Raw genomic sequence first — 143,518 nt, forward strand, 5'->3', positions numbered from 1 at the left:
TCCCTGGGTGCACACCCTAATGAAATGTGCTGCACATGCCTATGGTCATGGGGGTGAGCTACTCGCATCCTTTTCCTGTTTGTGCCATTTCTTTCCGTCTCAAAACCTGAGAACAATTCTCTCTAGTTCTTCCCCTTCTCTCTCCCCTCCCCACATGTGGCCAAAAAACCCCAGGAGATTCCCTCATTTTCCCTAAAATTATTGACTCTCTAGTCTCTCATTTTGCCCTATTTTCTCTGTAATTCTCCAGTTGCTGTTTCAATTCTCCTCAGCTTTGTGATGTGAACCCAGCCTGTTTGATGTGCAGCAATTTGTCCTTGGGTAGGTGGAATTTGCTGTCCTGTGTCACTCCCCCAGCGTGGGTGGTGGTTAGTAGGTGCTGGCTCGGGGAGCCCGCAGACGTGGCTGCCTCTGGGTGGGGGCGAGATGGTGGGGGGGCGATCTCTGCCAGCAACAGGACATGGCGGCACAGGAGGGGAAGGGAGGAGCCAGTGTCCCTATGGAGCCTGCCCAGCCCCTTTGGTTCTGCTCCTTTCCAGCATTTTGTTCAGAGACTTTATTACTGGGGAGGCTGAAAAATCTCCCTGTGGGCTTAGCCTGGCAGGAGGGACCAGGTCTCTCCTGCAATAAAGAGCTGGAGCATGTTCCCAGCATGGCAGAGCCTAGGCTGTGTCTCTGCAGGGAAAGATCCTGGGGGAATCGTGATGTGACATGAACTAAAGCCTGTTCTGAAACCTCCACAACTGCCCTTCTCGCCCTGCCAGGCTGCAGGATGTCGTCCATGTTTCGCTCCAGCTCGTCCCATCCTCCCATGGGATAGGGAAGGGAAATGGCTGCAGTGGAGCCAGTTCAGGTAGGGGTTATTGGGGAGTTACTGGTGGGTTCCTGCTGGAGGGAGAGGGACAGCAAATACACCGGAGGAGGGAGGTTTGGGCAGTCTGGTTTGGAGGTTGGAGTTTGCCAAAAAATTCCCAGGGTGGAGAATGGGAGGAGGCCAGAGTGCAGCAAACCTGTTGGGACTTGTTCAATATGCAGCTTCCATTCTAGGAACAGACCCATGAGGTTAGAGGGTGGAAATGCTCTAATTTGTGGGACAGGAAACAACCCCCCTCGGTGGGGCTAGGAAAATGGGCCAGACTCCCAGGGCTGGGAGCCTGACCTGATTAACCAGCGGCTGCTGTGAGATGTGAGGGGCACCCACGAGGGAGGCTGGGGGAGGTTCTTAACTTTTTTCTTTCTAAGGCCCCCAACGTGCTATAAAAACTCCACGGCCCTGCATGTGCCTGGTTCTCTGCATATAAAAGCCAGGGCTGGCGTTGGAGGGCGGCAACCAGGGCAATTGCCTGGGGCCCCATGTGACAGCCCCCCCCCCCAAAGCTAATGGCTCAAGCTTTGGCTTCAGCCCCTGGTGGCAGGGCTCATGGCCCCAGGCAGTGAGGTTTGGGCTTTCTGCCCTGGACCCCCTGAAACCTGCTTGCAGCCCCCCCAGAGGTCCAGGGACCCCTAGCTGAGAACCACGGCCTTAGGGGATGTGCCCCTCCCCCACACCCAGCTCCCGGGCTGGCCTTAGAGAAAATGGCACCTTGGGTGAACTTGTATTTTGGTGCCCCCCATCCCCCCTGGCCCTCACGGGCTCCCCACCATCATGTCCAGACCCTGGTGCCTCCCTCTAGGGCTTAGTTTGTATTGAAAGAGGCGCCAGAGCTCAGCTCTGGCACAAATTCAGCACTGGCAGGGCGGCCTCACAGCAGCGGCTGCTGGCCGAGCGCCCAGCTCTGAAGGCCATGCCACCGCCAGCAGCAGCGCAGAAGTGAGGGTGGCCTGGTGTGTGGTGTATTGTGCAGCCTTTGATTTTATGTAAAGTGCAGTTTGTAATGTGGCATTTCACCCCCGCGGGGTCGGCTCTGGTGGCGACAGTTTCAAGCTTAACAGAGTGAAAGTCGCCTCTGCTACTTGCTTCAAATGTACAGTCTCTAGGAACACGCACACACCAAGGGAAGTGACCACACAGACACTCACAAGCACAAGGTCTAGTCGGTTTTACAAGTTTTATTAAAGTTACAGTTAAGGTTATGACGCCCCAAGTGCACAGAAATTCTATAAAGACCTGTGCAAAAGTTATGACTCTAGATCCACTCACATCCTGAACAATAGTATTAGGGGCTGATGTGTCTCTCATGGATTGATCATCAGTAGAGGGATGGTTCCTGCTGGAGTTTCCCACAGGGAGCTCAATTTTCCTGCTCTGGGCACCCCCTTTTCATAATGTGTTTCTGATTATACCTCATTAGCATTGACACACAACCTGTGTCCTGTGGTTAAGGCACATTTGGAAACAGAGGTGTCTTTACAGAATTTTTTTATTTAAAATTAATCTTCCGGCTAATTGTTCAGTCTGTTACCACTTGGTACCTCTTTTCCCATCATCTTAGGGCATCGGGTTATTCCTCGGTCATTTACTTATATCAGCATTTCTTAGCTCCAAGGCCTAAAACAGTGAAGCTAAAATCTTGCAGGTCTCAGCCTACAGGCCTTGCGTGTCAGCCCTATTTACATAGATACCTAATACATGGTTATTCTCGCTACAGACCGATCAATCGATTCTCTATTTAGCATACAGTGATTCCATGTGACATAACGTGTTAGTTATTTATAACACCACACAATAAATGAACGGTAAACTAAAATCACTGGCTGCCGTTCCCACCCTTCCTCCTACACTGCTGCTGTGGCCTGTGGTGCCCGGCGCTCTGCCTGCAGCTCAAGATGAGCTTTGCGCGCTCACACGGGGGCTGCATCTTGCTGGAGCCCCAGATACCCGGCAGCCCTGTGCCCGCTCCTGGCTCACCAGGGGCCACTTCAGATTTTGGGGAGGGTGCAACTTTAACTGTGATCCCAGGGGCTACTAAGGCACCTGAAAACTGAGAGTTTTTGCAGAAAATAATTTAGAAATTCACTGACGAGCTCTGTATCTAATTGTTATATAAAGAAAGATAAATATATACTGACTCCAATTACAGCCACATATTCAATTTAAAAGTAAATTTAGAACAATCAGCAGATAATACAGCAAGATATTCCCTATCCCAAGCCGTGAGGTATCTGGAGCTTTGATGCAGGTATCAGAAACACAAGTTGGATACTTTGCACCTTATTTTATTTAACAGACACGCTCTGTGTTACTGCCATTATCTCCTCTATTTTAGTCAATTGTTTTTCACTCCACGGACAACATATTTATTTAATTTTATATACGTGATTAAGGTTTTTTCTCTTTTATTAAGAACACAAATTTATTTTCTAGTTATTTTAGCCTTTATGTTTACTGATCACAATCATGTATGTGACTCACTAACATTTGACTCCATCACTGCTATTAGTATCATACTTGGAACTGCATTTATTTCAAAGAAATTTTAAGTCTCTGAAAAAAACCCCTCCAGCCGTCTCCTCCAGCCTTTGTCTAGTTTCCCGGGGCAGAAGGTGTCACCTGGGCCCATCCCCCGCTGGGCTCAGGTCACATGCTCAGCTATCGCCCCTCAAGTGAAGTCACACCCTGATATCCCATCCCCAATGCAGACAGTCCCAGTAAAACTCTCCCGCAACATCCCCAGCTCAATCCTCCCCACTCCCTCCTTCGTCACAGACTAAAAATACAATCTGAAGATAAGTGATCTTCATCTGCAGTGTCTGAAGTTTTGAGTTTAGCTAATTTTTTCAAACGAGCCCTGCTCAGGTAAATACATGCAACATGTACAGTCTGTTATTTGCCAGTACCATTTAAATAACGAATGACAAAGCACAATACGGCAATAACAGTAATAATGATAATTACTCCAGCCAGGCCAGGTGAGGCATTTTAGAACTCGTTACTCAAAGAACTGAATTTCAGCATAAGCCAGAAATAAAATGATGAAATGCACAGACCAGTTAAAGCTAAACTACCAGCACTGTCATCCTGACCGAATGTGAAAGAATAAAATTACAGAGACTACATGTACTTTGCGCATTTTGACAGGAAGTAAAAGGAAGTAACAACAGTAACTGAACTGTCTGTGGTGGGGTGTGTGTGGGTGGGGGGGAGGGGTGAGACACACCCGCTGTCACTTCCAGCCCAGCGGCACTCGCTAGTCTGAAGGCTCGTTCACACGGCAGCAGGGGCCAGCAGCCCCCACTCCTGACCCAGAGGCAGCAGCACAGAATCTTGTCCCCCCAGCTCAGCTCAGCAGAGACTGGGCACAGAGGCAGGAGGGTGGGGGCCACCCCTCCTCCCCCACACAGCACAGGAAGCTCCTGGGAGCAGCTTGTCCAGGGCAGCTCCAAGTGGGGGGAGGGGGCAGGGCTGCAGGAACAGCTGCAGGGGCAGACAGCTGAAGAGAAGTGTGGGGAGGAGAGACAGGACACCCCTGTTGGAGGAACCCCCACAGCAAGGCCCCCCTGCACTGTCATGTCATGTCATCTGCCCCCCACTAAGTCTGGCCCCGTCCAGCTCTTCACAATGAGAACAACGCTGGGCTCCCTGCCAGCGAGCTCTCCCTGCACCCTGCCAGGGCCTCCATCTCCTGTGTCCGTCTGTGGCTAGTAGGGGGGGATGGATCTGCTGGGAGAGACAAGGGGCTCTCACTTCGTCCCTCCCCCTGGCGTTTCCTGGATGCTCTGAGCGGGGTGGGGTGGGACTCTGTCGACTATCATCCACCAGAGCTTCCATTTGATTGAAAGTGGGGCTGTGAGTGGGGCAGCAGGTACTGAGTGTTGGACTCTTGCTCTTTCAGGGGCCGGTGACCTTCGAGGAGGTGGCTGTGTATTTCACCAGGGAAGAGTGGGCTCTGCTGGAGCCCGCTCAGAGAGCCCTCTACAGGGATGTCATGCAGGAGAACTATGAGACGGTGACCTCGCTGGGTAAGGAGTCCTGTCCCCTGGCTTATTAGAAGCTGTGGGGTCTCTAAAGAACCTGAGCAGTAATAACTTTATACCTTTATTCATCATTCAAGTTTTGACAAGTTTCCTTGCCCCCCCCCCTTTTTTGCCTTATCTCCCACCCACTAGAATAATTTTTAGACATTTGTCATCAGTCATTTTAAAATTGCATTTAATGCGTCCTTATTGGCTACATTAATCACTGTAGCTTTCATGCCTTTTCCTCGTTTTAAGAGGAAAATACGCCTCCTGTAGAATTCTAAATTGAGTAAATAGGTGTGTGACCGATGCAGGGCTTGTGTGACAGTCAGATGAGCTCATCTTTTGATAGAAGAGAATATAATGTTGTCAGTCAGGAGCCCAAAGGTGAAAGAACAGAGCCATGTGAGACGAGGAGAAGGGGTGGGGGGAGTAGCTAATTCTGTGATGCCTGGACATGGGGAAGGTGTGTGCAGGGTTAGAGTTAAGATGGAGAAAGGAGGGATGAGGTTGTGAGAGACGAGGAGGGAACAGAAGAAGCTCCCAAGATGCCGGGAGGTGGTGCCGGCTGAGAGTAATGGGAAGAAGGGGAGGGGAGTGTGGGGGAAGGGCACCTGGGAAGTGGGCTGGGTGGGTCAGTGGGAGGGAGGAGAGGTTTGGGGATCCAGAGCTGTGGGGGATCCCAGACCTTTAACCCCGAATCCCTACCCAAGCCTTGTTCTGGAGCCTACACTCCAGTTTTCTTTCTGTTCAGTTTCACTTGTATACATTTTTTCCCCAAATATTATTTGAACTCTTGACCTCCCTCTCCCACTCATTACCCCCCTCCCCATATAACCTCCCCATCTCTGTGCACAGCGACCCCGACCACCGATCCTGACTCCTTGCTGCATCCTCCCTCCCAGAGCAGGGCCCCTACCCAGGCACAAATGGGCACTTTGTTGATGATGTCACAGCCTGGTGGTGTAGCCTGTGCAATTTTTACACCTATAAGATTACGTATTGGGGCACAGCTCACCCTTGTTCATGGCTACTCACAGTTAATTGAGAAGATGAAATTTGGTGAAACACAGAAACTTGATTGAATGGAGACAGTTATAATTGAAATCATAGACAAGGATCAATCTACATAACGTACCCGTCGCTGAATTGCCACCGAATCCACGGGACCGGCGGATCTCCCGCAGGCAAGCCACCAAAGGCTGCCTGACTGCCGCCCTCACAGGGACATCCAGGGTGGCCCCCGCGGCTTGCCATCCCGGGCACGTGCTTGGATAGGAACTCACATGCCTCTCCTTTTTCACCAGGGTTTGAGGATTGCAGCTTGTCCTCCACTGTGTTCACTGGACTAATGTCCAGTTCCTGTGCGTTGCTTTCTCTCCAGGGGCTGTGAGCGGTGTGTGTGTGAGAGAGGTGGGAATTTTGGTGATACTTGTATGATGCCAATACACACCTCAGTTTCCCTCTGTGATTGGTATTGCTATGATTATAAAAAGCAGGAGACATGAGGTGTTTTCTCACGTAGCTGTCATGGAGTAATATGAATGGGGCATTAAGGACAGGCTGGGAACAACCTACATCAGTGGAATACCCAACAGAGACAAGGGAATAATTGTCACCTGTCCATGGGAGGATCTCCTCTTGGCTGAGTGAAGCACACATGGACTCGTTACATTTTTGGGAGCAGGAATAACTGGGCTCATAGACGCAGGGAGCTCTACTGGAGCAAAGACAAACGGACAGGTGCAGTTAAAGGAAACCAAAGCGTTTTCTACAGAAGCCTGGCTCAAGGGCATTGGCCAGTATGGACTATATTGTCTTCTTCATTTCCCTGTGCTAATCTAAGGACTTTCCAGTGCTGTGTTTCGGTTCACTAATGAACCCTGCTATGTTTTAACAGTCTGCCCAGTGCCACAGCAAAAACTTGCTCTGTGCATTGACTGAGGAACAGTCTCTGAACAGGAGTGTCATTCAGCTGGACCTGCTGGCAGAGCTCACAGGTTGAAGTAGGAGTGTTGAAGCCAGAGGCTTCCCAAGCACTGTTTAAAAGCCCAGGCATTGCACAGATCCCATGGATCCATGACAGTGCCAGTGTGCCTAATGGGGAAAGGATATAAAACAAGACAAGGATCTAAATGCATATTTTGCATGGTCCCCTCATCAGTGCTCATGGGAATCCCTGATCATTTCCAACGTGTATTAAAATCTTCCTTAAAAGCTCACCTCTTAGTTACCAGGTCATGTCAGTTATGTCAGAGGCCTCCCGCTTCCCTGGTTCTTGTCCGCAGACAGCAAGCAGCAAAAGACCAGAAGTCTGAAGCACAGACAATGCCATGTAAGAGAAGGCCCTTACAAATACAGACAGTGATTTTGATTCTCTCTTTTCACACTCCTGTAAGTAGCTAAGTGATAAAAAATACCCCTAAGTTCTTAAGCTATAGGCTTTACAGGCAGGCCTGAATATCTCTATTCTAACAGTGGGTTCTACCCCTTCCCCCATTCTGTGTCTGTCTGGTCTATTTAGATTGTAAATTCTTCAGGGCATGGGCCATCTACTATTCTCTGTTTGTACTTTGCCTAGCACAATGGGGACCCACTGTTAGTTTGTTCTTAGGCATGAAGGTAATGCATATGATTAACAACTCTCCTGCCACTTTGAGCCAAGGAAGCTGGCCTTGTGATGTTACTGCTTAAAAATGAGCTGGGGGTAAAACCATGGAATATTCTTTGTGACAAGTATCCCACAAATTCCACTGACCTCCCTTGTTTTCTTTGCCTGGAGTAGGGCTTCCAGATTCCAAACCTGATGTGATCTCGCAGCTGGAACGAGGGGAAGAGCCGTGGGTCCCAGATCTCCAGGGCTCTGAGAAAGAAGTGCTCCCGAGAGCTGCCTGCAGAGGTGAGGACTTGGTTAAACCAACTCAAAAACTGGCTGTGAATTCAGGAAACATTTGGGATGCCCTACAAAGACCCTGTGAGCTCTCCAAGTTCAGGATTGTTCCTGCAGATGTGGAATCATTAGGCAGATGTGACTCATGGCTTCCCACCTATACTCTGACAAGTGGCAGCAGGTCCCTGCCCAATGTAGCTTTCCCCAGAGTGTTCTGGTGAGATGCGGACTAAAGCTGATCCTTTCCTCTCTCCTCTGGGGAAGGGTTTGGGGAAAACCAGCTCCTGGTCGGTTTGATCTTTCCCACACATATTTTGGTTTGTTCATCCCTTTTACCATTCCTCTCTCTGACATTTCCTTTCTCTCCGGTGCAGGGAGTGACCTATGTCTGGATTCTCTCTGTCTCCCATCAGGTGATGGGCTGGTGAGTGAGAATGAGGAGCAGAAACCCCAGCAGGAAGATGCTGAGCAACTAGAACCACATGGAACGTTGTCAGGAAGATCCAAAGGAATGTTTCCGGAGTTGTGCACTCCCAGAAAAAGAAACAGGCTGTGAGACTCAGCAGAGGTCAGAAGAAAACTTAAGTAGTCTCTCAGACCTTATTCCACACGAGAGAATCAACTTGGAAGAGACACGCTACACATGCCACGAGTGTGGGAAAAGCTTCAATGGGAGCTCAGACCTTGTCACTCATCAGAGAATACACAGAGGAGAGAGACCCTACATGTGCTCCGAGTGCGGGAAAAGCTTCAGTCAGAGCTCTACCCTTATCACACATCGGAGAATCCACACAGGTGAGAAACCTTATGGATGTTCTGAGTGTGAAACACTTCATTGATAGTTCAACCCTCATCTCACATCAGCGAATTCACACAGGAGAGAGACCCTATACGTGCTCTGAGTGTGGGAAAAGCTTTAGTCGGCGCTCACACCTTATCACACATCTTAGAATCCACACAGGAGAGACGCCCTACACGTGCTTTGAGTGCGGGAAACGCTTCACTGATAGTTCAGCCCTCATATCACATCAGAGAATCCACACAGGGGAGATGCCCTATACATGCTCCGAGTGCGGGAAATGCTTCAATTGGAGCTCACACCTTATCAGGCATCAGAAAATCCACGTAAGAGAACTGTAATAAATGCCTTGACTAGGGCTGAGCAAAGATTTTTTTTTTTAAATCACATTTGCTAATTCCCACATAGTGATCTTTGCACCACCTTCACCGTAGTAGCTCAGCTCCCCCAGATGAGTTGCCTGCTTCTGCCTTTTCCAGCTCACCATTCTTTGGGGTCAGTCCTATGATTTTTTCTATTGAGTCGTAGGAGTGTATGTCATAGAACCATAGAATATCAGGGTTGGAAGGGACCTCAGGAGGTATCTAGTCCATTCTCCTGCTGAAATCAGGACCAACCCCAACTAAATCAACCCAGCCAGGCTTTGTCAAGCCAGGCCTTAAAAATCTCTCAGGATGGAGATTCCACCACGTCCCTAGGTAACCCATTCCAGTGCTTCACCACCACCTTAGCAAAATTAGTTTCCTAATATCCAACCTAGATGGCTATTATTTGGGAAATACAATCTCTATCTAGGTAGAGATGGGAAACATGGAAGTGACATTTCTCTTCAGCTCACCCCTGGGAGATGCTGCAAATGTGTAGAAAATGAAATCCGTGTTGAATGTGATATAGCTGCAGAAAGATACCTATTTTTAATAGAGACCTGACATTTGTTGTCTTACAGGGATTCTAAGTTGCACCTGAATTTAGTCCCTATTTTAAATCTGTGCCACCAGATTAAAGAAATAAAAGGGCACAGTTGGGGGAGTTGTACCTCACTGTCGCTACTGATCTGTTGTGAGGTTAGTGAAGAATTCTACGCCAGAGAAGTGTAAAATTACTCCAAGTAAGGTCAAAGAGTTGACAAGAACTCAGGTAGAAATTGCAGGTACTAGTGGTTGATTTTCACCCCAGAGATGGAAGCTGTGGTGTTTTTAGAATCCTGCTCCCTAGTTAAGTGGCATTGATCACATTCCTAAAGGACGCCATGATTAAACTGGGCACAACTGTCTTTTACCATCTGGCTCCAAAGTTAGACGAAGCACAGAGAGAAACAGCTGATTACTTCAGAGCCATTCCATGCCTACGGGTCCCAATCTGGCTGCCTTGTTGACAAGAAGCACTTCCTTGCTAGCCAAACAATGGTAGCCAATGAGGGAATGTATCAGATGTGAAGTTCAGACTGCAGGATACTTGAATGCTGAGTCCAGAGTCTGTGAAAATAGAGCACAGGTGGTTGTAATTCCTCAGCATCTTCCTGCTGGGGTTTCCCCTCCTCATTCTCACTCATGGTCCCATCACCCGATGGGAGACAGAGAGAATGAGACATAGGTCACGCCCTGCACCTGAGAGAAAGGAAATCTATGCCAGTACCTGGTTCCTAAACTGCAGCTACAGTTCCTACTCCGGGCAAATCCAAAGCCCGAGAGGTGCAGAGATCCAACCCCTTATTATCTTAGAAACGTTTTGTTCCCTTTTCTATTTTTGTCTGTTTCTTTTTATGAAGTTGGAGAACTCCCAGTCTTTCTATTTCATTGGGGTGTAACAGTGCGGCTCGGTGAGGGTGTGAACACCTCTGAAATCTACAACGGGAAGATGCTAGGAAGAATAGTTCCCCAAATCTTAATAGCCTTAAAACCCTGCCCTATGAAATGACAGAATGCATGCGCCTCACCCGTGCAAGCATTGCAAGGAATTGAGTGGTCAGATACGTACTGTTCAGCGAGAGCTGTTTGAATTCTTTTACTAATGTGTCTCTCTTAAGGTCTGTATGTATTTTGGGGCGAGAGGGCGAGGAGAAGTATTAGCTACATAATAGTGAAATCTAAGGAGAAAACTAATTAGCTTTGAGGTTGTGAGCTAAATGTCAGCAATGATTTTGTTTCGGTATTGAAATATTCAGCTGGGTAAATCTGGGTTGCACTCCCTGGGTGGAAAATCTCTGACTGGGGTTTCGGCATCACTAAATGTGCACCTGCCTCCTTGGGTTGCTCTTTCAGGATTTATAGGGGTTGGTTTTTCTGCTGTATTAATCTGATGGTTGGACTAAATTGATGACTTGATTCCAGCGCAATATCCTTGTTAACTCATTGATTTCCTGATTTGACCTGAACTTTATCACTGTGTTGTTTAACCCTTAGCTGAGTGGTGTCTATAGTCATTTAGCCTTAGTGACGTGCGCTCTTGGCTTTATTTGTTCATGTTAATAAAACCTGTAACTGGGAAATTGAGTCATTTCTTTCAATAAGCAACGGGGGATGGAACTTTTCTTTGTGTATTTCCCTTTAATTCAATCTCCATTTTCTTCATTTCACACTGTTCTAAGTTAAGGAACGTGGAACAACAAAAACTGACACAGACCTGTTACTGCCCCATTCGGTGCCCATCCAGCAGGAGCAGAGAACAAACCCCTCCTGGAGCCGGGATTGTCACACTGGACTGGAAATACAGACGCGTGTTCCCAAGCTTTGCTGTCTTTCTCCAATCATGGCATAAGGGTGACACCTACACCTGCTTGTAATCACTCCTGGCAGGAAGGAGACCCCTATGTGCATTGCCTTGGGAGCAGGGGGATCTGGGAGACACTGGGGGCTATTTACCCAGAGCTCAGGAGCAATCTGCTCAGGGGTGATGCAGCAGAAAAGAGCTGGGTGCTGCTTTCCCCACTTATTTCTCCTTATTCCCTTTCAGTCTCTCCTCTTTCCCTTTCTTCCCCCTCCCCCACCCTCTGGCAGGGAGACTTGGTCACTTCCCTGCTCCCAGGGGCGCTCACTCTCCCGTAGCTGGATTGGCCCCTGTGAGCGCTAATAGGAGCGAGAGCCTGGGTGCGGGTCAGTCCCTGCAGCGGCTCTGGGACACACAGGGGCAGGAGGAGGAGCAGAGATGGGGCTAGTTCCCACCTCAGACAGTCCCTGGCCCGGTGAGTGCGGCAGCTGCAGCCTGGGTTGGGCTTGAAGGAGCCAGGAAGGGGCTGGAGCAGTGGGGGGCTGGTAGGAAGGAAGCAGGAAAAACAAGGAAAAGAGCCGTGGGGCACCTCCTGGTGGCTGGGCTTTGTAAGGTACGAGTCACTGCTGATGCTGCTGCCTCCAGTGTGCGCTGGGAGCCGGGGCTGAGCTCCGGGCTGCTGATGCGGCCCCAGAGGGGCTGCTCCAGGGACAGACTTTCACTGAAGCACTTTCTGTGCCCATCCGAGGTGGGGAATTTCTCCAGCTGGACCCAGTCCCAGGCTCTGCTGCAGCCCCAGGCCAGGGGCAAGGGCCAGAGGGACCCCAGGGGCAGCCCTGGGTGGGCAGAAGAGAGACTCCACACACAGGTCCCAGAAGCTGAGGGTCTCGCAGCCCTTGGGGATCTGCTCTTGGGTGGGGTCTGGACAGCGATGGAGCCCCTGCCTCATGCTGCCTCAGGTGTAGTGTGAGTAACTGCTGTGTGTAGGAATTTGCTACTTATGGTGCATTGAGCATGCTCACATGAACTGAGCATGCTCAGTAAATCTGCTGAAGCCACTTCCCTTCACCCTGCCCTTTCTCAGAATCAGATTCTGCAGATTGCTATTTACAGGGTGTCATAAATGTATCGCTACGGGTAGCATAAAATACCCTGTAAAGGGTTAAAAAGCTCAGGTAACCTGGTTGGCACATGACCAAAAGGACCAATAGGGGAAGAAAATACTTTCAAATCTGTTGGGGGAAGGTTTCTGTTCTTGTGTTCTGTTGTTCTCCCCGGGTCAGTGAGGAACCAGGGCATGGAAAATACATCTCCCTAAGCACATGGCATAGAAAAACCTTAAGAGTTCTGTCCATAGGCAGGTCCCTGCAGACCTTGCTGAGTCACAAGGTGTATCTGCCTTTTCTCAGTGGGTCGATTGTAGAGCTGATGGTCCGTAATGGGCCATCAAGCAGGCTAGGCAGAACTGACACCAACTTGTCTGGCTGGGGTGTTCCCTGAAAGCAGAGCACAAGTTTGAAATACGGGCAGCATAGAGCCAATATTCATAACGTCAACTACAAAATGATACACAGTTAGAGATAGCATAATTATAATGAGCCAATCAGAACCTCTCCATAGACCCCTTGCACAACAGCCTTTCTACAGTATTGGCTGCGAATATAGAACAGTGGTCGCACCGGTGATCTATACAGTTACAGATTATGTCAATAATGTCACAGGAGGTGACACGGCATCAATGAAATTGGAGCTGGGGCAGCAAAGAGCCACCAGATGTTCTGAGGGCTGGAGAAAAATGCCTTCTAGTGAGCTATTGAAAGAGCTCAACCTGTTTAGCTTATCAAAAGAAGATTGAAAGGTGACTTCATTGAAATGCTGAAGTGCCTTAATGGAGAGAAAGGATTGGGTATTAAAGGGCTTTTGAATCGAGCAGAGAAAGGCCTAACAAGACCCAATGGCTGGAAGGTGAAAAGAGACAAATTCATATTACAACTAAGGCACAAATATTCAACAGCGAGGATGATTCACCACAGGAACAAATTACCAAGGAACGTGATGGATTTTCCATCTCCTGCTGTCATTTCATGAAGACTAGATGCCTTTCTGGAATGTAAAAGCAGCAAAGAATCCTGTGGCACCTTATAGACTAACAGACGTTTTGCAGCATGAGCTTTCGTGGGTGAATACCACAGGATTCTTTGCTGCTTTTACAGATCCAGACTAACACGGCTACCCCTCTGATACTTTCTGGAATGTGTTTGCCCCAAAAGTAGCTATGGTGTCCTACAGGAGGCCTGTGATATGCAGGGGATCAGATTAGATGCTCTAATGGTCTCTTCTGGCCATAAAGTCGACTCATTTCTGAAAAACTGAGTGTAGCATTGGGAGCAGCGTCTGATGTTTCCCTGTCTAGCCGGCTTGCTGCCTAGAACGAACACTCCTGGAGTGGGGTGATCCACAGGGAGTAGCTCAAATCTGCAAAGTGCCTGGCCAGGGGCAGGACATTGGCACAGCAAGGGAGGGGTGTGGCAGTGACATCACAAAGGCCTTTGGCAGGACCTCAGACTATTGGTCCAAGGTGGTGGGGAGGTGGTGACCACACAGAGAGATGCTGACATCAGCCAGGCAGGACCGGGGCGAGGGGCCAGGGAAACCTCAGAGACCCCTGTGGCTTTGCTTCAGCAAGTCTCCTTCTCCAGGTCTCTCTTTGAGGACTGAGAGAGTATTCGGGTTCACGGACGTGAGCGCCAGGAGGAACCTCTTTTGAGTTTTCTCCTTCCCTTTTAGTGATTTTACTAGAAAACAGCCGTCCCTGTTTAGAAGGTAAGAGCCTCCTGGAGGTTTGAAACTTGTTCAGTCTGATCCATGTGGTGACAGTTGAATTCTAGGCATGGAAAACACGAGCTTAAGGAAGCAGAATTTTATTGTGCACCTGGGATTTTGTCCCTTAGAATCACCGGGGACATTGGGGTTTGTCCTTTTTGTTTCACATTTTCCTCCATCCCTCCCTCCCTCCTTTCTCTTCTTCTCTTGCTTATTTTGTTCTTTCTCCTGTTCCCCTCCCAACACCAGGAGGGAGGGGTGTGTGTGTGTGTGTGTGTGTGTGTTGCGGGGGAGGGCTCGGCAGCTCCCACTGGGAAGTCCACCCCAAAATGTGGGGTTGAAATAGTGCTCAGGCAGTCAGGGCCGGATTAACCTTCTGTGGGTCCTGGTACCAAACATATTTGTAGGCCCCTATGTAGTCACTGTGGGCTCTGAGTGTGGGCCTGGTGGGGCTGTGCCATTGGTGCCATAGCATACCCGGTACTGAACCTCAGAGACATTTTTCATTTTGATCACACACCCCTACATGACTATATGCATTGCCATACACAGCTCCCTCAGCCCCCGGGTTTTCTCATTGAGCTGTACACCCATGTGGGTTTACCAGTGTCCACAGTGAGCAGAACTTTCATAGTGATCAAGGAAACTCCCCACAGATTTATCTCCTTCCTCATTCAGACCTTCTCTAGCCATGGCTCCAGTACCCCCCATGTCACCAGTTACGGCATGTGGTCCTAGTCTCAGCTCAGAGTTCTAAAGCCAGCAGACACCTGATCAGTTCTGACAGATCCCCCCCTCAGCCCCCATCCTGCCATGTGAGCCAGCCACCTGCAAACACCATCTCCCCAAAGTCAGGACTTAGCCCTTGGGAATCTGAAGCCACCAGCCTCTCTCCCTCTGCTCCCATCTACATGCTAGTCTGCTACCTGGTCACCACCACCTCTCCCCATGCTTGTTTCCTTTCTACTTTGGACATGCTCCCACCCAGCTGGAAGCTCCCTCTGCCAGCCTGACCTGCTCCCTCTTTCCCTGCTCCCCTTGACATTCCTGTCCTACTGGTGACCTCTGTTCCTTGAGGTGAACTCCAGTGTCTTTAGCTGCTCTAGCTTAATGGTCCCAGTAGTCACAGAGCCACCTGCAGCTTCTCTGGCTACAGCCATGGGGCCAGTTCCCAGAGGCCAGCCTTAGCCAGCTGCAGCTACGAGCCGCAGGAGGGGTGGCAATGCCAAGGCTGAGCCTGCTTGAACCTTGCAACGGCAGCACTAGGGACTCTAAATCCTCAGCCCTGGCCCTAGGCAGCTGCAGACTCTGGAGTTAGGCACTTCCCTCCTCTAGGCCATGGCTTTAAATACCTGCGATTCCCATCACCTGCAGCAGAGGCCACCAATTCCCACGCCCCCCTCAGCCAGCATCTAGTTGTGCAGAAAGTGCAGCCTGAGTGATTTTGGAGGCTGGGGTGGCAGGAGGTTCCCGTCCCTGAGCAGCAGCTCTGCAGCAAGCTCACATGCTTCCCAGGTGGGACATTAGCCGTTACTGACAAGGCTTGTCTGTGATCTTTTTTTTATCTCATTGTTAGGTGTGAGAAGTATGAACTGTTCAATAGGTTTAATTAGTTGGTTAATAAGATGTTGCTGAAGTAAATCACTGGCTTTAAAATAAGATCCAATCTGGAGCATATGAACTATTGACCCCTGGACTCCATCTCTGAGAGGGGACTTGTTTACCATCAGGACACAGGCTCAAACCAGTCCAAACCGGTTTTTCCCGCCAAAACCAGCCCTCAGCGTTCCATCTCCTCAGCACTTTTCCCGCCACAGAAGTGATATAAGGACGTGCTCAGCGCCTGCGCGGGGCCGCCCCCCCCAGCGACGGCCCCTCCACGGTCGGGTCTTCCCAGCGCTCCCGAGCCGGAGAGCGACGAGCCCCCTCGGTCCTGCCGTGAGACTGAGGAACAGGAGGCCTGTCACCCCCATTCCTGCCGTCCTGCATCCCTGGTGTCCAGCCTCCCACGGAGCCCCCGGGGAGCGAGAGACCCCGGGGGGGGGGGCACTGGGGCTGGGCAGGAAAGTGACTCTGCCCCAGGGAACCTGGGAGAAGCCTCAGAGCTGCCTCAGCCCCAGTGAGATTTGGGGGGCAGAGACTGGGGCCTGGCAGGGGGGATCCCCTGTGGTGTGGGGGGAGATGGGGGGTGTCAGGCAGGGAGGGGAGAAGCTGGAGTTGCGGGGGGGGGAAGGTCAGTGGGATGCGGGGGGGGGGGTTGAACTGTCTCTGGGCAGCCAGGAAATTCCCGGGGGGGGGAGTGGCGGGCGGGCGAAGGGGGGAGGTAAGTTAATTGGATCCTGTCCCTGTTTGTGCCACTTGCCTCTCGCCCCCGATACAAATTCTCTCTAGTTCTGCCCCTTTTCTCTCACAGTGTCTCACATGGGGCTATAAAATCTGGGGCGATTCCCCCCCTTTCCCCTCCAATGATCAGCTCTCCTGTCTCCCCCGATTTTCCCCGTTCTCCCCATGAGTCTCAAACGTCAGTTTAAAATCTTCTCTAGTGAGGGGCATTTTCCCACCCATTTTATCCGCAGCGATTTGTCCTTGTTTAGGTGGGAAATTGTTGCCCTGAGCCATTCCCCAGCACATGGCTGCCCCTGGAGTGGGGGTGGGATGGCTCAGTGGTTAGAGCACTGGCCTGCTAAACCCAGGGCTGGGAGCTGACTCCTTGCGGGGCCATTTGGGGATTTAGTTGGGGATTGGTCCTGCTTTGAGCAGGGGGTTGGACTAGACACCTTCTGAGGTCCCTTCCTGCCCTGATATTCTATGAGATGCCGGGTCTCTGCCAGGGCAGGGAAGGGAGGCGCACGTGTCCCCCATGGGGACTGCCCAGACCCCCGTTTCCCAATCCCAGTTGTTGCCCCCTAACTACCAACACAGTTACCCACAACCATCAGTTGCCAGTCACCCGCCCATCCCCCACAGCTGCCCCCTTCCTTTATCCAGGGACCTTTCAGCTCCCCCTCCCCCTCCCTTTTAATCAGCTCCTCAAAGGGCTCCCTGCTGCCCATGGTGGGGGTGGGGGAACCATCACTTTGTGTTTATGTATTGGACAGTCGTATAAAATCCAGTCCAACAGTCCCCCTTTTCCACTAGTTCGTGAACAGCAATATAAAATCCCCTCAGATCTTGGTGTTTTTCTCTCTTTCTCAAATACGCAGTTTGTGACACATTTTCTGTGCAAATCTCAAAGGTTCATATAAAATAACCTAAACGTTTGCCTCACTTCTCTCTAGTTGTCTATTTCTAATTGAATATGCCCTGAGATTTCCCCTTGTCTCTCTAATTATAAAATACCAAGAAAATCTCAGATTTACACCTTTTCTCAGATTCTTGAATCTGGATATAAAATGTTTGCAAATGTTGCCCATTTCCTCTTTATTCATTTATCAAATATTGATGTGAAACACTCAGATTTTGCCTCCTATCAACAACTGATATAAAATCCCTCTGATTTTCCACTTTCCTCTCTATAATTTGCAAAATGGATCCAAAATCTCTCAGATTTCCACCCTTTCTCTTTCATTTCTGAACGTTGCTCTCAAAGCTCATGTTTTGCCTCTTTCTATGTCATTATCAAATGTCAGTTAAAAATCCTCTCGGGTTTGGGGCTGTTCCCCGTGTTCCTAAATCCCAGCAACTTCTTCCTTCGAGGAACCTGTTGCCCTGAGTTCTTCTCCATCCTGGAGGTCGCAGGGGGTTAAATTGTCCAGAGATCATCTTTCCCGTCTCCTTTACGAATCATTTGGTCCCTCCTTTACCTCTGTTAAAATGTTTGCCAAAGAAAGAGACCAGCCACATATTTAATACCCATCAAGGCCAGAGGCCTCCCCATGTTTGAGGATCAGTGGTTCCCAGCTGGTAACAGGAGAGTTGGCTGGACCCTTTTCTTTTCTCCAGCTGGCACGGGATGAGGAGGTCACTCTGAGTGCAGTGTGAGTTGAGAAGTATCCCAAACCCCATGGCAAATGGCCTCTGTGAGGGGTTGCTTCCCACAGTGCTAAGATGCAGCCACTTCTGGGGTGGATCCAGGGTGGCCATTATTTGCTAGTGACAGGGCATGGAAATTTCTTATCTATTTTGTCCCTCCAGGCCTTCCATTCTCCTGTTCAAGAGACATCCCCCAGGGCTCCCTCTGCCTGTGTGACTGGCCAGCAGGGGGCGGTGGTCACTGTCGATCCACTTCTCAGGCACTGTGAGGTAACAGTGTTGCTGGGTGGGGGTGGGGCTGTGTGGGGAGATAGCAGCTGAAGGGGGATTGTGGTGGGGGAGGCCTCTGGGTGGCTGGGCAGGGGGTACCCTAGTGAGGTTGGTGGGATCTGGAGATCTGGGGTTTCAGGGGGTGGTTGTGATGTTCCCAGCCCTGAGGCTGTGGGTCCTGGAGGTGGGTATCGCTGAGGGCCTGGTGGCTGCAGAACAGCCGGGGTGGGCGTCTCTTGGGGAGGCGGGACAGGGGGTTAGAGGGAGCCTGGTGCTGTGCCAGGGGCTCTGTCTGGGCTTCCCCGGCTGGCTCCTGGGATCGCTGCCGTGCCCAGTGCACAGAGCTGGGGGAAGGGATCCCTGGCACTAGGTCAGGGATGCCAGGGAAGCAGAGTGAGGGGTCCCACTGAAAAGCATCAGGGGATCCCGCTGGGTGGAGGAGGGGGTCCCAGGCAAATGGCAGGGCAGATCCTGCTGGTGGGGGAGTCCTAGGCAGGCAGTGAGGGACTGAGTTCCCAGTGGGGGTCCCTTTTGGGAGGTCTCTGGGTGTTGGGGTCTCTTGGTGGGGGGAACCCTTTGGGATTCCCAACCTGGCAGTGATGGTCTGGTGGGGTTCTCTGGCTGGTGGGGCTCTGAGGGGTATCTGAGGTCCCTGGCCAGGGACTCTGGGGGCTGGGTCCCAGGGAATATCTGGCGGGGGGCTGACTGAGGCTATGGGGGCTGCTCCCGACCTCGCTTCTTCTCCCTGATTAGCTTATGCCAGAATCCTGGCTCCAAGCACTGCCCGACATTCCCCGGCCAGGCCCAGTCACTGTGATAACTTTCTAGCCACTTATCAGACACTGTGAGGTGAAATCACAGATTTTTACTCTTCTCCCCTCTTGAAAACTGCAGGAACTTCCAGTTCTATTGTCCTAGATTGTCGAGTCCATTGTCCAGTCCTTGTCCTGGATCTGGGGGATGAGGGAGGTGGGAGGGGGGGGGGTCAGCACTGCCGCACAATGGTCCCTTCCACAGCGTTCTGGACTCATTCTTTCTGAACTCTGGTTTCATTGAGACCATTGTTAATCCAGAGTCACTGTATGGAAAGAAAAGGAGTGACTCTGGATGAACAGTGGGGCTAATGAGACCAGCAATTCTCCCTGTGAGGAGGGGCTCTCATTAGCTGCTCTCCCCAGAGAGCTAAAGGAGGGAAGCTGCTCAAACGCTCTGTCCCTCTCTGCTCAGGATACTGGGGTTCAGCTTCCTGGGTCAGACGCTGCAGCCTCCATTGTGATCTGGGAGACCAGGCTTAGCTGCTGCTGCTCCCCCAGCGGGGTTCTGTGCTGGGAAGTGACCTTAATTAAAGCTGCTTCTCTGCCCGGCCCAGGGGATGACTTTCTCCAGCTGGTCCTAGCCCCCTAGGGCAGCCCTGGGCCCTGTTAATACTAAATTCTGAGCCAAGTCTCCAGGTAACTGAAAGACCTCAGGGAAAGTGCTGGGGTCTGGCAAGAAAGTGACTCTGCACAAACAGCCCCTCCTCATTTCTCCTCCCAGTAGCAATTGCCAGGAGAAAATCCAGCCATGGGAGAGCAAAGCCCCCAGGAATGGGACTTTCCCAGCCAGAGGGGCAGGGAGAGAGGACAGGGGAAGGAGAAACTGAAAGGGGCAGTGGAAGAAATGACACATGTATTGCTGCGTCCCTGGGCAGAACCACTTTCCAATGAACAAAACAAGGATCAGACAGAGGAAAAGCCAATTCCTGACTCCATATTCCCCCTGCTGGGGTGTAGCTGCCGTGGGGTCAGTGTCCGAGGGAATCCTCCACAGTGACTCCTTTGGTTCTGCTCTTTTCTAGCCTTGTGTTCAGAGACTTTGTTACGGGGTGAGGGGAGGGAGAAGGGAGATTAAAAATGTGTCTGGGCTTAGCCTGGCAGGAGGGACCAGGTCTACATTGTAATAAACAGCATTTCCCAGCATGGCAGACTCTAGGGTGTCTGTCTGCAGGGAAAGGGCCTGGGGGAATTCTGATGTGAAATGAACTAAAACCGGTTGTGAGACACCCACAACTGCCCTTCTCCCCCAGACAGGCTGCAGAATGACGTCCATGTCTTGCTCCAGCTCATCCCAGCCTGCCATGGGACAGGGAAGAGAAATGGCTGCAGTGGAGCCAACTCAGGTAGAGATTATCGGGGGGTTGCTGGTGGGTTCCTACTGGAGGAGAGGGACAGCAAATACACCGGAGATGGGAAGGTTTGCACAGTCTGGTTTGGAGGTTGGAGCGGGGCAGGAAATTCACAGCGTGGGGAAAGGAGGAGGCCAGGGTGTGGCAAACCTGCTGGGAGTTATTTAATAAGTGGCCTAGATTCTAGGAACAGACCCAGGAGGTTGGGAGGTGGAAATGCCCTAATTTGTGAAGAAAGAAAATAGCCCACCTACATGGAGCTAGTCAAACTGACCAGACTCCCAGGGCTGGAGCCTGAGCTCACTGACCAGCGGCTGCTGTGAGATATGAAGGAGATACAAGGAGGAGGCTATTGGGCTTCCTACCAGGGAGCTCTCCCTGGACCCTACTAGGGGCTCCATCTCCTGTATCGGTCAGTGGCTAGTAGGTGTGTGATGGATCTGCTGGGAGAGACAAGGGGCTCTCTCTTCGTCCCCTCACCCTGGTATTTGCTGGATACGCTGAGCGGGGTGGGGGTGGGACTCTGTTGAGTGGGATCCACCCAGAGCTTCCATTTGATTGGCTCCTCTCTGCCACAAATAGTGGGGCTGTGAGTGGGGCAGCAGGTACTGAGTGTTGGACTCTTGCTCTTTCAGGGGCCGGTGACCTTCGAGGAGGTGGCTGTGCATTTCACCAGGGAAGAGTGGGCTCTGCTGGACCCCACTCAGAGAGCCCTCTACTGGGATGTCATGCAGGAGAACTATGAGACGGTGACCTCGCTGGGTAAGGGTTCCTGTCCCCTCGGTTCTTGGAAGGGGAAATGAAGAGAAAAGGTTCACGCCAGCCCCATGATGCCACCTCTACTCTGTCCTGTTTCAGCATCACCCCAATATGCCAGTGACACACACACACACTACCAGAGACCCTCCCCTGCTGCAGAACACTTTGGGAACAGAGCACAGGAGCCATATCGCACAGTGTCAAATAGCTCCTGTTTGCTCAAGTGAAACTGGGGGTTAGGTCTGGCATAACTGTTCCATCCCCCTAATCATTTTTGTTGCCCTTTTCTGAACCTTTTCCAATTCCAATATATCTTTTTTTGAGATGGGGCGACAACATCTTCATGCAGTATTCAAGATGTGGGTCTATCATGGATTTATTTGCTGTTCTTACAATTATGATATATGATATATTCTGTCGTATCTATCCCTTTCTTAATTATTTCCAACATTGCTTGCATCATATTTTGCAATATATTCCAAATAAGGTAATTAACGTGCAACATATGTGTCATTGTTTGGGGTTTTAAGCTTTAAAAGGCTTGTGTGATTTTTAGCTCAGGGACAGTATTCCAATAGCTGTCACCCCCTGCGCACTTTTAACTAAGAAAAGAGCCTCAGGCTGAGCTGATTCAAAATCAGTCGTGTGGTTGTTTTCCACAACAGCTTCAAGAGGTCCCTGTGATGGAATGTAAATGTCTTCTTCACACCTTCCCCCTACAGGAGAATGGCTGTTTGACCAGCTGTTTGCCTTGCTGTCTCTGAGGAACTGCTCTGTGGGTGTTACCCAGAATTGTAACATTTTCAGTAATCTCATACTGTAAAATCTCATAACTTTACATACAGTGTTACTACACATTTTAACAGAAGGATAATATTCAGTAGATTATGCATTTTCAAATGATACCTCACAAGCCATACTGTGTACAAAATTGATCATAATTTTCTAGAAGAGTGAACACAGGGTATAGACTGACACAGTGTCTGTGTGTGTGTTCCCAGCAGATATGTGGGTATTTCAATCCCTTTTAAGCATAGTGTTCGGCATCTTCAAGGCCCTGGGGAACTGGTCCTGGGAATTCACTGGTTTACCAAGTGTGACACTGTATGGAATTGTGAGACACTTTGGTATTAATAATAAAATAATAATATAATCTGATAAAATTGCAATGAATCATGCTAGATATGCCATGTAAGGTGTCAGTGAAAATGTTATGATTTGCCAAGTATGATAATATTATTTCTATGTTTAAATAGGTGGCAAAGTTTGCAGATGACACTAAACTACTCAAGATAGTTAAGACCAAAGCAGATTGTGAAGAACTTCAAAAAGATCTCACAAATCTAAGTGATTGGGCAACAAAATGGCAAATGAAATTTAATGTGGATAAATGTAAAGTAATGCACATTGGAAAAAATAACCCCAACTATACATACAACATGATGGGGGCTAATTTAGCTACAACGAGTCAGGAAAAAGATCTTGGAGTTATCGTGGATAGTTCTCTGAAGATGTCCACGCAGTGTGCAGAGGCGGTCAAAAAAGCAAACAGGATGTTAGGAATCATTAAAAAGGGGATAGAGAATAAGACTGAGAATATATTATTGCCCTTATATAAATCCATGGTACGCCCACATCTCGAATACTGTGTACAGATGTGGTCTCCTCACCTCAAAAAAGATATTCTAGCACTAGAAAAGGTTCAGAAAAGAGCAACTAAAATGATTAGGGGTTTAGAGAGGGTCCCATATGAGGAAAGATTAAAGAGGCTAGGACTCTTCAGTTTGGAAAAGAGGAGACTAAGTGGGGACATGATAGAGGTATATAAAATCATGAGTGATGTTGAGAAAGTGGATAAGGAAAAGTTATTTACTTATTCCCATAGTACAAGAGCTAGGGGTCACCAAATGAAATTAATAGGCAGCAGGTTTAAAACAAATAAAAGGAAGTTCTTCTTCACGCAGCGCACAGTCAACTTGTGGAACTCCTTACCTGAGGAGGTTGTGAAGGCTAGGACGATAACAATGTTTAAAAGGGGACTGGATAAATTCATGGTGGCTAAGTCCATAAATGGCTATTAGCCAGGATGGGTAAGAATGGTGTCCCTAGCCTCTGTTCGTCAGAGGATGGAGATGGATGGCAGGAGAGAGATCACTTGATCATTGCCTGTTAGGTTCACTCCCTCAGGGGCACCTGGCATTGGCCACTGTCGGTAGACAGATACTGGGCTAGATGGACCTTTGGTCTGACCCGGTACGGCCTTTCTTATGTTCTTATGTTTGTATCACCTTTGTATTGTGAGTTATAGATATGTAGGGTATATCTGTATTTCCAGACTTGTGCAGTGTTTCTGGGTGACGCCCCCAGACATATTGGGATCAACATTGCCTAGCCTGTTTGATGGCCCATTCAGGGTCATCATCTGTACAATGAGCCCATGGAAAGGACCAAGGGGATACACCTATTGAGTCAGCAAGACATGCCGGGGTATGCCTGTTTACTGAGAACTCCAAGGCTTTTCCATGCCATGTGCTGTGAATCTTGTGTTTGAAACACAGGAAGTACAGGCCACATGGCAAAAGGAATATAAAGGGCAGCTGCATCATCTCCATTTTGTCTTCAATCCCCCTTCCTACCTCTGGAGCAACTTCTCTACAAACTGAAGCCTTGAACAAAGGACTGAATGACCCATCCAAACTGTGGATGTGTTCCAGACGGACTTTCAAGCCAGCAACTCACCAATACTGCTAAGAACCTGATATATCCATTTTGGAATGTATCTGACTGCTTTCCCATTTAACTTCTTTCTGTCTTTCTTTCATTTAAACCTTTAGTTTAGATGCTAAAGGATTGGCTGGAAGGATGGAATTTTGGGTAATATCCAAACCTATACTGACCTGGTGATGTGGGTGACCCTTTGGGGTCAGAGGAACACTTTGTTTATGTGAGCAGAGTTTTTAAATAACCTCTCACTGTACTGGACCTAGCTGCTGATTAGGAGCCAGAGAACTGGGATGGAATAAAGGGGGCCGTGTGATTTCTTTTTTCAGCTTCTCGATTACCCGTGTGGGGGATCAGAAGCACAGTTTGTGACTGGTCGGTGAGTTTAACTTCAGTGTTTACCAGCAGTTTTGGGAGCATCTGCTCTCCCTTTTTCAGCCTGCCCTGATCTTGGCATTTTCAGTGAGAACTGCCCTGGCCCACCAGGTCACACTAAGCACTGAAGTTAAATGAATAGAATGTTTTTTTTATGACCAAGTCTTATGAAATCAACTGAATTCCTTTGTTTTCTTTCTTCTGTGCAGGGTTTCTAGTTTTCCAGCATGATGTGATCTCCCAGCTGGAACAAGGGGAAGAGCCATGGGTCCCAGACCTCCAGGGTTCAGAGGAAAGAGAGATCCTGAGATCTCCCTGCACAGGTGAGGAAACATTAAACCACCTCAGAATCTGTAAGTGCCTGAAGGAAACATCTGGGATGACCAACAAAGCCCTTGGGGAGGTCTCTCAGTTCATTATTGTCCCTTGCAGGGGTCATATCCTCAGGGTAAATATCGTTCATGGCTTCCTATAGATCCTAGCAGACACCAGGCAGTAGCTTCCTCCCTTCCCCCTGCGTATTTGGATGGGATGTGAAGGCTGAATTCATCCCCCTCCTCTCTCCTATTTGGGGGAAGAGTTTGGGGGAGTCAAACTCCCCTCAGTTCCTGATTTTTATTTGACCTGTCTTCAGCACTTGTTTTTGTTTGGTCTTCCCCTTTCCATTCCTGTCTGAGGTTTCTGTCTCTTATCACAGCAGGTGATGCAATGGCATGTGAGAAAGAGGAGCAGAATTCTCAGCCTGAAATTGTTGAGCCAGTGGGTAAAAACAGAGCATTATCTCAAAGATTGAAAAGGAATGTGTCCAGGAGTCATGAGCAGGGAAAATCCTGGGAGATTCAGCACAGACCAAAAACAGATCAAGGAAACCAGCCAGGGAAGAAAGTGGATAAATTTATTTCCTGTTGGGGAACTCAGAAGGTCCTCATGGAAATCACAACACAGCAGGATATGCTCAGGCGAAAGAGAAAAAATACATGCAGGGAGTGTGGAAAAACCTTCTCTCACAGCTCAGCCCTTTCTGTACATCAGAGAATCCACACAGGGGACAGGCCCTATGAATGCACTGAGTGTGGGAAAACCTTCAATCGCAGTTCGCACCTTATTAGTCATCAAACAATCCACAGAGGAGAGAGGCCCTATGAATGCCATGAGTGTGGGAAATGCTTCACTAGCAGCTCAAACCTTTCTCAACATCAGAGAATCCACACAGGGGAGAGGCCCTTTGACTGCAGTGAGTGTGGGAAAAGCTTCACTAGCAGCTCAGACCTTGCTCAACATCAGAGAATCCACACAGGGGAGAGGACCTTTGAATGCCGTGAGTGTGGGAAATGCTTCACTAGCAGCTCAAACCTTTCTCAACATCAGAGAATCCACACGGGGGAGAGGCCCTTTGAATGCCGTGAGTGTGGGAAAAGCTTCACTCAAAGATCAGTCCTTTCTAGACATCAGAGAATCCACACAGGGGACAGGCCCTATGAATGCACTGAGTGCGGAAAACCTTCAATCGCAGTTCGCACCTTATTAGGCATCAAACAATCCACGAGGAGAGAGGCCCTATGAATGCAGTGAGTGTGGGAAATGCTTCACTAGCAGCTCAAACCTTAGATTTAATTTACCTTGGTTCCTCAACTGTTGCTACAGCTCTAGTACCCATCAATCCAAAGACTGAGAGAAATGGAGAGTTCCAACCATTGTCCTTTTAGTATCTTATTGTTCCTCTCTCTGTTTTTTGTGCTGGCCTTTCTATTCTATCATTTTCTGCCTTTGTTTAGTTGGTAACAGTTGGTTTCCATCACTCACGTTTGTTTGTTTAAATCTCTATCCGTTGTTAAATAAATTTTTTGCTTGTTCGATAACTGTACTCAGGTGGTGTGTGAGATACAGTAGCAATGGTCCGCAGTAAAACTAGTAATCTGGGATACTTGGGGAAGAGAGGTTCTGGGATTTCACCGAGTATCTGGTGATCCGGGCTGGACCCCAGAGGGGGACACATTGAAGGAACTCAAGGGTTAAGGTGGCTGCTGTAGCTCAGAGGAGGGTCCTTGAGTTCCAGCAGGCTGGTGAGTTTGGTCACTAACATCCAGCTGCCAAATGCAAAACTCCCTCTTCCTTGTGGCAGGTGGCAACAAGGAGACTCACAGTCCTCAGCACCCTGAGAAGGGTCACAACGTGTCTCTGTGTTGATCCACCTGTCAAGTTCACACAGGGAAAGCTCCCGATAGCACAAAACTCTGCCCTATGAAATCATGGAACATGTGCTCTTTGCTCTGTGAAAGCATGTAAAGAATCCAAGCGCTGGAGGACAGGGCTTGGGTCCAGAGTGACCTAGACAAATTGGAGGTTTGGGCCCAAAGAAATCTGAGGAGGTTCAACAAGGAGAAGTGCAGAGTCCTGCACTTAGGACCCAAGAATCCCAGGCACTGCCAGAGCCTGGGGACTGACGGAGTGAGGGGGGATTTGATAGCAGCCTTCAAGTACCTGAAAGAGCAGCAGTGTGGGCTTTCTCCTTGCCACTTTTGCTGGGCTGGGCAGGCATCCTGGAGGCCTTTCTAGAAGAGAACTGGGAACTGAGTTAGAAAAACCAATGTGAAAACCAGAACCTCAGGTTTAGACTCATTTATTTATAATATTAAATCTTCAATTCTAGTGTCACAGTCAATACAATTTCTTCAGCCTAATAGTTGCCCAAAGAGAAACTTAACTTCTCTCCAAAGGGAGTGGAGAGAAAACACTTTTCAGAGTCCAAGAGAGACAAGGCGGGTGAGGGTAAGAGCTTGCAGCGGACCAACCACTGTTGGTGAAAGAGACAAGCTGTGGAGCTAACCCCACACTTCTTCAGTTCTGTGTAGCCTGGAAGGTCGTCTCTTCCATAACCAGCAGTTAGAACATAAGAACAGTCACACTGAGTCGGACCAGTTCATCTAGCCCACTCTCCCGAAAGTGGCCAATGCCCGGCGCCCCAGAGGTCCCCTGGGACCAACATGGATACAACACCACCACAAACAAGGTTAAAAGTCAATGCACATGGAGAAGGATCTTGTGTTTCATTCCTTATGTCCTAGTCCCATCATGTGGCCATTTCCTTTTCTTCCTTTCTGTTAAAAGCTTTGGTGTTTTGCACAGAAACATTATTTCCCCAGGAGAGACCCAGGAGTGGGGGCTGCATTCCTGTGCCAAACAGTCACTGGAAGGGGGCAGACAAAGGCCTTTAGGACGAGGCATCCGTCACTGTCAAAAGATCATCTCCCTCCTGCAGGTCACTGGCAGCCTGAATTTGTTCCTTATCCTCCCAGAGTCTGGGGGCTGGAATCAGCACTACCCAGCCCCTCCGTGTATAGCAGGAACAAACACAAACTTGGTCTTTAAAACAAGCTGTCCCCTTCCTTCTCAGGAAGATTTTTCTGTGTTTTACGTTGAGCTTCTGTTCCCCTCTCCTAGGGGCGGGGCGGGTGTGGGGCCAGCTCCCAGTGAGATCTGATTTCACCTTTGCCCCCTTTCAGTCACTCTGGGATCCTAACTCTGCTCCCAGCTGTCAGGCAGCTTCTAGCTCATCCACCCTGCTCACTAACTCCGTGGTCATGTGTCACCCCCTTTGCCAGCGCACAGAATCTGCAGGAAAGCTACTCCTGCCAGACGCATTGGTGGTATAGTGGTGTGCGTAGGTGTCTTCCAAGCAATTCATCTGGGTTTGATTCCCAGCCAATGCAATAATGGCTTTTCTCTTCTGTTGTTTCCTCATCTGGAAGTGGTTTAATTTCAGTCACATTGTGTTACAATCACATTATCTATAGAATGAGACAATAAATGTGTCAAAGTCCAGCAGGTCATACAGGATGGAGGCACACAAGGGGCTGGAATGTGTCATCTGAGAAAGACAGAAAACTTGGAAACCTGCATCTCCCATCCCCTGGGCTTGCATGTTATGATTCCAGCTCCGTGAGCTGTTTGTAGGATGTTCCGGCATGATGGGGACATGAAGTTTTGAGTCAGTTTTTGCTCCTGCAGTTTCCTTTGCTGTTATAATTATAATGACATGAACAACAGGGAGGCAAAATAAACATAAACCCCAAATTGCAATACAGGTGGGGAAAGAGACGATCACGGTTAAGCCAAACACATCAAAATAAAAGTTAATACTAAAAAAGGGAAGGGGGGAAGAGATCAGGTATGTGGAGATCCCCTTGATATTTCAATGCACATTGTTAGAATCAAAGTTCAGACTTGACACTGGAAAACTACCTGTCTCTCTGAACACCTGTGATGAGCAAGATGGAGTTGGGACACCTGTTCTGCTTCAATCATTTATTGTCTCTCTGTTCTCTCCTTCTTCTCCCCGCAATTCCTCATCTCCAATGTCTCTGCCTTTCTCCTCTTGCTCCCTCTCCCCTGCCCTTTCCCAGGAACTCTCAGTCTACAGCATTTAGGACAAGCCAGAGCTCCCATGTTCTGCACATGAGCCTGTGTCAGAGGACGTGTGACCCAGGTCAGAACCAGTCACCGGATCAATATGACTCTTTATGAGCGACTTCTCTGCCTGCTCTGCAATTTACATCTCCCCTCTTCCCTCCACCACCCACAAACAGGGTGGGGTACAGCTCTGACAGAGTCCTAACAGGAGAAATTTCAGCCCAAAGACAAATTTGTGTGAATTGTTGAGAAATGAAGAGCCCCCCAAATCCTCAGAACTCTAGTGTCACCCCCATGGCACCAGCACAGGGAACCCAGTGAAATGGGGTTACAGAATACAAGGGGGGAGGCAGCAGGGAGAGAGGTGACAGGGAATCTCTCTTTTTCTTTCTCTCGTCACTTTCTGTTCTTCTCTTTCCTTCCAGGAACTGCAGTCACAGCAGGGAGGGGTTTGTCTCCGTGTCTGTCACAGAGGTGGTGGAAGTGATGGATTCTGAGACTTCCTGCAATCTCCGTGACTTCTGCAGTGGCCACAGTGGCTGACTCCAGGGCCACTCAATCAACTGGCTCCAGGGACCGCCCAAGCAGCGGCCAATGCGGCTGGCCCGGGGACCACTTGTCCAGTGGTCCCGAGGGCAGCAGGAGCAGCCACAGCTTGGTGGCCTCTGGCAGCACTTCTGGGGTGGCCAGAGCAGCAGCTGGCCCCCTGGGGCTCCCCCCTGCCCTAGCAGCAGCTGGAGTGGCAGCGACTCTTAGGGCTTCTCCCCTGGTAGCTGGTGCTCATTATCCATCAAATAAATCAAAACACTTCCCCCTGCAAGTGGATTTAGCCCGGGACCCTCAGAGTCAGCAGCTGTTACGCCCCCACTGAGCTCTCTGGTCAGGTGTCCTAGTGCCGGGAGCCTCCGATGTAGATCTTAAAATAGCGTTTTTGCACCGGGGCGGCTGAAATTTTGGACCAGACATTGTAGCTCCACCGTTATTTTACTGAATTGCTTCAAAACAGCAAGTGTAGAAAGTCTCCTAAGTGCCAGGCTCTCTGCCATGGAAACAGCTGCCCCTGCTCTCCAGGAGTCTGTGCGTTTCACCCAGCAACGTACACACCTGCTCCGCACTGAAGGGGGGTCAGACAGTGATGGTAACGCAAATCTTCAGACTATTAACCCAGGTCCCTTTCTTTAACCCAGGACATGCCAGTCACCTGTTAGCCATGGCGTTATCTTCATCTTCAAATACCTCTCAGGACATTTAACAGAGGGAGTGAAACCCCCTCCCCCGAATGTCTCCCCGTTGAGGCGTTGTACCGGACCTGCCCCTGGAGACTGTCTGGTTTTATACTCTTAGAGCTTTTTCTCTTCAAACCCCTTATCCCAATCTCTGGGCCAACCTCCGCATTTCAGAGTTTAGAATTTACTCTCATCACCCTCCTATGGCACTTTCCATGTGAATTGGGCAAAGGAAGTAGGGGAAGCTCCGTGGCTAATGAAAATCAATGCTCTGGGTGAGGCCTGAACTCACACCCACAGCTGCATTTCCCCCTGCATGAGCCACTATAGGTGCTTCTTAGACAAACTTGGGCGGTCAGTGGTTATGTGTGTCTGTGCTTCACCACTTTGGCTGCTCTGTGAAAAGCTGATGGTTCAAACAGAAGCTGGTGGGGTTTTGTTTTGTTTTAAGCAATTAGAGTCTAGTACATTTTAACAGGCAGAAAATGTCCTATTCTGGTCTAGCCCCATTTGACTCCTTCTGTCCATCTTCTTCCTTCCCCCTCAGTGTCTTTCCTTCCCCATTGGGGACATGCAGAGATGAACCCCAGTCAGTCTGTGTCACAGAGAGTCTGTATCTCCTAAGGAATGTGGGTGAAGGATTCCAGCTGAATTAACGCTGCTCACCTGGGTTAGAAACATTTGTTTCTTTCGAGCAGATAGTGGGAAATGGGACATATAATTCAGACCCAGGAGGCAAGGCAGAGGCTTCATGCTCTTGATCTCCATGAAGGGAGAGAGGATCCCCAGGAAGGAACAGGAGCTTCCTTTAGACTCAAGCTGGGTCTCCTGGAAGTTGGAAAAGACCCTTGGTCACTGAGGATCTCATGGGATCATGCTGCTCCAGAGGCTCGAGAGTCCTGGGTGCGGGGAGGGTGTCACTGCACAGTCTGAAATGGAAGGGAGGACCCTGGAAGGGACGGGGAGGAACAGAAAATGGAGAGGAATGAAACAGAATAAACGCCTCTTCTCTCTCCCCTCCCCGACCCAGCAAGAACTGTTATCAGTGGGGAAACTCCCCACGATGAATGGCAGAGACCACAGAGACATTTGCCTCATGCTGAGAAGTAAGGTGACCAGACACCAAGTGTGAAAAATCAGAAACTTTCCTCAGATGCATTGGTGGTATAGTGGTGAGCATAGCTGCCTTCCAAGCAATTGACCTGGGTTTGATTCCCAGCCAATGCAATGATGTGATGATTCCTCCACTAGGAATTGGTTTAATTTCAGTCATAGTTTATCAATGGAATGAGAAAATCAGTGTCCTGAATCCCAACAGGTCATTAAACACCCAGTGGAGAAAGAAAGGGGTGGGACTATACAATGAGCAGTTGGAGTCATCCTGGTATTACAATGCTTGGTTTATTTAAAAAAAAAATTCCTTTACTTCCCTCTCCCTTTTAGACTCAGAGCCTTTAAGGTCAGAAGGGACCAGTGTGATCATGTAGTCCGACCTGCTGCACCTTGCAGGCCAAAAGACCCCACCCACCCACTCCTGTAATAGATCCGGGAGGGGAGGCAGCTCCGTGCTCTGTCCCTACCCCAGGCAGCACATGGAGGCCCTCTGCTCCCCTCCCCCAACGGGTGTGCAGAGATGTGCCAGCAGCACTAAGGTGGCTCCGTGCCCACTCTACCTCCGTCCCTCCGTGCCGCTCCCAGAAGTGGCCGGCATGTACCAGCATCCCCTGGGGTGGGGGGAGTGTCTCCACGTGCTGCCCCTGCCCCGAGCACCAACTCTGCATCTCCCATTGCCCAGGAACTGTAGCCAATGGGAGCTCTGGGGGCAGCGCCTGCAGACAGCAGCACATGGAGTTCCCCAGCCCCACTCATCTAGGAGCTGCTGCCAGAGGGTTGTGTGTACCGGTCACTTTGGGAGCTGCACCACCCCTCCTGCACCCCACCCCCCCACCCCCAGCGCAGAGCCCACACCCAAATTTCCTCCCAGTGCTTTGCTTGTCGTCCTTTCACCAGAACCATCCTTCTTCTCCTGGGCTGCAAGTAGCCATCCCTGGGAAGCCAAGAGGCAGGCACAGGATTCTGCCAGGTAAGTGTCCCACAGCGCCGTGATGGACAGTGCGATGAAGGTAAGTCTTCCTGAGGCACAATGAACTGCAATGCAGCGAACCACTGGCCAGGCGGTCGGGGCGAAGGGCATTCACTGGAGGTACAAGCTTGTGAGTGACTCCTGAACACAGGGCCCTTTCCCCTTTTTAGGACCTGCTCCTCATGGCCTGTGACTAGAGATGACTTGGCTGCATCTGGTGGGTCACACTCCACCTTGGGCAGTGTCCATGCTCTGGGTGTGTGAGTGCTGCCTAATGAGAGTCCCAGACACCTTGTCTATCTAGGAGCTCTTCTGATCTTCCAGCTGTTCAACCAGCCCCTTCATCCCACAAGCATTGCAGGAGGGAGCGGGAGGGGGAGGGGGAAGCCACTTCACAGGCATTCAGAGAGGGAGAGGAGACAAAAATGGGAATGGGGGAAGTATAACAGACCTATTGAGCATAGAAATCACTGCTGCTCCTACAACAGCAGGGACAGGCCACTAGGAGTTGGCAAAAATTAAGCCAGCATGTTTCTGCCTGGTTTTGAACCAGGGACCTTTTGCGTGTTAGGCAAACGTGATAACCACTACACTACAGAAACTCTGTTGCAGGGCTCTGCCCCTCCCTTCATAAGAACAGAAGAATGGCCAGACTGGGTCAGACCAAAGGTCCATCCAACCCCATATCCTATCTGCCAACAGTGGCCAATACTAGGTGCCCCAGAGGGAGTGAACCTAACAGGTAATGATCAAGTGATCTCTCTCCTGCCATCCATCTCCACCCTCTGACAAACAGAGGCTAGGGACACCATTCCTTACCCAGGCTGCCTAATAGCCATTAATGGACTTCACCTCCATGAATTTATCTGCAAAAATAATGAGGAGTACTTGTGGCACCTTAGAGACTAACAAACTTAATTGAGCATAAGCTTTTGTGGACTAAAATCCACTTAATCAGATGCATACAGTGGAAAATACAGCAGGAAGATATATATATATATACACAGAGAACATGAAAAAATGGGTGTTGCCATCCACACTATAATGAGAGTGAGCAGTTAAGGTGAGCTATTATCAGCAGGAGAAAAAAAACTGTAGTGACAATCAGGATGGCCCATTTCCCACAGTTGACAAGAAGGTGTGAGTAACAGTAGGGGGACAAATAAACATGGGGAAATAGTTTTACTTTGTGTAATGACCCACCCACTCCCAGTCTTTATTCAAGCCTAATTTAACGGTGTCCAGTTTGCAAATTAATTCCAATTCAGCATCTCTCGTGGGAGTCTGTTGTTGAAGGTTTTTTGTTGTAATATTGCGACTTTTAGGTCTGTAATCGAGTGACCAGGGAGATTGAAGTGTTCTCTGGCTCTGTTTGAATGTTATAATTCTTGATGTCTGATTTGTGTCCATTTATTCTTTTATGTAGAGACTCTCTGGTTTGGCCAATGTACATGGCAGAGAGGCATTGCTGGCACATGATGGCACATATCACATTGGTAGATGTGCAGGTGAATGAGCCCCTGATGGCATGGCTGATGTGATTAGGTCCTATGATGGTGTCCCCTGAACAGATATGGTGACAGAGTTGGCAATGGGCTTTGTTGCAAGGATAGGTTCCTGGGTTAGTGTTTTTGTTGTGTGGTTGCTGGTAAGTATTTGCTTCAGGTTGGGTGGCTGTCAGTAAGCAAGGACTGACCTGTCTCCCAAGATCTGTGAGAGTGAGGGATTGTCCTTCAGGATGGGTTGTAGATCCTTGATGATGCACTGGAGAGGTTTTAGTTGGGGGCTGAAGGTGACGGCTAGTGGGGTTCTGTTACTTTCTTTGTTGGGCCTGTCCTGTAGTAGGTGACTTCTGGGTACCCTTCTGGCTCTGTCAATCTGCTTCTTCACTTCAGCTGGTGGGTACTGTAGTTGTAAGAACGCTTGATAGAGATCTTGTAGGTGTTTGTCTCTGTCTGAGGGGTTGGAGCAAATGCGGTTGTATCTTAGAGCTTGGCTGTAGACAATGGATTGTGTGATGTGGTCTGGGTGAAAGCTGGAGACATGTAGGTAAGTACAGCGTTCAGTATGTTTCCGGTATAGGGTGGTGTTTATGTGACCATCGCTTATTAGCACAGTAGTGTCCAGGAAGTGGATCTCTTGTGTGGACTGATCCAGGCAGAGGTTGTAGGTGGGATGGAAATTGTTGAAATCATGGTGGAATTCCTCAAGGGTTTTCTTTTCCATGGGACCAGATGATGAAGATGTCATCAGTGTAGCACAAGTAGAGTAGGGGCATTAGGGGACGAGAGCTGAGGAAGCGTTGTTCTAAGTCAGCCATAAAAACGTTGGCATACTGTGGGGCCATGTGAGTACCCATAGCAGTGCTGCTGACTTGAAGGTACACATTGTCCCCAAATGTGAAATAGTTATGGGTGAGGACAAAGTCACAAAGTTCAGCCTCCAGGTTTGCTGTGACATTATCGGGGATACTGTTCCTGACGGCTTGTAGTCCATCTTTGTGTGGAATGATGATGGAGCGTCTACATAGCCAGACAATCCTGCTGTCAGGGTGCCAATGCCTGAGATGATGGGGCATCCAGGATTTCCAGGTTTATGGATCTTGGGTAGCAGATACAATAACCCTGGTTGGGGTTCTAGACTGTCTTATTGCCAAGGGACGGAGAAACTCGGCCAGCAGCAGGGGGTGCAGAACACCATCCTAGTGTTGGGGTGACAGCGCCTCTGGGATCCTGACACCCCTATTGGTTCCACTGCTGGTTGTTTTCCTTTTCCGGTGGGACTTTGGGCAAGTTGCTCCCCCCTCTAGGGCTCCGTCCCCAGCAGGCAAATGGGGATTTCGTACCTTCCCGCTATTGGAAAGTGCTGGGAGAATCCCCCAGCCAAAGCTGCTCTGACAGCGCTAAGCAGCATCTGACCATTCAAGGTCGGAGCGCACTGCCCAGGAGGAGGAGTGTTTGGCTCTGGGGTTTCACTTCAGCCCAGTCTAGAGAGAGGGGCCCAGCCATGGGGTTTGGCTCAAGAAGACCAAGTCTCCAATTCGTTAAGGGCGTTTTGAATTCCAATCCTGAGCTCCAAAGTGCTTGGTGTCGTTTGCACATTTTAGAAGCAGGCTCTCCACTCCATTTTCCAAATCATTCATGAAACTATTGAATAGCACCGGACCCCGGACTGATCCCTGCTGGACCCACGAGGTGCCCCCTCTCCGTTGGGCAGCCAAACCTGGAGATGGGCCCTTGGAGTCTGGGCTTTCAACCAGCTCTGCACCCTCATGACAGTGATTGCATCTAGACCGCATTTCCCTGGTTTGCTTGTGAGAATGTCCTGCGGGACTGTGTCAAAAGTCTTAGTAACCCCGAGATAGATCCCATCTACTGTTTACCCACCTCCACTAGGCCCGGAACCCTGCCAAAGAAGGAAAGAGGCTGGGTTTGGGATGATTTGTTCTTGACAAATCCATGCTCACTCGTCCTAAGAATCAAATTATCCTGTAGGTGCTGCTGACAAACTGATTGTTTAAGAATATATTCCAGTATCTCTCCAGCTATGGAAGTGAGGCTAGCTAGTCTGCAAGTCCAAGGGGTCTCTTTGTTCCCCTTTGAAAGATAGGTCCTGTCTTGTTCATGGATGGGAAGGGATGTTCTTTTTCAGGGATCTCAGACGAGAACTGGGGCACAACACCTGGTTTGTTAAGGCCACAAAAATGGAGGCAGGAACCTCTTCTCTCCTGCTGGCAAAGAACCCCAGGTACCGAAAAGACAGAGACTCACATCCCTGAATGGGCTTTAAGAAAGGCAGTGGTTAAAAAGCTTGGCCCCGACCATTTCTTGTTTCCACAGACTAGACATTTTAGCAAACTTTAGAATTCCTTGGTGCTAAACACCGTGAAACTCCCCTTTCTCCTTCACAGAGGGCTTTAACGCCCCTTATCTCACTCAGGCTCACGACTGCCCAGAGCTCGAGAACTATCCCTGTTGCCATTGGACAGATGGGGAGGAGCCTGAGGTCCAGAGAAGGGAAATGACCTACCCAAGGGCCTACACAGCAAGGCAGTGGCAGAGCCAGAAAGAGAAGCCACCAGTTCCGACTCCTGTTCTAACAGACAAAAAAAACTCCAGAGGCAGGGATAGAGCCCAGGAATTGAAATGGTGGGGAAATTTCATCTAAACCATTTCTGTCAGAAAATCCCATTCAGACTAAACCAGTTTGTTTCTCAAAACCATAACAAGTGGGATGAAAGTTCTTTGCAAAAAGATTTTGTTCAAAACAAAAGCATCTCCTGTTTGTCACAGTGCGTTAAATTGTCTCGTCGCACACAAAGAGGAGACACTTCGATCTCAAACATTAGATAAGATGCTTCAATCTGAGCTAAGTCATTGCTGCTCTTAACAATTTAAAAATAAAAAATACAAATAAAATAGACTGTTTCAGCTATTCTATTATGTCATAATCTGCTCTGAGTAAACGTGATAGGACACCTCATATTATGCACTACTCCTAGTGACACTCTCCAATGGATCCCCACCTTCACCCACCATGAGGTAGGTAGGAGCGGATCATCATTATCCCTACTTGAAAGAGGGAGAAGCTAAGGCTGAGAAAGGAGAATTGACTTGTCTGAGGTCACACACCCAGTCAGTGGCAGAGTTGGGAATAGGACCCAGGAGCCCTGATTTTCAAACTAACCATCGGCTCTTGAATTTCAGACATTGAATGACCTGAATAAAATGCTCTCAGATGAGCTCCAGACCAACAACAGTGCACAGGAATTATTCAGCAAGTATTTGAGGAGAACTGCAAGGTTAGAGAGAATCGTGAACTGCTCAGAGACCATTAATGTAGAGAAGCAGCAAAATTCGTCAAACATAGAACTGGTTCTGACTTATTTCCTTGGTCTTAAAAGAGAACAACAAGGACCTGAGTCTCCTCCCTGTCAATAACCCCCTGCTCAGCCAATCAGGGTAGAGACTGAGGAAGGGAGGCTGAGGGTTCTCACCAGAGAGCCCAAAGGATGGCCCAGGTCACTGGTGGGGATCAAATAAAATTCAGAATAAAATTCGGCCTCCTTAAGCTCGTGTTTTCCATGCCTAGAATTCAACTCTCACCAGATGGATCAGACTGAACAGGTTTCAAACCTCCAGGAGGCTCTTACCTTCTAAACAGGGACGGCTGTTTTCTAGTAAAATCACGAAAAGGGAAGGAGAAAACTCGAAAGAGGTTCCTCCTGGCGCTCACATCCGTGAACCCGAATACTCTCTCAGTCTTCAAAGAGAGACCTGGAGAAGGAGACTTGCTGAAGCAAAGCCACAGGGGTCTCTGAGGTTTCCCCGGCCCCTCGCCCTTGTCCTGCCTGGCTGATGTCAGCATCTCTCTGTGAGGTCACCACCTCCCCACCACCTTGGACCAATAGGCTGAGGTCCTGCAAAAGACCTTTGTGATGTCACTGCCACACCCCTCCCTTGCTGTGCCAATGTCCTGCCCCTGGCCAGGCACTTTGGAGGTTTGAGCTACTCCAGGTGGATCACCTCACTCACGGAGCGTTCGTTCTAGGCAGAACTGACACCAACTTGTCTGGCTGGGGTGTTCCCTGGAAGCAGAGCACAAGTTTGAAATACGGGCAGCATAGAGCCAATTTTCATAACGTCAACTACAAAAATGATACACATCTAGAGATAGCATCATTATAATCAGCCAATCAGAACCTCTCCATAGACCCCTTACGCGACAACCTTTCTACAATATTGGCTGCAAATATAGAACAGTGGTCGCAATGGTGATCTATACAGTTACAGATTATGTCAATAACATCACAGGAGACGACACGGCATCAGTGAGACTGATACTGGAATACTGCCTCAAGTTTTGGTGTCCTCATTTGAAAAAGATGTTGTGAAATTGGAGGTGGGGCAGCAAAGAGCCACCAAATGTTCTGAGGGCTGGAGAAAAATGCCTTCTAGTGAGCTATTGAAAGAGCTCAACCTGTTTAGCTGATCAAAAGAAGATTGAAAGGTGACTTCATTGAAGTGTTGAAGTGCCTTAATGGAGAGAAAGGATTGGGTATTAAAGGGCTCTTGAATCGAGCAGAGAAAGGCATAACAAGACCCAATGGCTGGAAGGTGAAAAGAGACAAATTCATATTACAAATAAGGCACAAATATTCAACAGCGAGGATGATTCACCACAGGAACAAGCTACAAAGGAAAGTGGTGGATTCTCCATCTCCTGAAGTCATTTAATGAAGACTAGATGCCTTTCTGGAATGTGTTTGCCCCAAAAGTAGCTCTTGTGTCATATAGGAGGCCTGAGATATGCAGGGGGTCAGATTAGATGCTCTAATGGTCTCTTCTGGCCATAAAGTTGACTAATTTCTGAAAAACTGAGTGTAGCATTAGGAGCAGCGTGTGATGTTTCCCTGTCTAGCCGGCTTGCTGCCTAGAACGAACCCTCCTTGAGTGGGGTGATCCACAGGGAGCAGCTCAAACCTCCAAAGTGCCTGGCCAGGGGCAGGACATTGGCCCAGCAAGGGAGGGGTGTGGCAGTGACATCACAAAGGCCTTTTGCAGGACCTCAGACTATTGGTTCAAGGTGGTGGGGAGGTGGTGACCTCACAGAGAGATGCTGACATCAGCCAGGCAGGACAGGGGCGAGGGGCCAGGGAAACCTCAGAGACCCCTGTAGCTTTGCTGCAGCAAGTCTCCTTCTCCAGGTCTCTCTTTGAGGACTGAGAGAGTATTCAGGTTCACGGACGTGAGCGCCAGGAGGAACCTCTTTCAAGTTTTCTCCTTCCCTTTTGGTGATTTTACTAGAAAACAGCCGTCCCTGTTTAGAAGGTAAGAGCCTCCTGGAGGTTTGAAACCTGTTCAGTCTGATCCATGTGGTGACAGCTGAATTCTAGGCATGGAAAACAGGAGCTTAAGGAGGCAGAATTTTATTCCACACCTGGGATTTTGTCCCTTAGAATCACTGGGGACATTAGGGTTTGTCCTTTTGTTTCACTTTTCCTCCCTCCTCTTTTCTCTTCTTCTCGTGCTTCTTTTGTCCTTTCTCCTGTTCCCCTCCCAACACCAGGAGGGTGTGTGTGTGTGTTTGTTGTGGAGCACTGCTCTGCAGCTCCCACTGTGGGAGGTCCACCCAAAAATGTGGGGCTGAAATAGTGCTCGGGCAGTGATTCCATCAGTGACCTGGACCATCCTTTGGGCTCTCTGGTGAGAACCCTCAGCCTCCCATCCTCAGTCTCTACCCTGATTGGCTCAGCAGGGGGTTATTGACAGGGAGGAGACTCAGGTCCTTGTTGGTCTCTTTTAAGACCAAGGAAATAAGTGAGAACCAGTTCTGTGTTTGATGAATTTAGCTGCTTCTCTGCATTAATGGTCTGCTGCCGCTGAGGGGAGCCTGAGCCCTTTAAATCCTGGCCCCCGGCCCAGCCGCCAGAGCCGTGGCTGGGATTCAAAGGACTCTGGGCTGCCCGCAATCATGGGGAGCTCTGAGCCCTTTCAATCCTGGCCCCAGCCCGGCTGCCAGAGCCCTGGCCGTGGGCAGTCCAGAGCCCTTTCAATCCCCGCCGTGGAAGTCGGTGTGGTCCAGCACGGCGTACTGGCTCTTGCCGGTACGCCGTACCAGACCAGACCAGCTTACTTTCACCTCTGGGTGGGTGGGGGGTGCTGCAATCCCCTGCTAGAAAGTAATGGTGGTGGGGGATTCTGTGAGCAGCTCAACATCCAACTCTGGTGGCAGACACAGTGTGGGGGAGTCCAGGTATTTCTAGGATCTACTATTTTCACCTGCCTGTAAAGTCCAGCTTTCCCCAGCACATTCACTGCAGTGCAATTGGGTCACTGTTTCCATAGCTGCACAGCAAAGAATCACGCCCGATTTCCTTTTTAGCTGCAGCAGGATTAGCCTGTGTCGGTGGTTAATGATGTGGATCTTGTAATTTGTTATTCATTCCCCACCTTGACAATTCAGACAGTCACTTTCCTACTCAACTCCCCAGCACCTCAGTGACCCCAGTAGCAGGGGTTGGGTTTTCCCTGTGACCCTGAGATTTTCAGGGTTCTTTTCCCCTCCACCTAGAGTGAACTCAGCTTTTCCCCCAGCCCAGACAATCCATGAAATAGCAGCAGCAGCATAAAGAAAGAGGGGAGGGAACATCTCACGGCCAGGGCTGGATGTGCCCAGAGCCCCCTGCTTGTCTATTGTTTCCATGGAATTTGGTCTCCTGCTTTGCACAAGGGACAGAGAAAGATCTTGCTGTTCCTGTGTCTGTACAAAGAAAATTGTGCTTCTGTATGAAAGAGAGGTGGGAAATGGCTTCATGGTGGGACAATATCCTCAGGATTAAGATCTAAGGACTCAGGCTGAGAACTGATTTAACTCCACTCACCTGGGATTTAACAAATTCTCTTCCACAGAGACACTGGGAACTTGTGACATTGATCCAGACTCTGGGGGTTCAGGCTGCTTTAACTCTTGGTAAAAACATGAACTTGATTCCAAGAAGGGAGAGAGAAGCCCGAAGCTGACTTTAGTCCCAGACTGGGGTCTCCTGGATGGGTGGAAACTTCCTTCCCTGCAACCAGGGGACAGCAGCTACTGGAGACATACCAGGGCTCGGAGGAAGGGGGATTGTTGCATGGACTTTATGCGCACAGGGCCCCACTAACTCTAAATCCTCCACTGTAGTAGGAACTTAGAAAGTCAGACCTTGGTCAACGGTAGGACTGGGGTTTGAAAAAGAGATTCTTTTTTCCTCCCCTTCATGAGAAAGAAAGTAAGAGCTGGCAGCTCAGGTGCAGAAAACCACTTTTTCCTCTGGCTGAGGAGCTGGAAATCAAGTACAGATGACTGGTGTCTCCTGAAGGGAGGGGGCACAATGTCAAGGTTCAGCCCCACCCCCCTTATGATCAACAGCCCCTCCCAGCTGTGAACAGTGCAAGGAGAGGAAGCAGCAAAGGCAGCCCCTCTCCACTCACCCCTCCAGCAGCTGCTGTGCAGGGAGGGAGCCTGGCAGCACCACATGATGTAGCAGGCCATAGCTAACCCAGGTGGGGCACAGGACCCCAAACACGCCCTCTGTGAGTGTTGCCTCTGAAATTAGGAAAACTGGTGAGTTCAAGGCACAGCTGCACACCCAGAAGAAAGGCCAGCACGACACACCCAGGGTGAAGGGGGTGCTAAAGCCTGGTATCAAACCAGAAACCTTCAGATCTTCAATCTAATGCAATCCCAACTGAGCTACTTTGGCAATGACCAGGCCAACCAGGAAGGCTTAATACACGAGCCGCAGCACATGCTGGGAAGATTTAAACCTGGATGTCACAACAGAGGAGACAACCAGTGGACTTGGCCCGGAGGCGCAGGCTGGGTTTTCCTACATCCCAGTCACTCAAGCCAGCACCTGCCCCCTCGCAAGCTGTCACTGGCACCCCCAGCTCTGGCCCCTGCCTGTCCTCTCACCCCTGTCTGCGTCCCTTTGCCTGTAGCAGTGGCACCATTCCCAGCCGTGGACCATGGGGGACATGGAAAAAGGTAAGGGGGGACATGACCCTGAAGTGTGTTGGGACCACTGATCTCGGTGGTGGGACAAGGGGGTTAAATCTTGGCAGAGACCCCCAAAGGGCAGGTGTGGCTGCTGTCGAGCTGCCTGGGCCCAGACAATGGCCACAAATTCTGTCTCCTAGCAACCGATGGCCGGGGCGCACCTGCTGCAAGAGGCCAGCTGGCCGGGAGGAGCCGGAGAACAAAGAACGAGCTGGAGGCCAGGTGAGCAGGTTGCCAGGGAAACAGGACAAAGGACAGAAGAGGGACAAACGGGCCTGGCTGAGTCGGGCTGTTGGGAGCAAGGAGTCTGCTGGGTTGGGGACTCAAGGGGAGAGCCCAGGCTCTGAGTTCGGGGTCTCCCCAAGATGGACGTTGCTGAATCTTCCTGCTTCGTGTGCGAACACAGAACTTTCCCAGGCTGGATCCCAGACCCCTAACAAACCTTCTGTTGTACAGCGCTGGCTGAGAGTCACTGGCGACTGTGGAAGTTGGGGGTGCAGGACTCCCCTTCAGGGTGTGTGTGTGTGTGTGTGTAAGGCTTTCCCAGGTGTCCTATTCATATGGACTCAAGACTGGAAGGTCTTGGGGTGGAACAGGGATGCTGAAAGGTCCAAGGTTGGTCTGAGGAGATGCTGAAGCCAAGGAGGCTTCCCGCAGTGAGAGCATGTGGGAGGAAAGACTTGGACCTGCCAACTTTGGGAACATGTGAAGTGACCAAGTGGTGAGTTAACAATGATGCTGTTGCACAGGATTTGACTGGAACTAGAAAACAAAAAGTCCTTAAAGTGGAACTCTTGGGTGAATAGAATGAGCTGATTTGTATTCAACCTTGGAAGGCAATAGATTGTTACATCCGTCAGACCAGCCTGGTTTGGTTTGGTTGGTTCACGGGTTGGCTGCTTTCCCTAGTAAATTGCAGAGGGTTCAGAGAAGAGCCACAGGAATGATTAAAGGCTTGAGCAGAGAGAGAAGTTTAAAAAAATCCTGCAGCTCTGACAGCCCAGGATAACCTCCCACTGCTGGCAATGGGAATTGAGCCTTTGTAACTAGCTGCTGGTACCTGAGGTCTCAGCTATGGATTAAACTGGTGGCAAACGCAGCTTCGTCCAAAGCAGTGAAGGATGTAAGTCAGGCCTGCACAAATCGTAAAGTGGCGAGGGCCATATTACTCCAAAGAAAACAGCTGAGGGCCGAACCCCCCTAGCCCTGCTGACCCCGCCCAGCACCATCAAGGCCCCCCCAAAACACAACATCACCCCAGTGCCGCCCAGCCCCCCTGAAATACTCCCCCCACTCCAGCACCGCCTGCTCCACGGAAACAAACCCTCCTTCCCCAGCGCTGCCCCACCAAAACATTGAACCGGGGTAATAAGTTCTAGCGGGCCCCTCAGGGAGTATAATTAAGGTAAAAGAAAAATTTCTTTTTGCTAGAAGTAGAATAAGATCTTCCCGCCCCCACTTTGTAATCAGTCGCCCTGTGGAGTGAATGAGGTGGGACTGAGGAAGGCAGCACCTCCAGACAGCTGCAACCCTTGGAGAGGGGCTGGGAGCCAGACCAGATCAGCAGAACAGGTCAGCCACCGACTCCTCGCTCGCCTCCTCAGCCCCCCACCCTCCCGGCTCACCTCTTCAGCCCCCGCCAGTGCCCGCCCACTCGCCTCCTCAGCCCCCGCCACGGCCCCCCCACTCGCCTCCTCAGCTCCCCACCCTCCCGGCTCGCCTCCTCAGCCCCCGCCACTGCCCCCCCACTCGCCTCCTCAGCTCCCCACCCCTGGCTCGCCTCCTCAGCCCCGCCACTGCCCCCACTCGCCTCCTCAGCCCCCACCCTCCCGTCTCGCCTCCTCAGCCCCCACTGTCCCCACTCGCCTCCTCAGCTCCCCACCCTCCCGGCTCGCCTCCTCAGCCCCCGCCACTGCCCCCACTCGCCTCCTCAGCCCCACACCCTCCCGCCGCCTCCTCAGCCCCGCCACTGCCCGCCCACTCGTCTCCTCAGCCCCGCCACTGCCCCACTCGCCTCCTCAGCTCCCCACCCTCCCAGCTCGCCTCCTCAGCCCCGCCACTGCCCCCGACTTGCCTCCTCAGCTCCCCACCTCCCGGCTCGCCTCCTCAGCCCCGCCACTGCCCCCACTCGCCTCCTCAGCCCCACACCCTCCCGGCTCGCCTCCTCAACCCCACCACTGCCCCTGACTCGCCTCCTCAGCTCCCCACCCTCCCGGCTCGCCTCCTCAACCCCACCACTGCCCCTGACTCGCCTCCTCAGCTCCCCACCCTCCCGGCTCGCCTCCTCAACCCCGCCACTGCCCCCACTCGCCTCCTCAGCTCCCCACCCTCCCGGCTCGCCTCCTCAACCCCGCCACTGCCCCTGACTCGCCTCCTCAGCCCCGCCACTGCCCACCCGCTCGCCTCCTCAGCTCCCCACCCTCCCGCCTCGCCGCCTCAGCCCCGCCACTGCCCGCCCACTTGCCTCCTCAGCCCCACAACTGCCCCCGCTCGCCTCCTCAGCCCCCTCCCCGCCACTGGCTCACCTGCCCCCATCACTGCCCGCCCACTCGCCTCCTCAGCCCCTGCCACTGCCCACCCGCCTCTTCAGCCCCGCTCCCTCACCTGCCACTTGCCTACTCACCTCCCACGGGCCACACAGTGAGCCCACCTGGGCCGCGTGTTGTGCAGGCCTGATGTAAGTGAAAGAGCTAAGCTGGCCATCCGGGGAGCTGCTGCAGTCCCGTAACCACAGCTGGACGGGAGAAGAGGAAAAACTCCCTAAAGTGCTGGGAGCAGCCCCGAGAAAAGGAAGTTTGTCAGTGAGATCAGTAGCAATAAATGTGAACTGAAGGAGTGTTTTCTCCTCTGTGCCGACAGGTTTGAATTGTGTTACTGTACTATGAGATAAAGCTTTACAATATCCTGCTCTAATTTCAGGAGGGGTCTGTAACCATAATCAGTCTCTGTGGGAAGTGGGACATTCAAAATTCCCAAGGAATTTAAAGGGTGGGGTTCACGGTTGGTCACCTGAGGGCCATGCAGTTCAAACCGCTGACCAGAAAGGAGAGAGCAGGGATTGTGGGACATGTACCTGAGGCCAGTTGCAGCGCTGTAATCGAGCAGGGTGTCTACACTGGTACCGCGGCGCTGTAGTCCCGGCGCAGAAAGCTGTACGCCTCTTGTCAGGGTGGATTTTTACAGCGCTGCAACTGTGCAGTTTCTGTGCACTAAGTGGCTTGGCAGTGTGCACACCTCAGGAGTTACACCGCAGAAATCTGTTTTACTGTACAGAAACCTACCAGTGTAGACAAGGCCGTAGATGGCTTAACTAAGAACCTAAGACTGGTCATACTGGGTCAGAAAATGGTCCGTCTAGCCCAGTGTGCTGCTGAGAGTGACCAGTGCCAGATGCGTCAGAGGGAATTAACAGAACAGGCTTGTTGTCCTGCAAGATGAGGGTTTTTCACCATTGCCTTTAACTTCATTGTTGTTGATTCCTACTTATCCTATCTCACCACACCTCCCCCAGGGTCTCTGGGCAAATCAAGTGTGAACCACTCCTGTGATACAGGCCTGTCCCAATCCAGCTGAATTGAGGCAGACTTTGGGCCAATGTCCGTTTGGAAAAGGCCCACTTAGACCAGCAGGTTTCTCAAAGTATCAGTTGCTGTGAACAGCATGTAGTGTGAATGTGTGAACCCTAACATATTAACATGAAAGAAACACAAGGCCAGCGCTGAGGAGGTTTCCAGAGCCAGGCCTGAGGGTGAAACAGTTGTGCTCAAAAGGAAAAGCGGCCTCACCACCTATAAAAATAACTGGTTGCAAAAACAAAACAAAAATTAATTAATTAATTAAATAAAAACGAAAAATAAAAAAAAACCACCCAGAAAAGCTCCTATCACACACCCATCACCACTTCAGATTTTGACATCTCCTGCCTGATGTGACATCTTTGCTTTGCAAACAAGAGACCTGGGAAACTCTGTGGCTGTTACCCTCTAACTGGATAAAGGTTACATGTCTTGTCTCAAGTAATTTTTCTCCTAACAGAAGATTTATTTTAAAATTTATCAAAATAAATTCCATTTGAAATACTACTAATAAAATTGTTACAGTCTATACAGGGTCTCTAGTCCCATAAATGCTATTGCTCTCACCTATTCCCCCACTCTAGTTCCTTAGCAAAACTAAGACACCAAATCACAGCCTCGGGACTCAGCATTCATGTATCCTGCAGTCTGAACTTGGAATCTGATACATTCCCCCATTGGCTACCATCATTTGCCCAGCATGGAAGTGCTTCTTGTCCAACAAGGCAGCCAGATTGGGACCCATAGGCATGGAATGGCTGTGAAGGAATCAGCTGTTTCTCTCTGTGCTTCATCTAACTTTGGAGCCAAATGGTAAAAGACGGTTGTTCCCAATTTAATAATGGCGTCCTTTATGAGTGTGCCAGTTAATTAGGGAGCAGGTTCTAAAAATCGTTTACCTGGGCCACAGGTCACCATAGCTTCCATCTCTGGGGTGAAAATCAACCACTAGTACCTGCAATTTCTACCCGAGTTCTTGTCAAATCTTTGACCTTACATGGGGTAATTTCACACTTCTCTGGAATAGAATTCTTCACCAACTACACAACAGATCAGTAACGACAGTGAGGTACAACTCCCCCAACTATGCCCTTTTATTTCTTTAATCTGGAGGCACAGATTTAAATTAGGGACTAAATTCAGGTGCAGTTTAGAATCCCTGTAAGACAACAAATGTCAGGTCTCTATTAAAAACAGGATATTTCTATTAAAAACAGGATAATTCTGCAGCTATGATGACATCTTCATCATCTGGACCCATGGGAAGGAGACTCTGGAAAAATTCCACCACGATTTCAACAGCTTCCACCCCTCCATCAACCTCAGCCTGGACCAATCTACACGGGAGGTCCACTTCCTAGACACCACGGTGCAAATAAGTGATGGTCACATCAACACCACCCTATACCGAAAACCTACCGACCGCTATGCCTACCTTCATGCCTCCAGCTTCCATCCCGGACACACCACAAGATCCATTGTCTACAGCCAAGCACTGAGGTACAACCGTATCTGCTCTAACCCCGCAGACAGAGACCAACACCTAGAAAATCTCCACCAAGCATTCTCAAGACTACAGTACCCACACGAGGAAATAAGGAAACAGATCAACAGAGCCAAACGTGTACCCAGAAGCCTCCTACTGGAAGACAAACCCAAGAAAGAAACTAACAGGACTCCACTGGCCATCACATACAGTCCCCAGCTAAAACCCCTACAATGCATCATCAGGGATCTACAACCCATCCTGGACAATGATCCCACACTTTCACAGGCCTTGGGTGGCAGACCAGTCCTCGCCCACAGACAACCTGCCAACCTGAAACATATTCTCACCAACAACTGCACACCGCACCATAGTAACTCTAGCTCAGGAACCAATCCATGCAACAAACCTCGATGCCAACTCTGCCCACATATCTACATCAGCAACACCATCACAGGACCAAACCAGATCAGCCACAACATCACCGGTTCATTCACCTGCACTTCCACCAATGTAATATATGCCATCATATGCCAGCAATGCCCCTCTGCTATGTACATCGGTCAAACTGGACAGTCTCTAAGGAAAAGGATAAATGGACACAAATCAGACATTAGGAATGGCAATATACAAAAACCTGTAGGAGAACACTTCAACCTCCCTGGCCACACTATAGCAGATCTTAAGGTGGCCATCCTACAGCAAAAAAACTTTAGGACCAGACTTCAAAGAGAAACTGCTGAGCTCCAGTTCATCTGCAAATTTGACACCATCAGCTCAGGACTAAACAAAGACTGTGAATGGCTTGCCAATTACAGAACCAGTTTCTCCTCCCTTGGTTTTCACACTTCAACTGCTAGAACAGGGCCTCATCCTCCCTGATTGATCTGACCTCGTTATCTCTAGCTTGCTTCTTGCTTGCTTATATATACCTGCCCCAGGAAATTTCCACCACTTGCATCCGAAGAAGTGGGTATTCACCCACGAAAGCTCATGCTGCAAAAACGTCTGTTAGTCTATAAGGTGCCACAGGATTCTTTGCTGCTTCTGCAGCTATAGCACATTCAACACGGATTTCATTTTCTACACATTTGCAGCACCTCCCAGGGGTGAGCTGAACAGAAATGTCACTTCCATTTTTCCATCCCTACCTCAATAGGGATTGTATTTCCCAAATAATAGGCAACATGCACCTGATTAGGAAGGAGATCTCTTCAGGAGCGACCTCCTGCAGGGCCTGGGCCACAACTGCTTTGGTCGTGAAATACATGGGTATTTTGCTTAGTTCCAAATCATTTACTAGGGAATCCTCTTCCCAGCCCTTTAGAAAAAATACTGACCTAACCAATTGAACAACAGGGGGATTGGAATGGTGATGGGGAATAAGGGAATCCCTCTGACTTACCCTAACTACGTCTGTTGTTACAGCAGGTGAAATGACATTTTCCCCTATCCCTGCCCTGTTCCTGCTCTTTGTTATAGTTCAATATATTTTAAGTGAGGAAAATAGTAGCAAAAATATCTGCTCTGCAGCACAACCTGAAGCAACATCAGAGCAACTGGGAATGAAACAATTTGTTTCCGAAGGGAGAACTCGATGACTAACAATTGCTGTGAAATGGGGGAACAGTATAACCATGATGCTCAGGGTTTGTTTAGACTAGGGAAAGTGATGGAGTTTAGGTCAGGTCAAGGGAAAAGCTAATGCCAACCACTGCACCTGGGCTGCATCTGCACAACAACTCTAATTGTCTTTTTACACCAAGATCACTAACTTGAGCAGCCAACACCACGTACAGCCCTAGTGGATGTAAGGCACAGATACGTTTTGCCTCAGTGTACCTTGTTGGGATCAAACCTCCAGGAGCTGATGAACATTCCTCGCTCAAAAGGAAAGGAGTTGATAGAAAAGATCACAGGACAGACCCCAAAGACGGGTGAGCTGCAAAAGGCAGAAGCAGGTAACTGATCTGGGGGAGCTGAGAGACCACGGTGAAGATGGTGCAAAAATCACAATGTGGGAATTAGGAAAAGTGATTTTTTTTTTTTATTATTTTGCCCAGCCCTAGTCAAGGGATTTATAACAGTTCTCTCTCATGTGGATTTTCTGATGTCTAATAAGGCTTGAGCTCTGACTGAAGCTTTTCCTGCACTCAGAGCAAGTGTAGGGCATCTCTCCTGTGTGGATTCTCTGATGTCTGATAAGGTCCGAGTTCTGACTGAAGCTTTTCCCGCACTCAGAGCACGTGTAGGGCTTCTCCCCTGTGTGGATTCTCTGATGTGTGATAAGGGCTGAGCTGAAACTGAAGCTTTTCCCGCACTCAGTGCATGTGTAGGGCGTCTCCCCCGTGTGGATTCTCTGATGTCCGATAAGGTGTGAGCTCCGACTGAAGCTTTTCCCGCACTCAGCGCATGTGTAGGGCCTCTCTCCTGTGTGGATTCTCTGATGTAAGATGAGGACTGAATGATAAATGAAGCATTTCCCACACTCAGAACATTCATAAGCTTTCTTACCCATGTGGATTTTCCTATGTGTGATAAGGGCAGAGCTCTGATTGAAGCTTTTCCCGCACTCATGGCACATGTAGTGTGTCTCTTCCAAGTTGATTCTGTCACTTGTTATAAGGTCTGAGTGCCTACTGAAGTTTTCCTCTGGCCTCTGCTGAGTCTCACAGGCTTTTGGTTTTTCTGGGAGTGCATAACTCCTGGAAACATTCCCTTTGGGTCTTCCTGATAAAGTTCCATGTGGTTCTCCTTGCTCAGCATCTTGCTGCTGGAGTTTCTCCTCCTCATTCTGACTCACCATCCCATCACCTGATGGGAGACACAGAGAATCCAGGCATAGATCACTACCTGTGCCAGAAAAAAAGAAAATCTCAGAGAGAGGAATGGTAAAAGGGATGAACAATCCAAAATGTGTGTGGGAGAGATCAAACCTATCAGGTGCTGATTTTCCCCAAACCCTTCCCCAGAGGAGAGAGGAAGGGATCAGTTTTGGTCTGCATCTCACGAGAACACTCGGGGGAAAGCGAGATTGGGCAGGGACCTGCTGCCAGTTTTCAGTCAGAATAGGAGGGAAGCCATGAGTGATATCTGCCATAATGACTCCACATCTGCAGGGAACAATCCTGAACTTGGAGAGCTCACAGGGTCTTTGTAGGGCATCCCGAATGTTTCCTGCATTCCCGCACAGTTGTTGAGTTGGTTTAACCAATTCTTCACCTGTGCAGGCAGCTCTTGGAAGCACTTCTTTCTCAGAGCCCTCGAGGTCTGGGACCCATGGCTCTTCCCCTTGTTCCAGCTGCGAGATCACATCAGGTTTGGAAATTGGAAACCCTACTCCAGGCAAAGAAAACGAGGGAGGTCAGTGGAATTTGTGGGATACTTGTCACAAAGAATATTCAATGGTTTTAACCCCCAGCTCATTTTTAAGCAGTAACGTCCCAAGGCCAGCTTCCTTGGCTCAAAGTGGCAGGAGAGTTATTATTATTATAAATCATATGAATTACCTTAGTGCCTAAGGACCAACTAACAGTGGGTCCCCATTGTGCTAGGCAAAGCACAAACAGAGAATAGTAGATGGCCCATGCCCTGAAGAATTTACAATCTAAATATACAAGACAGACACAGAATGGGGGAAGGGGTAGAACCCACTGTTAGGTGTATTTTTATCACTTAGCTGGTTACAGGGTGTAGATGAGCGGACTCACCCCTGCGGTGCCTTCTGCTGGTGACTCCTGGGAATTAGCTCATTCCAGCTCTGGAGCGCCTTCTGCAGGCCGGTGATCCACCTGTCCTCTGGCCCCCCTGCCCCTCCCTGGACCCGGTGCCCCTTTATTTGGGGTGCTACCCACTGGCAGTACCCCACCCATCTGGGTCTCCCCTCCCTGGGGAACCCCCAAACCACTATCCCCACTTTGCATCAGTTACTGCCTAGTCTCCATCTAGCCCCCGTTCACTGGGGCAGACTGCAGTGTCAGCCACTCACTATAGGCAAAGGGGTTTGGACCTGCTGCCTTTGCCTACCCCTAGGCTGCCTCTGCAACCCCCAGTACCTGTTGGCTTTGTGCTAGGCTGCAGCCTGGGGCTTTCCAGGCTGGAGCTCCCCAGCTTCTCTGCCTTTCCCCAGCCCTGCTCCACTCAGGTACCCTGTGTCTAGCTCCCTGCAGCCAGGCCCTTCTTCCTCTACAGGCAGAGGGAGACTCTTGTCTGCCCCGGCTTGTGTGTCTTTCTAGGGCCAGCTGAGTCTGTCTGGGGCATGGCCCCAGCTGCAGCCACTTCCTCCAATCAGCCCAGCCTAAAGGCTGCTTTCTCCAGCCACAGCCCCCTCCCGGGCTGTTTTTAATCCTTCAGGGCAGGAGCAAGGGACCACCCTGCTACACAGGGGTATAAAAACAAAGAATCAAAATCACAGTCTGCCTGTGTCTGGGCCTTCTCTCACTAGGCTAGGCTGAGGCCTTGTTCTTAGGCTAAGGCCTTTGGCTAAGCAGCAGGGGCAGCCATAAGCTGGGAAGCGAAGGGTCACATCCTCACATCCCAAACCAGTCACACTGAAATAAGGTGCTACTCGGATGTTAGGAGGATGATCCTGTCCTGATAGTGCCCAACACCACCAGATAAAGAAACAGATCTTAAAATGGTTAAAGAAAACCTAGTTTGACAGCAGCCTGTCGGGCAAGAAATCCCTTATCAATGCTTGTGGTTGTGAAACCCTCATTTCTGTATTGTTTTATCTTTATGGCCACCACTTTTACAATGTTAATCAGTCTGGTTCTCTAACTGGTTTTGTCTGCTGTATAATTAATTTTGCTAGATGTAAGTTAATTAGGGTAGTGGGATACAATTGGTTAGAGAATTATGTTTCAATGTGTTAGGATTGGTTAATTACATTTCAGTACAATGATTGTTTAAGCAAAGGTATAGCTGACAATGTTACTACATAAACTTAGTCAAACTGGAGGAGGAACAGGGAACGGGGACACAGGGTAAATGCTCTGCGGCATCAGAGCTGGTAAGGAGGACACGGGAAAAATGCTCTGCGGTGTCAGAGCGGATAAGGGGGACACGCCACCGAAAACCCCAGGCCTCCTGAATCCTCTGGGCAGCCCTGAGTGACAATCATTCCCTTGTCTCCGTCGGGTATTCCATTGATGTAGGTTACTCCCAGCCAGTCCTTAATGACCCAGTCATATCACCCCATGACAGCTACGTGACAAAACACTTCATGTCTCCTGCTCTTTAGAATCACAGCAATACCAATCACAGCAGGAAACTGAGGTGTGTATTGGCATCATACAAGTATCACCAAAAGTCCCACCTCTATCTCAGACACACTGCTCAGAGCCCCCGGAGAGAAAGCAACGCACAGGAACTGGACGTTAGTCCAGCGAACACAGTGGAGGACAAGCTGCAATCCTCACACACTGATCAAAAAGGAGAGGCAGGTGGGTCCCTGCCCATAGAGAGGGACTGGCTACAGGCCTGATACCTGAGGGGCCATTCCGTGAGCAGACCATGGAGGCAGGTCAAAGGCTTCGCTACCCCAGAACTGTGACATCGCAAAAGCACATTGTGGGGAATTAGGAAATCTAGTGACTCAGGTGTAATGGGAGGGAAAATTAAACTCCCCCAGTGTGAGGAGAAGGCTGGGGAATTAAACACTAACATTCAGGAGCAACAGCCTCTAATTCTTCCGGAAAAGGAGAAGGTCAGAAACAAGAACTGGGCCAGGCAGCCTCAGGAGGGACCGGCTCAGAGATCCAAGGAGCAGGGAGGGAAGACAGCTTGTGGCTGCTGCAGATGGGGAGAGGGGGGACAAGACTCTCTCCAAACTCTCACTCTTCTTGACCCCGAGCTGATTTTACAATCTATGACCTAGTCTCACGTCTTGTGGGCAATTTCATACTCGCTAGAGGTAACATGTCATGATCAGAGAATTGCTTATTAGCTTGAACCGTGCGCGGAGGGGCAAGGAGGTGAACACAGATAAATGGGTTATTAAGGGCAGGTCGACACTACAGCCGGGATTGACGCTCTGAGATCAATCCAGCCGTGGTCGATTTAGTGATACGATTTAGTAAACATAGCCTAAGATTGCTACAGTTCAGGGCCTTATATTAAGCTGAGGTTTTGTGAGAGTGGTTATGCTGATGTCTGGGATTTACCTGAGGTTTGGGTAGGGATTCGGGGTTAAAGGTCTGGGATCCCCCACAGCTCTATAGCCCCAAACCTCTCCTCCCTCCCACTGACCCACCCAGCCCACTTCCTGGGTGCCCTTCCCTCCACACTCCCCTCTCCTTCTTCCCATTACTGGCAGCTGGCACCACCTCCCGGCGCCTTGGGAGCTTCTTCTGTTCCCTCCTCGTCTCTCATTACCTCCTCCCTCCCTGCTGCCTGCTAGTGTATGGGAGAGAAGGAAAAAAAGGGGGCAAAGAAACTTGTCAAACTTGGATGATGAATAAAGTTATTACTGCTCAGGTTCTTTAGAGACCCCACAGCTTCTAATAACCCAGGGGACAGGACTCCTTACCCAGCGAGGTCACCGTCCCATAGTTCTCCTGCATGACATCCCTGTAGAGGGCTCTCTGAACAGGGTCCAGCAGAGCCCATTCCTCCTTGGTGAAATACACAGCCACCTCCTCGAAGGTCACCGGCCCCTGAAAGAGCAAGAGTCCAACACTCAGTACCTGCTGCCCCACTCACAGCCCCACTACTCACAGAACAGCAGCACCAGGTAAATGGAAGCTCCGGGAGGCACACGTTAACAGAGTCCCACCCCACCTTGCTTAGAGCAGCCAGGTGGCATCAGAGGGTAGAAAGAGAGAACCTTTGTGTCTCCCAGCTGACAGACGGAGGCAGGGTCATCACATTTATCACATACCTACTAGCCAGAGCTTAATATAGGAGATGGGATTCCTACAAGGGAGCCACCAGCAGGGTCCAGATACAGCCCCAACACTCTCAAATAAAATATATGGAAGAAAAGGGAAGTCAATAGTAAAGAATCTAAGTTCGAAGGTCAGAAATGTAGAAAGTTGGCAAGGGAAGCTAACAGAAATCAGTGATCAACCAATGAAAATAAGAAGGAAGTTTTTAAAAGTACAAAATTAATCCTAACAATGGTAGTGGTACATTACTAGATGTAAATGGCAGAATAATCAACAATCATGCAGAAGGGGTAAAAGTGTTCAATAAATATTTCTCTCCTGGATTTGGAGAAAAACAGATGATGTAACTCATATCACAAGATGTTGACGCTGACAGTCTTTCCATTCCCAAAGTAACTCACGAGGACGTTAAACAGCAGCTATTCAAATTAGATGTGTTTAAATCAGTGGGTCCAGATAACTAGAGTTCTGAAAGACTTGCTGGAGGAGCATGGTGGACAGTTAATGTTGATTTTAATTAGGACGTGGGAAATTCCAGAAGACTGGAATAAAGCTAATGCTGTGCCAATATTTAAAAACTATAAAAGAGATGACGCAGCTAATGACAAGTGTGTCAGTCTGAAATCGATACTGGGCAAGAGAATGGAACAGCTGATACTGGATTTCATTAATAAAGAAAGGAGGGTAATGTAATTAGTATCCATTAAAAAGGATTAGACACAATAGATTCTATCAAACTAAGTGGATATCCTTATTGGATGAGATCAAAAGTTTGGTTGCAGCTAATAGTACTGATGTAATATATGAAGGCATATGAGTTGATTCAGCACAATATTTTGACTAGAATGTACAAAATACACACGGCATACATTAAATAGATTAAAAACTGGGATTTTAAATAGGGAACCATGGTTGAGTGGATTTCTTTCTAGGGGGTTCCCGTAAGGATTGGATCTTGGCCCTGTACTATATAACATTCTTATCCATGACCTGGAAGAGAATATAAAATCATCACTGATAACGTTTGCAGTTGCCACAAAGATCGGGGATGCAGGGTAACTAATTAAATGTCACTAGGTTCAGGTTTCAGCACTGGGAGTCTGGCAAGTTTTCCCTGCCCTGGCTGGAGGGTTATTTCCTGTTCCACAAAGAGGGGAAGTTTCATTCCCTACACTTGTGCCATGACATTAGGAGCTATCTGACACTACAGCCCATATTCAGCATAGTGGCAGGATTATAATATGATTAGGACATGAGGCATTTTGTACAAGATGAGTCATGTGTGGTGTCACTGGAAAAGTTATGATTTGCTGAATATGATTATCCTACCTGTGTGCATGCATCATGTTTGTATCTGAAGTTATGGATATTGACTCTGTATCTGTCTTTCAAATGTGCTTACTCTGAGTAACACCCACAATGAGCCTCTCAGGTACAACAATGAAGAAGCCAGACAGTGCTGATGGTTCAGCAACAAAGACATGTGACCAGACCACATGACAATGAACTTCATTTTGGTACCTGTATTTTTCCACAAACTGGACCGGGAACTGAGTTTAGAACAAATGGTTCCTATCATATGGAAAAGCTACATAAGGTGGGTGTGACATCATCTCTTGGCCTCATTCCCCACTGTCATAAACAGTTAGTTAAGGGTTAAGGTCTCTTTTACCTGTAAAGGGTTAACAAGCAGTAACCTGATGAACACCTGACCAGAGGGACCAATCAAGGGACAAGATAATTTCAAATCTCTGTGGAGGGAAGTCTTTGTCTGTGTTTCTTTGTTGGGGTCTTTGTCTCTCTTTGGATCTGAGAGTGGCCAGATATATATCCAAGTTCTTCCAATTTCCTGAAGTATCTTCTTCTAATCAGTATAGTGAGTATTAGAAGGCGGATTAGTCTTACAATTTTATTTCTGCATTTGCAATTGTGTGTTGCTGGGGAATATCTTTATTTCTGTTTGCTGTTACTTTGATTATTCTGAGGAGGAGGGAGGGGCAAAGTCTCTCCAGGTTTATAAGTCAGACCCTGTAATATTTTTTCCATCCTGGTGTTACAGAGATAGTGTACTTTTTTTTCTTTCTTTTAATAAAATTATTTTCTTTTTAGAATCTGATTGATTTCTTCCCTTGTTTGGATTTTCAGGGGAAGAGGAGGAGGGAGGGGGAAAAGGAATCCCTCTTTGTTTGATTCAAGGAATTTGAATCCAGGTATCTCTCCTAAGGACTAGGGAAGAAGCAGGGGGGAATGGTTTATTTCCCTTTGTGTTGAGATTCAAGGAGTCTGAAGCTGTGTCCCCCCCGGGAAAGTTTTGGGGGAACAGGGAGTGTGCCAGACACTAAAAAACCTGGCTGGTGGCAGCTGTACCAGATCTAAACTAGGATTTTAGTTTAGAGGAGTCCATGCAGGTCCCCATCTTGTGAATGCTAAAGTTCAAAGTGGGGAATAAACCTATGACACCCACACAAGAGAATTCCTGGAAGCACCTGAGGAACAAAGACTGAACTGGGGAAAGTGCTGGTCCCAGGGTTAAGGGATTTCTAGCTTGTGTATGGAAACTTGGTAGACTGCTTGGAGCATCAGTCAGGGTGAGAAATTGCAAATTCAAATACTATCCATCTAGAATGTTAGGCTTGGTTTGAGTTTTTGGTTATTTGCTAAGTAATCTGCTTTGATCTGTTTGCTAACACTTATCGCTGGGAAACTGGCTGTCGTCTTCTCTCTCTCTCCTTGAGTGGCCCAGGTAAAGCACTCAGGTAGCTTAGTTGGGTGTATGGCGCCACCTGCTGTCGTGTTGGGTGATAACAGGCCCTGGAGAGGCTGGCTGAATCTCCAGCAAAGCCGTGCGAGAAGGGCCAGCCCAGCTTGAGGGTTAGAGGGCACAGCGGTTCCCAGAAGCCCCCCAGATTGCACCCCGGGGTGACAACCCATCACACCCTAGAGTACACTAGTGTCAGCAGGTTTGTCACATCCTGTCCCCTCCCTTTCTCCACCCAAGATATTTCCTGCCTCCCACCACCTCTAGCAGGTCCCACCAGTGGCGAGCTCCAGCCGGGTCACATGAACCGGTTGTTAAATTTAGAAGCCTTTTTAGAACTGGTTGTTCCAGGACAACCGGTTCTAAAAAAGCTTTTAAATTTAACAAAGGCTCGGGCAGCTGTCCACCCGGCCCCAGCTCACCTCCCCCTCTCCTCTGAACGCTCCGCCCTCCTTCTCCTCCCCGTCCCGCTTCCCACGAATCAAATGTTCACGGGAAGCCTGAAACAAGCAGCAGGCAGGTAAGCCGGACCGGGGGGAGCGGGGGGGCGGGGACGGCGCACACGGCCCAGTCCGGCTCCATCTGAGCGGCTCCCCCTGGCCCTGGCCGAGCGCCCCAGCCGGGTCCCGGCCAAGCATCCCTGGCTCGGGCTGATCCCGGCCGAGCGACTCCGATCCGGCCCAGCTCGGGCCCTGCAGCACCGGTCCCGGCCGAGTGGCTCCAGCCCGGATCGGGGAGTCGGATCCTGTGGCACCAGTTGCAGTCCTGGCCCCAGGCAGTGTGGTAAGGGAGCAGGGAGGGGGTGTTTGGTGGGTTGTGGGGGGCTGGATAGGGGTCGGGGCGGTCAGAGGGCAGGGTACAAGGGGATTGAATGGGGGCAAGAGTCCTGTGGGGCAGTCAGGAAGGAGCAGGGGTTGGATGAGGTGCTGGGGTTCAGTCAGGGACAGAGAGAAGGGGTGGCTGGATGGGGCAGAGGTTCCAGGGGGGCATCAAGAATGAGAGGAGGGGTTTGATGGGGCGGCAGGGGGCAGTCAGGGGACGGGGATGGGGATGGGGTCCCCGGGGGCGTCAAAGAGCATGGGGGGTTGGATGGGGCACGACCCCTAGGGGGGCATGACCCCCTCGTGAGGTGAGGAGGAGGGAACCTGTTGTTAATATTTTGGCAGCTCATCACTGGCTCCCACCCTCCTATTTACTGATTCTCTTCCCTCCAAGCAGAACCCACCACCAGCTCCCTGAGAATCCCTTACCTGAGCCAGCTCCATTGCAGCCATTTCCTTCCCCCTGTGAGGAGGGGATGATCTGGAGCAAAATGTGGACGTTATTCTGTAGCCTGCCAGGGCGAGAAGGGCAATGGGAGAGAATTCAGACAGGGTTTCTGTCCTTTCCACATGTCGATTCCCCCCAGCATTGTTCCCTGCTAATGGACACTCTAGGTTCTGCCACACTGTGAAGCACAGAGTGGTAATAAATAAAAATAAAGGTTATAATTGCAGATATACCAATCTCCTAGAATTGGAAGGGAACTTGAAAGGTCATTGAGTCCAGCTCCCTGCCTTCACTAGCAGGACCAATTTTTGTCCCAGATCCCTAAGTGGCCTCCTTAAGGATTGAACTCACAACCCTGGGTTTAGCAGGCCAATGCTCAAACCACTGAGCTATCCCTACCCCCCAAGTGACCTTCTCCCAGTACAGGCCTAGTGCCCTCCCACCTGGGTGTAACCCTCTGACACATGGTGAAACGCTCCCATCAGCAGAGTCTCTCTGTTACACTTATCAAGTTTGCGGGCGATACCAAGCTGGGAGGGGTTGCAAGTGCTTTGGAGGATAGAACTGAAATTCAAAATTATCTGGACAAACTGGAGAAATGGTCTGAAGTAAATAGGATGAAATTCAATAAGGACAAATCCAAAGTGCTTCATTTAGGAAGGAACACTCAGTGGCACACATACAAAATGGGAAATGACTGCCTAGGAAGGAGTGATGCGGAAAGGGATCTGGGAGTCATAGTGGATCACAAGCTAAATATGAGTCAACAGTGTTGCAAGAAAGCAAGTATCATTGTGGGATGTATTAGCAGCAGTATTGTAAGCAAGACACGAGAAGAAATTCTTCCGCTCTACTCCGCGCTGATTAGGTCTCAACTGGAGTAGTGTGTCCAGTTCTGGGTGCCACATTTCAAGAAAGATGTGGACAAATTGGAGAAAGTCCACAGAAGGGCAACAAAAATGATTAAAGATCCGGAAAACATCACCTATGAGGGAAGATTGAAAAAAACTGGGGAAGACTCAGAGGGGACATGATCACAGTTTTCAAGTACATAAAAGGTTGTTACAAAGATGCCGGAGAAAAATTGTTGTTCTTAACCTCTGAGGATAGGACAAGAAGCAATGGGCTTAAATTGCAGCAAAGGCGGTTTAGGATGGAGATTAGGAAAAAAAATCCCTAACTGTCAGAGTGGTTAAGGACTGGAATAAATTCCCTAGAGAGGTTGTGGAATCTCCATCATTGGGGATTTTAAAGAGCGGGTTAGACAAACACCTGTCAGAGATTGTCAAAACCGAGTCCTGCCTTGAGTGCAGGGGACTGGCCTAAGATGACCTCTCGAGGTCCCTTCCAGTTCTATGATTCTAAGAACCAAAGGCCAGAGAAGAACAGAATCAAAGGAGTCACTCTGGGGATTCTCCCTGTCACTGTCCCCAAGGCAGCTCTATCAGGTTTACAAAGCTGTTTGATGCTCCAGCCTTTATCCAGTCTCTCCTGGCAGTGCCCCCTTCATGGGCTGGGCCTAGTTTTAGCTTTTGGGAAGCGTGACCCCGGGGGCTCTGAGACGGGGCCTTCTTGCCTCAGCACATCTTGTTCCTTTCTGTGGCTCCCCAGTGAGTCCCAATGAGTAGATACTCCTCATACAGACTGTGAACATAAGAGCTGCCCACTGCATCAGACCAATGGTCCATCTAGCTCAGTGGCCAATGCCAGGTGCATCAGAGGGAATGAACAGAACAGGTAACCATCAAATGATCCATCCCCTGTCACCCATTCCCAGCTTCTGGCAAACAGAGGCTAGAGACACCATCCCTGCCCAGCCTGCCTGTGACACTGACAGATGAGGTGTTAGCTCTTACACAAGCCCCCATGTCTTCATTGAACATGGACAAACACACAGTGGAATCAGTCTGACTCACCTGTGTTAGTATTGTTAAAACAGGTATTAGGATTATAAGAACATGTTTAGACTTTATTGAATGCTTTACTGAGTTTCTGCCTGGGTTAATATCTGACTAGTTGCATTATGAGCCTCTGTGGCTCTGTAAATCACCAGACAGGAGAGAGACTTTACCTAGGTGAAGTGCTGATTGGCAACCAAATGCATTACACCCTGCCTGGCAGGAAAGGTCCATCCACACCAGAGAGACTATTATGGGACGTTAAAGAAGACACAAGGCTGCTGTTGTGCTCTTGACTTCCCATTAACTGAGTTTGCAGCTCAGAGCACAAGGCAGGAAGGGGATGAAAAACCCCACACGGAAGGAACTGATGATCTGTATGCTGCTTGGACTCTGGGGGGCAAAGTTCCTAGGCATAAGCACGAGATCCCCAGCTGCTTAGCTGGAGTTAGTCCTAAAGAATATGCAGAGCTTGCTTATTAGAGAAGCTTCTATTACCTTTGAAATTTAAGACTGTAATTTGTCTGCATCTGGATGATTAGCTGCCGTGACAGGGCAAGGCCAGCTGGCTATAGGAAAGTAGTGAGAAACAGGTATGTTAGCCCCAGGCTAAACAAATCCCTGTTACCATGGTAACCAAAGGACAGTTGCTCCAGGTTAATCAAGACACCTGGGGCCAATTAACATCCTTCCAGAAAGCCGTGGAGACAGCTAGGTTGATTGGGACCCCTGAAGCCAATCAGGGGCTGGCTGAAACTAGTTAAAGAGCTCCCAGTTAGGCAGGTGGGTGTGCAGAACAGGAGCTGTGGGAGCGACGGAGCAGTACACACCAGATCAGGCACAAGGAAGGAGGCCCTGAGATAAGGGTGAAGTGGAGCCTGAGGAAGTGGGGGCTGCTGTGGGGAAGTAGAACAGGGAATTGTATGTGTCCTGTTTCTAAAAGGTCAGATACCACGGCTGATACTATTAGGGTCCCTGGGCTGGAGCCTGGAGTAGAGGGGGGTCCTGGGCTCCCCCTTTGCTGCCCTGATTAATCACTGAGACTGGGAGACAACAGAGACTGTGCAAGGGAGGGTAGCTTTGCCTCCCCTCCCTCGCTGGCTTACGATGAAAATGGCTCAGTGGGCTGTGACCCTTGTCCCTAAAGAGAAGGGCTACGTGGAGGGTCACAGTGAGCCTCTGAGGCTAGCGAAATCCACCAGGAAATGCAGGGCCCATGGAGACAAGGACAGAGCTTTGTCACACTGCTTTAACTTTGTAAACAACTCTCATTTCCTTTCAAATAAATCTTAATACAGGTTGTGACAGGCCTGGCTACAAGTGTTGTCTTTGCTGGGAGATCCAAGCGTCATTTGACCTAAGGAAGTGACTGGTCCTTTGGGACTGGCAGTAACCTGAACGTTGCTGTGATTCGTGGGGTAAGGCAGGGTTCTCAACCAGGGGTCTGGGGCTCCCTGGGGGTCTGTGAGCAGCTTTCAGGGGGCTGCCAAGCAAGGCCGGCATTAGACTCGCTGAGGCCCAGGGCAGAAAGCTGAAGTCCCAGCGCATGGGGCTGAAGTCTGGGCCCGAGCTCCACCCCCAGGGCTGAAGCCGAAGCCGAAGCAATGTAGCTTTGTGGGGGTCTGGGGCCCCAGGAGGTTGCCCTGTTTGCTACCCCCTAACACCAGCCCTGGCTGTGATGTTATTAATATAACCTGTGACCGTATAGTTCATTGGTGTAACCACATATATTTGCAGTAAATATTGTACAAAGGTTGTCGTCTAAGGTGCCTATGAAAAGGTTATAATTTGCTGCTGATGATGATGATGATACTACCTGTGTGGGTGTATCATTTTTGCAGTTAAAGTTAGGAATATTGGCTACGTTCTTGTACATCAGTGTGTTCTGATTCTGAAGTAGCCTTAGTAAAGCATTAGGTCAGCTTCTTCAGAAAGGAATTTGCAAATCAAGTGCCCAATCAAGAAACACTTAAAGGACCTTGGGGAAACTCCAATCCACGTACCCTGGTGAGCCGGGCCAGTTTCTTTACCTGCCATGTCCATGGGTCGGCTGATTGCAGCTCCCACTAGCCGCGGTCTGCCGTCGCAGACCAATGGGGGATGCAGGAAGCGGCGCAGGCTGAAGGATGTGCTGCCTGCCACTTCCCACCACCTCCATTGGCCTGGAGTGACAAACTGTGTCCAGTGGGAGCTAAACATGCCAACGTGGCAGGTAAACAAACTTGCCCGGCCTGCCAGGGTGCTTACCCTGGTGAGCCGTGTGCCAAAGGTTCCTGATCCCTGAGCTAAAATATTTAAGAGACAAGTCAGTTGAAAATATAGTGGTGCAAGAACAAAGTAACATTGCTTCCCATTGTTACACAGCTTCCAGCTGCTGGAGGCTGCAATCCCCTGTCCTTAACATGGTTATTGGGCTGAAATCTCCCCACGGCCCGTCAGAGACAGACACGTACCTGTGTCGCTCCCCAGCTCCCGTTGCAGTGTCTCTAGGAGAAGGAGAAGATGGGAGAGGTGAGAATTCAGGCCCTCACATTCATGGAGAAACCCCCATTGCTTATTAATGGAACTGCTGTTAACGACAAGATGGTGACAGAGATCAGAGGCCGATAACGCAGCCGCTGCAGGCAGAGCCAGCTCCACAGGGCTGCTCCATGGGGAAGGGCGACTCGCTGAGCTGCGCTGAGAGATGGAGCCCAGGATCAGTGACATCACTAGAGTCCCCGACTCCTCCCCAGGGTCAGGGTCGCTCTAACCAGAGGAGACGCCACCCCCAGACTCCAACTCACCTTTGAATCCCAGCAGCACCTCCTGCAGCAGGGCACTTTGCAGAGAGAAATCACTGAGTCTCTTCTCCAGCTCGGCAAACGCCGGCTCTGGCTTCCGAAACGTCCCGTCCTCCCTGCTGGGGAAAGGAGGGGTGAGAAATAGGCCTGAGCCCCAGACCCTGAGCCCAGCAACCCCCAAACTTCACGAAACCTGGATCTGAGCTTTGTAGCCTGAGATAGTCAATGTCAGGGTGAGTCACCTCAGCCCTGTGCTCCCCAGAGAGACGGGAAGTGGGGAGACACTAGAGCAAGGAACGGAGACATTGTTAAGGAGCTTTCTCAGGGACACTCTGGTTCTGGGGCGGGGCAGAGCCACCCCCTACGCTGGTTTACTGCAGGAACAAGGGGCACCAGCACGGAGATTATGTGGAAAGGGAGGAGACACAGACCAGAGAGTGGGCAGGTCCTACATGCTGACAGTGGCCACAGACAGAGCCCAGGGCTCCAGCAGGGAATGAACGTGGGCCCTTTAATGCCAAACCCCCCCAACCCTTCAGCTGAAGCAGTAACCCTGGGACGTCCAGCTCCTTTGGCAGAGAGGGCGACATTGCCCTGTCCGTTACGGCCAGTGGCCAGGGCATCAGGTTAGGACTCTGTGCCCTGCTCCATTCACAGCAGAACACCCACTGCTCTCCATGGGACACCCACGTACGAAGAACAAGGGGGGAATCTGCCCTTCGTATGGGAAATAAAATTTTAGTTCTTAGTATTTTGCCAAGTCTTTGTCTGTCACGTTCAGTGTCACTCAGGAGGAAAACAGCCCCCTCCTGGACACCCCTGTAGGGCCCTGCTGGTTCTTCCCTGTGTTTCCCTGCCTTTCCCACCCTCCTTTCTCCATTTCTCTCTCGCTTCCTTGTTGTTGTCTCTCCTCTGTTCTTCCCTCCCTACAGCAACCCCCTATTCCCACCCCACAAAGGCTTCACTCCCACCCCCTCCCCATTCCACTTGCTCGAGTGATCAGCCAGGGAACGTTTAATGTTCACATCAAAGTGCTGCCATTTCAGTTGACACCCTGCTGACATTAACAGGGGACAGGAGAGTTCACGCTCTCAGAGCTACGGCTTCAGGCTGCTGGCAGCTCCAGCAAGGCAACACTGTCTCCGTTTACACTGGGGAGGTGCTGAGGGCTGGCAACTCACTTTAACAAATGTGAAAGCTGAGATTCTGCGCCCTCTGAGTACGTGACGCGGCCACGTCAGTCCAGGAGACAGGCCTGGTCTGTCCCATCGGCCCTGGGTCTAGCAGCCCTGCTGTGACCTCATGAGCGACCAGACAGTAACCGGCTTGTCTCCTACCCGAGTCAGTCACTAGGGGAGACAGACTCACATGCTCCCAGGGTAGGGGGCAGCTTCCTATTCAGTGCAGTTATCAAACCTAGCGGCCCATGAGAGGGAGCGAAATGGAGCCCAGGACTTACCTGCCCCCAGTGCTCCCAGCACCCTAAAAAGGAAAGAAAAGGAGGCCGTCAGGGGGAGTGTCCCTGGGCGGGGAGGCCTCCTGCTCTGCAGGGGTCACCATTGAGGCCTCGGGCAGTAGGGGAATTTCAGATTTACATTCCCAGAGCAGCTGCCCCCCTACCAGCCCCAGCAATCCCTGCGGGCAGGTCCCACTGTGGAAATCTTCTCCCCGGGCACTTTACAGGCAGAAGATATTTCTCTGCATTGAGAATCAAATTCTCCCCAGTGCTGAGAGACCCAGAAGGCCCCTGGCCCCACTAAACCCATTAACCTGCAGTGACAGGGGCCTTGGGCCTGGCTCGGGACCTCAGCATGGTGGGAGAGGGGATTTCACCCTCCAAGTGCAAATGCAGAGAGACATTTCCAGGAGAGAAGGTCTTGGGGCTGCAGCATCCAGGACTCCCAGGGCCCATCCCTGGCGCCGCTGCCAGACTCACTGGGTGACCTTGAGCAGGGCTCTGCCCCTCCCTCTGCCTCACTTTCCCCATTTGTCCCATAGGGATAATGCCCCTGACCACACTCTGTAAAGTGCTTTGGGGTCTAGGGCTCAGAAGCGCCTAGAGAAACGCTGTGTATGATCATTGCAACGACAGCCTGACCTGCAGGGGTTGGCTCAGCGGCTGCTGCCCCTTCTCTCCTCCCCTCTCGCTGAGCAGGGAAATCTGCCAGGACAGGCTGCAGACGCCCTCATCCCGTCGCTGGGCAATGGCTCTCTCTAGCTCCTCCAGCCGGGCCAGCAGCCGCTGCTCCTGCTCCTCCAGAAACCCTCGCAGCTCCTGCCACTCCCAGACGATCTTCCGCCTCTCGGCTGCCGTCTGTTTCTGCAACAGGGAGAGGGCGGCTCAGTAACGGAGGAACATAGAACATAAGAACGGCCAGACTGGGTCAGACCAAAGGCCCATCTAGCCCAGTATCCTGTCTTCTGACAGAGGCCAATGCCAGGTGCCCCAGAGGGAATGAACAGAACAGGGAATCATCAAGTGACCCATCCCCTGTCGCCCATTCCCAGCTTCTGGCAAACAGAGGCTAGAGACACCATCCCGCTCATCCTGGCTAATAGCCCCTAAGGGACCTGTCCTCCATGCACTTCTCTAGTTCTTTTTAGAACCCTGTTAGTGTCTTGGCCTTCACAACATCCCCTGGCAAGGGGTTCCACAGGTTTACTGTGTGTTGTGTGAAGAAATACTTCCTTTGTTTCTTTTAAACCTGCTGCCTATTCATTTCACTGGATGACCCCTAGTTCTTGTGTTATGAGGAGGAAATAACACTTCCTTATTTACTTTCGCCACACAAGTCATGATTTTATAGACCTCTACCATATCCCCCCTTAGTCGTCTCTTCTCCAAGATGAACAGTCTCAGGCTTTGTCTACACTGGCACTTCTCTCCTGCCAACAAAGAGCAGCTACACTGCGCGCCTGGCAGCAGAACGGCTGTAGCGGCACAGTCGTGTGGCTAAAAGCTGCGGAGTGTAGCCATAGCCTCAGTCTTATTAATCTCGCCTCATGCGGAAGCTGTTCCATATCCTTCATAATTTTTCTGACCTTCTCTGAACCTTTTCCAATTCCAATACATCTTTTTTGAGATGGGGCGACCAGATCTGCACACAGTATTCAAGATGTGGACATACCATGGATTTATATAGAGGCAATAGGATATTTTCTGTTTTACTCTCTATCCCTTTCCTAATGATTCCCAATATTCTGTTTGCTTTTTTGACTGCTGCTGCAGATTCAGTGGATGTTCCCAGAGAACTATCCACAGTGACTCCAAAATCTCTTTCTTGAGCAGTAACAGCTAATTTAGACCTCATCAGTTTATGTGCATTTGATATTTTCTTTTCCAATGTGCACTATTTTGCATTTATCAACATTGAAATTCATCTGCTCCATAACAGAAGAAAATCATAAATTCACCTGGGGGCGGGTGGCAGAGTTATTTACCAGAACACGAGCTCTCTTGTGGTGGGGGATGGGAAGTTCATTTATCCCGGGAAGGGAGGAGGGATCAGGACCGGGGTGAGCTGTACATCACCTACAGGAGGGACACTTCTCCCCAAAACCTCATCAACGTGCACTGAGCCAAATCCTCCATCTCTACAGCCCACATTTCATCTCCTTCCTCCCCATCCGCCCCAGGAGCTAGAAAGGATCCCTGGTCACTGTGACATCCAGACAGCCCGTGGGCAGGGGCTCCGGGCTAACACAGACTGACCCTCTCCTGCCCAGCAGCCTCCTGCATCCTAAGGGCATCACGTTACCCCCATGTCTGACCCTGCAGGCTCCCTGGGCTCCAGCGGGGATGGGTCCCTGGCTGAGGCTGGCAGGGTGGGCCCTACATTCACCAGGTCATTCTTATGCCAGGCAAACCTAAGTGGCGGGGGGCTCTGGGCACCTACCAGCAGCTCCTCACTCTGCCGCTCCTCCTCATCTTTGGCTGCTTCTCTCTCTTTTCCCAGAGGGGCCAGATGCTTTTGTGGTGCCTCCTGGAAGAAGCAGGGGAGGGAAGGTTAGAAACTGCTGCAAACCTCCCAGCTACCAGATTTCAGGGCCCATCCTGCCCTGCAGACGCCTGTGCAGGGTCCCTGGGACTCAGACTGAGAGGAGATGGTGAAACAGGGAGCAGCTTTTCCAGAGGAAACGCAGGGCCCCAGGCTGCAGGGACAGGGGTGCAGCCCAACCCTCAGCTCCCCGGGGCCTCACCCACATCCCAAGCAGCCAACTTCAGACAGTCCCCCACTTTCCCCAGCGCCAGCCCCCAAAGCTCCTGCAGGGCCAGATCTGAACATGGGATTTCTAGCTTGTGTATGGAAACTTGGTGGACTGCTTCTATCATCAGTCAGGGTGAGAAATTGCTAATTCAAATTCTATCCAGATAGTATGTTAGGCTTAGTTTGAGTTTTTGGTTATTTGCTAAGTAATCTGCTTTGATCTGTTTGCTAACAGTTATCGCTGGGAAATTGGCTGTTGTCTCTATCTGTCCTTGAGTGGCTCAGGTAAAGCACTTAGGTAGCTTAGTTGGCTGCATGGCGCCACCTGCTGTCGTGTTGGGTGATAACAGGCCCTGGAGAGGCTGGCTGAATCTCCAGCAAAGCAGTGAGAGAAGGGCCAGCCCAGCCTCAGGGTTAGAGGGCACAGCGATTCCCAGAAGCCCCCCAGACTGCACCCCAGGGTGACAACCCATCACACCCTAGAGTACACAAGTCTCAGAAGGTTTGTCACATCCTGTCCCCTCCCATTCCACACCCTAGATAGTTCCTGCTACCCACTACTTCTAGCAGATCCCACCTTTCTATACATTTACTGCTCCTCTCCCTCCAAGCAGAACCCATCCCTGAGAATCCCTTACCTGAGCCAGCTCCATTGCAGCCATTTCCTTCCTGCTGGGAGGAGGGGATGATTTGGGGTGAAATGTGGACATTATTCTGTAGCCTGCCAGGGTGAGAGGGGCAATGTGAGAGAATTCAGACAGGGTTTCTGTCCTTTCCACACGTCGATTCCCCCCAGCATTTCCCCCTGCTAATGGACATTCCAGGTTCTGCCACACTGTGAAGCACAGAGTGACCTTATCCCAGTACAGGCCTAGCCCCCTCCCACCAGGATGTAACCCTCTGACAGATGGTGAAACCCTCCCAGTAGCTCTGTTACACTTGTAAAGTTTGTGGACGATACCAAGCTGGGAGGGGTTGCAAGTGCTTTGGAGGACAGAATTAAAATTCAAAATTATCTGGACAAACTGGAGAAATGGTCTGAAGTAAATAGGATTAAATTCAATAAGGACAAACCCACAGTACTCCACTTAGGAAGGAACAATCAGTTGCACACATACAAGACAGGAAATGACTGCCTAGGAAGGAGCACTGCAGAAACGGATCTGGGAGTCACAGTGGATCACAAGCTAAATATGAGTCATGTTACACTGTTGCAAAAAAAGCAAGTATAATTCTGATCTGTATTAGCAGCAGTATTGTAAGCAAGACACGAGAAGTAATTCTTCCGCTCTACTCCACACTGATTAGGTCTCAACTGGAGTATTGTGTCCAGTTCTAGGTCCCACATTTCAGGAAAGATGTGGAAAAATTGGAGAAAGTCCAGAGAAGAGCAACAAAAATGATTAAAGGTCTAGAGAACATGACCTATGAGGGAAGACTGAAAAAACTGTGTTTGTTTAGTCTGGAGAAGATATGATCAGCTTTCAAGTACATAAAATTTTGTTTCAAGGAGGAGGGAGAAACATTGTTCTTAACCTCTGGACAGGACAAAAAGCAATGGGCTTAAATTGCAGCAAGGAAGGTTTAGGCTGGACATTAGGAAAAACTCCCTGTCAGAGTGGTTAAGCACTGGAATAAATTGCCTAGGGAAGTTGTGGAATCTCCATCGTTGGGGATTTTTAAGAGCAGGCTGGACAAACACCTCTCAGGGATGGGCTAGATCAGGGGTGGCCAACATGTGGCTCTTTAGAATTTAATATGCGGCTCCTTGTATAGGCACCAACTCCGGGGTTGGAGCTACAGGCACCAACTTTCCAGTGTGCTGGGTGTGCTCACTACTCAGCTACAGGTCCTGCCTCCACTCCACCCCTTCCCACCCCCTTTCCTGAGCCTGCAGTGCCCTCGCTCCATTAACCCCCCCTCCCAATGTCTTGCATAGTGTGAACAGCTGATCAGGTGGTGCAGGGAGGGAGGGGGAGGTTCTGATTATTGTGGCTTCCCATGGGTGGGTGGCGCTGGGAGCAGGGGGTGGGAGCTGATGGGGGGGCTGCTGACGTATTACTGTGATTCTTTGGCAATGTACATTGGTAAATTCTGGCTCCTTCTCAGGCTCAGGTTGGCCACTCCTGGTCTAGATAATACTTCGTCCTGCCTTGAGGGCAGGGGACTGGACTAGCTACCTCTCAAGGTCCCTTCCAGTTCTGTGATTCTATGAACCAAAGGCCAGAGACGAGCAGAATCAAAGGAGTCACTCTGGGGATTCTCCCTGTCATTGTCCCCAAGGCAGCTATCTCAGGTTTACAAAGTTGTTGGATGCTCCAGCCTTTATACAGTCTCTCCTGGGAGTGCCCCTTTCATGGGCTGGGCCTAGTTTTAACTTTTGACAAGCATGACCCCGGGGGCTCTGGGACTGGGCCTTCTTGCCTCAGCACATCTCGTTTCTTTCTACGGCTCCCCAGTGAGTCCCAATGAGTAGATACTCCTCATACAGACTGTGAACATAAGAATGTGTTTAGTGTTTAGACTTTATTGAATGCTTGTGAGTTGCTGCCTGGGTTAACATCTGACTAGTGAGCCTCTGTGGCTCTGTAAATCACCACACAGGAGAGAGACTTTACCTAGGTGAAGTGCTGATTGGCAACAGAATGCATTACACCCTGCCTGGCAGGAAAGGTGCATCAACACCAGATAGACTATTATAGGACGTTAAAGAAGACACAAGACTGTTGTTGTGCTCTTGATTTCCCATTAGCTGAGTTTCCGGCTCAGAGCACATGGCAGGAAGGGGATGAAAAACCCCACACAGAAGGAACTGATGATCTGTATGCTGCTTGGACTCTGGGGGGAAAAGTTCCTAGGCATAAGCAAGAGATCCCCAGCTGCCTAGCCAGGGTTAGTCCTAAAGAATATGTAGAGCTTGCTTATTATAGAAGCTTCTATTACCTTTGAAATTTAAGACTGCAACTCGTCTGCATCTATAGGATTACCTGCTTTAACTTTGTAAACATCTCTCCTTTCCTTTTAAATAAGTCTTAATACAGGTTAGGACAGGACTGGCTACAAGTGTTGTCTTTGTTGGAAGATCTAAGATTCAATTGACTTAAGGAAGTGACTGGTCCTTTGGGACTGGCAGTAACCTGAACATTGCTGTGATTCGTGGGGTAAGGCAGGGGTTCTCAACCAGGGGTCTGGGGCCCCCTGGGGGGGCCGTGAGCAGCTTTCCGGGGGCTGCCAAGTAAGGCCTGCATTAGACTCGCTGAGGCCCAGGGCAGAAAGCTGAAGTCCCAGCGCATGGGGCTGAAGTCTGGGCCCCTGAGCCCCAACACTCAGGGCTGAAGCCAAAGGCAGTTGCCCTGCTTGCTGCCCCCTAACACCAGCCCTGGATTTTATATGCAGAAAACCAGTTATTGTGGCCCACATGGGCAGTGGAGTTTTTATAGCATATGTGGGGGCGGGGGGAGCTCAGAAAGATATATGGGATCACCCAAGGGGACTGTCTGTGATTCCATGTTAATGCTGTTACAGAGCCTGAAGCGTTTACACTGGATTCTTGGTTGGTGAAATCTCCATACAGACCTCACACCCAATTTGGGGTTTGTTCCCTGCTTCTTACCAGTCTGCCCGAGGTTGGTGCTCGTGCTCTCGAGTCACTGAAGACAGCGTTACAGAGAGAGGGGCTGTGACTTCCCCACGGTCACTAAACAGGTCTGTGACAGAGCCAGGAACAGACCCTGTTAGCTCCAGAGCCCCGTCACCCGCAGCTTGGAAAGGTCCCCAGAGCACACTGTATTAGGCTGCAGGAAGAGGTGTGCAGGGACTGCAGCTGAGCTGCCCTGCCAAGACGGCCTGTGCATCCGTGGACAAACCACCTCACTGGGGGGTGTCTCCTGGGTCAGGAGAAGTCAGTGTCCAGCCCTGTGGGGCTGTGCTCCTGGCTCATACCTCCAGCACTCACTGCTGCCCCTCCCTTACCAGCTGCACTGTTCAGCCAGCCCCAGGCCTCTGTGAGGTCACTTCCCCCCGCCCCCACCTCAAACCTTCAAACTGGGACATGGTGCACCAGTACCAATCAGAGTGCACTAGTGTAAATTCTGTCTGTACTAAGGGTTTGCACCAGTGCCTAAAACACCAGGGTGGCAGAGACCTTCAGAAACAGCAGTACGGTGGCACTAGAACCTATTTCTAGCTCGGTCCCGGACAGCTTGGGTGACCTTGGACACGTCAGTGTTTCTCCTCCCAACGTCAGTCTCTTTACCCAGCTGCCACTCACTGGGGTCTCCTCTCTCCAGAGCTGCTCACCACTACAGTCTGTGTGGGTGTCCCCAGAGCTAAGGCAGGTCAGCTCGGGAATAGTCTTACAAGGGGGGCTGGGGAGTCTCTGTCCCTGGAAGTTTTTAAGAACAGGCAGGACAAAGCTCTGTCAGAGATAATCTACAGATACTTGGTCCTGCCTCGGCAGAGAGAGCTGGACTTGATGACATCTTGAGGTCCTATTTAGCCCTACGTTTCTAGGATGTGATGTAATATATACATATAAAAACACAACATACAGCTGGAGAAAGCTTCCCCCCGGGCTCCCCTCCATCCCAGAGATACACTAGTCTGGGAATGTCTAGGGATACAGATGGTGTATCTCTAACCTGGTCTTAAAGACCTCCAATGAAGGAAATTCCACAGCCTCCCTTGGAAGCCAATGCAAGGCAAACACTGACCAAAACAACGCTGTACACACACACGCTGGGCTTGGGGTTAAGGGGAGAGGCAAGAATTCAAACAATCTGGGTTCAGTTCCCAGTTTTGCCCCAAATTCTCCATGCAAACTTGTTTGACACCGGCGGCTGGCCCATCCCCGCTGACTTGGGCTCACACGGCTCAGGCTGTGGGGCTGTTTAATTGTGGTGTAGAAGTTCCGGCTGGGGCTGCAGCCCAAGGTCTGGCACCCTCCCACCTCGCAGGGTCCTACAGCCTGGCTCCAGCCTGAGCCCAGACATCTACACTGCAATTAAACAGCCCCTTCGCCTGAGCCCTGTGAGCCTGAGTCACCCGGCATGGGCCAGCTGGGGGGTTTTAGTGGCAGGGCAGAGATACCCTTGGTGTCTGTTCAGCACCTGTCACAATGGGGACCCTGATCTTGGTCAGTGTCTGTGCAGAGCCCTGCAGAACAGGAGCCTGACCTCAGTCGGGGACTCTGCAACTCCCAGCATTGCAGGATCTCTGATTTTGTTCAGGTTCCCTGCAGCATCTGGCAAATTGTGGGGGCAGGATCTCTGTCAGGGTCTGTGCAGTGCCCAGTACAGTGGTGGGGCGTGATCTGGGTCGGGGTCAGTACAGTGCCAGGCCCAACGGGGACACAGATCTCAGTCAAGGTCTCTGAAATGCCCAGCACAATGGACGCAGCAGTTTGGGTCACAGTCATGCGCTGCCTGGCACAAGGGGGGCCGTGATCTCGGTCCAGGTCTCAGTTTTACCTGGCACAACAGTGGGGTCTGATCTCACCTGGGGTCTCTTCAGTGCCTGGCAGAACAGGACCCAGATCTCAGTTGGGGTCTCTGCAGCAGCTGTCAGAACAGGGCCACGCTCAGTACGATAAGAGCCCTGATCTCAGTCACACCTGGGGAGAAAATCGGGAAGATTTTTGAGCATTAGATCTCGGTATTTCAGAACTGAGGAGAAAATGGGGCACAAACTAAATATTTGCCAATATAAGAGAGAAGCACCAACATCTGGGAGATTTTGTGTCACCATTTAACAGTTGAAAGGAAAAGATGGGAAATTTGAGGGGATTATACAAGGTTATTCAATCAACAACAGAATGGGAGGGATTCTTCTTGCCCCACACTCACATGGCTGGCAGGGAGCCCTGGGTGATGTGGCTTTCACAGGGGACAGGAGGGGGCTGGAGTCACAAAGTCACTATCAGTGGGGAGGGGCTGGCAGTGGGGTCTGGGAATGTGACTAGCAAGCAGTGGGGGCTGCTGGGTTGGGCAGGGTGGGGAGGAAGTAGCTGGGAGAAACCGGGGGCTGGGCCGTCTCCATGGGGGACACTTGCTCCTCCCTCCCCTTCCTGGCTCTTCCCAGGCCCCGTTGCCAGCAGAGAGTGGGCCCCCCAGCCCAGCCCAGAGGTGTCCCTGTCTCAGGGCCCCCCCAGCCTCTGCCCACTCACCCTCTGCCCAGCTCAGGAATCACTGGGAACCATTTCCCACCCGCACAAGGACAAATCCCTGCAGGTGGAAATGGGGAAACCCCAAACCTGAGACCTGAACTGGCCACTGGCGGGGGAGAAAATGGGGCACAATCGGGGGACAGGGAACTTCTCAGGGGTTGGGGGAGGGGGGTCACCCTGGGCGCTGCTCGTGGCTCTAGGGAGAAAGGGGGCAGGACGGGGGAGGAGGGGGGTCCCCACGGGAGGGAGCAGCGGTAAATCCGAGGGGATCTCAGCCCCCCCTTTCTCTGCCCGCTCCTCGGGGGTCACCTGCCCCCCCGGCCATGTCCGGGCTGCACCGACATTTCCCGCCCGCCCCACGCAGGGACCCCACGGTTAATGAAGGGCTCTCCCGCCGCGATCTGCGCATGCCCAGAGCTCCACCGGCACCAACCCTTCTCCGGCCGGGAAAGGCTGCAACGGCCCCGCGCGAGCCAGGCAGAGCCGCAGCGCCCAACGCTCCTTTCCAGCCCGGTTCCGGCTCCCCCGCTGACATCACTTCCGCTCCGGGGAGAGTCAGGAACTACATCTCCCAGCCTGCCCCGGGGCCGCTTCCGCTCTCTCCAGCCCAGGTAACGGAGGGTTTCAGCAGGTAAAATCGCGCATGCTCCGTGCGAGCCCCGCTGCGGGCGGGAAAACAAAGTTGCTGCTGCCGCCGCCTCCGCGTGAGCCGGGCCCGGGCTGAGCCGCTGCTGCTCCCCGGGGGGGGCGGGTCTGTGCGGGGGGGCCCAGCCGGGGGGAGGGTTCCCCCGCGGGGCCCCGCCCCCCGGGCAGCCCCGGGCTCTGCCCGCCCCAGCCCCGCCCGGAGCCCCCGGGGAGTGAGAGACCCCGGGGGGGGGGGGCGGGCACGTGACTCTGCCCCGGGGACCCCGGGAGAAGCCTCGGAGCCGCCTCGGCCCCCGCGGAGCCGCCGCCGGATGCGCCCCCCCCCCGCTGGGATGGGGGGGGCCCGGCGGGGCGGGTGCCACAGGACTCTTTGCTGCTTCCCAATAGCCCTGTGCTACTTCCGGGCACTGCGCATGCTCAGTAGCAGCTGCTGAAGCCGCGGCCCGAATCAGCCCGAACGTTCCGCTGGGAGGGCTGAGCAGGGAATTGATGGGGTTCGGGCGGGGCTGGGGGCTAAAGGGAAGATCCGGGGGAAGGTCATTGGGGCGGGACGTTTGAACTGTTTTGTGCAGCCAGGAAATTCCCGGGGGGGGAGGTGAGTTCACTGAATCCTGCCCTGTTTGTGCCCCGTCCTCCCACCTACAAAGTCTCTCCAGCTTTTCCCCTTTTCCCCCATTCTCACACGTGGCTAGAAAATCCAGGAGATCCCCAATGATGAGCTCTCTAATCTCCCCCCGATTTCCCCTGGTCTCTCTCTACTTCTCAAGTGTCCATTTAAAATCTCTCCGATGTGGCAGCTTTCCCCCCCCCCCCCACTTTATCTGCCGCGATTTGTCCTCATTTAGGTGGGAAATTGTTGCCCTGAGTCATTCCCCAGCACATGGCTGCCCTGGTGTGGGGGTGGGAGGAGATGCCCGTTCTCTGCCAAGGCGGGGATGGAAAAGCACATGTCCCCCATGGAGACTGCCCAGACCCGAGTTTCCCAATCCCACCCACTGACCCCAAACTACCAACACAGTTTCCCCCAGCCCTCAGTTGCCAGTCACCTGCCTGTCCCCCACTTCCGCCCCCTTCCTTAATCCAGGGAGCCTTCCAGCTCCCCCTCCCCCCTTAAATCAGCTCCTCCCAGGCTCCCTGCTGCTCATGTGAATGGTGGCAGTGGGGGGGGGACCATCACTTTGTGTTTATATATTGGATAGTCTCATAAAATGCAGTCAAACAGTCTCCCTTTTCCCTCTAGTTATTTAATAGCAACATAAAATCCCCCTCAGATCTTGGTATTTTTCTCTCATGTTATCAATTGCTTAGCTTGTGGCTTCTTTTCTCTGCAAATCTCAAAGACTGATATAAAATACTCTAAACATTTGCCCCACTTTTCTTTAGTTGTCTAATTCTAAGTGAATATCCCCTGAGATTTTTTTCCTTGTCTCTCTCATCATAAAATACAAAGAAAATCTCAGATTGACACCTTTCCTCAGATTCTTGAACATGGATATAAAATGTTTGCATATGTTGCCCGTTTCCGCTCTATTCATTTATCAAATATTGATGTGAAACACTCAGATTTTGCCTCCTATCAACCACTGATATAAAATCCCTCTGATTTTCCACTTTCCTCTCTATAATTTGCAAAATGGATCCAAAATCTCTCAGAGTTCCACCCTTTCTCTTTCATTTCTGAACGTTGCTCTCAAAGCTCAGGATTTCCCTCTTTCTATGTCATTATCAAATGTTAGTTAAAAATCCTCTCTGGTTTGGGGCTGTTCCCCGTGTTTCTAAATCCCACCAACTTCTTCCTTCGAGGGAACCTGTTGCCCTGAGTTCTTCTCCATCCTGGATGTTGTAGGGGGTTAAATTGCCCAGAGATCATCTTTCCCGTCTCCTTTGAGAATCATTTGTTCCCTCCTTTACCTCTGTTAAAATGTTTGCCGAAGAAAGAGACCAGCCAGATATTTAATACCCATCAAAGCCAGAGGTCTCTCCCTGTTTGGGGATCAGTGGTTCCCAGCTGGTAACGGGATAGTTGGCTGGACCCTTTTCTTTTCTCCAGCTGGCATGGGATGAGGAGGTCACTCTGAGTGCAGTGTGGGTCCAGAAGTATCGTAAACCTCATGACAAATGGTCTCTGTGATGTAGCCATCTCTGGGGTGGCTCCATGGTGACCATTATTTGCTAGTGACAGGGCATGGACATGTCTTACCTCTCTGCTGAAGGGCAGGCGGGGGTCCTAGGAGGGCAGTGGGGGAATCCCAGGAAGGCAGTGAGTTCCTAATTGGGGTCCCTCGCTGGTGGGGGCTCTTGGTGGGATTCCCAGCCTGGCAGTGAAGATCTGGTGGGGGTTCTCTGGCCGGTGGGGCTCTGAGGGGTATCTGGGATCTCTCTGGCCAGGGATTCTGGGAGTTGGGTCCCAGGAAATATCTGGTGGGACCCTGGCTGGGGGGTTCTGGGTACTGGGGGTGTTGGGGGCCCCTGGATGGAGGCTCTGGGGGCTGCTACTAACCATGTTCCTTCTCTCTGATCAGCTTGTGCCAGAATCCTGGCTCCAAGCACTGCCCGACATTCCCTGGCCAGGCCCAGTCACCGTGATAACTTTCTAGCCACTTATCAAACACTGTGAGGAGAAATCACAGATTTTGCATTTCTCCCCTCTTGAAAACTGCAGGAACTTCCAGTTCCATTGGGAAAACTCCTGCCCGATTCCTTGTCCTAGATCTGGAGGGTGAGGGAAGTGGGAAGGAGTGCTACACTATGGCACTATCTTCCACAGCATTCTGGACTCGTGAGCTCTCTCCTGCCGTCCATCACCCCCCTCTGACAAACAGAGGCTAAGGACACCATTCCTTAGCCAGCCTGGTTAATAGCTATTAATGGAGTTAACCTCCATGGATTTATCCAGTTCTCTTTAAACCCTGTTATATTCCTAGCCCTCACAACCTCCTCAGGCAAGGAGTCCCACAGGCTGAGTGTGCGTTGTGTGAAGAAATACTTCCTTTTGTTTGTTCTAAACCTGCTTCCTATTAATTTTCATTTGGTGATTCCTAGTCCTTGTGTTATGAGCAGTAAATAACACTTCCTTATTCACTTTCTCCACGTCAGTGATGATTTTATAGACCTCTCTCATATCCCCTTTGTCTCTTTTCCAAGCTGAAAAGTCCCTGTCTTTTAATCTCACCTCATACAGAAGTTGTTCCTTACCCCTAATCATTTTTTTTGTTCTTTTCTGAACCTTTTCCAATTCCAATATATCTTCTTTGAGATGGGGAGACCACATCTGCACGCAGTATTCAAGATGTGGGTGTACTATGGATTTATAGAGAGGCAATATGACATTTTCTGTCTTATTATCTATCCCTTTCTTAATGACTCCCAACTTCTTGTTTGCTTTTTGACAGCCACTGCAGGTTGAGTGGATGTTTTCAGAGAACTATCCACAGTGACTCCAAAATCTCTCGAGTGGAAACATAATTTAGACCCCATAATTTTATGTATAGTTAAGATTGTTTTCCAATGAGCTGCACTATGTGTTATCCTGACATCTAGTACTGCTGAGATCCTGCAATCAGTGATATCCCTGCCCTTCCTGTTCCCTTTCTCCCCTGAACCCCACCAGCCCATAGTTACTGTTCCCAGCTTCCCCAGGACACTGTCATTGTCTCTGGACCTGTCTGTCAGCAAGAAGCAGTGCCAGGGAGACTTGCCCTCTCTCTAGAGACTTCGATTTCTGGGACATGGATTTACTTTCTATGTGTTCTAGGAGACTCTTTGAAATTGAGTTTCTGTGACATTAACCATAGTGCAATCTGGACTGTTGAACAGCTGTGAGACTCAGTTCCCAAGCTGGGGTGCCTTTTACACTGCTTTACTGTGAGAACAGCCACTCCTGGGCAGGTAACACACAGTCTCCAGCATGTAACTCACTCTTGAATTACAGTACCCCACAAGAGAACAGAAAATTCTCTGCTCCCAGACTTCTCCCAGAAATGTGCATCTTGCACTGTCCAGCACACTACTGAACAATGGGAGCTCATATGAAATCTGTCATTTCATCAGTGGAAAATGACGTGCCAACCTTGTCATTCCAAATGGAGTTTCCAACACACTTGAATCCAAACACACTGGTTAGGTAAAACAATAAAACAAAATTGTTCACTGAAAAGATTTTTTTCCGGCAGTTGCTAAGGGTAATGAGGCATAAAAGTCAGAATTGTTTACAAAAGAAATGCAAAGATAAAACACAAATTAACGTCTAAGTTAACAAGCTAAAATGGATTCAAAGCAAATGTTTCTCTCTCCATGTGCTGAGACAGGCTGGCTTTCCATTCAGCCAGGACTCCCCCGTAACCTGCCCCTGCCTCCCAAGTTCAGTTCTTCAGGATTTGTCATGGGCAGAGGGAAAGGGGAGAGAGAGAGAGAGTCCCAAGCATTTTCCTCACCTCTTTTTATAATTCAGTCCTTTCTATTAGAAACAACTTCAGTTCTCAGCTGAGTCATGGTGACAGGCTGTCTGTTGGAGATATGAGTTTCAGGTCTCCCTCTGATAGAATGTAAATGTCTTCTTCACACCTTCCCCCTGCCAGCGAATTGCTGTTTGCCTTGCTGTCTCTGAGGAACTGGTCTGTGGGTGTTCCCCAGAATTGTAACTTTTTGTAATATCCTACAGTAAAATCTCATAACTTTACATACAGTGTTGCTACACATTTTAACAGGAGGATAATATTCAGTAGATTATGTGATTTCAAGTGATACTTCACAAACCATACTGTGTACAAAATTGTTCATAATTTTCCAGAAGAGTGAACATAGGATTACAGACTGACACAGGGCCTGTGTGTGTGTTCCCAGCAGATATGTGGATTTTTCAATCCCTCCTAAGCAAAGTGTTCTGCATCTTCAAGGATCTGGTTTACTAAGTGTGACACTGCATGGAATTGTGAGACGCTTCCTATTATTATTACTTTGCAATTTTATCATATTGAATAATGAATTGTGCTAGATATGCCATATTAGGTGTCAGGGAAAATGTTATAATTTTCCAAGTATGATCATTTTTTTTGTTTGTATCACCTTTCTATTGTGAGATATAGATACGTAGGGTATATCTGTATTCCAGACTGTGGACTGTGTTTCTGGGTGACACCCTCAGATCTATTGGCATCAGCACTGCCTAGCCTGTTTGATGGCCCATCCAGGGTCATCAGCTGTACAATGAATCCATGGAAAGGATCAAGGGATACACGGATTGAGTCAGCAAGACATGCCGGGAATGCCTGTGTAACGAGAACGCCAAGGCTTTTCCAGGCCTGTAACACTCGCATCCTCCCTCTGCAGAAAGAGCAGCCCGGATCCAGCATGGGAGCTGAGACTCCACGGGGCCCTGGGAGCTGTAGTTCCTGGCCAGCTCCTGCCTTGGAGCAGGGAAGGAACTACATTTCCCAGCATTCCCTTGGCTGCTATCAACAGGAAAGGGAGGGGGGAGCTGCGAGACTCCATGCGCTGCAGCTTGCTGTGGCTGGGGAGCTGGCTGCTAGAAGGGGGTGGCAGTGTGAATGGGGAACAAGTGTGCCCAAGGAGTAGAAGGCTTTGGCCCAGGTAGCACCCTCAGAAGACTTCCCCAGACTGGCTTAGGGATGCTGGTGTGACCTCGCCTGGCAGCCCCCAAGGAAGGAACTGGGTGGACTAAATGGACAGTGTCCCCTTCTATCTGAAGCCTGGCAAGGGAGGTATGTGGATCCCACCAGAAGTTAAAATGGTAAGTAAGGGAGGGGAGGCTTTACTAGAGGACCTGGGCAGCTTCAGAAACAGCACAGGAGGATTTCCACTTCTGAGCCATGAAAATAGAAATTGACTTTTCCTTTCCAGATTTAGCTAATGTTCAGAAAGGGAATCTAGCGCCTGCCTTCCAGATTTGAACACCCTCAAAATTCAGGAGCGCTCAAGCTCAATTTGGGCAGCTGTTACTTCATTTCTCCCAAATCAAATATGCTGATCCACTATCATTTGCTGTAGGAAAAAGTAGGATAAAATTGAGCAACAAATGCTGGGGTCTTCCCAGTGCTCACTAGGGCTGGAATTGCTATTTTCAACAGCCATTACCATTTTTAAAGTTTTGCTTGTTTAAAAGGAAGACAGTGATATTGCACTGGCAAATCCCCCATAGAAACAAAGAATGGAACAAAAGAATAATAAAGGCACCTCAAGTTTTCCTCATTTATGTAGGACAGTCTTATAAGATGGATCCAGACATCTTCCAATCACACAAGCTGAAAATTATTCCACTTTACTGCAGTAACCATGGGAACCAGTCCTGTCTGTGTTCTGTGCGCATCCAAAATCCCTGCTGAACTCAGAATCACCATCTCACCATCTCTTTTGTGACCATCTCACCTGATATGTTCAGCCCCTGTAAGGGAAGCAGGTTCACATTTAGTAATTGGGTGGGAAGCGTCTCAGAAAAAGTTAGGTGCTGTAGGAGGTGTTGCTTATTCACTAGGTGATGTGAGACCTTCCTGTTACACTAGTAAACCAGTGCTGCACAGCAGGCACTTTGCTCCAAAATCATCCAGGCTTCACTTTCTGCACGACTAGGTGCTGGCTGAGGGGGGCGTGGGAACTGGTGACCTCTGCTGCAGGTGATGGGAATCGCAGGTATTTAAAGCCATGGCCTAGAGGAGGGAAGTGCCTAACTGCAGAGTCTGCAGCTGCCTAGGGCCAGGGCTGAGGATTTAGAGTCCCTAGTGCTGCCGTTGCAAGGTTCAAGCAATGCCGTGACTGGTGACATGGGGGGGGTGGGTACTGGAGACATGGCTAGAGAAGGTCTGAATGAGGAAGGAGATAAATCTGGGGAGTTTCCTTGATCGCTATGAAAGTTCTGCTCACTGTGGACACTGGTAAACCCACATGGGTGTACAGCTCAATAAGAAAACCTGGGGGCTGAGGGAGCTGTGTATAGCAATGCATATAGTCATGGAGAGGTGTGTGATCAAAATGAAATATGTCTCTGAGGTTCAGTAGCGGGTATCCTATGGCACCAATGGCACTGCCCCACCAGGCCCACAGTGACTATATAGGGGCCTACAAATATGTTTGGTACCAGGACCCACAGAAGGTTAATCTGGTCCTGACTGCCTGAGCACTATTTCAGCCCCACATTTTTGGGTGGACCTCCCACAGTGGGAGCTGCAGAGCCCTCCTCCGCAACACACACACCCATCCCATCCTACCTCCTGGTGTTGGGAGGGGAACAGGAGAAAGGACAAAAGAAGCAAGAGAAGAAGCGAAAGGAGGGAGGGAGGGATGGAGGAAAAGGTGAAACAAAAAGGACAAACCCTAATGTCCCCAGTGATTCTAAGGGACAAAATCCCAGGTGTGCAATAAAATTCTGCCTCCTTAAGCTTGTGTTTTCCATGCCTAGAATTCAACTCCCACCAGATGGATCAGACTGAACAGGTTTCAAACCTCGAGGAAGCTCTTACCTTCTAAACAGGGACGGCTGTTTTCTAGTAAAATCACTGAAAGGGAAGGAGAAAACTCGAAAGAGGTTCCTCCTGGTGCTCATGTCCGTGAACACGAATACTCCCTCAGTCCTCAAAGAGAGACCTGGAGAAGGAGACTTGCTGCAGCAAAGCCACAGGGGTCTCTGAGGTTTCCCTGGCCCCTCGCCCCTGTCCTGCCTGGCTGATGTCAGCATCTCTCTGTGAGGTCACCACCTCCCCAACACCTTTGACCAATAGGCTGAGGCCCTGCCAAAGGCCTTTGTGATGTCACTGCCACACCCCTCCCTTGCTGTGCCAATGTCCTGCCCCTGGCCAGGCACTTTGCAGGTTTCAACTAGTCCCTGTGGATCACCCCACTCAAGGAGCTTTTCTGCAGAGCATCCTAAGGCTGTGGCTACACTTAGCACTTCAAAGCACTGCCGCGGCAGCGCTTTGAAGCGCTAAGTGTAGTCAAAGCGCCAGCGCTGGGAGAAAGCTCTCCCAGCACTGTCCATACTCCACCTCCCTGTGGGGAATAACGGACAGCGCTGGGAGCCGAGCTCCCAGCGCTGGGGCTTTGACCACACTGGCGCTTTGCAGCGCCGCAATTTGCAGCGCTGGAGAGGGTGTGTTTTCACACCCTGCTGCAGCGCTGCAAATTTGTAAGTGTAGCCAAGCCCTCAGATGTCTGAGCACACGAGTGCCATGGCAACGAACTGACACACGTAACACCAAAATGAGATCATTAATATACTAACCTAGAGGAGAAGGACACTGCAGCATTAGCAGGGGAGAACCCCCTACTGAACATGCATTACACCTAGCAGCGTCAGCAGAACATATCGGCTTCACAACTAAAGAAAGGGATCTGCACGTGGCTGTAGACCAGTGGCTCCCAACGCGGTGCCCACGAGCACCATGGCGCCCGCTGGGGCATTTATGTGCACCCACCTACTGCCCAGCAGGGGAGAGAAGCTGTGGCCCTGCGCCTGACGGGGACAGAGAACTCAGGCTGCAGGCACCGGTGCTCTCTGTCCCTGGCAGGCGCGGGGCTGCAGCTTTTCTCCGGGGCTGCAGGCTGCGGGCACCAGTGCTCTCTGTCCCTGGCAGGCGCGGGACTGCAGCTTCTCTCCGGCTTCTCCGGAGCTGCAGGCGCCGGCGTTCTCTGTCCTTGGCAGGCACGGGGCCGCGGCTTTGAAGCTGGAGAGAAGCTGCAGCCCAGCCCCGGCCGGGAACAGAGAACTCTGGGGCTGCAGGCTTCAGTCTATGTTAAAGGAAGGATAATAAATATATTTGGACCAGCAGTTCAGCAATGTTTTACTTTTTTAAAAATAAAGAAGATGAAAATTGTTTATATTTATTTTGTAAAATATTTTGTAGATAAAAAAGAGCAAATTGACATGGGAAGGTGAAAGAGTAATTGCCGAATAATTTAGTTAATACCTTTTACATATAAAATTACCGTTTTTGTCTTATGGATTCATATATTATGTAATATTAAATGACTTTTTTTGTATATTTAATGTACAAACAGAAAATAAGCCTTGAAAAATGGTTGGCGCCCGCCACACTCTTCTGAAAACCTGAATGTGCTACTGGCCACAAAAAGGTTGGGAACCACTGCTGTAGACAGATCAATGCAAAGCTCCACTCACGGCACAGCTGCCAGCAGAAAAGCGAACGTGTTCAGATTCACAAGGAATGGGATGGAGAATAACACGGAACATTTGTATATAAATCACGGGGGCAGCCTCGGATATCCTGGGCTCACCATGGCTACTACAGCACCGCACACGGGATATTTTAAATCTATCCTTGAGAACTGGGGAAGAAATAGGTCTAAAAAGAAATATTTGATAATGAGAGAAAAGCACCCGGTTCTGAAGAGATTTTATACCAAGTAAGTGACGGTAGTTGGACAGTGTGACGGGATTGTATATGAAAGTTCCATAAACAGACAGTAATAATTCCCCCCCCCCACCCTTCACCGGGGCAGCAGGGAGCCCTGTGGGGAGGTGCTTTTAGAGGCTACGTGAGGGGAGTATGGAGCAGGAAAACTCCTGGCAGTGGGGCAGCAGCAGCAGGGTGGGGGTGACTGGCAGCTGGGGGGGCGCTGGGCAGTGGGGGCACCAGCAGCAGCAGGGCGGGAGGGTGACTGGCAGCTGGGGACGCTGGGCAGGGGGCAGCAGCAGCAGGGCGGGGGTGACTGGCAGCTGGGGGCGCTGGGCAGGGGAGCACCAGCAGCAGAGGCGGGTGGGTGACTGGAAGCTGGGGGCGCTGGGCAGGGGCAGCAGCAGCAGGGTGGGGTGACTGGTAGCTGGGGGTGCTGGGCGGGGCAGCAGCAGCAGGGGGCGGGTGACTGGCAGTTGGGGGTGCTGGGCAGGGGCACCAGCAGCAGCAGGGGGCGGGTGACTGGCAGCTGGGGGCGCTGGGCAGGAGTGGCAGCAGCAGCAGGGCAGGGGTGACTGGCAGCTGGGGGCGCTGGCCAGGGGCAGCAGCAGCAGGGGGTGGGTGACTGGCAGCTGGGGGCGCTGGGCAGGTGGGGCAGCAGCAGGGGGTGGGTGACTGGCAGCTGGGGGCGCTGGGCAGGGGCAGCAGGGAAGGGGTGACTGGCAGCTGGGGGTGCTGGGCAGGGGTAGCAGCAGCAGGGGCGGGTGACTGGCAGCTGGGGGCGCTGGGCAGGGGCAGCAGCAGCAGCGGGGCGGGTGACTGGCAGCTGCGGGGCGCTGGGCAGGGGGCGGTGACTGGTGGCTGGGGCGCTGCGCAGGGGCGGGTGACTGGCAGCTGGGGGCGCTGGGCAGGGGCAGCAGCAGCGGGGTGGGTGACTGGCAGCTGGGGGCGCTGGGCGGGGGCGGATGACTGGCAGCTGGGGGTCGCTGGGCAGGGGCAGCAGCAGCAGGGGGCGGGTGACTGGCAGCTGGGGGCGGGTGACTGGCAGCTGGGGGCGCTGGGCAGGGGCGGGTGACTGGCAGCTGGGGGGGCGCTGGGCAATGGGGGCAGCAGCAGGGGCGGGTGACTGGCAGCTGTGGGGGCACTGGGCAGGTGGGGCAGCAGCAGGGGCGGGTGACTGGCAGGTGGGGGCGCTGGGCGGGGGCAGCAGCAGGGCGGGCGGGTGACTGGCAGGTGGGGGCGCCGGGCAGGGGCAGCAGCCGGGGCGGGTGAGTGACAGCTGGGGTGCTGGGCAGGGGCAGCAGCAGGGGTGGGTGACTGGCAGCTGGGGGCACTGGGCAAGGGGGCAGCAGCAGCAGGGTGTGGGGGTGACTGGCAGCTGGGGGCGCTGGGCAGGGGCAGCAGCAGCAGGGCAGGCGGGTGACTGGCAGCTGGGGGCACTGGTCGGGGGCAGCAGCAGCAGCAGGGTGGGGTGACTGGCAGCTGGGGGTGCTGGACAGAGGGGAAGCAGCAGCAGAGGCGGGTGACTGGCAGCTGGGGGCGCTGGGCAGGGGCAGCAGCAGGGGTGACTGGCAGCTGGGGGTGCTAGGCAGGGGCAGCAGCAGGGGTGGGTGACTGGCAGCTGGGGGCACTGGGCAGGGGCAGCAGCAGGGTGGGGGTGACTGGCAGCTGGGGGCGCTGGGCAGGGGCAGCAGCAGCAGGGCAGGCGGGTGACTGGCAGCTGGGGGCGCTGGTCGGGGGCAGCAGCAGCAGCAGGGTGGGGGTGACTGGCAGCTGGGGGTGCTGGACAGAGGAAGCAGCAGCAGAGGCGGGTGACTGGCAGCTGGGGGCGCTGGGCAGAGGGGAAGCAGCAGCAGGGTGGGGGAGACTGGCAGCTGGGGGTGCTGGGCAGTGGGCACAGCAGGGCGGGTGGGTGACTGGCAGCTGGGGGCGCTGGGTGGGGGCAGCAGTAGCAGCAGGGTGGGGTGACTGGCAGCTGGGGGCGCTGGGCAGGGGCAGCAGCAGCAGCAGGGCAGGGGTGACTGGCAGCTGGGGGCGCTGGTCGGGGGCAGCAGCAGCAGGGTGGGGGTGACTGGCAGCTGGGGGCAGCAGCAGGGTGGGGGTGACTGGCAGCGGGGGCGCTGGGCAGAGGGGCAGCAGCAGGGTGGGGTGACTGGCAGCGGGGGCGCTGGGTGACTGGCAGCTGGGGGCGCTGGGCCGGGGAGCAGCGGGGCGCTGGCGCAGCAGGACCAGGCCGGGGAACCTGGGGCCGGACAGTCTCCAGGGGCACTTTCCTCCAGTCCCTTCCCGGCCTCGCTGCGGGCAGAGCCCGGCCCCGCCTCCCCACAGGCCGCTGCGTCTCGGGCCCCGCGAGCTGCTCCCGGGTCTCGGCTCTGGCGCGAGGGGACGCGCCCAGCCGGGCTCTGGCCCCGGCCGCGGGCAGGGACCGGCACACGGGGAGGGGGGCCGGGGGGCTCCGGGCGGGGCCGCTGCTCCTGGGCCGGGAGGGTCTGAGGCCTGGTCTACACTAGGCGTTTAAATCGGTTTTACGAGTGTAAAACCGATTTAACGCCACAACCGTCCACACTAGGAGGCACCTTATATCGATTTTAATGACTCTTTAAATCGGTTTCTGTACTCCTGCCCGACGAGAGGAGTAGCGCTAATATCGGTATTAACATATCGGAATAGGGTTAGTGTGGCCGCGATCGACGGTATTGGCCTCCGGGAGCTATCCCACAGTGCACCACTGACCGCTCTGGACAGCATTCTCAACTCAGATGCACTGGCCAGGTAGACAGGAAAAGCCCCGCGAACTTTTGAAATTCATTTCCTGCTTCGACAGCGTGGAGAGCTCATCATCACAGGTGACCACGCACAGCTCATCAGCACAGTTAACAATGCAGTCTCCTGAGAATCGAAAAAGAGCCCCAGCATGGACCGCTCGGGAGGTACTGGATCTGATCGCTATATGGGGAGAGGATTCAGTGCTAACAGAACTGCGTTCCAAAAGACGAAATGAAAAAGTATTTGAAAGAATTTCTAAGGCTATGACTGCTAAAGGCCACAGCAGGGACTCCGTGCAGTGCAGAGTGAAAGTTAAGGAGCTCAGACAAGCCTACCAGAAAACCAAAGAAGCAAATGGAAGGTCCGGGCAGGTCGAAAAACATGCCGCTTCTATGATGAGCTGCATGCAATTTTAGGTTGCTGCGCCACAAGTACCCCACCCCTGACTGTGGATTCCGAGGTGGGGGTTGTAATCTCTGCCATGTCTGAGGATTATGCAGACGGGGAAGATGAAGAGGAAGAAGAAGAGGAAGACCTCGCAGAGAGCACACAGCACTCCGTGACCCCAGCAGCCAGGAGCTTTTATCACCCTGACGGAATTACCCTGCTCCCAGCCCTCACAAGCAACTATTGCAGAGAATGACGCCCTGGAAGGGAGCTCTGGAGTGTACCTTTGCAAATAGCAAACAGTGTTTTTAAGCAAGCCTTTTTTAATGATTGATTTGCCCTGAGGACTTGGGATGCATTCGCAGACAGTATAGTTACTTAGAAAAGTTTGTTAACATGTCCGGGGATTGAGAGGAAATCCTCCAGGGACATCTCGATGAAGCGCTCCTGTAGGTACTCCAGAAGCCTTTGCAGAAGGTTTCTGGGCAAGGCATCCTTGTTCTGCCCACCGTGGTAGGACACTTTACCATGCCATGCATGTAGCAAGTAATCAGGTATCATTGCGTGGCAAAGCATCGCAGCGTATGGTCCCGGGACTGCTGGCATTCAAGAAGCATCCGCTCTTTATCTTGTTCTGTTATCCTCAGCAAAGTGATATCGTTCAGGATAACCTGGTTAAAAATCAGGAATTTAAGTAAGGGGGGTGGCCATTTTTCTACTGGGTTCGTGGAATGCAGCAGCTTAAAAACACTTTCCTGCACGTAGCGAAGCGGGGAGGAGGGGTGAAATGCCGATGATCTTTTCTGTTTGGTCACCGGCGAGGCGATCTTCCCAAGCTACCGGACAAGCAGTGGGTGGGGAGGGGAAGGTTGTTGATTAGCAGGAGCTAGCGTGGTATTAGCCATGCGTTGGGGGGGGAGGGGTAAATCACTGAGACAGTGGCTTACCATGGCCGCATGCAAGCTGAATCCTGATGCCTGGACCTGTGTCTGTGAGATCTGTAACCCCAGAGATGCAAGCAGTCACTATTAAGATGAAAAATGCGACCTTGTAGGGAAATCACATGTGCTATGTAAGGTGAATAGTGCTTTTCACTGTGAAAGAGTATAACCATTGTTCTGTAAAATGTATCTTTCTAAATATTTATCTCCCTCATGCAGCTGCAAATTTTTCAAGCGTCCCTCCTCCATCCCAAAGGCTAGCACAGATAAGGCGGAGGAAAAAGAAGACGCGAGATGAGATGTTCTCAGATATTATGGAAGTTACACGCAATGAAAGAGCTCATCTGAATGAGTGGAAGGACGTGGTTTCAAATTACAGGAAAGAGGCCAGTGAACGTGAGGACAGGAGGGATGAACGTGAGGACAGGAGGGACAACCGAGATGAGAGGTGGCGGCAGGAAGACCGGCAGGAAAATCAGCGGTGGCGGCAGGAAGATCAGCGGTGGCGGGATGCAACTCTGGGGCTGCTGCGTGATCAAACTGACATGCTCCGGCGTCTTGTGGAGCTTCAGGAACGGCAGCAGGATCACAGAGTGCCGCTGCAGCCCCTGTATAACCACCCTCCCCTCACCATGTTCCTTAGCCTCCTCACCCAGACGTGTAAGAACGCGTGGGAGGCTCCGTGCACCCGCCCACTCCACCCCCGTGGACAGCCCAACCAGAAGGATGCCGTTACTCTGAATTTTTTTTTAATGGCCTTCTCCATCCCTCCTTTCCTCCTCCCAAAGCACACCCTTACTTCTCTCCCTCTTTTATAATGAAAAATAAAGAATTCATGCTTTTAAATGAGAGTGACTTTATTTGCATAAGTAAGCTGTACTCGAAGGGGAGGGGAGTTGCTTACAGGGACTGAGTCAATCAAGGGGTTGGGTGTTCATCAACAAACACAGCAATTACACTGTACCCTGGCCATTGATGAAGCTCGTTTTCAAAGCTTCTCTGATGCACCGCTTCCTGGTGTGCTCTTCTAATCTCCCTGGTGTCTGGCTGCGCGTAATCAGCGGCCAGGTGATTTGCCTCAGCCTCCCACCCCGCCATAAAGGTCTCCCTTACTCTCACAGAGATTGTGGAGAATACAGCAAGCAGCAATAACATAGGGGACATTGGTTTGGCTGAGGTCTGAGCGAGTCAGTAATGTGCGCCAGCGAGCCTTTAAACGGCCAAATGCACATTCCACCACCATTCTGCACTTGCTCAGCCTGTAATTGAACAGATCCTGACCACTGTCCAGGCTGCCTGTGTATGGCTTCATGAGCCATGGCATCAAGGGGTAGGCTGGGTCCCCCAGGATAACGACAGGCATTTCAACATCCCCAACTGTTATTTTCTGGTCTGGGAAGTAAGTCCCTTGCTGCAGCCGTTTAAACAGAGTAGTGCTTCTGAATACGCGGCGTCATGAACCCTCCTGGCCATCCCGCGTGGATGTTTGTGAAACGTCCTTGTGATCCACCAGAGCTTGCAGCACCATTGAAAAGTACCCCTTCCGGTTTACGTACTGGGTGCCCTGGTGCTGCGGTGCCAAGATAGGGATATGGGTTCCATCTATCGCCCCCCCACAGTTAGGGAATCCCATTGCAGCAAAGCCATCCACTATGGCCTGCACGTTTCCCAGAGTCACAACCTTTCGTAGCAGCAGCTTAGTGATTGCTTTGGCTACTTGCATCACAGCAGCCCCCACAGTAGATTTTCCAACTCCAAATTGATTCCCGACTGACCGGTAGCTGTCTGGCGTTGCAAGCTTCCACAGGGCTATCGCCACTCGCTTCTCTACTGTGAGGGCTGCTCTCATCTTGGTATTATGGCGTTTCAGGGCAGGGGCAAGCAAGTCACAAAGTTCCATGAAAGTGCCTTACGCATGCGAAAGTTTCGCAGCCACTGGGAATCATCCCACACCTGCAACACAATGCGGTCCCACCAGTCAGTGCTTGTTTCCCGGGCCCAAAATCGGCGTTCAATGGATAGAATCTGCCCCATTACCATCAGGATCTCCAAAGCGCCGGGGCCCGCGGTTTGAGATAATTCTGTGTCCACGTCCTCATCACTGTCATCGCCGCGCTGCCGTATCCGCCTCTTACTCGCCTCGGTTCGAAGGTCCTGGTTCAGCATATACTGCACGAGTGCGAGGTGTTTAAAACATCCACGATTGCGGTATGGAGCTGAGCAGGGTCCATGCTTGCTGTGCTATGGCGTCTGCACGGTTCACCAAGCAAAAAGGGCGCGAAACGGTTGTCTGCCGCTGTCAGGGAGGGAGGGAGGGGTGAGGCTGTACCCAGAACCACCCGCGAAAATGATTTTTGCCCCATCAGGCACTGGGATCTCAACCCGGAAATGCCAAGGGGCGGGGGAGGGTGCGGGAACTATGGGATAGCTACGGAGTAGCTACCCACAGTGCAATGCTCCAGAAATCGACGCTAGCCTCGGACCGTGGACGCACACCACCGATTTAATGTGTTTAGTGTGGCCACGCACACTCGATTTTATAAAATCTGTTTTACAAAACCGGTTTATGCAAATTCGGAATAGTCCCGTAGTGTAGACGTACCCCTAGATTCTAGGAACAGACCCATGAGATTAGGAGGTGGAAATACCCTAGTCTGTGAAACAGAAAATAATCCTCCTACATGGGGCTAGCAAAGCTGACCAGACTCCCAGTGCTGGAGCCCGACCTGACTGACCAGTGGCTGCTGTGAGATATCAAAGGGGCAACCAGCAGTGAGGTTTAGGGGAGCTGCCCCGCCCTTCACATCCAGCTCCTCACAAGGAGGAGGGTGTTGGGTTTCCGACCAGGGAGAGCTCCCTGGTCCCTGCTAGGGGCTCCATCTCCTGTATCAGTCTGTGGCTAGTAGGTGGGTGATGGCTCTGCTGGCAGAGAGGAGGGCTCCTCTTTGTCCCCTCACCCTGGTGTTGCCAGCATGCTCTGAATGGGGTGGGGGTGGGACTCTGTTGACTGTGATCCACCCAGAGCTTCCATTTGTTTGGCTCCTCTCCTCCACGAATAGTGAGAGTGGGGCAACAGGTACTAAATGTTGGACTCCTGCTCTTTCAGGGGCCGGTGACCTTCGAGGAGGTGGCTGTGTATTTCACCAGGAACGAGTGGGCTCTGCTGGACCCTACTCAGCGAGCCCTCTACAGAGACGTCATGCAGGAGAACTATGAGAATGTGACCTCGCTGGGTAAGGGTTCCTGTCCCTTCAGTTCTTGGAAGGGGAAATGAAGAGATAAAGTTCACGCCAGCCCCGCAATGCCACCTCTACTCTGCCCTGTTTCTGCATCACCCCAATATGCCAGTGAGACGCACACACACTGCCACAGCCCCTCCCGTGCTGCAGAACACTTTGGGAACAGCGCACAGGAGCAGTATCACAGTGTCAAATATCTCCTATTTGCTCCAGTAAACTTCTTTGAGATGGGGTGACCACATCATAGACTCATAGACTTTAAGGTCAGAAGGGACCATTATGATCATCTAGTCTGATCTCCTGCACAATCCAGGCCACAGAATCTTACCTATCTACTTCTATAACAAACCCCTAACCTATGTCTGTGTTATTGAAGTCTTCAAATTGTGGTTTGAAGACCTCAAGCTGCAGAGAATCCTCCAACAAGTGACCTGTGCCCCACGCTGCAGAGGAAGGCAAAAAACCTCCAGGACCTCTGCCAATCTGCCCTAGAGGAAAATTCCCTCCCGACCCCAAATATGGCAATCAGTTAAGCCCTGAGCATGTGGGCAAGACTCACCTGCCAGCACCCAGGAAAGAATTCTCTGTAGTAACTCAGATCCCATCCCATCTAACATCCCATCACAGACCATTGGGCATACTTACCTGCTGATAATCAAAGATCAATTGCCAAAATGAGGCTATCCCATCATACCATCCCTTCCATAAACTTATCAAGCTTAGTCTTAAAGCCAGATATGTCTTTTGCCCCCACTACTCCCCTTGGAAGGCTGTTCCAGAACTTCACTCCTCTAATGGTTAGAAACCTTCGTCTGATTTCAAGTCTACACTTCCTAGTGTCCAGTTTATACCCATCCGCAAACTTTATTAGCACATTCCCGCTTTTTGTGCCAAGGTCTGTAATAAAAAGGTTAAATAAGATTGGTCCCAAAACGGATCCCTGAGGAACTCCACTAGTAACCTCCTTCCAGCCTGACAGTTCACCCTTCAGTACGACCTGTTGTAGTCTCCCCTTTTACCAGTTCCTTATCCGGCTTTCAATTTTCATATTGATCCCCATCTTTTCCAATTTAACTAATAATTCCCCATGTGGAACTGTGTCAAATGCCTTACTGAAATCGTGGTAAATTAGATCCACTGAATTTCCTTTGTCTAAATAATCCGTTACCTTCTCAAAGAAGGAGATCAGGTTGGTTTGGCACAGTCTTACTTTTGTGAAACCATGTTGTATTTTGTCCCAATTACCATTGACCTCAATGTCCTTAATTACTTTCTCCTTCAAATTTTTTTTCCCAAGACCTTACATACTACAGATGTCAAACTAACAGGCCTATAGTTACTCAGATCACTTTTTTTCCCTTTCTTAAAAATAGGATCTACGTTAGCAATTCTCCAGTCGTACGGTACAACCCCTGAGTTTACTGATTCATTAAAAATTCTTGCTAATGGGCTTGCAATTTCATGTGCCAGTTCCTTTAATATTCTTGGATGAAGATTATCGGGGCCCTCCGATTGTCCCATTAAGCTGTTCGAGTTTGGCTTCTACCTCAGATGTGGTAATATCTACCTCCATATCCTCATTCCCATTTGTCATCCTTCCATTATCCCTAAGCTCCTCATTAGCCTTATTAAAGACTGAGGCAAAGTATTTATTTAGATATTGGGCCATGCCTAGATTATCCTTAACCTCCATTCCATCCTCCGTGTTTAGCGGTCCCACTTCTTCTTTCTTTGTTTTCTTCTTATTTTATGGCTATAGAACCTTTTACTATTGGTTTTAATTCCTTTTGCAAGGTTCAACTCTACATGGCTTTTGTCCTTTCTCACTTTATCCCTACATGTTCTGACCTCAATAAGGTAGCTTTCCTTGCTAATCCTGCCCATCTTCTACTCCTTGTAGGCTTTCTGCTTTTTCTTAATCACCTCTCTGAGATGCTTGCTCATCCACCTTGGTCTACAACTCCTGTCTGTGATTTTTTCCCCCTTTCTTGGGATGCAGGCTTCTGATAAGTTTCTGCCGCTTTGACTTAAAGTAATTCCAGGCCTCCTCCACCTTTAGATCCACAAGTTCTTCAATCCAATCCACTTCCCTAACTAATTTCCTTAATTCTTTAAAGTTAGTCCTTTTGAAATCAAACACCCTAGTCTCAGATCTATTTTTGTTTATCCTTCCATCTAGTTTGAACTGAATTAGCTCATGATCACTCGAACCAAGGTTGTCCCCTACAACCATTTCTTCTATGAGGTCCTCACTACTCACCAAAACCAAATCTAAAATGGCATCCCCTCTTGTTGGTTCTTCAACTGTGGTGAAGAAATCCATCAGCTATCACATCCAGAAAAATCTGAGCCCTATTACTACTACTAGCACTTGTCCTCCAGTCTATATCTGGGAAGTTAGTCTCCCATGATCACACAATTCCCATTAGTGTTTACTTCATTAAAAACATTAAAGAGGTCTCTATCCATCTCCAAATCAGATCCCGGCGGTCTGTAGCACACCCCAAGCACTATCTCAGGCATGGGTGGCAAGTTTGTAAAAATTTTGGTGGGGCCCAGAACCCGCCCCCAACTCCGCCCCCAATTCCGCCCCCACCTGCCTAAGGCTCTGGGAGGGCGCTCGGCGGGGGAGGTCTGGGGTGCAGATCCTGGGCTGGGGATTAGGGTGCAGGAAGGGTGCTGGGTGCAGGCTCTGGTCTGGGGCAGGGGGTGGGTGTGCAGGAGGAGGTGAAGGGTGCAGGCTTTGGGATGGAGTTTGGGGTTGGGAAGGGGTGTGTGGGAAGGGGGAGGGAGTTTGGGGATAGGAGGGAGTGCAGGGTGAGGACTGTGGGGCTGAGGATGAGGGGTACATGATGCAGGAGGGGGCTCAGGGCTAGGGAAGAGGGTTGGGCTGTGGGTGAGGGCTGTGGATGAGGGGTTCATGATGTAGGGGCGCTCAGGGCTGGGGCAGAGGATTAGGGTGCGGGGGGATGAGGGGTACATGAGGTGGGTGCTCAGGGCTGGGGCTGAGGATTAGGTGCAGGGGATGAGGGCTCTGGCTGGGGCAGAGGATTAGGTGCAGGGGATGAGGGGTTCTTGATGTGGGGCTGCTCAGGGCTGGGGCAGAGGATTAGGGTGCGGGGATGAGGGTTCTTGATGTGGGGCGCTCAGGGCTGGGGCAGAAGATTAGGTGCGGGGATGAGGGGTTCATGATGTTGGGGCGCTCAGGGCTGGGGCAGAGGATTAGGGTGGGGGGGGATGAGGGCTCTGGCTGGGGCTGAGGATTAGGGGGCCGGGGGAGGAGGGCTCTGGCTGGGGCGGAGGATTAGGGTGCAGGGGATGAGGGGTTCATGATGTGGGGGTGCTCAGGGCTGGGGCTGAGGATCAGGGTGTGGGGGGATGAGGGCTCTGGCTGGGGCTGAGGATCAGGGTGCAGGGGGATGAGGGCTCTGGCGGGGGCTGAGGGGTAGGGGGCGGGGGGAGGAGGGGTTCAGGCGGGGGGGGTGGGCAGGGCTGGCGCTGGGGAGGAGGGTGGGGGGGGCCTGCGGGCTCAGGCTGGGGCGGAGGGTTTGGGGTTGGAGAGGCTCAGGGTAAAGGCAGCCTGCCTTGCCAGTACTGGCGGAGGGCAGGCACTAGGACCCTGCGGCAGCAGACAGCAAATCTGCTGGGAGCCCTCCCGGCAGCAGCGCGCTGCGTTCTGTCAGGCAGGGACGCAACACAACGCGTTGGAGGGGGAACACGCGGAGGGGGTGGCAGGCGGGGCTGGGACCTGCTCCAGGCAGGGTCGCGGCGGCGGGGGGAGACCTGCGGTGGCTGGGGCCGATCCAGGCAGGACCGGGGCGGGAAGAGACCCAGCTCCAACTATTGCTGGAGCAGGGCGCCCAGCCCTGAATATTTGTGGGGCCCGAGCCCCACACAAATATATAACCTGCCGCCCATGATCTCAGGGGAGGCTCTAATAGCTTTCTTTCCCAGTGTGATTTTTGCCCAGATAGACTCTGTCTTATCCATTCCATCACTTCTTATTTCTTTACAATTAACTTCATCATTGATATACAATGCTACTCCACCACCTTTGCCTTTATTTCTGTCTTTCCTAAACAGCACATACCCTTCAATACCTGTACTCCAGTCATGATCTACTATTCCTCCATGTTTCTGTTATCCCTATAATATCCGGTTTCACTTCCTGCACCAGTAGCTCTAGTTCCTCCATTTTGTTACCTAGGCTCCTCGCATTAGTGTACAGACATCTTAATTCCTGCTGTTTGGCTTCACTGACATTCTCTCCCTGGGGGTTAGGCACAGACATTCTACCACCAGCATCACCTATTAGACTGGTATCTACACTACCCTTCCTCCTTATGTCCATTCTTCTGCCCACGGCTGTATCCTCTCTTACTTTGTTTTCTTCCCTCTCAATGTTAAATTGCGGCGTGGAGATTACCTGGACATCTCCCCCAAATTCCTAGTTTAAAGCTCTCTTAATCAGTTGTGCCAGCCTCCATCCTAGAAGTCTATTTCCCTCCTTACTCAGGTGAAGTCCATCCTGAGAGAACAGTCCTCTGTCCATGAATGCTTCCCGGTGGCTGTACGTCCCAAAGCCCTCCTTATAGCACCACTGCCTGAGCCATCTGTTGGTCGCCATAATCTTTTCACACCTTTGTTGTCCTTCTCTGGGAACCGGCAGAATCCCACTGAAGATCACTTGAGCCTCGATTTCCTTAAGCGTCTTCCCCAGCCTGGCATAGTCTCCCTTGATACATTCCAGCGAGAATCTAGCCGTACCACTTGTTCCCACATGAAGGACAATCCACAGATTCTTTCCCGCTCCCGTTAGGATCCTTTTCAGCCTCAGGTCCACATCCCATATCTTAGCACCTGGCAGACAGCACACCCTTCTGTTCTCCGGATCAGCTCTAGTTACAGGCCTGTCTATTCTTCTCAGTCGGGAGTCCCCAATCACGTAGACCTGCCTTTTCCTGATGACAGTGTGATTCTCTGGTCTATCCCCTGCTCCCACTGGCTGCAAGTCCTCTCGATTCCTATTCACCCTTGCAATCCTCTGCAACCCTTCCCGTATCCTCCTGGGGCTCATATTTGGTGTTGTCTCCATTGACTCTTCCCCTCTTCCTGTAGGACTAGCAGCTCTTCTCTTTTTCCTTGCCCTCTCACCTTCAGTGACCACCTGCTGTGTCCCTTCTTCATTTTCCAGCTCTGCAAACCTGTCCCTGAGCTCTATTTCTCCGTCACTGGCCCGTCTTTTCCTCTGCCTGGTTCTCTTAGTCACATGCTTCCACTGTTCACTTTCCTCACCCAGCAGTCTCCCCTCAGAGTTCTTTGGTCCTGCTTCCATCTGCAAGTCTGAGCTTATCCCTTCAGCCTCCTCATGTCTTTGCTCTATCATCTGCTCGATCCCCCTTCTAAACTTGACCAGAGTTTCCACCTGCATTGGCCTGCTAAACCCAGGGTTGTGAGTTCAGTCCTTGAGGAGGCCACTTAAGGATCTGGGGCAAAAATTGGTCCTGCTAGTGAAGGCAGGGGGCTGGACTCAATGACCTTTCAAGGTCCTTTCCAGTTCTAGGAGATTGGTATATCTCCAGTTATTACCTTTATCAGCTCTATCAGGTGGCACTTCATGCAGACAAAACTCTTTTCAGGTACCCCCTCCAGGATCGTGTACATGCCGCAGCTTCCACATCCAGTCATCCTCATTGTGTCTTTCCCTGCTGCCTCTGTATCGGTCATAGCCTTCCCACCTAAAACCTGTTAGTCCAAGAAACACAAAACAAAACAAACCCCCAAAAGGCACCAGAACACTGGCAGGCCACCACCCACTCCCTTCACTAGCCTGTCAGTTCCTCTGCCTAGGTCTCTTAGTCTCCCAAGTAAACTCCCTCTGAAACTCCCCTGTTTACAGCTCTGTTTGCTGGCTGCTGTGCCGCTGCAGCTGTCTATGCATCTGCACACAGTGTTCGAGATGTGGGCGTACCATGGATTTATATACAGGCAATATAATATTTTCTGTCTTTTTATCTATCCCTTTCTTAATGATTCCCAACATTCTGTTCGCTTTTTTCACTGCCGCTGCACATTGAGTGGATGTTTTCAGAGAACTATCCACAGTGACTCCAAGATCCGTCTCTTGAGTGGAAACAACTAATTTAGACCCCGTCATTCTGTATGTATAGTTGGGATTATGTTTTCCAATGGGCTGCAATATGTGCTATCCTGTCATCTAGTACTGCTGAGATCCTGCATTCAGTGATATCCCTGCCCTTCCTGTTCCCTTTCTCCACTGAACCCCACCGGCCCATGCTTCCTGTTCCCAGCTTCCCCAGGACTCTTCCATTGTCTCTGTCTCTGGACCTCTCTGTGAGCAAGAAGCAGTGCCGGGGAGACTTGCCCTTTCTCTGGAGTCTTTGATTTCTGGGACATGGATTTACTTTCTCTGTGTTGTAGGAGACTCTTTGAAATTGAGTGTCTGTGACATTAAGCACAGTACAATCTGGACTGTTGAACAGCTGTGTCCCCTCAGTTCCCCAGGCTGGGGTGCCTTTTACACTGCTCTACTGTGAGAGCAGCCACTCCTGGACAGTTCACATGCAGTCTCCAGCATGTAACTCACTCCCAGCTACACAGTACTGAGTGCTGCTAGTCAGTGACTCACGAGTTACAGTGCAGCACAGGAGAACCCCAGAAAATTCTCTGCTCCCAGACTTCCCCCAGAAATGTGCATCTTTCGCTGTCCAGCACACTACTGAACAACGCAAGCTCATATGAAATCTGTCATTTCATCAGTGGAAAATGACATGCGCCAGCCTTGTTATCCCAGATGGAGTTTCCAACACACTTTAATCCAACCACACTGGTTACATAAAGAATAAAATAAGATTGTTAACTATAAAAAAAAAATATTTTAAGATACAGATAATGAGGCATAAAGCTCAGAATTGTTTACAAAAGAAATGCAAAGATAAAACACAAACTAACGTCTAAGTTAACCAGCTGAAACGGATTCAAGGCAAATGTTTCTCTCACCATGTGCTGAGACAGGCTGGTTTTCCTTTCAGCCAGGACTCCCCCTAACCTACCCCTGCCGCCCACGTTCAGGTCTTCAGGAGTTGTCATGAGCAGAGGGAAAGGGGAGAGAGAGAGTCTGAAGCATTTTCCTCACCTCTTTTTATGATTCTGTCCTTTGTACTAGAAACAACTTCAGTTCTCAGCTGAGTCATGGTGCCAGGCTGTCTGTCAGAGATATGAGAATTGGGAGGGAAAGTCTACAGAAAGAGCTTTGGAGCTTTGGTCAAGCTAGTAGGCCTGAAGTATTAGCTGAGCTTGCTTCTCTGTGTAAAGGGCATAGAAAGGCAAAGTGGAATGGAAAATCCCCCAGATTGGGGAACAATGGCTTTGTGTGCATAAGGGGCCTAAGTAGGTGAAGTGGAAAGTCCCCAAACACACTGATTTGCAGTAACCGAGCTTGTGAAACATAACCACAGTGGAAGTGTTAGAAAAGTCAAACCACGAACTAGACTAGGAATAACAATAACAGGAAAGGCTGAATATGGAAAACTGCTTGTTCAGCTCGCTTTTGACCTGCATCATATTTTGCAATATATTCCAAATAAGGTAATTAACGTGCAACGTATGTGTCATTGTTTGGGGTTTTAAGCTTTAAAAGGCTTGTGTGGTTTTTAGCTCAGGGGGACAGTATTCCAATAGCTGTCGCCCCCTGTGCACTTTTAACCAAGAAAAGAGCCTCAGGCTGAGCTGATTCAAAATCAATCGTGTGGTCATTTTCCACAACAACTTCAAGAGGTCCCTATGATGGAATGTAAATGTCTTCTTCACATCTTCCCCCTGCAGGAGAATGGCTGTTTGACCGGCTGTTTGGCCAGCTGTTTGCCTTGCTGTCTCTGAGGAACTGGTCTGTGGGTGTTCCCCAGAATTGTAACTTTTTCCGTAATCTCATACTGTAAAATCTCATAACTTTACATACAGTGTTACCTCACATTTTAACAGGAGGATAATATTCAGTAGATTATGCATTTTCAAATGAAACCTCACAAGCCATACTGTGTACAAAATTGATCATAATTTTCTAGAAGAGTGAACATAGGGGTATAGACTGACACAGTGTCTGTGTGTGTGTTCCCAGCAGATATGTGGGTATTTCAATCCCTCATAAGCATAGTGTTGGGCATCTTCAAGGACCTGGGGAACTAGTCCTGGAAATTCACTGGTTTACCAAGTGTGACACTGTATGGAATTGTGAGACACTTTGGTATTAATAATAAAATAATATAATCTTATCAAATTAAAATGAATCATGCTAGATATGCCATGTAAGGTGTCAGGGGAAATGTTATGATTTTCCAAGTATGATCATTTTGTTTCTATGTTTGTATCACCTTTGTATTGTGAGTTATAGATATGTAGGGTATATCTGTATTTCCAGACTTGTGCAGTGTTTCTGGGTGACACCCCCAGACATATTGGGATCAACACTGCCTAGCCTGTTTGATGGCCCATTGACGATCATCAGCTGTACAATGAGCCCATGGAAAGGACCAAGGATACACCTATTGAGTCAGCAAGACATGCCAGGGTATGCCTGTGTAATGAGAACTTCAAGGCTTTTCCATGCCACGTGCTGTGAAGCTTGTGTTTGGGACACAGGAAGTACAAGCCACATGGCAAAAGGAATGTAAAGGGCAGCTGCATCATCTCCATTTTGTCTTCAATCCCCCTTTCTACCTCTGGAGCAACTGCTCTACAAACTGAACCCTGGAACAAAGGACTGAATGACCCATCCAAGCTGTGGATGTGTTCCAGATGGACTTTCAAGCCAGCAACTCACCAATATTGCTAAGAACCTGATATATCCATTTTGGAATGTATCTGACTGCTTTCCCATTTAACTTTCTTTCTGTCTTTCTTTTGTTTAAACCTTTAGTTTAGATGCTAAGGATTGGCTGGCAGTGTGGTATTTTGGGTAAGATCCAAACCTATACTGACCTGGTAACGTGGCTGACCTTTGGGGCCAGAAGATCATTTTGTTTATGTGAGCAGAGTTTTGAAATAACCTCTCACTGTACTGGACCTAAGTGCTGATTAGGAGTCAGAGAACTGGGATGCAATAAAGGGGGCCGTGTGATTTCTTTTTTCAGCTTCTCAATAACCCAAGTGGGTGAACCCTTTTTCAGCCTGCCCTGATCTTGGCATTTTCAGTGAGGCCTGCCTCTGGCCCACCAGGTCACACTAAGCACTGAAGTTAAATTAATAGAATGTTTTTATGACAAAGTCTTATGAAATCAACTGAATTCCTTTGTTTTCTTTCATCTGAGCAGGGTTTCCTGTTACCCAGCCTGATGTGATCTCCCAGCTGGAACAGGGGGAAGAGCCATGGGTCCCAGACCTCCAGGGTTCAGAGGAAAGAGAGATCCTGAGATCTTCCTGCACAGGTGAGGAAACATTAAACCACCTCAGAATCTGTAACTGCCTGAAGGAAACATCTGGGATGCCCTACAAAGCCCTTGGGAGGTCTCTCAGTTCATTATTGTCCCTAGCAGGGGTTGTATCCTCAGGGTAAATATAGTTCATGGCTTCCTATAGATCCTAGCAGACACCAGGCAGTAGCTTCCTCCCTTCCCCCTGCGTATTTGGATTGGATGTGAAGGCTGAATTGATCCCCTCCTCTCTCTTATTTAGAATCATAGAATCTCAGGGTTGGAAGGGACCTCAGGAGGTATCTAGTCCAACCCCCTGCTCCAAGCAGGACCAAACCCAACTAAATCATCCCAGCCAGGGCTTTGTCAAGCCTGACCTTAAAAACCTCTAAGGAAGGAGATTCCACCACCTCCCTAGGTAACCCAGTCCAGTTCTTCACCACGCTACTAGTGAAAAAGTTTTTTCTAATGTCCAACCTAAACCTCCCTCTCTGCAACTTGAGACCATTACTCCTTGTTCTGTCATCTTCTACCACTGAGAACAGTCTAGATCCATCCTCCTTCAAACCCCCTTTCAGGTAGTTGAAAGCAGCTATCAAATCCACCTTCATTCTTCTCTTCTGCAGGCTAAACAATCCCAGTTCCCTCAGCCTCTCCTCATAAGTCATGTGCTCTAGCCCCCTAATCATTTTTGTTGCCCTCCGCTGGACTCTCTCCAATTTATCCACATCCTTCTTGTAGTGTGGGGCCCAAAACTGGACACAGTACTCCAAATGAGGCCTCACCAGTGCTGAATAGAGGGGAATGATCACATCCCTCGATCTGCTGGAAATGCCCCTACTTCTACAACCCAAAATGCCATTAGCCTTGGCAACAAGGGCACACTGTTGACACATATTCAGCTTTTCGTCCACCGTAACCCCTAGGTCCTTTTCTGCAGAACTGCTGCCCAGCCATTCGGTCCCTAGTCTGTAGCAGTGCATGGGATTCTTCCGTCCTAAGTGCAGGACTCTGCACTTGTCCTTGTTGAACCTCATCATATTTCTTTTGGCCCAATCCTCTTAATTTGTCTAGGTCCCTCTGTATCCTATCCCTACCCTCCAGCATATCAACCACTCCTCCCAGTTTAGTGTCATCTGCAAACTTGCTACGGGTGCAGTCCACACCATCCTCCAGATCGTTAATGAAGATATTGAACAAAACTGGCCCCAGCACCGACCCTAGGGGCACTCCACTTGATACCGGCTGCCAACTAGACATGGAACCATTGATCACTACCCGTTGAGCCCGACCTTCTAGCCAGTTTTCTATCCACCTTACCGTCCATTCATCCAGCCCATACTTCTTTAACTTGCTGGCAAGAATACTGTGGGAGACTGTATCAAAAGCTTTGCTAAAGTCCAGAAATAGCACATCCACTGCTTTCCCTCATCCACAGAGCTGGTTATCTCATTATAGAAGGCAATTAGGTTAGTCGGGCATGACTTGCCCTTGGTGAATCCATGCTGACTGTTCCTGATCACTTTCCCCTCCTTTAAGTGGTTCAGAATTGATTCCTTGAGGACCTGTTCCATGATTTTTCCAGGGACTGAGGTGAGACTGACCGGCCTGTAGTTCCCTGGATCTTCCTTCTTCCCTTTTTTAAAGATGGGGCACTACATTAGCTTTTTTCCAGTCATCCGGGACCTCCCCATACCGTGCTGCAGAGTGCAGCTGTCTGGGAGCTGACCTTGTCTGTGAAGACAGAGGCAAAAAAAGCATTGAGTACACTAGCTTTCTCCACATCCTCTGTCACTAGGTTCCCTCCTCATTCAGCAAGGGGCCCACACTTTCCTTGACTTTCTTCTTGTTGCTAACATACCTGAAGAAACCCTTCTTGTTACTCCTAACATCTCTGGCTAGCTGCAACTCCAAGTGTGATTTGGCCTTCCTAATTTCACTCCTGCATGCCTGAGCAATACTTTTATACTCCTCCCTGGTTATTTGTCCAATCTTCCACTTCTTGTAAGCTGTTTTTTTGTGTTTAAGACGAGCAAGGATTTCACTGTTAAGCCAAGCTGGTCGCCTGCCATATTTACTTTTCTTCCTACACATCGGGATGGTTTGTTCCTGCAACCTCAATTAGGATTCTTTAAAATACAGCCAGCTTTCCTCGACTCCTTTCCCTGTCATGTTATTCTCCCAGGGGACCTTGCCCATCAGTTCCCTGAGGGAGTTGAAGTCTGCTTTTCTGAAGTCCAGGGTCTCTGTTCTACTGCTCTCCTTTCTTGTGTCAGGATCCTGAACTCGACCATCTCATGGTCACTGCCTCCCAGGTTCCCATCCACTATTGCTTCCTCTACTATTTCTTCCCTGTTTGTGAGCAGCAGGTCAAGAAGAGCTTTTCCCCTAGTTGGTTCCTCCAGCGCTTGCACCAGGAAATTGTCCCCTACACTTTCTAGAAACTTCCTGGATTGTCTGTGGGAAAAGTTTGGGGGAGTTCAGCTCCTGATTTTTATTTGCCCTCTCCAGCACTTGTTTTGGTTTGGTCTTTCCTGTTCCATCCCTGTTTGAGGTGTCTGTCTCTATCACAGCAGGTGATGCAATGGTCCGTGAGAAAGAGGAACAGAATTCTCAGCAGGAAAATGTTGAGCAAGTGGATAAACACGGAGCATTATCACAAAGCTCGAAAGGAATGTGTCCAGAAGTCCTGAGCAGGAAACTCCTGGGAGATTCAGCACAGACCAGAAAGAGAGCAAGGAAACCAGCCAGGAGAAATTGGGTAAATTTATTTCCTGTTCAGGAACTCAGAAGGTCCTCATGGAAACCACAACACAGCAGGAAATCCTTAGGCGAAAGAGAAAAATACATGCACTGAGTGTGGGCAAAACTTCATTGACGGATCAAGCCTTTCTGTTCATCTGAGAATCCACACAGGGGAGAGGCCCTACAAATGCCCTGAGTGTGGGAAAACCTTCAATCGCAGGTTGCACCTTATTAGGCATAAAACAATCCACAGAGGAGAGAGGCCCTATGAATGCAGTGTTTGTGGAAAATGCTTCACTAGCAGCTCAGCCCTTTCTCAACATCAGAGAATCCACACAGGGGAGAGGCCCTATGAATGCCATGAGTGTGGGAAAACCTTCACTTATAGATCAGCCCTTTCTGATCATGAGATAATCCACACAGGGGACAGGCCCTATGAATGCAGAGAGTGTGGGAAAAGCTTCACTCAAAGATCAGCCCTTTCTGTTCATCAGAGAATCCACACGGGGGAAAGGCCCCATGAATGCCGTGAGTGTGGGAAAAGCTTCACTTACAGCTCAGCCCTTTATGTTCATCAGAGAATCCACACAGATGAGAGGCCCTATGAATGCAGTGAGTGCGGGAAAAGCTTCACTCACAGCTCAGCCCTTTCTAGACATCAGAGGATCCACACAGGGGAAAGACCCTACGAATGCCATGAGTGTGGGAAAACCTTCAGTCGCAGCTCGCACCTTATTAGTCATCAAACAATCCACAGAGGGGAAAGACCCTACGAATGCAGTGAGTGCGGGAAAACCTTCAATCGAAGCTCGCACCTTATTAGCCATCAAAGAATTCACACGGGGGAGAGGCCGTATAAATGCTGTGAGTGTGGAAAATGCTTCACTAAGAGTTCAGCCCTTTCTCAGCATCAGAGAATCCACACAGGGGAGAGGCCCTATGTATGCCATGAGTGTGGGAAAACCTTCTCTTGGCACTCAGCCCATGTTAGCCATCAGAGAATCTGCAAGAGAGATCAACATTGTAAAAATCTCTAGGGCTATCAATACTTTGTTTTTTTAATACTTTTCCTGATTCCCACATAGTAACTTTTAAAGCTCTTTGAACTGTTTGCAGCACCGTTATCCCTCAGCTTGTCCAGATGAGTGGCCCATTTTTGCCTTTTGCAGTTCGCCCTCTTTTGAGATGGACCTATTTGTCCTTTCTATTGTCCCACAAGTAACTGGAGTGTGCCCTTCCTATGAGGAACCAGGGAGCATCACGTTTATACCATTCCTCCTATTGCAAAGTTATTGTTAGAGTCACCAGTGATACAGATTGTATCCTTGTCAGTTCTCACGTTGCTCTGGGTTGTGCTGAAGAGCAGTTATGTTGGGAATTTTTCAAATTATATGTAAATGAAGAGGAGCAGGGGCAGGAAAAAAGTATAATTTCAGCTTCTGTGACACTGGAAGGAGATGGAGTGACTCAGAGATTCCCTCCTTCCCCTTCACTGCAGAACTGTTACCTTTTGCCTGAGCCAGGTAGAGTTTATCTTCGTCACATTCTATCCATCCACTTCTCAAAGTGTCATGTGATGAAGCATTCTCCATTGTCTGTGCTTGAAGATGATGTTTTGACTTCTTTAATCCTATATCAGAGTCGCTATGACTGGAGATGAAAGTGTCAAAGACCTGGGAGGGGAATTCAAATGGATCCCAAATACAGTGTGATCATTTAGAGTTTAAATTCCAGGTTCCATCTATTGTAAAGCCACTTCTGGCAAGAGGGCTGTTTTTCCCTCATTATGGGCATGCTGGGATACTAAAAAAATTGTAAATAACATAACTGACTATTGAGACAGGGATGAGGGAAGCAGGTTTGAATGGATCAGAGGACAATGGGGTGGGAAAATCTCTTGTCCCGACTCTGAATAATCAGATGTAACCTGCTCTGGAATTTCACTTGACACTTTCTTTGTCATGTATTCTCTATCTGTGATGCGGGTTTCTAGCTTTCCTGAAGGCTGTTTGGTCACCCAATTGGATATTAGTTCAGTTTGATAGGATGTAGCTCAGATTTATTGAAGAATTTAAGACAATGACCCTTTGCTAAAGTCCTCATTTATGATTTCAGCTTTGCTTTTTCCCCATCCCTCCATGATGACATGGAGAAAGCTGAAGTGCAGTTCTATCAACAGGAGAGAACTCTCTAATTTACTGGACAGGCTAACAAAGAAACAGCAGTGATTTAAAATCTCCACGCAGAAATGGTGAACAACAGCAGAACCCCAAGTAACTGAAGGAAGTGCATCTGATCACAGTGTATTTCAGTTGTTTAAGGCAATATTGTCTCCAATGATCTGGGAAGAGAATTCCATGGTAAGTGGTTTTGAACTAGGCAAAATGCCCGTGTGTTTAGTTCCCAGAGCATTTGTAATCCAGGCCCTACAGAAGATCTCTCCTAGCAAATCCTATGCTATGGGAAATGCAGCCTTTCATGACACAGATGTTGAGGAAATAGAAGTGGAGTTTTGGTTGAATGTATCCTTTGTAGGCGCTAAAGATGTGTATAAAATGAAACCAGTGTTGAAAATGTAATAGCTTCAGAAAAATAGCCATGTTTGAATAGAATCTCCAGCTCTGGTAACTAACGAAGATTCTGATCCCAGGCCTGTATCCAGTCCCTTCCCTGGACCTGTGCCACCAAATTAAAGAAAAGCTGGGCATGTTTCAGGAAGCCACTCCTCATTAACATTGCTGAGATTTTAAGTGGTTTTGTAAAGTATTCTTCAGAGAAGTGTAAATTTACCTTATCCAAAACCAAGGATTTGGAAAGAGCTGAGTTTGAAAGAGTCCACACCCAGTTCTTGGTTTCCACTCCAGTAAAGGAAGCTATGGTGACCCAAGGAAAATGGTTTGTACAACTCCACTTCCTAGTTCAGTGTCACTGATTACACTTCCAAAGTATGCCAGGGTTAGATTGAGAACAGTCATCCTTCAGTGTTTGGATGCAAAGAGAGAGTGCTTCATAGGACAGTCCTTCCCTGTGGATCCCAAACTGGCTGCCTGATTGGGTAACAAGGACTTTCAGGCTGTAGAAATGATGGTAACCAATGAGGCAACGTATTTGTCAGCCTCCAATTTCAGACTTCCAGATACACGCATGTTGAGTCCTGATTCTATGGTTTTGTGTCTGACGCTGTGGCTACACAATTAAGCTGATGTTGGCACAGCTCCACCAATGTAGCTGTGCTGCTGTAGCACTGCTATAACAGATGCTCTAAGCCAATGGGAGAGATTTCTCTCATCAGACTTGATTAGTCCAGCCCCCGCAAGCGGCGGTGGCTATGTTGGCAGGAGAAGCTCTCCTGCTCATGTAGCACTATCTACACAGGGGGTTAGGGCTGTGTAACTACATTGCTCAGCTGTGTGGATTTTTCACACCCCTAAGCAATATAGTTATCCCAATAAATGTCTTTAGTGTAGACCAGGCCTTAGTTTTCTCTTGTGTGTTATGCATCTACATTACTTCTCTACCTCCTCCTACTTTGAAAGATTAAAAAGTGTGAAAAGAGGTATTTTTCTCCATGATGGAAACATTGCGACATAGAAGACCCCTTCTACCAACACACATGGCAGAAGAACCGAGATATATGAACTCACAGAAGTGTTGGGACTCACGTTGGAAGAAACCACAACTTGAGCCAAGGTTCAGTTGTTGGCAATGGGGATTAAAAGAAAACTAACATATATGACAAGAATTTGTGATCTTTGAATATGTTATTGTTACCAGTTAAAATGAAATTATAGGTGAAGTTATTGGATAAAGAGTAAGAGACTGTGTGATAATGTGAATTATTTTGGAAAACTGAAAGCCATCTTGTTTTTGTGTTTTGTTAGTCATACAGGAAATGATGGCTAATCTTGAAAAGTTAATTAGATTTAATTTACCCTGGTTCCTCAACTGTTGCTACAGCTCTACTACCCATCAATCCAAAGACTGAGAGAAATGGAGAGTTCCAATCATTGTCCTTTTAGTATCTTATTGTTCCTCTCTCTGTTTTTTGTGCTGGCCTTTCTATACTATCACTTTCTGCATTTGTTTAGTGGTAACAGTTGGTTTCCATCACTCATGTACATTTGTTTAAATCTCTATCAATTGTGAAATAAATTTTTTGCTTATTCGATAACTGTACTCAGGTGCTGTGTGAGATACAGTAGCAATGGTCCACAGTAAAACTAGTAACCTGGGATACTTGGGGAAGAGAGGATCTGGGATTTCACCGAGTATCTGGTGATCCGGGCTGGACCCCAGAGGGGGACACATTGAAGGAACTCAAGGGTTAAGGTGGCTGCTGTAGCTCAGAGGAGGGTGCTTGAGTTCCAGCAGGCTGGTGAGTTTGGTCACTAACATCCAAATGGAAAACTTCCTCTTCCTTTTGGCAGGTGGCAACAAGGAGACTCACAGCCCTCAGCACCCTGAGAAGGGTCACAATGTGTCTCTATGTTGATCCACCTGTCAAGTTCACACAGGGAAAGCTCCTGATAGCACAAAACTCTGCCCTATGAAATCATGGAACATGTGCTCTTTGCTCTGTGAAAGCATGTAAAGAATCCAAGCACTGGAGGACAGGATTTGGGTCCAGAGTGCCCTAGACAAATTGGAGGATTGGGCCAAAAGAAATCTGAGGAGGTTCAACAAGGAGAATTGCAGAGTCCTGCACTTAGGACGGAAGAATCCCAGGCACTGCCACAGCCTGGGGACTGACTGAGTGAGGGGGGTTTGATAGCAGCCTTCAACTACCTGAAAGAGCAGCAGTGTGGGCTTTCTCCTGGCCACTTTTGCTGGGCTGGGCAGGCGTCCTGGAGGCCTTTCTAGAAGAGCATTGGGAACTGAGTTAGAAAAACCAATGTGAAAACCAGAACCTCAGGTTTAGACTCATTTATTTATAATATTAAATCTTCAATTCTAGTGTCACAGTCAATACAATTGCTTCAGCCTGATAGTTGCCCAAAGGGAAACTTAACGTCTCTCCAAGGGGAGTGGAGAGAAAACACTTTTCAGAGTCCAAGAGAGACAAGGCGGGTGAGGGTAAGAGCTTGCAGAGGACCAACCTCTGTTGGTGAAAGAGACAAGCTGTGGAGCTAACCCAGCACCCTTCTTCAGTTCTGTGTAGCCTGGAAGTTCGTCTCTTCCATAACCAGCAGTTAGAACATAAGAACAGCCACACTGAGTCAGACCAGTTCATCTAGCCCACTCCCAAAAGTGGCCAATGCCCGGCGCCCCAGAGGACCCCTGGGGCCAACATGGACACACCACCACCACAAACAAGGTTAAAAGTCAATGCACGTGGGAGAAGGATCTTGTGTTTCATTACTTATGTCCTAGTCCCATCATGTGGCCATTTCCTTTTCTTCCTTTCTGTTAAAAGCTTTGGTGTTTTGCACAGAAACATTATTTCCCCAGGAGAGACCCAGGAGTTGGGGGCTGCATTCCTGTGCCAAACAGTCACTGGAAGGGGGCAGACAAAGGCCTTTAGGACGAGGCATCCTTCACTGTCAAAAGATCATCTCCCGCCTGCAAGTCACTGGCAGCCTGAATTTGTTCCTTATCCTCCCAGAGTCTGGGGGCTGGAATCAGCACTACCCAGCCCCTCCGTATGTAGCAGGAACAAACACAAACCTGGTCTTTAAAACAAGCTGTCCCCTTCCTTCTCAGGGAAGATTTTTCTGTGATTGAAGTTGAGCTTCAGTTCCCCTCTCCTGGGGCTGGGGCAGGAGTGGGGCCAGCTCCCAATGAGCTCTGCTTTCACCTTTGCCCCCTTTCAGTCACTCTGGGATCCTAACTCTGCTCCCAGCTGTCAGGCGGCTTCCAGCCCAACCACCCTGCTCACTACTTCCATGGTCATGTGTCACCCCATTGCCAGCACACAGAGCCTGCAGGAAAGCTACTCCTGCCAGATGCATTGGTGGTATAGTGGTGTGTGTAGGTGTCTTCCAAGCAATTCATCTGGGTTTGATTCCCAGCCAATGCAATAATGGCTTTTCTCTTTTGTTGTTTCCTCATCTGGAAGTGGCTTAATTTCAGTCACATTGTGTTACAATCACATTATCTATCATTCATTCATTCATGCCTGTCACCCCAACCGGGGTATGGGCCGCCAACCACAGATCTCCAGAGTCTTCTATCCTGGGCCATTCGCTCTAGCTGGTTCCAGGTATAGCCCATTTTTTTGCTATCAACCTGAAGGTCGCGTCGCCAGGTATTTCTTGGGCGGCCTCTTTTCCGCTTGCCTTGGGGATTCTGCAACGTGCGCCGTCTTTCCTGACTCGTACATGGTCCTCACGTTCCATGTGCCGATGGTAATCCTCCTGGTTGTAAGAAGGGTGATCGGCTTAGTGGCTTCCTCACGACTTTCACCACCCAGCGTCATGCGTCTTCGAGTTGAAGACCCTTCTTTTTCCAGGCTAAAAGTCTCTGTTAACTCTATTGTTGGCGTTCTGTAGCAAGCTGATTTTTACGGGGTGGAGTTGCTAGCCCCATGCCCAACCCTCCTCCTTTACCCTGACTTGGGACAGGCAGATAGCCCCAAAGGACCTCTCTGGTGGAGTTACATTATCTATAGAATGAGACAATAAATGGGTCAAAGTCCAGCAGGTCATACAAGATGGAGGCACACAAGGGGCTGGAATGTGTCATCTGAGAAAGACAGAACCCTTGGAAACCTGCATCTCCCATCCCCTGGCCTTGCGTGTTATGATTCCAGCTGTGTGAGCTGTTTGTAGGATGTTCCGGCATGATGGGGAAAAAAATTTTGAGTCAGTTTTTGCTCCTGCAGGTTCCTTTCCTGTTACAATTATAATGACATGAACAAAAAGGAGGCAAAATAAACATAAACCCCAAATTGCAATACAGGTGGGGAAAGGGAAGATCACAGTTAAGCCAAACACATCAAAATTAAAATTAATACAAAAAAGGGGAGGGGGGAAGAGCTCAGGTATGTGGAGATCCCCTTGATATTTCAACGCACATTGTTAGAATCAAAGTTCAGACTTGACACTGGAAAACCTGCAACTGCCTGTCTCTCTGAACACCTGTGATGAGCAAGATGGAGTTGGGACACCTGTTCTGCTTCAATCATTTATTGTCTCTCTCTTCTCTCCTTCTTCTCCCCCCAATTCCTCGTCTCCAATGTCTCTGCCTTTCTCCTCTTGCTCCCTCTCCCCTGCCCTTTCCCAGGAACTCATAGTCTACAGCATTTAGGACAAGCCAGAGCTCCCATGTTCTGCACATGAGCCTGTGTCAGAGGACGTGTGACCCAGGTCAGAGCCAGTCACCAGAACAATATGACCCTTTATGGGCGACTTCTCTGCCTACTCTGCAATTTACACACACCCCCACTGAAGGGGTGGGGTACAACTCTGACTGAGAGGCCCCACAGGAGAAATTTCAGCCCAAAGACAAATTTGTGTGAAATGCTGAGAAGTGAAGAGCCCCCTTCCCCTCCCCCCAAATCCCCAGAACTCTAGTGTCACCCCCATGGCACCAGCACAGGGAACCCAGTGAGATGGGGTTACAGAATACAAGGGGGAGGGAGCAGGGAGAGAGGTGACAGGGAGTCTCTCTCTTTCCTTCTCTCTTCACTTTCTGTTCTTCTCTTTCCTTCCAGGAACTGCAGTCACAGCAGGGAGGAGTTTGTCTCTTTATTAGGGATCCCTCTGTGTCACGGAGGCTGCACAAGTCATAGATTCTGTGACCTCTGCAGTGGCCACTGCGGCTGACTCCGTGGCTGCCCCAGCAGCTGGCCTGGGGGCAGCCTGAGCAGTGGTTCCAAGGGTGGCAGCAGCAGCCACAGCTCAGTGGCTCCTGGCACCTGTCCCGAGGTGGCCGGAGCAGGGCTGGCCTCTGGGGCTCCCCTCACCTGGCAGCATCTGGAGTGGCAGTGGGTCCCCAGGGCTTCTCCCCAGTACATGGTGCCACGGGCCCCCTGGAATCCCTGCGCCCACAGCTGGTGCCACAGACCCCCTGGGCCTCCCTCCCCACGATTCAATGAGGGGTATTTATGGTATAAGTCATGGCCGGGTCATGGGCAATGAGCTTTTGGTTTTTGCCCATGATCTGTCCATGACATTTACTAAAAATACCTGGGATTAAATCTTCGCCTTCCTCATTATCGATCAAATAAATCGAAACGCCTCCACCTGCAAATGGATTTAGCCCAGGACCCTCAGAGTCAGCAGCTGTTACGCCCCCGCCCCCAGCTCTCTGGTCAGGTGTCCTAGCGCTGGAAGCCTCCTGTTTAGATCCTAAAATAGCGTTTTTGCACCAGGGCTGAAATTTTGGACCGGACATTGTAGCTCCACCGTTATTTTACTGAATTGCTTCAAAACAGCAAGTCAAGAAAGTCTCCTAAGTGCCAGGCTCTCTGCCATGGAAACAGCTGCCCCTGCTCTGCAGGAGTCTGTGCGTTCCACACAGCAACGTACACACCTGCTCCACACTGAAGGGGGGTCAGACAGTGACAGGGCTGGTAACACAAATACTTCAGACTATTAACTCCAGGTCCCTTCCTTTCTTTAACCCAGGATGTGCCAGTCAACTGGTAACCATGGCGTTATCTTCACCTTAAAATACCTCTCAGTGCATTTTCAGCGAGCCCTCCACCCCCTGCCCTCCTGCAGGCAGCCCCTGCCTCCAGCCAGCCCCGCAACCCCAGCGCTGCCTGCAGCCAGCCCTCTCTGCAGCCAGCCCTGCACCCTCTGCCCTGCCCGCACCAGCCGCATCCTCCCTGCTCTGCCTGCAGCCAGCCCCTCACCCCCTGCTCACAGCCAGCCCCTGCCACACCCCCTGCCCTGTCTCCAGCCAACTCCTGCCGCACCCCCCTGCCTGAAGCCAGCCAGTCCCGCACTCCTCTGTCTCCAGCCCTGCCAACCAGATGCACCCCCCTGCGTCCCTGCCTGAAGCCAGCCAGCCCCACGCACCCCTGTCTCCAGCCAGCCCCGCACCCCTTGCCCTGCCTGCAGCCAAACCCTTCCTCCAATCAGCCCCTGCCCTGCCTCCAGCCAGCCCCATGGCCACTGGTGCCCTGCACGTCCCAGGGCAGTAACCCTGCACACCTGCTTCAATGAGGGGGGCAGGGAGCAGCTGAGACCCACACATGTGCACACCCGAGGGTGACCAGACAGCAAGTGTGAAAAATCAGGACAGGGAGTGGGGGTTAATAGGATCCTAGATAAGAAAAAGACCCCAAAATTGGGACTGTCCCTATAAAATTGGGACAGCTGGTCACCCTAGCACACCCCCAGGGCTCCTGAGTTCCATTGCTGGGTTTCCTATTGGTTCCACTGCTGGTTGTTTTCCTTTTCCTGGGGGACTCTGGGCAAGTTGCTCCCCCCTCTAGGGCTCTGTCCCCAGCAGGCAAATGGGGATTTCGTACCTTCCCGCTATTGGAACGTGCTGGGAGAATCCCCCAGCCAAAGCTGCTCTGACAGAGCTAAGCAGCATCTGACCATTCAAGGTCGGAGCGCACGGCCCAGGAGGAGGAGTGTCTGGCTCTGGGGTTTCACTTCAGCCCAGTCTAGAGAGAGGGACCCAGCCATGGGGTTTGGCTCAAGAAGACCAAGTCTCCAATTTGTTACGGGCGTTTTGGATTCCAATCCTGTGCTCCAAAGTACTTGGTGTCAGCTGCACATTTTAGAAGCAGGCTCTCCACTCCATTTTCCAAATCATTCATGAAACTATTGAATAGTACCGGACCCCGGACTGATCCCTGCCGCACTCACAAGGTGCACCCTCTCCGTTGGGCAGCCAAACATGGAGAAGGGCCCTTGGAGTCTGGGCTTTCAACCAGCTCTGCACCCACATGACACTGATTGCATCTAGACCGCATTTCCCTGGTTTGCTTGTGAGAATGTCCTACGGGACTGTGTCAAAAGCCTTAGTAACCCCGAGATAGATCCCATCTACTGTTCACCCACCTCCACTAGGTCTGGAACCCTGCCAAAGAAGGAAAGAGGATTGGTTTGGGATGATTTGTTCTTGACAAATCCATGCTCCCTCGTCCTAAGAACCAAATTCTCCTGTAGGTGCTGCTGACAAACTGATTGTTTAAGAATGTATTGCAATATCTCTCCAGCTGTGGAAGTGAGGCTAGCTAGTCTGCAAGTCCCAAGGGTCTCTTTGTTCCCCTTTCAAAGATAGGTCCTGTCTTGTTCATGGATGGGAAGAAATTCTTTTTCAGGGATCTCAGACGAGAACTGGGGCACAACACCTGGTTTGTTAAGGCCACAAAAATGGAGGCAGGAACCTCTTGTCTCCTGCTGGCAAAGAACCCCAGGTACCTAAAAGACAGGGACTCACACCCCTGAATGGGCTTTAGAAAAAGCAGTGGTTAAAAAGTTTCTTTTTAAGAAACCTGACCATTTCTTATTTCCGCAGACTAGACATTTTAGCAAACTTTAGAATTCCTTGGGGCTAAACACCGTGAAACTCCCCTTTCTCCTTCACAGAGGGCTTTAACGCCCCTTATCTCACTCAGGCTCACGACTGCCCAGAGCTCGAGAACTGTCCCTGTTCCCACTGGACAGATGGGGAGGAGCCTGAGGTCCAGAGAAGGGAAATGACCTACCCAAGGGCCTACACCGCAAGGCAGTGGCAGAGCCAGAAAGAGAAGCCACCAGTTTCAACTCCTGACAGACAAAAAAACTCCAGAGGCAGGGATAGATCCCAGGAATTGAAATGGTGGGGAAATTTCATTCAAACCGTTTCTGTCAGAAAATCCCATTCAGACTAAACCAGTTTGTTTCTCGAAATCATAACAAGTGGGATGAAAGTTCTTTGCAAAAGATTTTGTTGCAAAACAAAAGCATCTCCTGTTTGTCACAGTGTGTTAGATTGTCTCGTCACACACAAAGAGGAGACACTTAGATCTCAAAAATTAGATAAGATGCTTCAATCTGAGCTAAGTCGTTGCTGCTCTTAACAATTTCAAAATAAAAAAAAAACAAATCAAATAGACTATTTCCGCTATTCAATTCTGTCATAATCTGCTCTGAGTAAATGTGATAGGACACCTCATATTATGCACTACTCCTAGTGACACTCTCCAATGGATCCCATCCTCCATCCACCGTGAGGTAGGTAGGAGCGGATCATTATTATCCCTACTTGAAAGAGGGAGAAGCTAAGGCTGAGAAAGGAGAATTGACTTGTCTGAGGTCACACAGCCAGCCAGTGGCAGAGTTGGGAATAGGACTCCAAGAGCCCTGATTTTCAAACTAACCATCAGATCTTGAATTTCAGACATTGACTGACCTGAATAAAGTGCTCTGATGAGCTCCAGACCAACAACAGTGCACAGGAATTATTCAGCAAGTATTTGAGGAGAACTGCAATGTTAGAGAGAATCATGAACTGCTCAGAGACCATTAATGCAGAGAAGCAGCAAAATTCATCAAACACAGAACTGGTTCTGACTTATTTCCTTGGTCTTAAAAGAGAACAACAAGGACCTGACTCTCCTCCCTGTCAATAACCCCCTGCTCAGCCAATCAGGGTAGAGACTGAGGACGGGAGGCTGAGGGTTCTCACCAGAGAGCCCAAAGGATGGCCCAGGTCACTGGTGGGGATCAAATAAAATTCAGAATAAAATTCGGCCTCCTTAAGCTCGTGTTTTCCATGCCTAGAATTCAACTCTCACCAGATGGATCAGACTGAACAGGTTTCAAAGCTCCAGGAGGCTCTTACCTTCTAAACAGGGACGGCTGTTTTCTAGTAAAATCACTAAAAGGGAAGGAGAAAACTCGAAAGAGGTTCCTCCTGGCGCTCACATCCGTGAACCCGAATACTCTCTCAGTCCTCAAAGAGAGACCTGGAGAAGGAGACTTGCTGCAGCAAAGCCACAGGGGTCTCTGAGGTTTCCCTGGCCCCTCGCCCCTTTCCTGCCTGGCTGATGTCAGCATCTCTCTGTGAGGTCACAACCTCCTGTCACGGAGTGTGGGGGAGTCAGGGCCCTGCACCCCCGGGCTCCCTGCGATTCACCAGGACTCTCAGCCAGCCAGTAACGCAGAAGGTTTATTTAGACGACGGGAACACAGTCCAACCCAGGTCTTGCAGGTACAGATAACAGGATCCCCCCTGTGAGGTCCATCTTGGGGCCCCAGGAGCCCCATAGCCCCCATTGGGGATCAGAGCCCTGTCTCTGCTTCCCTTCTTTCCCCAGCCAGCTCCAGACTGCCCAGCCTCCTCCAGCCCCTCCTCTCTGCTCAGCTTCTGTCCCGGGCCAGGAGGTCACCTGACCCCTTTGTCTCCAACACCTTCTCCTGGCACCTTTGCAGGAGGGGCCCAGGCCATCAGTTGCTAGGAGACAGAGTGTCAGGCATTCCGATGCGCTGGCCTTTTGCTTTGCTAGATACCTAAGAACTGCACACACAGCACCCCAGTAAGAACAGTCCCACTTCGTCACACCTCCCCACCAATAATCTTTGACCAATAGTCTGAGGTCCTGCAAAAGACCTTTGTGATGTCACTGCCGCAGCCCTCCCTTGCTGTGCCAATGCCCTGCCCCTGGCCAGACACTTTGGAGGTTTGAGCTACTCCCTGTGGATCACCCCACTCAAGGAGCGTTCGTTCTAGGCAGAACTAACACCAACTTGTCTGGCTGGGGTGTTCCCCAGAAGCAGAGCACAAGTTTGAAATACAGGCAGCATAGAGCCAATATTCATAACGTCAACTACAAAAATGATACACAGTTAGAGATAGCATCATTATAATCAGCCAGTCAGAACCTCTCCATAGACCCCTTACACGACCACTTCTCTGTAATATTGGCTGCAAATATAGAACAGTGGTCGCAAGGGTGATCTATACAGTTACAGATTATGTCAATAACATTACAAGAGGTGACACGGCATCAGTGAGACTGATACTGGAATACTGCCTCCAGTTTTGGTGTCCTCATGTGAAAAAGATGTTGTGAAATTGGAGCTGGGGCAGCAAAAAGCCACCAAATGTTCTGAGGGCTGGAGAAAAATGCCTTCCAGGGAGCTATTGAAAGAGCTCAACCTGTTTAGCTTATCAAAAGAAGATTGAAAGGTGACTTCATTGAAGTGTTGAAGTGCCTTAATGGAGAGAAAAGAGTGGGTATTAAAGGGCTCTTTAATCGAGCAGAGAAAGGCCTAACAAGACCCAATGGCTGGAAGGTGAAAAGAGACAAATTCATATTACAACAAAGGCACAAATATTCACCAGCGAGGATGATTCACCACAGGAACAAGCTACCAAGGAAAGTGGTGGGTTCTCCATCTCTTGATGTCATTTCATGAAGACTAGATGCCTTTCTGGAATGTGTTTACCCCAAAAGTAGCTCTTGTGTCATACAGGAGGCCTGTGATATGCAGGGGGTCAGATTAGATGCTCTAATGGTCTCTTCTGGCCATAATTTCTGAAAAACTGAGTGTAGCATTGGGAGCAGCGTCTGATGTTTCCCTGTCTAGCTGGCTTGCTGCCTAGAACAAACGCTCCTTGAGTGGGGTGACCCACAGGGAGTAGCTCAAACCTCCACAGTGCCTGGCCAGGGGCAGGACATTGGCACAGCAAGGGAGGGGTGTGGCAGCGACATCACAAAGGCCTTTGGCAGGACCTCAGACTATTGGTCCAAGGTGGTGGGGAGGTGGTGACCTCACAGAGAGATGCTGACATCAGCCAGGCAGGACAGGGGCGAGGGGCCAGGGAAACCTCAGAGACCCCTGTGGCTTTGCTTCAGCAAGTCTCCTTCTCCAGGTCTCTCTTTGAGGACTGAGAGAGTATTCGGGTTCACGGACGTGAGCGCCAGGAGGAACCTCTTTCGAGTTTTCTCCTTCCCTTTTAGTGATTTTAGTACAAAACAGCCGTCCCTGTTTAGAAGGTAAGAGCCTCCTGGAGGTTTGGAACCTGTTCAGTCTGATCCATGTGGTGACAGTTGAATTCTAGGCATGGAAAACACGAGTTTAAGGAGGCAGAATTTTATTCCGCACCTGGGATTTTGTCCCTTAGAATCACTGGGGACATTAGGGTTTGTTCTTTTTGCTTCACCTCTTCCTCCCTCCTTTCTCTTCTTCTCTTGCTTCCTTTGTCCTTTTCTTTTACCTGTTCCCCTCCCAACACCAGGAGAGGGTGTGTGTGTGTGTGTGTGTGTGTCGGGGGAGTGCTCTGCAGCTCCCACTGTGGGAGGTCCACCCAAAAATGTGGGGCTGAAATAGTGCTCGCGCAGTGATCCCCACCAGTGACCTGGGCCATCCTTTGGGCTCTCTGGTGAGAACCCTCAGCCTCCCCTCCTCAGTCTCTACCTTGATTGGCTGAGCAGGGGGTTATTGACAGGGAGGAGACTCAGGTCCTTGTTGGTCTCTTTTAAGACCAAGGAAATAAGTCAGAACCAGTTCTATGTTTGATGAATTTTGCTGCTTCTCTACATTAATGGTCTCTGAGCAGTTCATGATTCTCTCTAACGTTGCAGTTCTCCTCAAATACTTGCTGAATAATTCGTGTCCACTGTTGTTGGTCTGGAGTTCATCTGTGAGCACTTTATTCAGGACATTCAGTGTATGAAATTCAAGATCCGATGGTTAGACTGAAAATCAGGGCTTTTGGGTCCTATTCCCAGCTCTGCCCCTGACTGGCTGTGTGACCTAAGAGAAGTCAATTCTCCTTTCTCAGCCTGAGCTTCTCTCTCTTTCGAGTAGGGGAAATAATGATCCGCTCCTACCTAGCTCAACACACTCCCTCTTCCCCAGCACACACACTGTCTCTCCCCAGAACACAAACAGTCTCTACCCCACCACGCACACCGCAGTTGAAAAGCAGCTGGCAATCTAGTAAGATGCCCGTGGAATGGTGGGATAGAGAAACCTGCATCATGTGATGCTGTACCAGTCCGTGAGGCATTGCAAACCCTTCCCAAAACACCCTGCAGCCAGTTGCACAGTGGGATAGTTACCCACAGTGCACTGCTCTCTGTTGCCATCCACGAACTGCTAGCATGGATGTGCTCTGGTGACACAAGGGGCATAGGGAGGACATTCAATAGCTGTTTTAACTAAACACTTTAACTAAAGCAGCAATGCCGGGGGGTTGGTGACTTCTTTGTTTCCTCACCCTGGAGTAAACTCATCTTTTTATCCATTCTTGATGCTTCATGGAATAACAACAGATGACCGAAGAAAGACGTGGACAGGGTGGGTTTCAGGGGAGGGGCAGAGAGTTTTGAGCGGTGGGCAGAGCAGGTCTCGGAGGTGGGGGCAGTGGGCAGGGCAGGTCTCAGGGGAGAGGCAGAGAGGTGTGGGTGGTGGGCAGGGTGGGTTGCAGGGATGGGCCAGGGAAGTGGCGGCTGGTGGGCAGACCTTGTGGTAGGGGGTGGAGAGGCACGAGCAGGAGGCAGGAAGGCCTTGGGGGAGGAGGGGAGCGAGCAAAAGGTGGCTCAGCCGTCCTCAGCCAAAGAGGAAGAGCGGGGGTGGGAAGTGGCCAAATAGGAGCAAGGGGGGAGCACAGGGGGGGCCTCAGAGAGAGGAGAAGGGTGGGGGGGCAGTGCCATGGTCTGGGCACCAATGGGCCCCCCACTTCCAGGGAGCTTCCAGCGCTCACACCCAGCCTCCCCAAATGCAAGAGCCATGGGCCACCTATTCTCTTCATCTTCACTAACCAAGCCCCTCCCCAAGCTATGTTGATGGGAGAAGCCCTCCTGTTGGCACAGCGCTATCTGCACCGGGGTTAGGCTGATATAACTGCATTGCTTAGGGAGGTAAATTTTTCACACCCCTGAGTAATGTAGTTACACCGATCTAATTTTGTAGTGTAGACCTGTCCAAAGAACCTTGGGAGTAAAACTTCACCTGCTCCTCTGCTTTACTGAATCCAAACACCAGCAAAGCTTGTCAGGCCCAGATGGAGGTTGGCAGAGAGTCAGGTGTGTGCAGACATGATCCCTTCAGCAGCTGTAGGCACCATGGCTTAGCTGGCTAAAACCAGTGTTTTGTATACAGGGGATCCTGGGTTCAAGTTCCAATGGTACCTTACTGAGTTGCTTTTGGGGCACCTGGAATTGGCTACTGTCAGAAGACAAGATTCAGAGCTAGATGGACCTTCGGTCTAGCCTAGTGTGGTTTTTCTTATGGTTTAAATTACACTCACAAGCACTGATGATAGAGTTACTGAAAGTTTGGGAGTTAGGAGCCGATAGGTCAGTGGTCCAGTCCCCTCACAGACGACCCCGTCCCTCTGGGACAGGGGCAGGTCTGAGCTCTCACACCAAATGCTCATTGTGGCTGCCAGAATCTGTGGGCAGCTCGTTTAGTTTATGCCAAGGGTTGAGTCCTGTTTTGTGCACCGAGTCTGAGATGAAAAGCAGCAGGACGTGTTTCTGTCCCTGCCCCAGAGCAGACAGACCAATGGAGAAATGCCGTGAGTCCAGGGTAATACTCCCCTGCGGTTTTACCATTTCCACTTGCTAAACCCCCTCCCAACCTTCTGGGCTCCTGGAGCAGGGGACTGAGCCTGAGCCGAGACACGGACACTGCAACTTTACAGCCCAAGCCACATGACCCTGATTAACATGACACGGGCCAGTCGTGGGTGTTCATTGCACTGGAGACGTAGCCTAATGTTATGTCTACACTGCGATTAACACACCCAGGGCACCTGTCGCAAAGCCCGGGTCAGCTGACTCAGGGTTATGGGGCTTGGGCTGCAAGACTATAAAATTACAGTGCAGACAGATGGGCTTGAGCCCAGTCTCTGAGACCCCACGAGGGGTGAGGGTTTCCGAACCCAGGCTTCAGTGTGAACACAAATATCTGCACCACAGTTTTTAGCCTCTCAGCTTTAGCTTCATGACCCCACGTCAGATGGTCCAGGCCAGCCATGCTGCCATCTTTATCCCAGGAGAGATGGACATTAAGGGTACGTCTCCATTGCAATGTCAGCCCAGGTGTGGCTCGCTGTGCTCAAAGCAGCACCCTGGAAGCCCCATATTCACCAATCTCATATAATGATGATACGGTTTGTACAAAGTCTGCCTGGTGAGGTGTCATTTCAAAAGTCTTGGTCTGTTGAACATTAATATTGTGTTGGATTGTGTGTGTAGCATTGGCTGGGAAGTTTTGCTCTGTGTGTGTTACTGAGATGAGGTTGGGAAATGCCCCCCACCAGCCTTTCAGGTGTGACAATGGAGGAGCCAGACTCGCTGCTGGCCCATTAAAGGGATCCACACTCCCAAGGACTATCCCAGGAGCCGTGTACAATGCAGACTTCTCCGAGATAGCACAGCGACAATGGACACTGCTTGACTCACATCCTAGCAAAGGTACTTCCTAGCCAGTTGGAAGAAACTATGAAAGGGGGGGTAGAGACATTATGAGTTAGCCTCTCTCCCCCACAACTCAACAGCTGGAAATACACCTGGATGACAAAACTGATTCAGAAATCAGAAGAGAATAATAATAGTACATTCAAACCAAAGTCCCCAAACAGACTAGTAGTGGTTTTTCAGCAGAAAATTTTCAGTTTGGGGAATTCTGTTTTCTCAGTCAGACTTTGCCAAGGGAAGCAGAGAGAAAATGGTTGAGTTGCCTCCTTCAGAACAGCTTGGCCTAGGCACTAGCTCTGGTTCACTGTTGTGGCCTTGCTCAGGTTGGGGGTAGTTTAATTATTTGGGAGGGCCCCGGGTGTTTGGGGGAGATTATGAGGCTGTTCCCTTTTGAGATAAAAACTAAGAAATGCTGGACTAGAGAATTGTTTTAGAAATCTGGTATTTAGACATTTTATTTGAAGCAAAGGGGGGGGGGGAGAGATTCTGAGAAGGTTTTTGTTTGCAAGAAGCAACATTGTTTGATCTGTCATTGTACCAAAGGGGGGAGACGGTTGTCTATAAAGGAGGGTGAAGACTAAATGCAACTGCTGAGGATGGGATTTGAACCCATGTGCGCAGAGCACAATGGATTAGCAGTCTATCACCTTAACCACTCAGCCACCTCATTTGAGCTATCAAGAAGTGGACAGGAGGAGAAATCTAAGGCCAGCAGAGATAGGGCCACTAAGGAGTTTTTAAATACTAAGCGTAAGCAGGGGCTGAATGAGCTCCCCCCTCACATCTAGTGAGGAGCTGGGGGAAGACTTCAGGAACAGGCCGTGTTTGCACAGACACCCCTGCTCTGCCCAGCTCTGCAGCAGGGTGGGGCTGCTTTCCCAAAATGACCAGTTTGGGATGGTGGTGGGTTGCAAATCACTTTAGCATTGAGTGGAATGAAATGTTATTCTCCTTCCTGTACGAGTGAAGGGCAGCGGAACGTACCTAGGCCGTCCTGACGGAGGGGTGGGTGGGGGAGGAATTGCTTTCATTGGACGGCAGAGAAGTGATTGAGGACATCACCCTAACCCAGTGGGCCCCAAACATTTCACACTGCACCCTTGTATCCATGGCTGTGGCCCCTCGGAAGCCGCGGTCGAGAACCGGGGCTGGGAGTGGGGCCGTTGCTTGCTGGGGATGGGGGTGCGGACAGGGGTAAGAGGGTCGAGGCCGGGCTGGGAGCCAGGGGCCCAGGCTGAGGGTGGGATTGGGGAAGAGCTGGGACAGAGTGGGGCTGAGTGGGGCTCCCTCCCTGCCCTCCATGGGGGCTGGCTCAGGCCCTGAGGTGCCCCCATCAATCTTCCTCTGTGTCCCCCTAGGAGTCACGCCCCACATTTTGGGGTCCGCTGCCCTAAACTGACCCCTAGTCGCTAAGCAGGGGCTAGTGATGCTAAAGCCTAGGGACAGGGAGCTTTGCCAGAGTGGAGCCTGTAGGTCACATGCTGGGGGGCTGTGACGGGCACACAGGCTCCGTGCTCTGGAACAGCTCGGAGTCAAACCCAGGCAGGAGCCTCCTCAGTGTGACCCCCCCAGGGGATGCCCTCACTGGGGGAAGCCTCCTTGACTTCAGCGCCTCCTGGGACTGACCTTGGACCTTTCAGCCCCCCTGTTCCACACCAGGAGCTTCCTGCAGTGAGTCCACCTGAATCAGACACCTGGGAAAGCCTCACCCCCCCCAAAGGGGAGTCCTGCACCCCAACTTCCACAGTCCCCAGTGACTCTCAGCCAGCGCTGTACAACAGAAGGTTTGTTAGGGGTCTGGGATCCAGCCTGGGAAAGTTCTGTGTTCGCACAGGAAGCAGGAAGTTTCAGCAACGTCCATCTTGGGGAGACCCCGAACTCAGAGCCTGGGCTCTCCCCTCGAGTCCCAACCCAGCAGACTCCTTGCTCCCAACAGCCCGACTCAGCCAGGCCCTTTGCCCCTCGTCTGTCCCTTGTCCTGTTTCCCTGGCAACCTGCTCACCCGGCCTCCAGCTCGTTCTTTGTTCTCCGACTCCTCCCGGCCAGCTGGCCTCTTGCAGCAGGTGCGCCCCGGCCATCGGTTGCTAGGAGACAGAATTTGTGGCCATTGTCTGGGCCCAGGCAGCCAGACAGTAGCCACACCTGCCCTTTGGGGGTCTCTGCCAAGATTTAACCCCCTTGTCCCACCACCGAGATCACTGGTCCCAAAACACTTCAGGGTCATGCCCCCCACCCCTGTCCATGCTCCCCCCAAGTCATGGCTGGGAGTGGGGCTGCAGCTAAGGGGGAAGGGACACAGACAGGGGTAAGGGGGCTGAGGCAGGGGCCAGAGCTGGGGCTGGAGCCAAGAGTGGAGCTGGGTGGCTCCCCCTCCTCACCCCCATGGGGGCTGGCCCAGGCCCAGCTGCATCCCCCTGAATGTTACTCCATTCCCCCTGGCAGGGTGCACCCCACATTTTGGACCTTTAACCTAGATAATCGTGCAACAAATAGGGAAAACTGAGGTACACACAAGATGCAAACAAAACATCCAGAAAATTCCCACTTCATCAAAGGGGTGTCAGTGGGGTCGGAGCTGGGCAGCAGCACAGGAAAGTGGGGAGGTTAAACTGCAAAACATCCCACTGTGTTCCCGCAAAAGCCTCTCGTTTATCCCCTAACCCCCTCCCCATGAAAATCTCCACCCCTGCCCTGGCACACAGAGACCCCCTCACTCCAACGCAGATTTTTAACTTTTCTTACTTGTCCTTGGCCTTCCACAAACATTGTTCCCATCAAAATGACCCAGGGCTTTTACAACGAGAATGAGAAAACAAACTAAATCAAACCCAAAGAAACCGCTATCGACCTCCCCACCACACACACTTTGGGTCTGAATTTTTCTACTGAAATGTTGAGGCAATAAAACTCTCACTGCTCTTGTCCAGAAACAAACCTAAGCCCCCCATGCAGTACCTGGGGCATCTATGTCTGACCCACCAAGGCTTCAGCTCCTTTGGGGAGATTTCCAGCTGCCCAATTCTGCTGCTATTCCAGGGGAACAACTCCTGGCTCCTGTCAGCATTTATCTCAGCCCCGTTCTGGGCATCACAGGTTTCTCTGGGAAAGGGCAGCAAGTGGTTCTAGGGTCCAGTGATCCTCCTCCAAATCGAGCTAGAACCTGGGACTCCTTCCCCTTCCCCTTCCCCAGGCTGTGGGCGGGGAGGCCTTTCACAGAGCTCTCGGAGCTATAGCCCGTGGCTAAGGAGAGAGAAAAAGCCTCCTATCCCCCTCTGTTCTGGGGGCTGGGTTTCCTCCTGAAGCCTCTGCCCCCCACCGAGTGCCTATGGCTCATCCCTGACCCTTGCTGCTGCTCCTTGCTATAGACTGTGAAAGGAGCGGAGGCAGCGCAGGAGCCTTCTGGGGCGCAGATCTGAGGCTTTGGGGAGACACATTGTCTGAGACACCAGAGCTCTGCAAACCCTGCAACCACCCCCTCAATCCGGGGCCTGTTCCAGCCCTGAGTCTGGGCTGCCACGATCCTGCCCCCAGAGCAGGGCGCCCACAGATTACAGCCTGGAAATAGGCATGTGAGACTAACTCCTGCTTTCCCTGACAGGGCCTCCCCTAGACCAAGTAGCATCCCAGGCAAGACGTGTCTTCGGAACCCCCCAGCCCCGCTCCATATGTTAAACCATTGAATACCTTATTTTTATCGCATTTGTAGCTCATTTCATGATTTTAATGCACAGTTTGGATGCATGATTTTCTCTATCATATAAGACAATAAATGTTCATGCTAGGATGTGTAAATCTGTATTTATTCATGCCATATATAAGCAAATTAAAAAATCATTTCTTTTAAGCATATAGAAACTTTTAATTTTGACAGTAACTGAAATGTACTAACATCTAGAAATGGAGCACTCACCAGCACAGGGTGGGCCAGTATTAAATAGTGTTACAGTCGGAGACAGACAGCATTAGGATGTTAACCCCTAGCTCCTGCTTTCCCTGGTCAAAGGTCGCTTCTCTCGCCTTTCCCCCATGAACTGAAGCGCAGCATTCAAGAGATCCAGAGACTAGTTAATGACGTTTCCAAGGGCTAAAATAGCAAGCGATGTCCGTCTTGCATTGGCCATTGTTGACTGGAGAGATGGTTTATGGAGAATAAACTTCAAGGTGAGCAGCAGCAGCCCAAAAAGGCACCCCTGCAGGTGCTGAAGTAGCTCAGTTGGGAGAGCGTTAGACTGAAAATCTAAAGGTCCCTGATTCAATCCCAGGCTTCAGCAGGCTGTTTCATCCCTCTTCCTGCAGCAGTGGGCTCTTTTCTGGAAGCACAGCACTGCCTTTACTCAATGCAAGTCCCTCATTTTGGGCTTCACTGCAGGAAAAGGCAGCATTGGCTTCTGCACCCAGTTGGCCCACCGGACCTTTCTTTCTTCTCTTGCTGCTTCTCAGCAAGGGGAAGAAAAAGAAGCTCCCCTTCAAGCTAGAGGGGTTAAGGAGGTGAGCAACGAGTCGGTGGATGGAGGGGAGCATCCATTTTCAGTATTTTAATTTTTGGTACTGCATTGAGTGACTGCTGTGTGCAGTGATATAGTGACCGCTGGGTCTTTGAATGAGGCTTTATACTGGGGGGGGGGGAGCGAGGAGGTAAGCGGCAAGTCGGTGGATGGAGAGGGACAAATCTCCCAGCTTCAAAATCTGGGACTGTGTCTGTTGGTCCTTTTTGCTGCTTTTCTCTGGGCTGGGGGTTGTCCCAGTGCTGCACAGAGGGGGTTCCCACAGGAAGGTGCTTGCTCCTAACCCCCAAGGCCGTCAGTGTGTCGGTTCTTCTCTAGCCAGCCCACTTGCCAAGTCTGATTGGCCTTGGTCGGGCTCCCAAGGGTTGCACCTGTCTGGAGGTGCTGCCTTCCACGTCTTCCTCAGTCCCACCTCATTCACTCCACAGGGCGACGGGTTACCAAGTGGGGGGAAGATCTTATTGTACTTCTAGCAAAAAGACATTTTTCTGTTACCTTAATTACACTACCTTGGGGCCCCCTATAACATATTACCAAGGTTCAATACAAAGTCATAGACAAGTTATACAAAAATGCATAATGCAGAGATTTATCTACAACTGCAGTGAGTGACTGCTGGGTGCAGTGATATAGTGACCCCTGGGTCTCTGAATGAGGCTTTACACTTGGGGGGGGTGAGGGGGCAAGTGGGGAGCAGGTGGGCGAGTGGGTGGGCAAGTGGCAGGTGGGCACAGAGGTGAGCAGTGAGCCAGCAGGGAATCATAGAATCATAGAATCTCAGGGTTGGAAGGGACCTCAGGAGGTCATCTAGTCCAACCCCCTGCTCAAAGCAGGACCAAACCCAACTAAATCATCCCATCCAGGGCTTTGTCAAGCCTGACCTTAAAGACCTCTAAGGAAGGAGATTCCACCACCTCCCTAGGTAACCCATTCCAGTTCCTCACCACCCTACTAGTGAAAAAGTTTTTCCTAATGTCCAACTAAACCTCCCCCTCTGCAACTTGAGACTATTACTCCTTGTTCTGTCATCTTCTACCACTGAGAACAGTCTAGATCCATCCTCCTTGGAACCCCCTTTCAGGTAGTTGAAAGCAGCTATCAAATCCCCCCTCATTCTTCTCTTCTGCAGGCTAAACAATCCCAGTTCCCTCAGCCTCTCCTCATAAGTCATGTGCTCCAGCCCCCCCTTGCCCCTGCCTCTGGGCGGCCCTGCTAGCAGCTCTTCTGGGAGTGCAGGGAGGAATGACTCCCCTTCTCTAGCTTCTCCCGTGGGGCTCTGGGGAGCAGGGAGGGTTGTGTGATAAATTCCATCCAACTCCCCCTTTGATCCAAGCCGAGGGGCATCTCAGCTCTGCACGATCCCCTTGGCAGGGCCAAACAAGGGATGTTTTCCACTGCCGAAGAGACCCAGCCAGGGACTGATGTGCTGGAGATATGTTGGGAAAAGGGACTGTCTGAATTGCCAAGGCAGGAAACGAACCATCTACAGCAACGTCATTAACCACAAACACACTCTAGCCATGCTCCAGCCAGTGGGGAAATGGGCAGGAACTCTGGCTGCTCAGCCATGGCCACACGTACAGAGCTGCACAGCAGTGAATGCGCTGGGGAAGCTGGTCCGAGTGAACAATTGGAAATGACCCTTCAGTGAGAACAGAACCAGAGTGTAAAAAGGCCCCTGTGTTAAGTGGTTGTGGCTGAGGCCTTAGGGAGCTGGGTTAGAAGCCACAGGGTGTTTCTGTGGAGGTTTGATTCTTGCCAGCTAGGCAAGGCTGGTGTGTGGTGTCTCCATGGCTGCACTTTCAGTCATGCAGGTTTCTCTCCCCCATTGTTCCCTGGGCATCCTACTAGATTGCCAGCTGCTTTTCAACTGCAGTGTGGAGACTGTGTGTGTGTGGGGAGAGACAGTGTGTGTGTTGGGGAAGAGTGAGTGTACTGAGCTAGGTAGGAGCAGATCATTATTATCCCTACTTGAAAGAGGGAGAAGCCAAGGCTGAGAAAGGAGAATTGACTTGTCTTACGTGACACAGCCAGTCAGTGGCAGAGTTGGGAATAGGACCCAAGAGCCCTGATTTTCAAACAAACCATCAGATCTTGAATTTCAGATATGGAATGACCTGAGTAAAGTGCTCTCAGATGAGCTCCAGACCAACAGTGACAGTAATTATTCAGCAAGTATTTGAGGAGAACTGCAATGTTAGAGAGAATCATGAACTGCTCAGAGACCATTAATGCAGAGAACAGCAAAATTCATCAAACACAGAACTGGTTCTGACTTATTTCCTTGGTCTTAAAAGAGAAGAACAAGGACCTGAGTCTCCTCCCTGTCAATAACCCCCTGCTCAGCCAATCAGGGTAGAGACTGAGGACGGGAGGCTGAGGGTTCTCACCAGAGAGCCCAAAGGATGGCCCAGGTCACTGATGGGGAATCACTGCCCGAGCTCTATTTCAGCCCCACATTTTTGGATGGATCTCCCACAGTGGGAACTGCAGAGCACTCCCCAGCAACACACACACACAAACCTCTCCTAATGTTGGGAGGGGAACAGGAGAAAGGACAAAAGAAGCAAGAGACGAAGAGAAAAGAGGGAGGGAGGGAGAGATGGAGGAAAAGATGAAAGAAAAACAACAAACCCTAATGTCCCCAGTGATTCTAAGGGACAAAATCCCACGTGCGCAATAAACTTCTGCCTCCTTAAGCTCGTGTTTTCCATGCCTAGAATTCAACTGTCACCAGATGGATCAGACTGAACAGGTTTCAAACCTCCAGGAGGCTCTTACCTTCTAAACAGGGACGGCTGTTTTCTAGTAAAATCACGAAAAGGGAAGGAGAAAACTCGAAAGAGGTTCCTCCTGGCGCTCACGTCCGTGAACCCGAATACTCTCTCAGTCCTCAAAGAGAGACCTGGAGAAGGAGACTTGCTGCAGCAAAGCCACAGGGGTCTCTGAGGTTTCCCTGGCCCCTCGCCCCTGTCCTGCCTGGCTGATGTCAGCATCTCTCTGTGAGGTCACCACCTCCCCACCACCTTGGACCAATAGTCTGAGGTCCTGCAAAAGGCCTTTGTGATGTCACTGCCACACCCCTCCCTTGCTGGGCTAATGTCCTGCCCCTGGCCAGGCACTTTGGAGGTTTGAGCTACTCCCTGTGGATCACCCCACTCAAGGAGCGTTCGTTCTAGGCAGCAAGCCGGCTAGACAGGGAAACATCAGACGCTGCTCCCAATGCTACACTCAGTTTTTCAGAAATTAGTCGACTTTATGGCCAGAAGAAACCATTAGAGCATCTAATCTGACCCCCTGCATATCACAGGCCTCCTGTATGACACAATAGCAGGTGAGGGAGGGGGGCTGAGGAGGCGAGTGGGCAGGCAGTGGCAAAGGGGTGGCTGAGCTGACAGCACGGAAGGGGAGGGCTGAGGAGGCGAGTGGGGGGGGCTGGTGAGCCGGCAGCAGGGGACTGAGGAGACGAGCTATGAGTCAGTGGCTGACCTGTTCTGCTGATCTGGTCTGGCTCCCGGCCCCTCTCCAAGGGTTGCAGCTGTCTGGAGGTGCTGCCTTCCTCAGTCCCACCTCATTCACTCCACAGGGCAACTGATTACAAAGTGGGGGGAAGATTTTATTCTACTTCTACCTTAATTATACTACCTTAGAGGCCCGCTATAACATATTACGAAGGTTCAATGCCACCGTTTGGGCGGGGCGGTGCTGGGGAAGGAGGGTTTGTTTCCATGGGTCAGGTGGCGCTTGGGGGGGATTGTTTCGGGGAGGGGCTTGGCAGCGCTGGGGGGTGGTGTTCGGTGAGGCCGGGGGGGTTTCATCCCTCCGCTGTTTTCTTTGGAGTAATATTGCCCTCGCCGCTTTACGAGTTGTGCAGGCCTAGACTAAACCACAGACTGGACTCAGCATTCAAGTATCCTGCAGTCTGAACTTCACATCTGATACATTCCCTCATTGGCTACCATTGTTTGGCCAGCAGGGAAGTGCTTCTTGTCCAACGAGGCAGCCAGATTGGGACCCGTAGGCATGGAATGGCTCTGAAGGAATCAGCTGTTTCTCTCTGTGCTTCATGAAACTTTGGATCCAAATGGTAAAAGACAGTTGTGCCCAATTTAATCATGGCGTCCTTCAGGAGTGTGATCAATGCCACTTAACTAGGGAGCAGGGTTCTAAAAATAGTTTACCTGGGCCACAGGTCACCATAGGTTCCATCTTGGGGGTGAAAATCAACCACTAGTACCTGCAATTTCTACCTGAGTTCTTGTCAAATCTTTGACCTTCCTTGGAGTAATTTTACACTTCTCTGGTGTAGAATTCTTCTCCAACCGCACAACAGATCAGTAGCGACAGTGAGGTACAACTCCCCCAACTATGCCCTTTTAATTCTTTAATGTGCTGGCACAGATTTTAATTAGGGACTAAATTCAGGTGTGACTTAGAATCCCTGTAAGACAACAAATGTCAGGTCTCTATTAAAAAGAGGTATCTTTCTGCAGCTATAGCACATTCAACGCGGATTTCATTTTCTACACATTTGCAGCATCTCCCAGGGGTGAGCTGAAGAGAAAAGTCACTTCCATGTTTCCCATCTCTACCTCGATAGGGATTGTATTTCCCAAAAAATAGGCAATATGCAGCTAATGAGGAAGGAGATCTCTTCAGGAGCCACTTCCTGCAGGGCCTGGGCCACAACTGCTTTGGGAGCCCAATGCCTAGGCACTTTGTTTAGTTACAAGTTATTTATGAGGGAATCCTCTTCCCAGCCCTTTAGAAAAAATACTGACCTAACCAACTGCACAACAGGGGGATTAGGATGGTGATGGGGAATAAGGGAATCCCTCTGATTTACCCCATCTTCTTCTGTTGTTCCAGAGGGTGAAATGACATTTTCCCCTATCCCTGCCCTGTTCCTGCTCTTTGTTATAGTTCAATATATTTTAAGTGAAAAAAATGGTAGTAAAAATATCTGCTCCGCAGCACAACCTGAACCAACATCAGAGCAACTGGGAGTGAAACAACTTCTTCCCCAAGAGTGAACTTGATGACTAACAAAGGCTTTGAAATGGGGGAACAGTATAACCGTGATGCTCAGGGTTTGTTTAGACCAGGGAAAGTGATGGAGTTTAGGTCAGGTCAAGGGGGAAGCTAATGCCAACCCCTGCACCTGGGCTGCATCTGCTCTACAACCATAATTGTCTTGTTACACCAAGATCACTAACTTGAGCAGCCAACGCCATGTACAGCCCTAGCGGATGTCAGGCACAGGTAGTTTTAGCCTCAGTGTAGCTTGTTGGAATCAAACCTCTCCCCCATCAGGAGCTGATGAACATTCCTGGCTGGAGGGACACACACTCCTTCGACTCAAAGGAAAGGAGTTGATAGAAAAGATCACAGGACTGACCCCAAAGAAGGGAATTAGCAAATGTGATTAAAAAAAAAAATCTTTCTCCAGCCCTAGTCAAGCGATTTATAACAGTTCTCTCTTATGTGGATTTTCTGATGTGCAATAAGGTTTGAGCTCTGATGGAACCTTTTCCCACACTCAGGGCATGTGTAGGGCCTTTCCCCTGTGTGGATTCTCCAATGTATGATAAGGTGTGAGCGCCGACTGAAGCTTTTCCCGCACTCAGAGCACGTGTAGGGCGTCTCCCCTGTGTGGGTTCTCTCATGTCTGATAAGGTGAGAGCGCCGCCCGAAGCTTTTCCCGCACTGAGAGCACGTGTAGGGCTTCTCCCCTGTGTGGATTCTCTGATGTCTGGTAAGGTGAGAGCTCCACCCGAAGCTTTTCCCGCACTCGTGGCACATGTAGCGTGTCTCTTCCAAGTTGATTCTGTTGCGTGGAATAAGGTCTGAGTGGCTACTGTAGTTTTCCTCTAGCCTCTGCTGAGTCTCACAGGCTTTTGTGTTTTCTGGGAGTGCACACCTCCTGGAAACATTCCCTTTGGATCTTCCTGATAACAGCCAATGTGGATCTACTTGCACAGTGTCTTCCTGCTGGGGTTTCTCCTCCTCGTTCTCACTCGCCAGGCCATCGCCGGATGGGAGACAGAGAGAATCCAGACATAGGTCACTCCTGTGCCTGAGAAAAGGAAATGTCAGAGAGAGGAATGGAAAAAGGGATGAACAAACCAAAATATATGTGGGAGAGATCAAACATATCAGGTACTGATTTTCCCCAAACCCTTCCACAGAGAAGAGAGGAAGGGATCAGTTCTGGGTCCTCATTGCACCATAACTCTCAGGGGAAAGTGAGATCAGGAGGGACCTGCTGCCAGTTGTCAGTCAGAATAGGAGGAAGCCATGAGTGATATCTGCCATAATGATTCCACATCTGCAGGGAACAATCCTGAACTTGAAGAGCTCACAGGGTCTTTGTAGGGCATCCCAAATGTTTCCTGCATTCCTAAGCAGTTGTTTAACCAATTCCTCACCTGCAAAGGCAGCTCTGGGACCACTTCTTTCTCAGAGCCCTGGAGGTCCGGGACCCATGGCTCTTCCTTGTTCCAGCTGCGAGATCACATAAGGTTTGGAAACTGGAAACCCTACTGCAGGCAAAGAAAACACGGGAGGTCAGTGGAATTTGTGGGATACTTGTCACAAAGAATATTCCATAGTTTTAACCCCATCTCATTTTTAGACAGTAACATCTGTAGCTCTCAGGATTCATCTGCTTGCCTGCATAAATCTCTCTTTTCTTATAAGTACGGTATTGTGATAGGTTTATTAATTCATATTAAAAATACATTTGGCTGTAATGCAAGAAACCTACAGGCCAAAAACCTGCATTTTAAGCTAAAGCAAAGTTAGCATAGCTACATCCTGTGCCCCTTTACCCAGAAAAGCAACTGTTTTTCCTATACCCAAATAAAGTGCCTATGCTTAGGTCTAAGACCCTTTACCTAGACCAACAGACAATGAAGAATAGCAAAGGGGATTTTTCAAAGTTGTACTCACAGACTTAACAAGTACCCCACAAGTGCGCAGATACCTGTCATCCATACGCACACACATACTAGCCTATGGAGTAAGCGTACCCTAACATTTCTATGGGGGAAGACTGAAATTTGGGCATAAGAGGAAGGATTTCCAGCATTTATTTCTATAAAAAGAGGTAACCTACCTCACTATGGTATCCCCACCCCCACCTCGACCTCCTCCTCCTTCTCTACACTTCACCATCTTCAACTACGTATTCATGCTATCCATCTACGATGGCTATTAACCAGTAATAGGCCGCACTTATTTTCTTTTCAAACCTTAAGTTCAAAAGGGACTCAGCTAAGCTTGGTCTCTCTAAACTTTATTTTAATTTGTGTATTAGATTATTTAGTTGAGCTAGAAAGTAAATTCCAAAGTAGCTTTGACAGCTCTTTACATTAGTTTCCTCTGCAAGGGAAACCAGAACCACCAGAGGCGAGGCCAACAGCAGTTTATCAAAACAGGGTGTGAATATTAACCAAAGTTTGCAGCACATAATATTGTATCATCATATGTATCTCTGAATAACAGTAATACAATTGTAACTCTGTAATTCTACCTGTTTTACAATTTACTTACTATTTCATTGAGTTTAATAAAAGTCGTTATGACTCTATCTGTCTCCGTGAGCTTCCTGTCAGAACCCCGAAGGTCCCTTTATCAATTCTGTGGAACCTGATTCGAAACACGAACTTTTATCTTCTGATCAAACAAACTGGCGAGCCTAAACCCATATTAATTAATATAAATGATTAAGTATTATTATTAATTAAAATAATTACAATACAAATTAAATTAAGTTGATAAATCAAATCAACATTACTAACACACCCCAAATAAGGCTATGCATCCCAAGGCCATCTTCCTTGGCTCAAAGTGGCAGGAGAGTTACTATTATAACAAATCATATTCACTACCTTAGTGCCTAAGGACCAACTAACAGTGGGTCCCCATTGTGCTAGGCAAAGTGCAAACAGAGAACAGTAGATGGCCCATGCCCTGAAGAATTTACAATCTAAATCAGGGGTAGGCAACCTGCGGCAGCGAGCTGAATTTCAGTGGCACTCACACTGCCTGGGTCCTGGCCCCTGGTCCGAGGGGGGGCTCTGCATTTTAATTTAATTTTAAATTAAGCTTCTTAAACATTTTAAAAACCTTATTTACTTTACATACAATAGTTTAGTTCTATATTATAGACTTATAGAAAGAGACCTTCTAAAAACATTAAAATGTGTTACTGGCACACGGAACCTTGAATCAGAGTGAATAAATGAAGACTCGGCATAGCACTTCTGAAAGGTTGCCGACCCCTGATCTAAATACACAAGACAGACACAGAACGGGGGAAGGGCTAGAACCCACTGTTAGAATAGACATATTCAGGCCTGCCTGTAAAGCCTAGACTTTAAGAACTTAGGGGTATTTTTATCACTTTGTCTTTATACCCCTGTAACTAGCTAAGAATCAAAATCTCAGTCTGCCTGTGTCTGGGCCTTCTCTCACTGTGACAGTCTGAGGCCTTGTTCTTAGGCTAAGGCCTTTGGCTAAGCAGCAGGGGCAGCCAAAAGCTGGGAAGCGAAGGGTCACATCCTCACATCCCAAACCCGTCACACTGAAATAAGGTGCTATTGGGCTGTTAGGAAGACGATCCTGTCCTGATAGTGCCCATCACCACCAGATAAAGAAACAGATCTTAAGATGGTTCAAGAAAACTTAGTTTGACAGCAGCCTGTCTGGCAAGAAATCCCTTCTCAATGCTTGTGGTTGTGAAACACTCATTTCTGTACTGTTTTATCTTTATGGCCACCACTTTTACCTTGTTAATCAGTCTGGTTCTCTAATTGTTTCTGTCTGCTGTATAATTAATTTTTCTAGGTGTAAGTTCATTAGGGCAGTGGAATATGCTTCCTTGGAAATAACCCCAATAAACATCGCATTATCTGTGCTTCAGACTTCTGGTCTTTTGCTGCTTGCTGTCTGCGTGACAAGAACCAGGGAAGTGGGAGGATGAAGGGAAAATACGCCACCTGATAACCAAGGAGGTGAGCCTTTAAGGAAGGTTTTAATACACTTTGGAACTGATCAGGGATTCCCCTGAGGACTGATGAGGGGGTGATGGTAAATACACATTTAGATCCTTTTCTTGTTTTATAACTTTTCCCCCATAAGGCTGAACCTCTGGCACTGTCATGGATCCATAGGATCTCTGCAATGCCCTGGCTTTTAAACAGTCCTTGGGAGGTGCCCCTTGAGTGCACTAGACCCCCAAGGGCTCCCACTCTTCCACAAGGACAGGCCACTTAGCTTCAGCACCTGAGAATGAGCCACTTCCTCAGTGCCCTTCCTCCACACTCCTCTCCACTTCTTCCCATTACTCTCAGCCAGCACCACCTCCCGGCACCTTGGGAGCTTCTTGTGTTCCCTCTACGTCTCTCACTACCTCATCCCTCCCTGCTGCTTCTTAGCTCTAACCCTGCACACACCCTCCCCACGTCCTGGCACCCCAGAATTATCTACTCCCCCCTTCTCCTCCCCTCCCACAGCTCTGTTCTCCCTTCACCCATGGGTCCTGAATGGCAACATTATACGCTCTCCTATCAAAAGAAGAGCTCATCTGACTGTCACACAAGCCATGCATGAGTCATACACCCATTTACTCAATTTAGAATTCTACAGGTGGCGTATTTTCCTCTTAAAATGAGGAAAAGGCATGAAAGCTGCAGTTATTAATGTATCCAATAAGGATACATACAATGCAATTTTAAAATGACTGACGGCACCAAAAAGGCACATGACAAAAATGATACTAGTGGGTGGGAGAGGGCAAGGAAACTTGTCAAAACTTGTGTGACAAATAAAGGTATAACGTTATCACTACTCAGGTTCTTTAGAGACCCCACAGTTTCTAATAACCCAGCGGACAGGACTCCTTACCCAGCGAGGTCACCGTCTCATAGTTCTCCTGCATGACATCCCTGTAGAGGGCTCTCTGAGCGGGGTCTAGCAGAGCCCCTCTTCCCTGGTGAAATACACAGCCACCTCCTCGAAGGTCACCGGCCCCTGAAAGAGAAAGAGTCCAACACTCAGTACCTGCTGCCCCACTCACAACCCCACTGTTCACAGAACAGCAGCACCAGGGAAATGGAAGCTCCGGGAGGCACATGTTAACAGTCCCACCTCACCTTGCTTAGAGCAGCCAGGTGGCATCAGAAGGTGGAAAGAGAGAAACTTTGTGTCTCCCAGCTGACAGAGGGAGGCAGGGTCATCACATTTATCACATAGCTACTGTGGAAGCCAGTAAATAATTAACAAGGTTTTGAAGAGATCTTAATGAATGTTAGTTAGCATGAGTTAGGTTAACTGTGACCCTGGTGACGTGAGGAAGCAAGATAATGTAAGACAGAGTGAATTGTGTGAAAGTTATTACGACCTTGCAATGTGCAGTCTTGCAGTCTTGTTTTTCTAGTGAGATAGGAGGAAAGCTTATGTATAAACAATATGTATTTGTTGTTTTTTACTGTCTGTATTATTGCTAGAAATTGTCTGTAAAAGGTATAAAGGCTTGCTGTGATTGTTTGAGAGGGGAGAGACCTGTCCAGGACCCTGTGTCCTATGGCACTCTCTCCCTCCATGGTAATTACTGGAGAAATAATAAAGTATTTGATTTTGCTGCATCCAAACAAAAAGTGAGAACTGAGTTTTTCTTCGACAATTTGGGGGCTCGTCCGGGATGGCAACGCCCACGGACCCACAGACAACTACTACGGATCATTCCCTTGAACCCCATGGCGCCACATGAGAGGTATGAGACCTTTTGAAATCTCTATTGGGGTATCGGAGGAGGACTTTCCGTGAGGACGTCTGTCTCTCTGTTGGGCTCACGCCATCTGAACTTATTGACTGTGCAGCAGGATCAGATGCAAAGTGGTATTGGGGAGAGGCCCCAATAAGGTTAGTTTATTGCAGTACTGGGAACTGCTGAGTTGGCTGAAATGCATAAGGTAATGCATAAGGTAATGCATAGGTAAATGCATTAGAATGCACCGGTGCTGAGGGGTTTTTACCGCCTCAAGAGGGGTTGTCATACCGCCTCATGGTATTGGTCCGGACCAGGTAAAGATGCATCATGGTTTAAAAAAAAAAAAAAAAAAAAGATAAAAAAGGTTGAAAAAGGGTTAAAAAAAAAAAAAAAGACAGAAAAAGAAAAAGGAAGAAAAAGAGGCCTTGGTGTGTGTGTGTGTACACCAGTGTGAGTGGCTGTTACCGGGCTAGCCCGGTAACTAGTGGATCTTTAGGAGATCTGACCCACGGTGGGCTGACTCAGCCTGGCATAGTCCGGCGAGGAAGCTGCCTGGGTCTAGGAGTGTGTGAACCCATCTTCCCTCCCCTTTCCTTGTGAGTCTCTCCTGTGTGAGTGGAAAATGGGTAAGGGACTGTCTAAATATTCCACCTTACCCCCTAAGGGTACCCCAGCATATTACATGTACGTACATTATGGTCCTAAAACCTGCAGGTATTTAAATGATTGGAATCTGTATACGCGTGAAAATTCATTTAAACAATGCCCATTAGAAGGTACCTTCAATCTAGATAAGATCATACATCTCAGTGGAGCTTTATTCACAAAGAAAAACCTCTGTTACAGTGTGAGCAATTTGTCTAGGAACGGGTTAATTTGAAATTCGGCTTAGCCCTGAGATAAGGGAGAAGTTGTTTTGTCTTCAAGGTCATGAATTAGTGTGGACTATGCTAAGTGCTAAGTAAAAATGCTTCAGCTCCAACTGGTTGAGGAAAAAAAAAAAAAAAAAGGCAAAAAAAGCAGTATAAGTTACAAAACTGAGATTGCATTTGCAAAGCTTAACGGTTCAGTGAGATCCAACAGTTTTTGCAACCCTGAAGCCGGACAGGCAGCTGACCTGAACTGAAAGAGACGCCGCAGGAGATTCCAGGGTGTAAAAGAACAGCCATCCCAAGAGTGGCAGCATGTTGGAAATGCTGGACAAGCTGTATACAGGATAATCTCCCGTCCACCTATTTCCCTTCTCTGAACATTATACACAGACATACCAGTCTGGATATGTGTAAGTATTAAAGTGGCTTAAGGCTTGGGGCATTCATATTTTTCCCGAGTGATGTGGGAGCATTCCCAACACTCTCCATTGTTGTTTTATTATTTTTAATGAAGCTTTAAAATTTGATTATATGCTCTGTCAGTTTGATCACCTGACATAAGGGATAATTGGTAACAGAAATTTGTCACAGTTTGGTGAGCAATAGAGAATTGGAAAGCACTGTAGAATTTACACCATCTATCTGTTTTACCCTTGTTAGTTTATGTTTGCTTTGTTTGGTACTGTTGGTGTTAGGTGTTAAGAATAGCATGATTATAGGTGAGCTCTAATAGAATAAGGAAACACTATTTGGTTTTGGTGCACTATTTAGCTTTGGCTCTGTTTTGTTTAACCGGTTACTGATGTTTTTCTGCTCTGTTCATTTGGGCGTTAGGTGTGTGAGCAGAACTGAACTTCTCGTTCGTAATTCCTCAGGGTGGAAGCCATGTGTGCGATGAAGCTCTGGGGTTGTCCTGACATTTTACAGTCCCGCCCCCCCCATAGCGGACAATATAATAGAAGTAGAAAAATTTGGCTTAGACTGTAATTTTCTTTGTTTTTTGTGTAATTTTCTTTTCTGTTTAAGTGTCAGCACACAAATGGGTGGGTCTCTGGGTATGCCCCCAAAGGGGTTTGGATTATGTGTTAAGTGAATGGCCATGTATTTTTGCCCAGGTGGCAAGCCTTACTAGGAAGGACTCAGGTAGTCTTGTGAGTAGAAATGTTTTGGGGACAAGACCAGAAGGGTGGGGGCTAGTTGCGTAGCCCACCCTCCTAGCTAAGAACTGGTTGTGGAACAAGCTAGTGTCCATGGACGGGACGATTCAGCGAGGAAAAAGGATCGGGCCCAAGCGGAGTGCAACAGACAGAGAGATTTGGAAACTTTTGAGGGTGTAGTGGAAAGAAGGAGTAAGTGAATATAAGCATGAGGATTTCAAATACTCAGAAGGATATTTGGAATGGTGATTTGCATTGGTAAAGTGGCTGTTGGAAGGAGAAAGCAATTGATTTTTAAGGGAAAATGAAAAATTGACTCTGTGTTTGCTGGGGGGAACAGCACTTGAACTTTGTGAAAAAGCTGAAGAGAACAGTTTTTTGGTGTCTTTGACATGTTTGTGAATGAATTCAGGCAAAGAAATTATTAGATTGCACTCATTTGGCTATGAACAATTTTGTTAAATCAGTTGAAGAATGTATACAGTGCTATGTAATGACATTGTATTAGGCCCTACAGGCACTATAAGTGGTGATGTTTTCTTTCAGTGTTTAAAAGCAGGAGTTAAAAGAAATAAAAACCAAGCCGGAGAGCATCTGTGTTAATGCAAATTAACTAACTGATAAGGTAGAGGCCGCTGAACCAGGGCTGTCTAAGAAGCACATACGAGAAAATATGGGGTAATTCCTCTGTTTTGCCTAGAATCAACAAGAGTATTTGTATATTTTAAGTATTTAACTGCCCCGAAGGGGTGGACCTCTGTTTTTGTCTTTCAGATAATCAAAGAACATTAATGCCAGCTACACAGCATTCAACATACTATGATTTACTGGCAGTCACAATTATGTTCTGTGTTCTGTGTTCTGTTTTGTGGTGTTTTGCCAAAAAATTGTTGTGTTTAATATTTTCATGAGATGGTCTGATTTGACATCAAGCGAAAATGTTGCATTGCAATGCAGATACTTGTTTTGTTCAACTTAGAGTACAAAGTGTTTAGTTATATCAGAAAAATGTGATATACTACAGTCTAATACATTTTCTTAAGTAAGAGAAAGAAACTACATTGGCCAAATCTTTTAATTGAGAATTGTTGTTAAAATTTGCATACTGACAGTCTTTGGAAGCAAGGACATGAAAAGTTAACCCACTCCCCATATTGTACAAGGGATCCTTCTGGCTACCTCAGACTTTTAGCCAGAGGGCTGGGGATGGTGGATAGCTATTGGACTAGAAGTTATATTAAGTGAACTTCTCAAAGTGGGTGTGCTTGTCCTGGCTTGTTCTTCCAAAGTTCTGTAATAAGATTATTTTAATGAAAGGGTATATGTGGCATACACTGAATGATAATACTTCTGTACTGTATAACAGTACTGTTTATGTGTTCATGGTATGAAAAAGGTGTATAATTGAAGAGTAAAAGTTTCCTTTGTAGGTTAAATGAAGAAAAAAAAAAAAGCGCCAAGTAGAGAATGGCTAACATGCGCTGGCCCCAGTCAAGGACACCGCTTGGCTGCCTACCAAGGGAAGGGGGGGGGGGGGGAAACTGGTTGTTGCAGTTACACGAGATTGGTGTGCAGCGGCCAGCCCACTCTCCTCCTTGGGGAATTTTTGTGAATATTCAGATTGATTTTATTTCGATGTCTACATGTTGTAGACATGGTTCTGGATATGTATTTGTTTTAGTTGATGTATTTACCAATTGGGTTAAAGCTTTTCCCTGCAGGAAAGCAGGTGTCAGGACTGTTGTGACATTTTGCTTAAAGATTTTGTGCCACGTTTTGGCATCCCTGTGACTATCAACAGTGATCGTGGAATTCATTTTTACTGGACAGATTGTACAGGAGTTATGTGCAACTCACTGCCCTCACCACCCAGAATCTGCTGGGACAGTGGAACGCCAGACCGGGATTTTAAAGAATAAACTGGCCCAGATTTGTGCTGAAACGAACTTAAGGTGGCCAGATGCCCTTCTTTTGGCACTGAGGTGTATGAGAACCATTCCCAATCGAACGACTGGACTCAGCCCTCATGAAATTTGACAGGACACCCCATGTTGACTACTAACTGCACCCCGCTGACCCCAGCTCAGATGGACATTCATTTGCTGGATAACATAATGCTTAAATATTGTCAGGCACTAATGAAATGTGTTAAGTCTTTTTATACACAGGTGATGGAAGCACTACCAAAGGATCCTGTGCAACCTTGCCACTCGTTGGAACCAGGAGCCTGGGTCTACATAAAGATCCATCAGCGAAAGACTGCCTTGGCTCCATGCTGGAAAGGCCCTTTCCCAGTCCTGCTGACTACCGACACCGCTGTGAAGTGCCACAAACTGACTGCTTGGACCCAGGATTCTCACTGCAAAAGACCCTCCACATCAGAAGAATTTTCCTATTGATGATTAGCCTATTCTTTCTTCTAGTTCTACTGTGCTTCTGGACAGCGGGAAAGAGCTCCCTTGACCACTGACAGACCAACTGTGCCTTTAGACTTTTCTAGAAAAGAGCACAGCTATTACAGGGTGATATGTGCTGGAAACCTCTCCCTGTAGGATGCGAACCCTCGATTGTTGCGGGAAAGCAGAAGACACACTCACTCCACTGACATTGCCAAAGTCCAGGAATTCCTGACTGAAAAGGACACTGAGAACTGACCCTGGTGAAGAAACAAAGAATTACATACTGGCAGGAAGAAATTTGTGGGACCCATGCTTGGGACTGTGGTATTATTTGGATTTTGGGGTTTATTCTACAGGCTGTGCCCTGTGTTTTGGATAAATCCTTCAGTATGTATTTACCTCCTAATTGGATTTTACCTGACATTGCCCTTATCCAGTTTTCTACATACCCAGATTGCTCACAGGGGCTACCATTAGATTAGCACAACAAAAAGGCCTGGGTTATTTCCTCTGGACAAAAAGGGAATTGACCAGATCCCTGTGGGCTGGGTTATTTCATCTGGCCAATAGTGTAGTAGCCATTTGGACTGTTCTTCCAGGCCAAGAACGTGATAAGAAATTGGGGCAACTACAAATGCCACTAGTCTTATTTTTGAAGCTCAGCTATCTTCAGTACAGGCTGGAGTTGCTGAGTTACATGTAATTTCCACCCTTAGTTCTATGACCCAGAAGTTACTGACAGAGATGGTATTGAATATCACTGAGGCTGGGAAGGCATTGCAGTGGGATCTGGACTAGACTTGGCCCACTGCCCTTACAGACGTCAGGAGTACCCTCTGATCTGTGGTCATGAAGACATACTTGGACACTTTCTGGATGGAAGTGTGGACATTCACAGTGCTCCTTCCAAGCATATGGACCGGTTAGGGTGGGTGTGGGCTCCCACATACCGAATCCTGCTGGGTCCATGGGGAGGATGCCTGTGGGACTGTAATTGTTTACCGAGACATCTGGGGAAATTAGACCACCTGGTATCTCCAACTGATTTCTAGACAGTACCCCTAGAATGACACCTGACATTTTGGATGAGAATAGAGAGTCAATGGACATTTTGGCCGTTAGAACCACCACAGCTCAGTGTATCTATAAACTGAAGCTAGGGGAAGTTGTCACTGTTTATGACAATATTTGTTGAGAGGGTGGAGGTCAAGGAACCACCCTGACAGGACACCCATTTTTTCAACCTAATGATAGCTGTGTATGCGTTAATGCCACCACTTTACAAGATATACATATTGATCTTACCACTGCTGCAGGCAATTATATCATTTACTGGCCTGCAGATAGAATGCAGATAGAATATTGTAAGTAGCTCTTGGATTTTAGGTATATTTTGATTGGACTAGAATAATGCCTGATCAGTTTCAAAATTTGCTTTCATTGTTACCAAAGGTTCAAAGAATCTCTGAATTGCAAGGGCAAATTCCCATGCTTTAGAATATATATCAAGATGGAAGGAATGCCTATCATACAGCTTATAGAGTGTTTATTTTATGTACTAGGTATGATGTTTTGTGCTTTGTGTTCGCAATTGTACAACAGCCCCATTATATTATTCCTATGGGATTGTTATTGTTTGTAATGTTGTTAGTTAATTTAGGATTATATTATTGTTGTTGTTGTTGTGAATATTGTAAGAATAGCAATACCTTTCATGTTCATGCTAATTATGCATTGTCATTACGTCCCATGATGGTTGACATGTTTGCTGTGGAATCTGAAGTCCATGGTTTCATGCGAATTGAGATTTGAAATTGTTTGTTGTACTAGAAGTACAAAAGGGGGGAGTGTGGAAGCCAGTAAATAATTAACAAGGTTTTGAAGAGATCTTAATGAATGTTAGTTAGCATGAGTTAGGTTAACTGTGACCCTGGTGACGTGAGGAAGCAAGATAATGTAAGACAGAGTGAATTGTGTGAAAGTTATTACGACCTTGCAATGTGCAGTCTTGCAGTCTTGTTTTTCTAGTGAGATAGGAGGAAAGCTTATGTATAAACAATATGTATTTGTTGTTTTTTACTGTCTGTATTATTGCTAGAAATTGTCTGTAAAAGGTATAAAGGCTTGCTGTGATTGTTTGAGAGGGGAGAGACCTGTCCAGGACCCTGTGTCCTATGGCACTCTCTCCCTCCATGGTAATTACTGGAGAAATAATAAAGTATTTGATTTTGCTGCATCCAAACAAAAAGTGAGAACTGAGTTTTTCTTCGACACTACTAACCAGAGCTTAATATAGGAGATGGGGCAGGCTCTGGACCCTGCTGGTGGCTCCCTGGTTGGAATCCCAACTCTCTCCAAATAAAATATATGGAAGAAAGGGGAAGTCAATAGTAAAGAATTTAAGTTCGAAGGTCAGAATTGTAGAAAGCTGGCAAGGGAAGCTATCAGAAATCAATGATTAACCAATGAAAATAAGAAGGAAGTTTTTAAAAGTACAAAATTAATCCTAACAATGGTAGTGATAAATTACTAGATGGAAATGGCAGAATTATCAACAATCATGGAGAAGAGGTAAAAGTGTTCAATAAATATTTCTCTCCTGGATTTGGAGAAAAACAGATGATGTAACTCATATCATAAGATGTTGACGCTGACAGTCTTTCCATTTTAACAATAACTCACGAGGATGTTAAACAGCAGCTATTCAAGTTAGGTGTGTTTAAATCAGTGGGTCCAGATAACTAGAGTTTTGAAAGACCCGCTGGAGGAGCGTGGTGGACTGTTAATTTTAATTAGGACTTGGAACACTTGGGAAATTCCAGAAGACTGGAATAAAGCTAATGCTGTGCCAATATTTTAAAAAGTATAAAAGAGATGACGCAGCTAATTACAAGTGTGTCAGTCTGAAATCGATACTGGGCAAAAGAATGGAGCAGCCGATACTGGATTTCATTAATAAAGAAAGGAGAGTAATGTAATTAGCATCCATTAAAAAGGTTTAGACACAATAGATTCTATCAAACTAAGTGGATATCCTTACTGGATGAGATCAAAAGTTTGGTTGCAGCTAATAGTACTGATGTAATATACGTAGGCATATGAGTTGCTTCAGCACAATATTTTGACTAGAATGTACAAAATACACACGGCATACATTAAATAGATTAAAAACTGGGATTTTAAATAGGGAACCATGGTTGAGTGGATTTCTTTCTAGGGGTTCCCGTAAGATTGGATCTTGGCCCTGTGCTATTTAACATTCTTATCCATGACCTGGAAGAGAATATAAAATCATCACCGATAACGTTTGCAGTTGCCACAAAGATCGGGGGTGGGGGTAACTAATGAAGTGTCAGTAGGTTCAGGCGCCAGCACTGGGAGTCTGGGAAGTTTTCCCAGCCCTGGCTGGACGGTTATTTCCTGTTCCACAAAGAGGGCAAGTTCCATTCCCAACACCTGTGCCTTGACATTAGGAGCTATCTGACACTACAGTCCATATTCAGCATAGTGGCAGGATTATAACATGATTAGGACATGAGGCATTTTGTACAAGATGAGTCACGTGCGGTGTCATTGGAAAAGTTATGATTTGCTGAATACGATTATCCTACCTGTGTGCATGGATCATGTTTGTATCTGAAGTTATGGATATTGACTCTGTATCTGTCTTTCAAATGTGCTTACTCTGGGTAACACCCACAACGAGCCTTTCAGGTACAACAATGAAGAAGCCAGACAGTTCATGGCTCATCAACAAAGACAATGGACTGTGGAAGAGCTTAGCCTTCCTGTGAATGTTTCAGCCAGCCTATGAGTCATGGCTACTATGACTCAGCAGGGCACTCTAGGGCATGTGACCAGACCACATGACAATGAACTTCATTTTGGTACCTGTATTTTTCCACAAACCGGACTGGGAACTGAGTTTGGAACAAATGGTTCCTGCCCTATGGAAAAGCTACATAAGGTGGGGTGTGACATCATCTCTTGGCCTCATTCCCCACACGCAAGAGAACTCCTGGCAGCACCTGAGCAACAAAGACTGAAGTGGGGGAAGTGCTGGTCCCAGGGTAAAGGGATTTCTAGCTTGTGTATGGAAACTTGGGGGACTATCATCAGTCAGGGTGAGAAATTGCTAATTCAAATTCTATCCAGATAGTATGTTAGGCTTGGTTTGAGTTTTTGGTTATTTGCTAAGTAATCTGCTTTGATCTGTTTGCTATCACTTATCGCTGGGAAATTGGCTGTTGTCTTCTCTCTCTCCTTGAGCGGCTGAGGTAAAGCACTCAGGCGCCACCTGCTGTCGTGTTGGGTGATAAC

General features: G+C 49.7%; 1 protein-coding gene and 3 non-coding genes across 4 annotated transcripts; 3 read left to right on the top strand and 1 right to left on the bottom strand.

Moving 5' to 3' along the window:
- Positions 1-8,508: 8,508 nt before the first annotated feature.
- Positions 8,509-103,139, top strand: LOC120381881 (zinc finger protein 420-like; the record flags this gene model as incomplete). Its single annotated transcript, XM_039500043.1, has 5 exons — positions 8,509-8,599; positions 10,612-10,615; positions 25,359-25,887; positions 55,455-55,462; positions 102,317-103,139. Coding segments are annotated over 5 exons (1,455 nt in total), but the record flags the coding sequence as incomplete, so codon positions are not given.
- Positions 31,167-31,238, top strand: TRNAG-UCC. Its single transcript has one exon. It is a non-coding gene; the product is annotated as a tRNA-Gly (tRNA).
- Positions 32,624-32,696, bottom strand: TRNAV-AAC. Its single transcript has one exon. It is a non-coding gene; the product is annotated as a tRNA-Val (tRNA).
- A 20,550-nt stretch (positions 103,140-123,689) lies between the features above and the next one.
- Positions 123,690-123,762, top strand: TRNAF-GAA. Its single transcript has one exon. It is a non-coding gene; the product is annotated as a tRNA-Phe (tRNA).
- Positions 123,763-143,518: the final 19,756 nt, after the last annotated feature.

This window comes from Mauremys reevesii, linkage group 14, assembly GCF_016161935.1.
Source record: "Mauremys reevesii isolate NIE-2019 linkage group 14, ASM1616193v1, whole genome shotgun sequence".
NCBI lineage: Eukaryota > Metazoa > Chordata > Testudines > Geoemydidae > Mauremys > Mauremys reevesii.